Source organism: Capra hircus, chromosome 13, assembly GCF_001704415.2.
Source record: "Capra hircus breed San Clemente chromosome 13, ASM170441v1, whole genome shotgun sequence".
Taxonomy (NCBI): domain Eukaryota; kingdom Metazoa; phylum Chordata; class Mammalia; order Artiodactyla; family Bovidae; genus Capra; species Capra hircus.
Window position 1 is genome coordinate 30234692 of NC_030820.1, and position 144179 is coordinate 30378870.

Consider the following 144179-nt stretch of genomic DNA (forward strand, 5'->3'; position numbering starts at 1 on the left):
CATGTGAACCATTGGACACAATCCTCCTTCAGTTCAGTTCAGTTGCTCAGTCGTGTCTGACTCTTGGCAACACTCTCACAATTCTCCTTACTCTGGCTATTAGTAAGCACTTGACAGATGTTTGTTGAGTAGCTGATTTTCCTGATATCCTTGTAACTGTTCTGCACTGTTAAAGCAGAGTATCAAGTACCTTGTATGGAGATGGTGGGGGTCAGAGGGTGCTTAACGTTCTTTCTGGAAAATGAGGGCACTGAGCCCCCAGCCCCACTGTCCCGTGAGACGTGTGCCTTGTGAAGGCAGCTCCCCTCCGCCCTTCTGCTCTATTCTCCATCCAAGATCATAATCAATATCCTTTAGCAGTGAATAGCCTATCCATGGCTGAAATGGAGAGGGAAAAAAAAAAAGAACTTTATTCCTGATTCATCTCTCAAGAACTGCAGTGGCAGGGATTTTGATAAAGAAGAGCGGTAAACATCCTCAACAAACACTGCTCTCCTTCAGTCTGTTAAGAAGGGAACTAAGACACTGCCATAGAAGCAATATTTCTATGAAATCCTCCCTGATTATTTCCACCAGGGTCTGCCCAGCTTCAAAGCCACACTATTTAAAAAGAAAGAAGAGCGGGCATTGCTATGAATAATGGGGACATGTAAAGGGAAAAGCATGGGAGAATAGTCAGAGAGATAGCATTAAATGTCTTTTCATATTTGGCACAGAAGAAATCTTATCTTCCCCCCAAAAAAAGCCTGATGAATATGTAAGCTGCTAATACTTCACTATATCTGAGTTTCTATCTTGGAGGCAAGAAGAATGATTTCATTGTGGTGTTTTGAAAAGAAACATACAGAGAATGAAGAGGAGGCGTCTCCACTCGAAGACTGAATGGTGTGTATCAGATTCTGAGAACTTGTCTCCTGTCACTAGCTAGAACAGAATCCCAGATTTCTATAGGGTTTGACACAAAGGGGAGGGGGTTTGCAGAGAAAGCACCCCCTCTTTTACCTCTGGTTTAAAAACAATGGAGAGTGTTTCCAGCATCACATAGCCAAGGGCTATTTTTAAGCTGTAGTTAGTTCACAGTCATTAGAGTCGAAGGACATCCAGGGAAGAGAGATCACTAGAGACTTGGCACCTATAGCGTAATAGTGAATCAGCTATCAACCCGGCAGAGATGAACAAGCTGAAAATCATTTCATTCAGAAATAATTGAAATCAAACTCACTGGAAGTAATTCAGTGAAAACTGTTGGCTTCACAAAGAAAAAACCAGTGTAAGTGAAATGAGCTAGTGAAATGAGCTGTATCTCACACTCTGTTACCTTCAAAGTGCCCCAGCCCAAGGTTCTCACTATTGAGACTTGGGACCAGATAATTTTTTGTTTTGGGGGGCTGCCCTGTGCGCCATGGGATGCTCGGCTGCATGCCTGGCCTCTAACCAATAAGTACAAGTAGGAAGCCGCCCCACTCCACGTCTCCAGACATTTGCCAAATGGTCCCAGGGCAGGGGGAATAGAGCAAGGCAAATCATCCCAGTAGGAAACCATTGCCCTAAACCCAGTCTGTTTTTTAATTGATCTGAGTTTGCTCTCCACTCAGATATCCACATAAGACTCATCTGACATCATCACCAATTTCCCAATCATCACAGTGGGAAGTGGAATATTCCCTGCCTTATCAGTTAAAATAAAAAAAAAAAAAAGGAGGTCACAGTCATCAGTGATTGAGTCACCACAAATGGCTGGCAAGCTGGTAAGCCTGAGGGAATCCAGGAAGAAAGGAATACCTGCCATCTAGCAGCCAACAGACCACAGCCACTCCCTAGAGTGAGCCCTGAGGAAACTCTGGATGTAAAAACACAGGATCCTGGCCTCAGACAGCTGAGGTGCACATGGAAGGAATGATTTCAGTGAGCTCAGACTCTTGCATCTTCCCATACATAGAAAAGTGCTAAATTCCTAACTTGAGATATCTGGGTTTCCTTTTTTTTTTTTTTTTTTTTTTAATTTTATTTTATTTTTTTCCTGGATCAGTTTTCTTTTTTTTTTTTTTATGGGTTTCCTTTCAACAATAATCTTTTGATGTTCAGACTACCTGCTCTTTGTTGCAAAACTTCTATATAACCTGGCTCCCCACCCCAACCTCTCACCTCCTTGGAGCAGTTCTCTCAGGGTTACTTGAGATGTTGTCTCCCTGGCTTGAAGTCCTAAAAATTCTTGCAGAATAAGCTCTCAACTTTTAGACTGTGAATATTTTTCAAGTAGACACAGGCCTCATTTCAAAATGTGCTGGCCCACTCTGTCCTTAGCTCTCTACCCTTTATTTCCTCTTTAGAGGGCCCTTGTGCAGACCCCATTGCCTTCTTAGGCACTGGGCTAAATTGTTTTAAGGCCTTTAAAGGCACTGGTTGCAATGCTGGTGAGCACTGGGTTCAAAGTCTGCCTCTGCCACTTAGAAGCTGTGAGACCTTCGACAAGTCATTTTGTCTTCTGAATCTTGGCTCTCTCTCTCTCTCCATGCACACACACACACACACACACACACACACACACACACATATATACTCAGAACAAAATTATATCTACCTGATAGCAATGCTGCTGATTAAATGATATTATATGTGAAGCCTCCATCAGCATCTGGATGTACTTATGATAGCTTACAAAACTGGAAATACATTGCTCAGACATAAAGAAACAATTTGAAGATAACAATAGGAGGCCAGCTGGAGCTGACAACAGTATTTGAACTTCCCAGGTAGCACAGTGGTAAAGAATCTGCCTACCAATGCAGGAGATTTGGATTTGATCCCTGGGCCGGGAAGAGGCCCTGGGGAAGGAAATGGCAACCCACTCCACTATTCTTGCCTGAGAAACCCCATAACAGAGAGGCCTGGTGGGCTACGGTCCATGGGGGCTACAATCCGTGGGATAACAAAGAGTTGGACACAGCTGAGCACACACACACAGCATAAGAATGAACATCAGTGTCTTGGGAATGAAGGAGTGGTCAGAATAATAGGTAGGAACACAGATGGGTACAGATCACCTGGGCATTCGCAAGCAACTTAATGATTATGAAGGTCAGGGCCAGGAAACATAAAATTATGGTGTACAAACATGGAAATGAAAATAGCTGTTGCAGAGAGAAAATACTACACATGCCTAAAATTGATACAAACAAATCAAGGCGTACATTGGTGATTGGTCCTTTTTGTTTGTTTGTTTCCTTGTGTTTCACTAGCCAACTATTTTCATCTCACTGATTTTCCAGATAATTTGGAAGTTGTTACCTGTTTGTAAAAGAAATCCCTATTTCCCTGAGATTAATTTTTACCTGCTCAGTGTTTCTCTGATTGATTCATCACATCAAAATCAAAACGTTATTCACGGAATATGACATTTCTATAGGACCTACTTTTCTAATACATGCCCCAAAAAGTGCCTGAAAATGCCTTACTTGCAAATAAAGTAATTCTAATCTACATTTTTTATTCAAAACTATTTATTTGGCTGCACCAGATCTTCGTTGCGGCATGTGGGATCTTTCAGTTGTGCCTTGTGGGGGTCTAGTTCCCCAACAGGGATTGAACCCAGGTCTCCAGCATTGGGAGTCTTAATTTTAAAAGGAAAGTAAGTTTCAAAAACCCAACTAGTTAAAAGAATTTCAGAAAAATAACATAAAATGAATTGCACTGTAAACCTCATTTGTAGTTTCTTTATGTACCAAATATTACACTAGCAATAATTAGGAAGGTTTGAAGATAAATGCAGTCACAATCTTCCCTTTAAATCCAATATAAATAGAAAATTTCACTGTTGCTCAATTAGAGGCTAAGCTGGTAGGCCAATATTTCCTTTTAGGTAACAATAGTCATGAGAGAGATTATTGTACAGGATCAAAAAAAATACAGCAGTAGCTGACAATTGCATTTTTCTATCAGATACAGTCCTAATAGCTCTGTATACAACCACTATTAGACCAAGCCCTAGCTAGCAGTGTCAGGAAAATTAAAACAGACAGGCACCTCTTTAAGGCACTTGGTACAATTTAGTGTGACTTAATAGGATCTGTTTCAGGGAGTCTGAACAGAAACATAAACAGTTCCACCAAACTGTTCAGATCTTATTTGTGTTAGAATCGTCAGTTGCTTTTGACCATGTTGATCATGAGGTCCTTTAATTTGACTTGCACAGAGGTTGGGTTCCTACCAGGTATTATCTGGGTTCTCTACATACTTCAATGATTCTACGCTTTTATTTCAGTCTAAACAAATGCACATCTGGCAAGAAACCAATGAAATAACAGGGTTCCTCAAGTTGGTATTCTGTGTACCTCTTTTCAGGCATGTCTTTTCAGTTACTATTCATGTCTCTCTGTATCCATTTTTAGGTGTCATGTATGTTATTGCTGTTGTTCTTATTCAGTCACTCAGTCCTGTCCAACTCTTTGCAACCCCATGGACTGCAGCATCAGGCTTCCCCGTCCTTCACCATCTCCTGGAGCTTGCTCAGACTCAGGTCCATTGAGTCAGTGGAGTCAATTTCATCCTCTGTTGTCTCCTTCTCCTGCTTCAACCTTTCACAGCCTCAGGGTCTTTTCTAATGACTTGGTTCTTTGCATCAGGTGGCCAAAGTATTGGAGTTTCAGCTTCAGCATCAGTCCTTCCAGCGAATACTCAGGACTGATTTCCTTTAGGATTAGCTGGTTGAATCTCCTTGCAGTCCAAGGGACTCTCAAAGAGTCTTCTCCAACTCCAAAGTTCAAAAGCATCAATTCTTCAGCGCTCAGCCTTCTTTATGGTCCAACTCTCACATCCATACATGACTACTGGAAAAACTATAGCTTTGACTAGATGCATCTTTTCAAAGGCCCTGAAAGAAATCTTTCCTCTATAAAAATTACAAATGGGGACAACATATTTTCCATCTGAATAGAAAAGAAATCCTATGACTTTTCCTATCATACGCTACCTCTGTTTTAAATGTTTAGAACAAAGATGAATTTCACTTTTACTGCACTGTCTCTTCAGCTGTTGAAAACAGATTAGGGTACATATCCCATCTGGGAAGCTTTCCATAACAACAAGATATAAGAAAGGGTATAGCTTTCTTTTGCATTTTCTAGGCTAAATGCATATGAGCTACTTGGATTCTGGCCTTTTAAATGCACCCCTGCAACATTCACAGGTGAGACAACACCCCAAATTTATTGTGTCTACCTCTAAACCAACTGAGTCAATTATTTTTATTTTCAAACCATATTTTAATTATGACCAGTGTTAGACTGCAAGGAGATCTAACCAGTCAATCCTAAAGGAAATCAACCCTGAATATTCACTGGAAGGACTGATGCTGAAGCTGAAGCTCCAGTACTTAGAGAAATGCAATGTGATTAAGGAAGCTAATCTCTCTCTCTCTGTCTCAGTTTCTCTGTCTCTCTCATACATACAGCTATATGACCCCCAGAATTTGAATCATTCTGTAATTTGGTGAGTAAAGCAAGCAGTGAGGTAGAGTGTGTGTATGTTAGGGAAAATAGAGGCCACTGTTGATGAGCCAAGTTGATTTCCCACTCTGGGATAAAGGTCACAAGTTCTAAAATCTCAGACTTCACTGCTGTTGGGTTATTTTCCCTCCCTCATTAGACATTTGATATCCTATGAGCTGAGAAGCCTCACCAACTATAGGAAGGGGATAATGACTAATTAAACATTTTCTAAGCCTGAAAGGGCTTCTCTGGTGGCTCTGTGGTAAAGAATCCACCTGTGAATGCAGGAGACGTGGGTTCAATCCATGGGTTGAAAAGATCCCCTGGAGAAGAAAGTGGCAACTCACTCCAGTACTTTGGCCTGGGAAATCCCATGGACAGAGGAGCCTGCAGGCTACAGTCCATAGGGTAGCAAAAGAGTCAGACACAGTTTAGCTACTAAACAACAACAACAAAAGCCTGAAAAGTCACCTATCAACTAGCTGTAGACTCCTGGGTTCAACGGTGAGGCCAAGAAATCCAGATTCAACGCTCATACAACCTGGTGTTCTTTGGAAGACTAATTCTCGAAAGGCAGGGCCTGGAAAACGATATTTTAAAAATGAGTAATTGTACTTATTATCAAGGAGATGGGAAAGAATAGGCCCTAATTTTTAGTATTTGTGAATCAAAGGAATGTATGTTACTCCAAGGTAAGAAGCTAATAATATCTCTAGAGAGTGATGCTTTAGAAATCTGGCACCAAATTTCTGTTTGCAGAAATGCATACCTTCCATAGTCCACGTTTCTACAGTTCTGGTTTGGCCAAGGCACCCATTACATATTTGTTGATGCTTTCTGACCTTGTGTTGTTGACGCTGTTTTGTTTTTTTTATGAAGGACTCCCAAAGTACAAGGTTCTGTTTCGTGTTTCTCATGAAATATCTGTTTACTTAAACATGAAAGTCTGTTAGGAAAGAGAGTAAGAACATGGAAACACCATACAATAGGGGAGAACATTTTACTCTACACAGATATGCATGTTCTCAACTTAGTTTTAGCTGTTTTTATTAAACACTGAATGGATACAAAAATTTAATTATAATATATGCATAAGGTAGAGTAAATTACAATAAAACTGATCACCATGTGCCCACCACTCAAAATGAGGAATACGGAGTGTTTGGGGCACTTTTAGGGCCTCTATGCATCACCCCATGATGTCATACTGCTCTTAGAGGGAGCCACCACCCTGAAGTTTGAATTATCCTTACCGTGCTTTGACACTCATGTTGATATTCTCACACAGTGGGTGATTTAATCTCAAATGTTCTGAATTGATATAAATGGAATCACTGTCTGAATTCTTCTGCAACTTGATTTTTTCACTCAATAATATCTTCTGAGATGCATCCAACTTGATGTGTGCAGTGATATTTTATTCTTTTCACTGATGTATAGTACTGTTACATTACTAATATTTTTTTAAAAATATACAAGATGGAAAATTGGCTGTTAAAAAAATACATCTTCAGTATCTGATGTTTGAGAGAACTGCCAGCTTTATTTCCATTTGGCCATTGATTCAACTTTATACTTCCCCTGGAGAAAAAGGAAGGATATATTATTTATTAGTGCTCACAGAGAATTAGAAATTATTTTGCTTGATTATCTCACTTTTTGTATGAGGTACCTGAACTCTAGGTAGATGAAGGGACCCGTGCAAGATTACAGAACACTTGGGGGTTTGGGCATCTAACCTCAACCTCCATTTCATATCTTCTCAAAAGAAAAAAGGACTTACCCTCTGCCATTCTCTTTTACCTTCTCTTTTCTTCAGGAATAATTCTTCAAGATACTAAAAGCGAGGTTGCATCTAAGTGACCACAAATCCTGATTTTCAGGAAAAACACAATGATTTTTCTACACTTTGCTAATCTTCACCGTATGGAAATTGGTGGGACACAAAGCCCACTTGATATATAGGAGCCCAAATATCAAATATTCACTTTCACCACTTCCGTTGCAGCCAAGCCTTGGTACACAGGGATCTTTAATCTGTCGATACCTAAACTCTTAAATTTGAATTGGGAGAAAATGCCTTAAATCTTTTATTGTTGGTGGCAACAACATCTAATTTTCAGAAGTGGTAAGGGCAGATTTTTGTTGTTGTTGAGAATTTGTTGTTTTGTCTGACTCTTTGCAACCCCATGGACTGCAGCCCACCAAGCTCCACTGTCCATGGGATTTCCCAGGCAAGAATACTGGACTGGGTTGCCATTTCCTTCTCTGGGGATCTTCCCCACCCATTCAAAACCACATCTCCTACATTGGCAGGCAGGTTCTTTACTTCTGAGCCACCTGGGAAGCGCAATGGCAGATTAGCCCTACATACACACAAATAAAAGAGAAACATGAGTTAATATGGCAAAAATTTCCATATAAGCTGTCAGCTGTCATGTACAACTATCACAAGTTCCACATGAATTCATGAGTATCTTTCAGTTCAGTTCAGTTCAGTCGCTCAGTCGTGTCCAACTCTTTGCGACCCCATGAATCGCAGCGTGCTAGGCCTCCCTGTCCATCACCATCTCCCGGAGTTCACTCAGACTCATGTCCATGGAGTCTGTGATGCCATCCAGCCATCTCATCCTCGATCGTCCCCTTCTCCTCCTGCCCCCAATCCCTCCCAGCATCAGAGTCTTTTCCAATGAGTCAACTCTTCGCATGAGGTGGCCAAAGTAGGGCCACAAATGAGAACATGAAGATCAGCAAGGAAAAGGATGTTCAGCATTACTGAGAAATGTTATTTCCTGTTGTAATGCTATATTTCCCTGATAGTATCCGACAACTCTTGGACATTTTAGTTTCTCTATTCTTACACCTAAGTTCTTTGGCTTCCCTAATTCTCCCTGAGCTCTGAAGCAATGTCTCTCATGTTGGCAGGGACGCAACACACAAACATTCACAGCCTTGGAAACAGGCACCTTTCGTTTCAAAGATGGAGAGCAAGAGATGTGAACAAGTACTTTCCCAGGGCCTAAAGAGTGTCAGATTCGAGAATGACTCCTACACTGCCAGCCCTGAGCACCAGATCTCATATATCAGGGATGCCTGGACATTCTTTAATGTGTGTGTGTGTGTGTGTGTGGTGGGGGGTGGGGGGGAAGAGGCGGAGCCCTCTAAAGGGCAGGACCCGGGGCAGCCCTGCTCTGGCTCTGGATGGATGTGAAGGCAGCCCTATTCCTGACACGGTTGAGAGTATGGCAGCAGTCATACGAAAGGCCACTTGCCTGGGGCTTCCCTGGTGGCCCACTGATAAAGAACCTTCCTGCCAATGCAGGGGACAAGGGTTCAATCCCTGGTGCAGGAAGATCCCACATGCCATGGAGCAACGAAGCCTGTGCACCACAACTATTAAGCCTGTGCTCTAGAGCCCGTGCTCCTCAACAAGAGAAGCCGCTGCAAGGAGAGGCCCACACACTGCAACTAGAGAGTACCCATCATGCCCTGCAACTATGGCCTAAGAAGCAGCCATGACTGTGATGCCCCTCCCAGACTGGCTCTGTGGTCCTGCTCACTGCTTAGTCTCCCTTCACCCTTTATTTATAGCCTTAAACTCACCTTTTTTGTGATTGGATATCCATTTCATAGACATGGAAACTTTTCTATGCAGTTGGCCAAAAGTTTCTTCAGGTTTTTCGGCACAGCTTATAGAAAACCCAAATGAACTTTCTGGCCAACCCAATACTGAAATCCACCAGGATTTTGCACAGGTTTAAAATAAAATCCCAACACTTTTCAGATGCTAGATGTACTTTTGAATTTCTAAATCACAAGGTCCAAGCAACAGGATTACTTGTATTGCAGATTAGATTAGCTAGAAAGTTTCTTTTTCCTCCTGCTAAATAGGTGTAAAGAAAGAAAATTTCCCTGGAATTTTTCTTTGTTTCCATAGTCTTTCAAGGCTCTTCAGGGGATTTTGAAACAGCCATTTGTCTAGTTAATTTCCCTGATCTGAAAGAGTACTAACTTCTCTTACCATCCCAGGTGGAACAAATAGTTACAACTCTAGCAGGTCCCCAGGCTAAGCCCAAGGTGTCTTGAAGACAGGTCTCTATATTTTTGCATTTCAAAGAGAAATGGCCCCCAGAAGGCATTTGGAAAGATGCTCAATATCGCCAATTATTAGAGGAATCGAAAACAAAACTATAATGAGATACCACCTCATACCAGTTAGAATGGTTGTCATTAAAAAGTCTACAAATAACAAATGCTGGAGAGGGTGTGGAGAAAAGGGAACCCTCCTATCCTATTGGTGGGAATGCAAGTGGGTGCAGCCACTATGGAGAACAGTATGAAGGTTCCTCAGAAAACTAAAAATAGAGCTACCATATGATCCAGCAATCCCACTCCTAGATATATATGTGTGTGAGTGAAGTCGCTCAGTCATGTCTGACTCTTTGCAACCCCATGGACTGTAGCCTACCAGGCTCCTCTGTCCATGGGATTTTCCAAGCAATAGTACTGGAGTGGATTGTCATTTCCTTCTCCAGGGGATCTTCCCAACCCAGGGATCAAACCCAGGTCTCCCGCCTTGTAGACAGACGCTTTACTGTCTAAGCCACAGTTTCATATATCTGGATGAAACTGTAATTCAAAAAACATGCAGGCACCTCTACATTCAGAGCAGCACTATTCACGATAGCCAAGACATGGAAGCAACCTAAATGTCCATCAACAGAAAGTGAAAGTGAAAGTCACTCAGTCTTGTCTGACTCTTTGTGAACCCATGTTGTAGCCTGCCAGGCTCCTCTGTCCACGGACTTCTCTAGGCAAGAACACTGGAGTGAGTAGTTGTTCCCTTCTCCAGGGGATCTTTTTGATCCCAGGGATCAAACCTAGCTCTCCTGCATTGCAGGCAGGTTCTTTACCATCTGAACAGATGAATGGATATATAGATGTGGTACATATATATCACAAAAAGAACTGCCATAAAAAAGAATAAAATGATGCCATCTTCAGCAATATGGATGCAACCGGAGATTATCATACTAAGTGGAATCAGAAAGAGAATGACAATGATATCACTTACATGTGAAATTTCAAATATGATACAAATGAACCTATCTGTGAAACAGAAACAGAATCACCAGACAAAGAGAACAGATTTGTGGTTACCAAGGGTTGGGTGAGGGCTGGAGTGGGAGGCTGGGATCAGCAGATGAAAGCTTTTACAATATAAAACAGATAAACAAGCTCCTACCGTACAACGCAGAGAACTATAGTCAATATTTTGTGATAGGCCATAATGAAAAAGAATACACAAAAAAAGGAATGTATACATAGAGTTACTTTGTTGTACAGCAGTAATTAACACATCACTGTAAATCAACTATACTTCAATTAAAGAAAAAAGAGGAATGGCCCCCAGAACACAGAGAATTCTCAAGGTCACAAAAGCCAGGACACCTAGTCTCTCAGGTTTCTGGAGAAATTTACTAACATACAAAAGGATGGAGTAGGTGGAGGGGGGATGAGGGTGGAGTGGGACCAGGGATCTCTCATCACTCATCACATCCCCTCACAGATGAGACTGCAACAAGAAGGATGGATGAACTTACTATTTACTATGAGGTATTTAACATGAAATTTCTCTCTGATTCAGAACACCCAATATGTTTATGCAGGATAAATTAGATAAGGACGAATATTAACAACCAAACTATGAGATCCAGGCAGGGTCTGTCTCATGCCTTTTCATACCCCCTACCTCAAAATCACAAGGAGTAGGGGTGGCGGTGAAGGATAAGAGGAGCAGGAGTCGTGACATTTAATTAGGAGCATTTTGAACCTTATCTCAAATCAATCAGAATTTCTTGGTAGGGGACCCTGAAATATGCATTTCAACCAATACTCACCTGCTTTCCCAGCAATTCCTTTGCCCCGCATACCCCCCTCAACCCCTGCAAAATGCTAAAGGGACAAGACTTTTAAGAAAAAGTTTATATGAAGACAGTGGTTCTCAACCTGTGATCTAGGACACTTGGTGTTCCCTGGGTCCCTTTCTGCAAGTTCATGAGGTCAAAATTCTTCTGATAAAAATATTTCAATGCTCTTTGCCTTTTTCTCTTACAAGACTACAGTGGAGCTTTTCAGGGACCACCTGCTGTGTGATGGCTTCACTGCTCTGACAGCTCACAGAAAATGTGTTAGGCATTCCTGTGTCCTAAAAAATCCCCAGTTTTAATCTCGTAAGTATGAAATAAATAGCAACATTAATAAAGGCACGTTGGAGCCCTCAGTAAAGTTTAAGAATGTAAACAAGTCCAAGACAAATAAACGTTTAAGAACCACACTTCTAAGCTGTGTCAGACCTAGAGGTTCATCCTAGCCTGAAGGCGTTTGCACTCAGATTAGCTGAACACAGTGAGCTTTTAATTCATAAATATACTGGGGAAACACTTTGCAAATTAGAACTGTTTAATGCCAGTGGGGAACAGGCAGACCTCATTTTATTTCGCTTCATACATATTACATTTTTTATAAATGCATGGGTTGTGAGAACCTTGCAAGTCTATCACTGTCATTTTTCTAACAGTATTACATTTTAATTAAGGTAAGTACATTGGGTTTTTTTGGACATAATGCTATTGTATACTTAATAGACCACAGTACAGTGTAAACATCATAACTCTTTTATATACTAGGAAACCAAGAAATCCCTGTGACTTGCTTGATTGCAATATTGACTTTATTATGACATTTTGGAACCAAACCCAAAATATTTTCGAGGTCTGCCTGTACTCTGTCACCTCTTCATTTTTTATTGTCAAACAAAAGGATTAAAAACTTCTATACTCCTTTTCTGAGAGGTCACTATTTGCCTGGATCGGAGTGAATGTTCACTAAAAGTCACTGTGGTCAGTTTTAACGTGGTTGGTAATTTTTAACAATAAACCACTGATAACTTCTGTGTGTGCAACACCAGGTTAAGCAGCAAACCTTTATATTTCAATCCCTATTATTGGCCATCTTTCCAAAATGTAGCAGTTTCTTTTCTTAGAAGGTAAACAAAGTATCCTTTAGTTCTTATTAATCCAAGTTCTGCCAGTATTTCAGGACAGGTATTTAGAACTCAGATCCTTCTCTTTATTTATTTATTTATTTTTTTCGCTCTAGCATGTGGCTTGTGGGATCTTAGTTTCCTGATCAGGGGTTGAAGCTTGCCCTGGCAGTGAGAGACAGGAGTCCTAACTATTGCACCACAGGGAAGTCCCAGAACACCAATTCTTAAGCTGGAACATTACTGTAGAAGACAAAGATGGGTTAGTGGTATACTGGTATGGAGCTGTGGTTTTATTCTGCTAAGTTTTTCTAAATAGAATAGCTTTCTCTCTTATAATTTTCCCCTAAAAACAATTGGAATTAGAATAATAGTAGTGGTCATGTATGGATGTGAGAGTTGGACCGTGAAGAAAGCTGAGCGCCGAAGAATTGATGTTTTTGAACTGTGGTGTTAGAGAAGACTCTTGAGAGTCCCTTGGACTGCAAGGAGATCCAACCAGTCCACTCTACAGGAAATCAGTCCTGGGTGTTCATTGGAAGGACTGATGCTAAAGCTGAAACTCCAGTACTTTGGCCACCTCGTGCAAAGAGTTGACTCATTGGAAAAGACTCTGATGCTGGGAGGGATTGGGGGCAGGAAGAGAAGGGGACGACAGAGGATGAGATGGCTGGATGGCATCACCAACTTGATGGACATGAGTCTGAGTGAACTCTGGGAGTTGGTGATGGACAGGGAGGCCTGGCGTGCTGCGGTTCATGGGGTCACAAAGAGTCGGACATGACTGAGTGACTGAACTGAACTGAACTTGACCCACCTTGTATTTTTCCTATTTAAAATAATTTCACATTCCATTCCCTGGTGGCTCAGATGGTAAAGTATCTGCCTACAATGCAGGAGACCCAGGTTCAGTCCCTGAGTCAGGAAGATCTCCTGGAGAAGGAAATGGCAATCTGCTCCAGTAGTTTTCCTTGGAAAACCCCATGGCCGGAGGAGCCTGGTAGGCTACAGACCATGGGGTCACAAAGAGTCGGACATGACTGAGAGACTTTACTTTCACTTTCTTTCTTTTTTCATACTCTTATAATCCATAAAACTTACTATATGCCCAGAATATAGTCCCATCTGCACGCATGCTCAGTTGTGTCTGATTCTTTACAACCCCATGGACTGTAGCCCACAAGGCTCCTCTGTCCATGGGATTCTCCAGGCAAGAATACTAGAGTGGGTTGCCATTTCCTCCTTCAGAGGACCTTCCTGACCCAGGGATTGAACCCTCGTCTCCTGCATTGGAAGGCAGATTTTTTGCCACTGAGTCACTTGGAAGGGTAAAGTGAGATTCAGTGGAGTTCATTAAAACTTAACTGGGTTCTATACATATTAAAATTTAATTTTAATTTATAAAAGCTATGTTTTGAAAGTTAAGCTATTTCTCCAATCTACTTTTATTAGTAATATTTGAAATTTCTGAACAATATTTTTTAAATCATGCTAAAGGCTAAGGAAATACAAATAAACATACTTTTTCCATTGATTTAGGACAGCTACTAAGATTCTATTTCTCTAATTCTTGTTTTTCACTTGTTTTGGTTCTGGTTTGCTTCCCCCCAGATTCTCAAATAATGTTCAAAACAAGTACTGTTGGATGGTGAATGCTTTCCTTCAGTAAATTATCATAGGATTATTCCATTTATAAGACAATGTATATTCACTTTTCAGTAGAAATGATACATCCTATAGTAACTTAAAGCATTTATGCTTCTGTTAATGTTTCTCTGTTCAACTTTTTTCCAACTTAACTTACAGAAGAATAAAATTACTGACACTACCTCAAGCAAAGTTCAGATTCACCAGGTGACACCAACCCCTTAGGTAAAGAGTTCCAGTGCATTCCAGATAGAAGGTGAAGTGAAGGTGAAGTCGCTCAGTCGTGTTCGACTCTTTGCGACCCCATGGACTGTAACCTACTAGGCTTCTCCATCCATGGGATTCTCCAGGCAAGAATACTGGAGTGGATTGCCATTTCCTTCTCCAGGGGATCTTCCTGACCCAGGAATCGAACCCAGGTCTCTTGCATTGGAGGCAGATGCTTTAACCTCTGAGTGACAAATGGCTCTGTCCCTAATCTTCCAAAAAGCATGGAAGAGAGATGTGATTTCCTGTGCACAGCCTCCATCCTGCTGCTAAGTCACTTCAGTCATGTCCGACTCTGTGCGACCCCATAGATGGCAGCCCACCAGGCTCCCCCGTCCCTGGGATTCTCCAGGCAGAAAGCCTCTATCCTAACCCTAGATAATTAAAGAAACTGCTCCAACCAAAAGTAAGCCATTTCATACCCACGCAGACTTGGACAGTTTAGCTTTGAAATGCAACTCGATTCCTTGAGAAGCTATCAGCCCACCACTTACACAGCTTCTCCAACAGACACAATGAATTGCAAGAAAAATATATTACATACCTCAGTTTTCCATTTACAGCAATGATTGCTGGTTCTACAGAGTTTGATTGGGTGGGAGTTTTGTGCTCAAAGCAAAGATTCTTGCTATCACAGATTCCTTTAACCAAATGAACAAAAACGGTCAGTATTCAGCAGGGGGAGACTAGATGAAGCCTGTCTTTCTGGCTACACACTTGATCCATTCCATGTCTTGGATGAGCTGCTGCAGAGGGTTTTGAAGATCTGTGATGATATAAAGGACATGTGAATGATTCATTTGAATAGACTTAAACCAGAATTGGCCAGTTATTAAACTCAACTGGATAAGAAAACCAGCTACTACCTATGGGTGGAGAAGACAGAAATTCACAGTGTGACTGTAGAAGTACTGAAAGACTCTAATTCCAAAACATTCATACAGGGTGCTGCTGTGGTATCTGAAATTTACACCATCAAATGAATCACTACTTTGGTTTAAGGAAGTGTATCTCTAAGTGGGCTTCCCTGGTGGCTCAGACGGCAAAGAATCTGCCTGCAATGCAGGAGACCCAGGTTTGATCCCTGAGTCTAAGTGTGTTTTCCATGGAGCATTAAGAGGTGTTATAGTGAGGGAAAAAATGCACATAGACTTATATGTTCATTAATATTCATAAGCGCAGGAAAAAACTCAGGTTTAAATACATAGCTCTTTACTATAGATCTTACCCATGCTGGGAGAAACTACAAACTTCTGAGTCTCCAATAATGGGACATAAATAAATAGTATTTCCCAACTCTACTGACCATGGGACACTTTTTTTTTTTTTTTACAATATATCTTTATTAGATTGCTTTTTTCCCCCCTTAGATTAGAAAATGCATCTTCCCTAGCTGACTGCTAATAGCATGCAAATACCCTAACTAGATGGACAACGTAGGAACCCACATTATTCATGAGTATCTGAGCCTGAATTTTTTTTCCATTAAAATAATTAGCTGCTCTGCTAATCCAGGCTCAAATATTCATGAATGTTATGGGTTCATAAGTTGTCCATCTAGTTAGGACATTTGTTAACAGATATATGTAGAATCTAGAAAAATGGGACAGATGAATCTATTTGCAGGGCAGGAATAGAGATGCAGACATAGAGAATGGACTTGACACAGAGAGGCAGGGACGAAGAGGGTGGGATGAATTCAGATATCGCGACTAATGTATATACACTACCATGTGTAAAATAGGTACTGGGACCCTGTTGTATAGCACTGGGAGATCAGCTCAGTTCTCTCTGATGACATAGAGAGGTGGGGGGAAGGCTCAAGAGGAAGGGGATGTATGTACACATATAGCTGATTCACACTGTTGTAGAGCAGAAACTAACACAACATTGTAAAGCAACTATATCCCAATAAATTTTAAAAAAAAAGTGAGGATAATGCAAAACAATATTAATAATTGGATACAGAGAATAGTAATTTGCAGTAACAAGGAATTTACATTTTGAAGTGATTGAAAAAGAACAGGTAGCACCTAGAGGTGCTGGCGACAGGGGGGGTTTTGCCAGGCAGGAAATCTCAGGTACAGTAAGCTGCTGCTGCTGCTGCTGCTGCTGCTGCTGCTGCTGCTGCTGCTGCTGCTGCTGCTGCTAAGTTGCTTCAGTCGTGTCTGACTCTGTGTGACCCCATAGACGGCAGCCCACTAGGCTCCCCGTCCCTGGGATTCTCCAGGCAAGAACACTGGAGTGGGTTGCCATTTCCTTCTCCAAGGCATGAAAGTGAAAAGTGAAAGGGAAGTCACTCAGTCGAGTCCGACTCTTAGCGACCCCATGGACTGCAGCCTACCAGGCTTCTCCATCCATGAGATTTTCCAGGCAGGAGTACTGGAGTGGGGTGCCATTGCCTTCTCCGCAGGTACAGTAAGAATTATTCCAAATCCCAGAGTGAGCAAAGAAAGCATAATGAGGAGTCCAGAGAGCATGAGCAAGAATCACCAGACAGACTAAAACAGAAGTGAACAGGGGAAACAGGCGGTGACATTAAAGTGATTTTTGTTCAGGGAAATCTTTTGCCTAACTACCCTTTTTAGGAAACACACATGTCACTATTTCTGATTTTCAGAGGCAGACAGCTATGTGAGGTCCCCCTGCCTATAAGCCCTCTGAATGTAATTCTTCCTGCCGTCATCTATCAATAATTATAATTACAGTGAGCAAAGGAGTGGAGACCTTCAGGAATACCAAGTTAATGCCTAACAGTCAATATGCTGAGACTCTCCAAGGCTCCGAAGTTTAACATCACCTACATCTGAATGCCCCACTTCTAAGGAAAATGGGTTAACTTACTATTTTAAAATCATTCCTCAAAACCACATAATTTTAAATTCTGTATTTAGAATTTTCTCCTAAAACAGGAGTTGAAGATTCACTTCATAACAGAAGCATCTATCGTGTCTCCCAGTGGGATGTTGCTGTAAAGTTCTGTTTAAGACTCTGAATTAATATGTGAACACCATTCTAATTTTAAAATTAAATTTCTCAAATATTTGAAATGATGAAGACTTTGCTTGTGCCTAAAAGCACTTCTATGTTGCCCCTTCTTATAACTGAAAATAGTTCAAAAGCCAGTGGTGATGGAGGTTTTATTTGGGGAAATGAGTATATCATGTTAGCACCACATTCAACGAAGACATGATATCTGTTGGGACTGTTACTTTGAACTGCAGACTTTTCCTTCTGAAGGAGAACTGTGTCATGCCATAGCAAGTATTTTTCTTCCACCCACGTAATGTCATGTTTTCCATCTTAATACATTCAATGAAATATTTTTATGTGAGGTTTCTACTGCCTGTCAAAAGGTACAATCTGCCTGTTACATGATGCGCTAAGATTATTTGTATCTTATCAACTGTTAATTAGTGTGACAGCCTGCACCTTTTTTTAAAAATTCAGTGCAGTTCTGGGGTGTCTAGGCTTAGGTTAAAAGAGCAGGCTGACATAACTGCTCTCCTTTTACACACACTCTGTGTTCTCTGGAAACTGACAGAAATATTTTTTATACTGATAAGTCAGGCTGTCCTGTTATCTGAAAGAGGAAAGAAGGCAAGCAAAAAAAGTTAGGGAAATGAACATTTCCATGATTTCACTCAGGCCAGAAGGAAAGTAATAATCTCACCTCTAGAGGTCTAAGTGAAATCTCATTCCCATATGATTTATTTTTTAAATTTATTTTAAAATATTAAATTTGCCTGATGTTTTTTAAAACAGTATGTTGTTTTCTTTTTAAATTTATTTTTAATTGGAGGATAATTGCTTTACATTGTTGTGTTGGTTTCTGCCATACAACAGCATGAATCAGTCATAAGTATACATATATCACCTTCCTCATGAGCCTCCCTCCCTCCCCACCCCCCATCCCACCCCTCTAGGGTGTCACAGAGCACCAAGCTGAGCTCCCTGTGTTTTCTATTACTACAATAAATGATGTGATGAAGAGTAGCTCGCCTGGGTTTCCCTGATGGTGTAGTGGTTAAGCATCTGCCTGCCAATGCAGGAGATATGGGCTCGATCCCTAACCCAGGAAGATCCTACATGCCGCAGGGCAACTAAGCCCGTGCGCCACAACTACTGAGCCTAAGCCCTAGAGTCCAGGAGCCACAACTCCTGAAGCCCACGCACCCTAGAGCCTGTGCTCCACAACAAAAGAAGCCTCCACAATGAGAAACCAGCAAGAGGAGTAGCCCTCGCTAACACAACTAGAGAAAGCCCAAGCAGCAACAAAGACCTAGCACAGTGAAAAAGAGAGAGAGAGAGAGAGAGAGAGAGAGAGAGAGAGAGAGAGAGTAGCTTGTCCTTTTAAGTAAGTCTCCAATTCCATCTTTCCCACTTTTCCCCTCTTTGCCTGTCTCTCTATCCCTCACTGATTACAATAATCAAATAAGGCTGGTTTAGGATCATGAATCTCAGCAGAACCACAGGGCTGGTGCGTCTGCTAGGTCACGTGTGATCAGTGAAGAGCCAGACTAGGTTCTCAAGCAATCTACAGGCAAGAAACAACTCCAGAACAAAGCAAAGGAGTTCTATGCAACTTGCCGACCAGGCAGAGGAACAGCACATTCTCAGTAGCGCTAGGCTACTTTTATGCAAAGCACGACTTAAACAACTGTCTTAGGGCCAGTACCTAGAAACCCCTGCATCTCCATTCTGAAAGCGTTGCCAGTGTCATCACTGGAATATGATTTCCAGAGCACACAATTGAAATCACATAGAAATGTACAAATGCGCACTACAAGATAAGATGCAACCCACATTACCTTTTCAGGCTTCCCTGGTGGCTCAATAGTAAAGAACCCACTTGCCAATGCAGGAGACACAGGTTTGATCCCAGGGAAGATCCCCTGGAGAACGAAATGGCAGCCCACTCCAGTATTCTTGCCTGGCAAATCCTATGGACAGAGGAGCCTGGTGGGCTACAGTCCATGGGGTTGCAAAGAGTCAGACACAGCGACTAGTCAGACACAGCGACTAAACAACAACAATGTTACCTTTTAGAGCACTGATACCAAAATACTGCTCCAATCAAAACAATGAAACAAGCTCATCAACATTGGTGCCTTTTGTGTATGTGTGGTGACTTTATTTTAGAAAGTTCCCAGATACTGCCCATTTCCCAATCCTTTTTTTTCCCCCTCATTGCCTTTTTTTTGAACAAAATTCAAAAGGAGGAGCACTGTCTTACATGTCTTCTCACCTCTATTCCCACTCCATTCCTGACAAAGACACAGCCTTCTCATCTCGTATCATTAGTGAGTCCAAATCTCTGGTTACAAGTTCCTTTCTGTTGGATAACACAGTTTAGGACCTTTAATCAGGACAGTCCAGGCAGCACAGAGATGGAGCACCTACCATCTGTGCTATTCCTTGGGTACCACAGAATTAACTGGAGTCCAGCATGACCTGTGGTGGATCCGAAGTCCTTCCTGGTTGCCCCTTCAGCCTCTCCAGAGCTATCCCTGCCCTAATATCAGCAGAACCGCTCTTATCAACTTCTCATCCTCTCTGTCCAACTTCCCTGCCCTACACTGCACCTACAAAAAGGGAGTCTGTGAGAACAACCATGTACACATTCACCAGGAAAAGCTTGGGACCTCTGATTTAAACAGCAGAAAAGTAAGCCAATATGCCTTCACCCTCACCCAAATACAAAACAGTCCTTCTTGCAAATACCTATTTTGTGACTCTGTTAAGCCTCTGTACACACGTGCTCTGGACGTTAGAGAATTTTGAGTGTTAAGGAGAAAACGGAAACAGAGGATGAGATAGTTGGATCGCATCTCCGACCCAATGGACGTGAGTTCAGGCTTGCCTGGTGGCTCAGACAGTAAAGAATCTGCCTGCAATGCAGGAGACCCAGGCTCAGTCTCTGGGTTGGGAGATCTCCTGGAGAAGGAAATGGCAACCCACTCCAGTATTCTTGCCTGGGAAATCCCAAGGATAGAGGAGCCTGGCAGGCTACAGTCCATGGGGTCGCAGAGTCAGACAAGACTTATTGACTGAACAACAACAACTATGTTAAAACAGTCTTCTCAATATGTAACTATTGTGGACATTATTTCTTGGGGAATTCTAATTCCCCTAAGACTGAGACCAAGTCAAGCTCATTAATGGGTAACAGAATTTGACTTGCAGGCTATGTGTTTAATTCTGCTGTAGGAGAGAATCTTTAAAGTCATATCTGCCTGATTTTTTATGTCTGTGAGAAGCTAGTACCATTATTAACTAATTGTAAAAACAAGCTAAATTTGGGCAAAACTGTTAAGAAATGTAGCATTTGTTGTCACTTCACAACTCTGATTTTTAACAGTAATACTTTTTCTACTCTCTGGAAGCCTATATCCAGGAAATGGTGATGGCGGAGGTGCCAGAAATGCTGGGCATCTCTGCGAATAGCAAGGAAGTAATTAACCTTAAATTCTGGAAAGTGGTTGTCCCTGGTTAGGGGTGGTGGGTAATAATACCAAAGAAGAGATTGTGAGGGACATCTATGGTATCAGTAATGCTGGGTGGCAGGTTCACAGATGTATATTTTATTACTACACTTTTTACATTCCGTAATTTTTACTGAATATGTGAAGTGAAAGTTGCTTAGTTGTATCTGACTCTTTGTGAACCCTTACAGTCCATGGACTTCTCCAGCCAGAATACTGGAACGGGATCAAACCCAGGTCTCGCAGGGATCAAACCCAGGTCTCCTGCATTGCAGGCAGATACTTTACCAGCTAGCTATCAGGGAAGTCCTTATTATATTCTGTGTCAACTAAAAATACTGTGTGCCTGATATTCAAATAAGACTAGTACGTTAAAGCTTCCATGCAACTATGTTGTTGCTGTTGTCCAGTTGCCCAGTCGTGTCCGACTCTTTGGGATCGCATGGACTGCAGCACACCAAGCTTCCCTATCCCTCACCATCCCCCAGAGTTTGCCCAAGTTCATGTTCATCACATTAGTGATGCCGTCCAGCCATCTCATCCTCTGATGTCCTCTACTCCTTCTCCCCTCAATCTTTCCCAGCATCAGGGACTTTTCCAATAAGTCGTCTGTTTGCATCAGATGACCAGAATATTGGAGCTTCAGCTTCAGCATCAGTCCTTCCAGTGAATATTCAGGGTTGATCTCCTGAATACTCTATGTAACTTTTGTTTAAAAATAGTTTTTTTTATTAAAATGACCACACTATCCTCATACCCTCAGTTCAGTTCAGTGCAGTCACTCAGTCAAGTTCGACTCTTTGCGACCCCATGAATCGCAGCACACCAGGCCTCCCTGTCCATCACCATCTCCTGGAGTTCACTCAGACTCACATCCATCGAGTCCGTGATGCCATACAGCCATCTCATCCTCGGCCGTCCCCTTCTCCTCCTGCCCCCAATCCTTCCTAGCATCAGAGTCTTTTCCAATGAGTCAACTCTTCTCATGAGGTGGCCAAAGTACTGGAGCTTCAGCTGTAGCATCATTCCTTCCAAAGAAATCCCAGGGTTGATCTCCTTCAGAATGGACTGGTTGGATCTCCTTGCAGTCCAAGGGACTCTCAAGAGTCTTCTCCAACACCACAGTTCAAAAGCATCAATTCTTCAGTGCTCAGCCTTCTTCACAGTCCAACTCTCACATCCATACATGACCACAGGAAAAACCATAGCCTTGATTAGACGGACCTTAGTCAGCAAAGCAATGTCTCTGCTTTTGAATATGCTATCTAGGTTGGCCATAACTTTTCTTCCAAGGAGTAAGCGTCTTTTAATTTCATGGCTGCAGTCACCATCTGAAGTGATTTTGGAGCCCCCAAAAATAAAGTCTAACACTGTTTCCACTGTTTCCCCATCTATTTCCCATGAAGTGATGGGACCGGATGCCATGATCTTCATTTTCTGAATGTTGAACTTTAAGCCAACTTTTCACTCTCCTCTTTCACTTTCATCAAGAGGCTTTTTAGTTCCTCTTCACTGTCTGCCATAAGGGTGGTGTCATCTGCATATCTGAGGTTATTGATATTTCTCCCGGCAATCTTGATTCCAGCTTGTGCTTTTTCCAGCCCAGCGTTTCTCATGATGTACTCTGCATAGAAGTTAAACAAGCAGAGTGACAATATACAGGCTTGACGTACTCCTTTTCCTATTTGGAACCAGTCTGTTGTTCCATGTCCAGTCCTAACTGTTGCTTCCTTACCTGCATATAGGTTTCTCAAGAGGCAGGTCAGAGTTCCAGAAAAACATCTATTTCTGCTTTATTGACTATGCCAAAGCCTTTGACTGTGTGGATCACAATAAACTGTGGAAAATTCTTCAAGAGATGGGAATATCAGACCACCTGACCTGCCTCATACCCTATTCCCACCTAAACATCAGAATAATGAAATGCTTGTCTGATGGCTCAGCAGGTAAAGAATTCACCTGGAATACAGGAGACAGAGGAGATGCGGGTTCGAGTGTTGGGTTAGGAGGATGCCCTAGAGAAGAAAATGGCAACCCACCCCAATATTCTTGCCTGAAAAATCCCTTGGAGAGAGGAGACTGGAGGACTACAGTCCAAAGGGTCACAAAGAGTTGGACACAACGGAGCCTTTAAGCCCAGCACAGCAAGAATAAGAATGTCAGCACCGAAAATAGAAGTTTTCTGATGACATCTGTTACTATTAACCCATATTCTAACATTAATCTCACACATATGCTGTGATTACAGAGTGCTTTCTGAATTGCTCTGCTTCTCTCCAGTTAAAACCTTCCTCTGGGACTTCAGATTCTTGGAGTTAAAGGCCCTTTTGAGTTTGCATCTTTCTAAGCAGTGCATGATTAAAAAAAAATCCCACTGAATGTCCCTTGTCTCCTTCCAAAAGAGAGGGGTAGATACTAGGCTTTAAAAAATTGTTTTTAATTTATTTTTTATTGAAGGATAATTGCTTTACAGAATTTTGCTGTTTTCTGTCAAAGTTCAACATGAATCAGCCATCCGTATACATATATCCCTTCCCTTTCTTCTCTGGCTCTAAACATCTCTGATTCTGGGACAATCGGGGGAAGCATTAGCTTTTCTTTTCCATCTCTCTGTTCTTGAAAAATCAGGTTCCTTTTCCCATATGACTGAAGAAAAAGAAGAGTGCTTGGAATTGGGAATTACTTTGCTTCCTGACTTCTCACTTCGTTACCTTCCATGTGATTTACCTACAGAATACCCTATAGGTTCTCCCACCTCCCCACTGCTCTATCCTACACACGCGCGTGCACACACACACACACACACAGACACACACACATACACACACAGATATGCAAACACTCTGTATACAGGGCACCTAGGCTCACAGACTCTCCAGCTCACATCTAATTCTGCTTCTGCTGATCTGTGCCAGGCTGTACTCATTTCCTTGTCTGAATGATAACAACTAACATTTATCAATCCCTTTGCTAAGCCCTGTGCTAAGGATCTGACTTGGATGACCAGGTAGTTAATTCTTAGCCTTTGGATTTTGGAGCCAGCGAGTCCTACATTTGAATCTCTGCATAGCCCTTCAATAGTTATGAGACCTTGAGCAAAAAGACATCATATTTATGAGTCTCAGTTTCCACATCTGTAAAATGGGGATTATGCAAGTATAAAATCTTATAAATGGTTACCAAGGGCTACCAGAATAGAGACTGGCACACCAACTGTCAATAAATGATAGCTATTTCTGTAACGATTATTAGCTTTATTGCCAGGGCCACTGTTTCTATGTTCTTGCTCCTCAGCTTCTCACCCAAGGATCTGATGCTTGATTTTCCTGCCTTTATCCTGGGTTTCAAATCTCCTCTCCTGACTCTGGTTCCTGAGCCTCTGTCTGATGCTCCTCACATGGTTGTTTCATAGAGGACTGTACCCTGAGTCCCCACCTACCCTCTTACCTGAAAACATACTATTAACTTCATTCTATTTACTGCTTATTTCCCCCTGCTTTCTCCACTTTTATTGAGGTATAATTGACATACAGCATGGAATACATCCAAGGTGTACAGCATAATGATTTGACTTACATATATCATGATGATCACAAGAACTTTAGTGAACATCTATCATCTCATATAGATACAAAATTAAAGAAACAGGAAAACATATTTTTCCTTGTGAAGAGAACTCAAGATTTACTCTTTTAACAACATTTGTATATAACATGAAGAAGGAAATGGCAAGCCACTCCAGTATTCTTGCTTGGAGAATTCCATGGACAGAGGAGCCTGGTAGGCCACAGTCTATGGGGTTGCAAAGAGTTGGACCCAACTGAGTGACTATCATTCACCCACTCATATATAACACACAGCAATGTCCATTATGTAATCATGTCATATATTCTATCCCTAGTACTTATCTATTTTATAACTGAAAGTTTGTACCGTTGGCTGCCTTCATCTGATTCCTCCTCTCCCCAACCCCTTGCCCGTGGTAACTACAATTCTGACCTCTTTTTCTATGACTTTGTTTGTTCTTGAAGTATCATTGACCTACAACACTACTTCTCTATTCTTAAACCATAATTACCTCTCCAGTCTAGCAAACCTCCCAGTCTTGCTGTGAAGCCTCCAGAAAAGACAACTTCATATAAGGCAGCACTTAATTCACACAGCAACCTATGAAGACACGAGGTCTCTGCCATCCTCAACATAGAAATTCTATCTCTAGTCTCAAGAAAGCTTTTTCAATTTCCATTTTCTCCCAATGGGAGGAATCACAAATCAAATCTGCTAAGTCACATGGCCAAGCTCAGCTGCAAAAGAGGCAGTTAAAATCTTTAAAGATTTTAACTTTCATAAGTTACTTAAAACGGTGTCGATGAACTCTGCTAAAATATTAGTGCGAAAGCGAAGGAGAAAGGATCTAAGGACAACCACCAGGCTGCCAGAGGGAGGTGATCATGTTTCCATTTCATATGAGGACAGCGTGGCTCAGGGATATGAAGAGGTCCCAGGAACTGAAGTCAGGTTTGTCAGACTCCAGAGCTGCTTCTGAAGATACTGGTTGGTTCTACCTAGTTTTCTGTGTTCACTGGGGATAGAGCTGCCTCCAGCACACTCTGTCTTGAGATTCGTTCAAACAGAAGGCCTGACATCCCCCCACCCCTCTGATTTTATCTAGAAATGGAAGCAAACTCCTCTCTTCAGTTATTTTAGCTACAACATGATTTTTACATACCCCAGTATACCGTTACTTCTCTTAACAATATTTACTAAGTCAGACACAATTTTGCCAACTACTCACAGGAAAAGAGTTCTTTAGCGTAAGGTTGCACAGGCTGTGTTCCTTACATAGCACAAAATATTTAAAACCAGTACTTAAACAAGGTTTCAGAAAAGCAATTTAAACTAAATCCATGGTAAAACACACACACACACATTTTCAAGCTCCTGAAATGAAAACAAAGAAATTATCCACATTACTTAAAAGGAAAAAACTAATCAAGTTATTTGAATTATACATTCAAGTCATCCTTTTAATGTTTGCTTCAAATCCACATTGTTTTGTTTTTCAACACTGAGAAAACTACCATTTGGCATTCTTAACAGACACACATGCTTGTACTTACAGTTAACGAATAACTTCCTTGCAGAGTTTTTTTTGGGGGGAGGGGTTGTTTAACATCATTCTGTTTCTCATTCTGTATCTTTCAACACTGTAGTTAATATTAGAGACCAATAATTATGTTATCATGTGCTAACAGATGCCTCTAACACTTAAGTAATTCTCTCAAGAATTCAGAAGCCATCACAAAAGGCATTTTGTATTAGTTATTAACAACTGGCTAAAGAGGGTCATCTTCAATTTGCAAATGGAACCACCTCATTCTTCAACCAGGACAGATACTATATTAATCAGGGTAGGCTCTCTGTGGTAACATATAATCCTATCTCAGTGGTTTAAGACATTAAAAGTACATTTTCCACTCATATTTTCTGGTAGTTAAGGTTGGCTGGAGGGCTTTCCTTCACATGGCCATTCAGATACAGCCTATTTCTCTCCTATGGCTCCATGACCCACGTTTGAGGAATTGTCTCCCTCCTGTCACCCTCCAGAAGAACTGGAGGATGTTTGGGGGGTGGGGAGGCTTTTTGATAGGTCAGTTCACAAAGGCACTTCTTCCACATCCTATTGGCTGGCACTCAGGGGCAGAACCATATCTAACTGCAAAGGAGCTTGGGAAATGCAGTGTCTTTATGTGCCCAGGAGGAGGAAGAGAAGAACATAGGTTTAGTGAGCACTGAAGCGACTTAGCAGCAGCAGCAGCAGCAGGCTTCCCATGTGGCTAAGTGGTAAAGAATTCACTTGCCAATGCAAGAGACAAGAGACACGGGTTTGATACTTAGGTCAGGTTGGGAAGATTCCATAGAGAAGGAAATGGCAACCCACTTAGTATTCTTGCCTGGGAAATCCATGGACAACGGAGCCTGGCAGGCTACAGTCCATGGAATCCTGAAAGTGTTGGACATGACTTAGCAATTAAATAAAAACAACAACAAACCACAAATACCATTGAGTCTCTGTTGCAAATACCAAAAGAAATTGCTAGAAAAAAACAGAAACAAACAAACAAAACCCAACCAATCAAACAAAAAAAAAAACAGACAATTCACTTTAAAAGTTGTTTCAAGTTAATGATGATGTAATTAAAAATTATGACCTTTTACTTTTACTAGCAAATCTAGTGTGAGTAATAGGTGTTCAAAATTCAAATCAACTTTCATAAGTTATTTACACACAGTTACCTGAAGTCAAATATTTTTTATTGTGTTAAAATATTCAAAACATACAATTTATCATTTTAACTATTTTTAAGTGTCTGGTTCAGTGGCATAAAGTATGCTCACTATCCATCTTTACAATTTTTTCATCTTCTCCAAGTTGAAACCCAGCACTCATTAAATACTAACTCCCTATCCTCCTAACGCCAGCCTCTATTCTACTTCCTGTCTTTATGAATTAGACTATTCCCAGGCACCTTATGTAAGTGAAATTATACAATATTTGTCATTCTGTGTGTCTGGCTTATTTCACTTAGCATAATGCCTTCAAGGTTCACCCAAGCTGTAGCATTATCAGACAGCATTCCTTTTTAATGCTAAATAATATTCCCTTGTATATACAGACTATATTCTGTTTATCCACCCATCCATCAGTGAACATGTGGGTTGTTTCCACCTTTTGGCTATTGTGAATAACACTGCTACCAACACAGGCATACAAATATCTGTTTGGTTCTTTGCTTTCACTTCTTGGATTTACACCCAGTAGTGGAGTTGCTGGATCATTTGTTAACACTAGTTTTTGAGGAAATGCTCTACTTCTCCAAACAGTTGTAAATCACAATAGTTTTTGAAGACAAATTTGTGACTGGCTTCTACAAATGGTTGTAATGACTCCTGTGTAAAAGTATAGTCCCTATTAAAAAGTTTTCTGATGTAAGTTGGTGTAGCCTATGGAAAACAGTGTGGAGGTTCCTCAGAAAACTAAAAATAGAATTACCATATGATCCAGCAATCCTAATACCACTCTTGAGCATATACTGAGATAATGTCACACCATGCTAAGTCGCTTTAGTTGTGTCTGGCTCTGTGTGACCCCCATGGACTGTAGCACACCAGACTCCTCTGTCCAAGGGATTCTTCAGGCAAGAATACTGGAGTGGGTTGTCATTTCCTTCTCTAGGGGATCTTCCTGACCCAGGGATCAAATCTGCATCTCTTAAGTCTCCTGCATTGGCAGGTGGGTTCTTTACCAGTAGCACCACCTGGGAAGCCTCACTGAGATAATACTATGATTCAAATAGATACATGTACCCCTATGTTCAGAGTAGCACTATTCACAATAGCCAAGACGTGGAAACAATCCAAATGTTCATCCACAGATGAATGGATAAAGATGTGGTACATATATACAATGGAATACTACTCAGCCATAAAAAAGAACAAAACAATGTCATTTGCAGCACTATGGATTCAACTAGAGATTATCACACTACATGAAGTCAGAAAGACAAAGACAAATACCATACAGTACCACTTATATGTGTAATCTAAAATATGGCACAAATGAACTTAACTACAAAACAGAAACAGACTCCCAGACATAGAGAACAAACTTGTGGTTGCCAAGGGGGAGGGAAGGACTGGGGCTTTGGGATTAGCAGATATAAAGTATCATATATAGGATGGATAGACCCAAGGTCCTACTGTTTAGCACAGGGAACTATATTCAGTGTCCTGTGGTAAACCATAATGGAAAAGAATATTTTAAAAAAATGTAAAAATAATTCCCTGGATGGGGAAGAGGGTGGGGTTATGTTACTCTAGTTCTTTAGGAACTAGAATAGTTCTAATTTCACTTTTTCTTTGCCTCTAAATAATAAAACACATTGAATAGTTGGTTGTATTCTCTGAGGGGTAAAAAGAATAGGAGTTTGATGGGAAAATTGTGTGGAAAGCTCCGTCCTCTCTCTCTTGTGACATTGGCATCTAACAGATTTCCTAGAAATGATGGGACTAGTTTATCACATCATGACCAAAAATTAAACTGAGAAAAATTTCTGTAGCAGTGAAAGTTTTAACTTCTAATTACCAATTAAAACCTGACAGCAACACTCTTCAAGAATTGATATCATTAACTGTGGTTTTCCCCTGCCACTCATATGATAATTATCTGGATTACTTTATATTTTGTCTTCTCCAGATTTTTTTCCTATAGTCTATTTCTGCATAAATATTTAATACAGTTAAATAGGGTGATGAAAACCTGACTGTCTTCTGGAAGTTGAACCCAAACAGCAAGGGGTACTGGATGTTTGGGTTGGATTTTATTCTCTTTGCCAATTTAGTGTTTCTGAGTATAGGTACTGTCAAAATTCAAAGATACTATGAAAATAAACAGCAGGTACTGTGAAAATGAGAGTGTATTTGAACTAAACCCTTAACAGAGAGATTGATTTGGGAAGCTTTGGTTCCTTAATAATATGATTTTTAACCCAACTATTTCATCACAGAAAGATGATAGTACAGTGATATTCTAGGTTTCAAAAAATATCTCCAAGTTAAGCTTTTCCAGGAAGAAAGGCTGGAAAAAATGACACTGGGTACAAGGCTTGATGGCAGATTACGATTTGTCATGGCAGGACATCATAAAAGACCTCTTTCATCCATTCTTGCCTACCAGTCATCAGGGCTAATAGATCTGGGGTCCAGTTCTGGAGCACGTTTATTTTCATTATTTTTAAATAGGATCACATTGGGTGTTTCAGTAACAATAGTGCTTACATCACATGTGACATGAAATGGAATTAGAGTCTATAAACTCAAATGCTACACGCTATCAAGTTTTTTCACTGCTGTACACTGAATTTGCATAAGTTAGCTCCCCGTGTTCAAACACACGCATTCACAATAGTCTGAGAAATTTCCTGAAATAAAACTCCTACCTATTAATTTGAAGTTTCTTTGAAGCTGCTTCTTTCAAAACAAAGAGAAATAAAATCTAGAGCAGTTTCTCTTTAACACTATCTTTTTAAGGTGTTAAGTCCTAGAAGGAAGAGCCTGCATATGAAATCCATCACAAATCTTCCACCATGGGTGTAATGTGGGCAGTGAAGAATTTAGTAACTTCCATAAAGGAAAACTGGAGTCATTTTTTTTAACATGAATCTTGTGTATAATTTCATGTCTGGCAGCGTGGACTAGTGAAATACATAACATTATAAATAATGGACTTTTAGGCCTCTCCTTAACAACCACAGTCAGGTACACATCTGTAGGGCTTCATGGCTATGGTACAATCAGAGCGGCCGGCAGCACTGAAATCACTCCAGAAGCTTCCACTGATCCATCTATTCATCATATAATCTTCATATGAGCCCCAGTCATTCCTGGTAATAGTCGCCTCTCCAAGACTCACACCCCTGGAGTTTTTAACCCCAACATTTTTATTCTTTCTTCTGCCACCCCTGGGTGCTATTTTTACCCCCTTCTTGGTTCCTAGGATGTAAAAAGCCTGCTCTCCCAGTATTTTCTCTCTGCCTGTCCCTCACCAACCAACGTCTTATACTTTTAACCTCTTGATAAAACAAAAAAAACCCTTGCCAAAACCCTTATTTTTTTCTCTTTTTCTCATCATATATATTTTCAAAAATTTTTTTGGTTATTTATTTAGGATGTACCAGGTTTTAGGTGAAGAAGGCAGGATCTTCATTGATCATGCAGGCAGCATGTGTCAGATCCAGTTCCCTGACCAGGGACTGAACTTGGGCCCCCTGCATTGGGAGCATGGAGTCTTAGCCACTGGACCACCAAAGAAGTTTTTTTTCACTTAAATATATTAATGTACTTCCTAGCATCATATTGAAGTTCTCTGTCCTCTACTAAGAGGGCAAGCGCTAAGACATCATCAAACTGGGTTCTAGCCCTGACCTTGCACAAGGCACTTTTCTGTCTGCTTTCTTATCTATAATCGGAGGAGAAATTGATCCTATCATGTAGACTGTTCTAAAAGTTAAGATAACAGACGGTCCTTAGAGTAGCAGAAGTGGCCTCAGGAAACATCTATTACTATTAATATTATTATCATTATTAATGTTTGCCTTCATTTCAAATGACACCTGGAGGTTCATCCCATCTGAGTACTCATCCTTTTTTTTTTTTTTTTTTTCTCAGAATTCAGGATAAAGTTAAAGCAGTGCAAAGAGCAGTAACCACAGAGTAATACTTAAACTCTATGCAGTGGTAACTGCTCTCTGCACTGTTTCCTAGACTGGCTCACAAGTATTCGGGAAGCCTGTTTGTCATATCAAGTGCCTGGCCAGAGCTCATGTGAGTCGTTCAGTTGTGTCCGGCTCTTTGCCACTCCATGGACAATAATAATTCTTGCCCAGGCAAAAATACTGTTCTCCAGGCGAGAATACTGGAGTGGGTTCTCACTTCCTTTTCCAGGGAATCTTCCCCACCCACGCACGGATCGAACCCCGGTCTCCGGCACTGCGGGAAGATTCCTTTCCATCTGAGCCACGAGGGAAGCCTATCCCGTCACATCAAGTGCCTGGGCCAGTGCTCACAGCATCACTCTCATTTTAAAAATGAGAAGCCTCAGGCCCAAGAACATGAAACAATGAAGGAATAAACTAATGTCAAACATCATGAATTTACTAAATGCCACCTAACTGTAAGCTTTAAAGTAGTAAATGTTATGTATATTTTACCACAATTTAAAAAATCATTTGGGAGGGAAAAAGAGAAAAAGAAAGAAACTCAACATTGTCCGTATTCAGGATGCTGATCCAAATTCTGTTCTTGCCATTAAACTACCAGTGCACGCCCCCTGGCTTGCTGTCCTTGCAGGAAACTCAAAATAGCTTCTAAGGCCTCCACGTTCCAGACTTTGCCACGGAGAACTGGGATCTGGGGTAAATGCAACTGCTTCCTTTCTCCCTGGGGGCTGTAGTTCCTAATCCTTCAGACTCAGCCAAACTAGAAAGAGAAACCTCTCCTTCCAGAGTATCTGGCGGGTACAAGAGACTCGCGCAGAGGAAGTGGGTTCTTAGCTCAGCAGTTGAGCGGCTTCTCAGGCTGTAAGTCTGACTGCTCAGGGGAAGGCCCAGCGCCCAGAACTTGAGCTCAAATAGCCTGGAGGCGGGCGGGGCGGGGGCGGGGGCGGGACCGAAGGCGGGGCCTGGCAGAAACCTGCTGGGCGTGGCCGAGTCTGGAGCGCGGCCCAACAGGAGCCCATTGCGAGTAGTCTAAGGTCGGGGGCGGGGCCGACGGGCGCCCAGTGGGCGTGGCCGAGGGCAGGTGGGCGCGGTCAGGGCCGGAGGGCTGGGAAAAGACTAGACCGGAGGGTGAAGTGGGCGGGGATTGGGGACAAGTCAAAGACCCGGAAAGTTGGCCCTGCAGAGGGTCTCCAGGGAGAAGGCGGCACGCAGCGAGTGGAGGGAAGGCGCCCTGGAACCGGAGCGGGCGCGGGAGCTGTGGGCCCGGTAGGAAGGGTGCGGTCGCTGCAGAGCTGGGCGCGTGAACTCCTGCAGGGACCGTGGCGAAGGTCCCGCCTGGGGAAGGAGTCCCTAAGGCTTTGGCTTCTTGCTGCCTCTCTCCTGTCTCTCTCGGGGAAGCTGCAAAGACGGGGATCTTGAGGCTGCGGGAGGCCTGGGAGACTGGTCTAGGCTTGCCGGTGGCTTGTTGCCCCGAAGTCTGGTGGTGCTGGTTTAGTCGCTAAGTCGTGTCCGACTCTTTGGATCCCATGGACTGTATATAGCCTGCCAGGCTTCTCTATCCATCGAACTCTCCAGGCAAGAATACTGGAGTTTCCATTTCCTTCTTCAGTCCCGAAGTTTCAAGTCCTGCACAGTCAAGCTTGAAACCCGAGATTCAGAGTCCCGCGCAGAGCGAGGCCGAGGGCCCCTCGTGGCTCCAGCTCAGGGTTGGTGGGCAGAAGTGCTCTGGGGTTGTAGTTTGGCAGCTGTGCTGGTTTTCACTTCTGGGGTCGTAGTTGGGCAGCTGTGCTGGCCTCAGGGTCATCTTTTCCACGCTTGTTCTCCTTTATAAGCTTTGAAATCATACCTCTAAGCCTTGGGCCTCAGCTTGCCGCTTTATTTTACTGTCGTGGTCTTTCCATTGTAAAGATACTCCAGATACACTTAGGTGCGGATATGATCATGGTATTTACAGCCGCGATGTGATATTTTGAAGACGCCTCAGGTGCAGAGACACCTGGGGTGGGGAGACGTTTAGAGAACTTCCTCCATGTGTAGACACATGAGTCTATTCATCCTTAAATCACTTCTCCAGTGGAGAAAACAGACAAGCATTGACTCCTATCCTAAAGGGTCTGTCACGTTCACTGTCATATAGAATGAATATCAATAAGAAAAAAGCCTTAAAAAGTAGAACTCCTCCTTGGCCAGTTACATTTTATTTTACATTGGCAGGAGGGGTGTACAGCTTTTATCCTGAAGGCCTGATGTAATTCCAGAAATAACCTAGCCCCTTCGAAAAGAAATCTCAGTGCAAGAGGCAAAGAAAAAGAGATCAGACAGCTGACTGACTGCTGATAGCAAGATAGCAACTTAATTTTTAAAAGGATAAGAGTTCTACTTTATGAAATGCTGTGTTCATTTGTGGAGGCTAGATGCTGCTTTATTATTATAAAAGTGACTAAACTATATGTAATGTAGATTTTTTAAAATAAATATTCTGTTGTTGTTCAGTCGCTAAGTCGTGTCCAACTTTGCGACCCCGTGGATCGCAGCATGCCAGGCTTCCCTGTCCTCCATTATCTCCTGGAGTTTACTCAGATTCATGTCCATTGAGCTGGTGATGCTATCCAACCATCTCATCATCTGCTACCCTCTTCTTTTGCCTTCAGTCTTTCCCACCATCAGGGTCTTTTCCAATGAGTTGGCTCTTTGCCTCAGATGGCCAAAGTACTAGAGCGTCCGCTTCAACATCAGTCCTTCCAATGAACATTCAGGGTTGATTTCCTTTAAGACTGACTGCTTTGATTTCCTTATACACTTTGCAGTGCGTATAGTTAAAATTTGATCCAGATAGGAGCAAAGAACAACAGATCATTTACAGTCTTGAAAAGTCTATCCCTATGTATTTTATGCCTTCTTAGTCTTGCGCTTGGCCCTAAGATCCCTGGTATTGTAGTAGGTAGTGGACCCCTATGTAAGGCTTGTAGAAGTTGTTCTCAGAAATAAACCTGAAGACAAAATAATGAACTACAGAGAATGGGAGGAGTTTTCTGACCTTGGAAAATATCCATTCTTGTTACCATATGCTTTAAAGGGTTACTATATGAGGAATCTTTCTTCTACATATCTTAAATACCTGAGTCAACCAAACAGTAACACTGCTGAGAAGTCCTTAAGCTGTGCACTGCCTATGAACATCACTGTTAATAGGAAAACCTGAGATGGTTGTTGAATACGTTTTTCATATACTGAACACGGCATCTTTCTGTTTCTCAGTGGTTCGTGTTTTTCTAAAAATGTTTCATTTAAAAAAAGCCTTCTCATTCATAGACTTTCCTCCCTCACTTAAAAAAAAAAAAAGGAAGACGAAAAATAAAATATCTGCTCCCACTTAGTCATCTGGCATAAACTGGCTCTGTGGTTCTGACGACCTGTTTCATGAAACCATTATCTCTCTGAGTACAACTGTCTCTGCCTGCTCAGCATGGGAGTCCTAAGTGTTATCCATGTCCCTGCCCCTTCCAATGAGGCATGGCCATGGAGCTGCCTTGGATAATTAAATATAAGTGGAGTGACCTGTGTCACTCCCAGGTGGAAGCTTTAAAAGCCAATGAAGAGGCATACCCCACTCTCCCTCTGCCAGAGTGACCACTGGTTTTCTAGACAGTGGCTGTCTGTCAGCCTGGAACACAGAATGAAGACAACCAGCAGAGTCCCCATCACTCTGTGTTAGACACAGTGTGAGCCAGAAATCAGCTTCTGTTGGGTTTAGGCCCCAGGGTTTGGGGATTTGTTTGTTAAATCAGTATAACCTAACCTATCCTGACTAATACAGTCAGGTAAGGTCTGAGTCACATGCCTCCAGGGATTACTGGTTTCCAGCTTATCAGATATCCTGGGAGCCTAAAAGAGGGAAGGTTCTGTAAGAGTGTGCTTCTGTGACCAGTGTTCCTTTTTAACTATCAGATGAGATAGCAGGTAGACTTGTTTCCAGAACACTCAAGTCAACTTTGTGATTTTAATCAAAGGTGAGGAAGATGGCATTTAGATGTTTAATCACATTCTCTAAGGGCAGCAGGTATTAAAGTGTAAAGTACAGAAAAGTTCAATGTCCATAAGGGATAGGAATTAAGGCTGTCATTTTCATTTTGAAAAATGCAATTTATATATAAATATATTTATATCTATAGATACAGATATATTTATAAATACATAAAATGTAAATATTTTACATACTTAAAATATATAGTATAAAATGTATATTTATATATATAAATATATCTTGTATACTTATAAAATCTAAATGTATTTTTCTATATAAATACATTATTTAAAATTTTAGCATTCTTCCCAAATTTTCCGATATAGAGGAAGGTTCACAGATTCATTGTTAAGAGACAGTTCTTTCCAAATGTAGTTATATCAATAGATGCATTGCAGAAATTATTTTGTCACCAAGGGACACTTGAAATGAATCATCCATACTTACCATTGACTACTTTCTAATTTTTTTTAAAGCAGCCTCAAACAATACTTTAAATATCATTTCCTTGCTTCCTTATTTCAGATCTAAGACCTAGATTTTGCTCTCCCCATGCAGGAAGCAATGTGTTCCCTCTTTTCCTCTGACTTAAACAGAAGTGAAGCAGGGAGCGTTTTGCTTAGGGCAGAGCCATGCTGCCTTCTTAGGGATGTTGGCTATAAATCCAGTCTCCCTAGAGGTTAACAATCAAAGTTCTCCCCCTCTCTTACTCAGACGAATGATATGATGATGATAAATTGCTTGGACATGACTGCCCTGAGCACTGGTGTGATGAATTATGTTGTTCAGGGCATGACCAAAGATCCTCCACTGTCAGTCGGCCACACTGAATATTGGCAGTTTTCATAAGTAGCTTTCTGCCAATTTTGGTCTCTGTTTTGCATATTAAATTCTCTGTTCTCACTGGTCATGGTTTTAGTTCTTAATCATCTCTGTCTTCCTCTGAATTCACTTAGCTAATCAACCTTTTGCTCTGTTCCCTATTCACTAAAAGGCTGGTCTGTGTCTCACAGTTGTGTTCAGTAAACACTGAGTCTTCACAGAAACTGTTAAAATAATAATTATTAGTCCTTTCCATTAAATTCAGAGTGATGATAGCTTATCTCACAATGGCTTAATTGGGTAATTATTTAGTGTTTGAAAAACACTTTGAAGACTCTATTGGTAAATATTATTATGAATTTAATGTTCTGTGTGCAATAGAAAGTCCACTGCGACCATAAAATCCTTAGTATTTTTGTACCAAAAAAGACGTCTTTCTTAATATTGCTTACTATTTTCAAACTTGTATATTATTGATTTTTTAAATATTTAAAATATTTTCTTTCATACAATCTCAAAGTTATCATGTTTATTCAGTCACATTTCTAGATCTCATCTACTACATTCCTTATGTCTCTGAAAAGTTAGACATCATATTCTTGGTCTGTGAAAGTTTGTAGGAAATATGAAGTGGATTCCCTGGTTCAGGGGTATTTCACATTATACAGCTGCCACATCTGTTGTGTGTGGTATCTGCTTAACTTTTCAGCAAGCTTTTCTATTAAGCCCTGACAAATAACTGCAATAATGATTTATTTCCTCTCAGTCTATACACTGAGCTGTCACCTCATTGGCATCAACATTTGTCAAAAAGGATTAGATTATATTGCATATGCCTGGCCAGACTCTTGACAAATTTTCTACTCACTTGATAGACCCAGAGCCCCCTGGTGTAATTAAAGGCCACTTCCATGGCTTGGACTACACGACCTCTATTACTGACTGTATTGGTTTGCTAGGGCTGCATAACAAAATATCACAGGCTGGGTGACTTAAACAAAAGAAATTGATTTTTTCATTTTTCTGGAGGCTAGAAGTCTGAGATCAAGGTTGTAGGTAGATTTGGTTTCTTCTGAAGTTTCTCTTTTTGGCTTGTTCATTACCCGCTCCTCCCTATATCATCACATGGTCTTCCCTCTGTGTCCTAATCTTTTCTTCCAACTACACGAAATAGTATGTTAGATTAGAACCTACTGTAACAAACTCTTTTTAATATAGTTTCCTTTTTTAAAGACCCTGTGTCCATATACTGTCACATCCTGAGATAGTGGGGGTTAGGACTTGAACCTAAGAATGTTTAGAGGGGGTACAGTTCAGCCCATCAGACTAGCCTACAGTAATAATGGTCTGTGTGTGTGCGTGTGTGCTTAGTTGCTCATTTGTGTCCAGCTCTTTGTGACCGCATGGACTGTAGCCTGTGAGGCTCCTCTGTCCATGGAATTTTCTAGGCAAGAATACTGGAGTGGGTAGCCATTCCCTTCTCCAGGGGATCTTCTTGACCCAGGGATAAAACTTGGGTCTCCTGTGTTGCAGGTGGATTCTTTACTGTCTAAGCCTCCAGGGAAACCCAGTGGTCTCTAGAAACTACCATTTTTGGAGGGTTTAAAAAAATTATCAACTTTGAACAATCAAGTGATAACTACAAATTTTTGTAGAGTCTACTCAGTTCAGGAACCTCTGAACATTACTTGGAGGAGAGCTTTATGTTTGTGACTTAAAAGACTGAACTGATGAAAATCAAAGCAACATGATTAGATGAATTCTACATAGTGTATTAAGCTGTTAACCATAAAATGCATGTAAGCAAGTATATCTTGCTGTCTGAACTATCACCATCCAGATATTTGTGATGACAACTAGCACATATTTTTAACCTAAAATATCCTCTCTGAATCAAAAACATGCCTTGACTAGTCTGGCATCAAAAAGGGTAACAGGATATAAAATACACTTTGGTCCTATCGCACATCTTTTCCCTGGAGGGTGACATCTTGTGCTCTTGCTGTAAGATGTGTTCGGAATCTCTGCCTCCTTATTATCAGCTGAAAATGTCCATGAAAGCAGAAGAGTCTCTGCAGAAAGATGATGAACCAAGAGGAAGTTAGATAAGCTCTTATATTTGAAGAAATATTGGGAACGTGAAAACCTCAAAGACGTCAATGTCCCCTGTCTGCATCAACCACGCATCCTAGAGTTGATACTGGAAAACTTCACCATGTTCAGCTTCAGAACAGAATTATAGTTTTCTTTTAAAGCTCTTTTTAAAAATGCCTTTTTCAGTAAACGGATAGCCAGAAATCCTTAGAGGATTGTTATGTGGGTTTATAAGAGTATGTTAGTAATATTTGGGATAATTGGTGGAATGGTTTTGCATGAGCTGTGAAACATTATTTTTCCCTTCAAAAACTTTGTAGTTGGAATTACTGTTGAAGCTGTGTGATGATACATAAGGGTTCATTACACTGATCTTTCTATATTTGTAAACTTTTAAAATGTCCACATTAATAAGTTCAAATAAGAGAATTCTTTCTTCAAAGATGAAATTATATCTATAATTATGTAATCACATAATATAATCATATGAATATATAATTCATTTCCTATATATATATATATATATATATATATATATATCTCCTGTAATGCAAAATTTGATACCATCACATTTAGAGGGACAGATTAAATTTGAACAGTAAGGTATGCAGGTTTACATAAGAGAATACACACATAGGTAGAATGTGGTTTTCCATAGAAAAGTATTGTTGAAACCTTTACCCAGGAAAGGCTACAAGGACGTCTTTGCTAGTTTTAGCCTAGATTATTTGACACATGTTCTTATTTATCACTCCCTGGTCTATGGCACGTCTATCATATGATGAGTCAGTGCTTTTCTACAAGGTATAGAGTTTCCAAAGGCTGCAGTTTTTCCAAGTTCAGTTTTTAACTTCAGCGCCTCCATTTGCCACTGCACAAATTCACATAACACAGGAATTTCAGAAGGGGCCACTGGCCTCCAGTGCAGATCTAAGGCCTAAACACTGATTCCCTTTGGCTTCTGTGTTCTTTTGAACTTGCCCCAGTATCAACCAAGAAAGAATAGTTTCCAAGTATTCTTCTTTCTCCTGTGGAACTAAATATCTGGGAGCAGCTGAGTGCATAAGTAGTGAAGATTCTGCTGTTTCAAGCATAGGCATGACAGAGACTTTGACCTTACAGCCGTATCTGGACTGCTACGTGTCCAGGGAGATAGAAGATTCCGGCAGATCCAGCTGCAGTGGTCCTTTCTGACCTTCTTCATTCCTCCCAGGTATTGCCTTTTTAACTTTTTGTCTATCAGAGTATTTCAGTGGAAAAATTAAAATATGTCAAGCTAAGAGATTCAAGTTTAAACAGTCTCCACGCAGATTCTACATAGTTCTATATATTGTTGCCTCCTGAATGTCACTGAATTGTTAAGATTTAAAATATATACAAGAACATAGACAGTTTCTAGCATTAGGGATATTTCGTGGGTCTGTGCTATTACGTATTCTTGCCACAGTGAGCTCAAAATGATTAGTTTCCAAATTATTTTGCTTTTAAAAATCAGAATTGCAATTTTTTTTTAATGTGGAGTTTTCATAAGGCATTATGTAAGGATACTGTGTTATCTGATGAAGCTGTTTCCACTTACTTATTTTTATTTTTGTTTTTAGTAATAATTTGGCTAAAATAAGTTTTCGTTAAGAAAAGTGAAAGTATTAGTTACTCAGTCATGTCTGACTCTTCACTACCCCATGGACTGTAGCTTGTCAGGCTCCTCTGTTCATGGGATTCTCCAGGCAAGAACACTGGAGTGGATATCCATTCCCTTCTCCAAGGGATATTCCCAACCCAGGTATCGAACCCAGGTCTCCCACATTGCAGGCAGATTCTTTACTGTCTGAGCCACCAGGGAAGCCCAAGTTTTCAGGAATTATTCTTATATAATGTGATGATTTTACAACACTGTCACTAAAGGAGAGTTTATCTATATCTTGTTTCTCTAAAAAGAGTGATGTATTAAAACTTAAGAGTTTTACTCTATAAAAATTGGAAAACTTACTAAGTAGTTTTACTGTCTGACCACAGTGTCTCAATCTATAGTTTTTTACACCATATACTATCACATTTATATTTTTATATCCACATCATTTAAAATGATGTCAATTATAGGATCAATGAAAAGGTCTGAGAATTAAAACTGGATAATAACTTTCTCTGACTAATTAGAAGTCAAGATTATATTTCTGATATGTTGTGGGGATGTTACCTCCAGAGCAGGAATTAGTTCCTTAATAGGCCAGAAAAATTAAATGTGTTACAAGACATTGCAGAGATGTTAAATGTCATTTAAAAAATTCATTCATTTTTGATTGGAGGATAATTGCTTTACAGTATTGTGCTAGCCTCTACCATACATCAACAGGAATCAGCCATAGCTATACATATGTCCCCTCCCTCTAGAACCTCTCTTCCACCCCATCCCACACGTCTAGGTTATCACAGAGTACCTGATTTGAACTCTCTGTGTATAATGTCATCAGAGTGAATGAGTAAATTCATCATTCACTGGTATTCATCAAATTTGATTCACTCTCATATCATCTTTAAGAGTGTTTGCCCAACAAGGACCTAATGTACAGCACAGGGAACTCTGTTTAATGTTATGTGGCAGCCTGGATGGGAGGGGTTTGGGGGAGATGGATCCATGTATCTGTGTGGCTGAATCCCTTCACTGTTCACCTGAAGCTATCACAACATTGTTAATTGGCTATACTCCAATATAAAATAAAAGGTTTAATAAAAAAAAGTTTAAAAAAATGAGAGTGTTTGCTATGCCTATGTACTACCTTCACTACTAATGACAATATTTTTCTTTAAACCAACCCATTGTTTTTCTTTGGCCTCATCCTAAGCAAAAATGTCTGAAATTACAGGCTTGCAGTGTTTATTACTTTCTCCCCTAACATATATTAAATAAGTAAATACTTTTAAAACCATTTTTAAATGTCCATGTATCACCTAAAATCAATTTGAACACCAGTGGAGTACATATCACATTCTGAAAACAGTGACAAAAAACAAGCAAATTGACTTTTTATACTTATCTCACTGCCCACTAAAAAGTAAAGTAATTCTTAGTTGAAAAGTTGGCACACAGTCATTTTCAGAATAGTTTCTTCACCTGTACTGTGATGATTAGAAACTCTGAAAACAATAGAAAATGTAGTTACCTATGTATCCATATGTATCAGTGTACACATATACTTAGATAATGGATCATTTTAGCTGGTACTTGGGAAAGGCAAAAGTTTCCAGTTGCTTAGACCAGTAGGCCCCAACCTTTTTGGCACCAGGGACTGGTTTCATGGAAGACAATTTTTCCATGGACCCAGGGTGGAGGTGAGGTGGGGTGAGATGGGGGATGGTTTCAGGAGGATTCACATACAGTAGGGCGCAGGCTCCTATGAGAGTCTAACGCTGCCCCTGATCTAGCAGGAGGCAGAGCTCAGGAGGTAATATGAGTGATGGGAAATGGCTATAAATAAAGATGAAGCTTTGCTTGCTCACCTGCCTCTCACCTGCTCTGCAGCCCAGTTCTTACCTGGGGGTCCCAGTTTAGACAGTCAGCATCATTTATCTGAGGGCTAATCACCACCATTATTTTATACTAGTGCCTCTATTTACTCTTAGTCATAAGCACTATAAAGGGTGACCATAGAAAAGAATCATCCAGGTAGCAAAATATTTTTCTTTCATTTGCTAGTAATAATCTGAATTTACCAGTAAATACTATAGTACAGTTTGTTATAGGATAGTTTGCCTTGGTGGGAAATCAGAAAAAGAACTAGAAAGATCAATATTTTTACATTCCTTGCATAGCAGTGTTTCACCTAATTTTCTACTACATGTAAATCCCCATTTGTTTAACATCTAAACACAGTGAGCTTGTGGAGGGGTGGCCACAAAATCAGTTTACAGGCCTTTGAATGTTACTTCACATAGAATCAGAGAAGTTGTATCTGAAAGGAATGTTAGAAATCACCTTGCTTATTCCTTTGTCTTATTAATGAGAAAACAGGCCCACAGTTCAGTTCAATTCAGTTCAGTTGCTCAGCCATGTCCGACTCTTTGTGACCCCATGAATCGCAGCACACCAGGCCTCCCTGTCCATCACCATCTCCTGGTGTTCACTCAGACTCACATCCATCGAGTCCGTGATGCCATCCAGCCATCTCATCCTTGGTTGACCCCTTCTCCTCCTGCCCCCAATCCCTCCCAGCATCAGTCTTTTCCAATGAGTCAACTCTTCGCATGAGGTGGCCAAAGTACTGGAGTTTCAGCTTTAGCATCATTCCTTCCAAAGAAATCTTCAGAATGGACTGGTTGGATCTCCTTGCAGTCCAAGGGACTCTCAAGAGTCTTCTCCAACACCACAGTTCAAACTCATCAATTCTTCAGTGCTCAGCTTTCTTCACAGTCCAACTCTCACATCCATACATGACCACAGGAAAAACCATAGCCTTGACTAGACGGACCTTATAAAGGAATGTCTCTGCTTTTGAATATACTACGTAGGTTGGTCATAACTTTTCTTCCAAGGAGTAAGCGTCTTTTAATTTCATGGCTGCAGTCACCATCTGCAGTGATTTTGGAGCCCAAAAAAATAAAATCTGACACTGTTTCCACTGTTTCCCCATCTATTTCCCATGAAGTGATGAGACCGGATGCCATGATCTTCGTTTTCTGAATGTTGAGCTTTAAGCCAACTTTTTCACTCTCCTCTTTCACTTCCCTCAAGAGGCTTTTTAGCTCCTCTTCACTTTCTGCCATAAGGGTGGTGTCATCTGCGTATCTGAGGTTATTGATATTTCTCCCGGCAATCTTGATTCCAGCTTGTGTTTCTTCCAGTCCAGCGTTTCTCATGATGTACTCTGCATAGAAGTTAACTAAGCAGGGTGACAATATACAGGCTTGACGTACTCCTTTTCCTATTTGGAACCAGTCTGTTGTTCCATGTCCAGTTCTAACTGTTGCTTCCTGACCTGCACACGGATTTCTCAAGAGGCAGGTTAGGTGGTCTGGTATTCCCATCTCTCTCAGAATTTTCCACAGTTTATTGTGATCCACACAGTCAAAGGGTTTGGCATAGTCAATAAAGCAGAAATAGATGTTTTTCTGGAACTCTCTTGCTTTTTCCATGATCCAGCGGATGTTGGCAATTTGATCTCTCTTTCCTCTGCCTTTTCTAAAACCAGCTTGAACATCAGGGAGTTCACAGTTCACGTATTGCTGAAGTCTAGCTTGGAGAATTTTGAGCATTACTTTACTAGCATGTGAGATGAGTGCAATTCTGCGGAAGTTTGAGCATTCTTTGGCATTGCCTTTCTTTGGGATTGGAATGAAAACTGACCTTTTCCAGTCCTGTGGCTACTGCTGAGTTTTCCAAACTTGCTGGCATATTGAGTGCAGCACTTTCACAGCATCATCTTTCAGGATTTGAAACAGCTCAACCAGAATTCTATCACCTCCACTAGCTTTGTTCGTAGTGATGCTTTCTAAGGCCCACTTGACTACACATTCCAAGATGTCTGGCTCTAGATTAGTGATCACATCATCATGATTATCTGGGTCGTGAAGATCTTTTTTGTACAGTTCTTCTGTGTATTCTTGCCACCTCTTCTTAATATCTTCTGCTTCTGTTAGGTCCAGAACATTTCTGTCCTTTATCGAGCCCATCTTTGCATGAAATGTTCCCTTGGTATCTCTAATTTTCTTGAAGAGATCGCTAGTCTTTCCCATTCTGTTGTTTTCCTCTATTTCTGTGCATTGATCACTGAAGAAGGCTTTCTTATCTCTTCTTGCTATTCTTTGGAACTCTGCATTCAGATGCTTATATCTTTCCTTTTCTCCTTTGCTTTTTGCCTCTCTTCTTTTCACGGCTATTTGTAAGACTTCCCCAGACAGCCATTTTGCTTTTTTGCATTTCTTTTCCATGGGGATGGTCTTGATCCCTGTCTCCTGTACAGTGTCACAAACCTCATTCCATAGTTCATCAGGCACTCTATCTATCAGATCTAGACCCTTAAATCTACTTCTCACTTCCACTGTATAATCATAAGGTATTTGATTTAGGTCATACCTGAATGGTCTATTTACCCAAAGACACACTCTGAGCAAGTCAACTTTTTTTTTTTTTTTCAGTAATATAGATGTAGTTGGTAAATTTCTAGCTTGTCTTTCTCTTTGGGAAATAGTAATGTTTTCATAAAGTAGTATGCTGTCCCATCTGTGTGTATTCTTCCATTTTTGGAATACAGCACATTAGCATTAATGTTTGATTGCACTTAATATATTATATAGCTTCTAGCTTTTTAAAAATCAATGTATAGTTGATTTACAACATTGTGTTACTTTCTGCTGTACAGCCAAGTGAATCAGTCATACATGTATATAAATTCTTTCTCATATTCTCTCCTACTATGGTTTATCCTAGGACATTGAATATAGTTATCTGTGCTATACAGTAGGATCTTATTATCTACCCATTCTATATGTAATAGTTTGCATCTGTTAATCCAGAAGCCCTAGTCCATCCACCTGCCACACCCCCTCCCCCTTGGCTACCACAAGTCTGTTCTCTATGTCTGTGAGTCTGTTTCTGCTTCACAGATATGTTCATATTTTAGATTCCACATATAAGTGATATCATGTAGCTTCTAACTTTTGTTTGTATCAAAAGATTAACCTATTGCATATTATCATAAATGATGTCTGTTGCCTTCAATACATTTGAACAAGAGAGGGAAACTGGTATTTTTTAAGCAGCATCAAGATTTCAATATATTTCCCATGATAAATAAAATTTCTGTTCTTATGGTTAGTGCTCTTGGATTCAAATCTCCCTGAGTTCCTGATTTTTTCATCTCAGTATGTCTGATAATAAAATAATAGAAAACTGATAACCAAAGGTAATCAAAGTAATTTTCGATATGAATTCATAATGGAAAGTATATGACATGAGTTACTCTGAGCATTAGCCTGAGAAGTGAGTTGAATGTCATGTGATGCCCATGCAAGAACTCAAGAAAGACTAGGTATCGAGGGCCATAGACTTTACCGATGAAATTAAAAATCACTTCTAAAGGAAGGACAACTAATTTCATTTATGTAATAATATTGCTCCACAGCCTGTCAGTAAAAGCAGCTCTGAGCACTTAGAAAGCACATCTGTATCTCATTGCACTCCAATTTTAAAAGTGTCATTAGTTTTTTTGGGAAACTGAGCCGTGGCATAGTTCTGAGATTTCCCAGGCACATATAACTAGAAAAGGGCAAAATTAGCAGCCATGAGCCCTCTGAATGCTGATATTTGCCATCACTAAGAAAACGGGCAATCTTTAATAAAGTAAGAGACACGGCCAGTTGGTAATTCCTCTGCCGTTAATGCGACCGGACAGTCCGTATTCCACATCTGCCCCCTGCGTTTTCAGACCCACGGCAGCTCTGAAGCCTGCGTGTTCTCTCCAGCCACGATAATGAACTCCTCCATCCATCAGCATCTCTAGAACGCCTGCCACAGGCCTGTCACCATGCTCAATGCTGGCTGTGACCTGACTCTCACTGAACGTTGAGCAGAGAGGAGGATTCCTTGAGAGTTAGGATAATCCGTTTGCAATTCCCCCACAGTGTCTCCAGAGAAGATCAGAGGCTCCTCCAGTGAACACAGTGCCCTGCCAGGCTCTGCATCACATGCCATTTGTCACTGACACACATAGGCAGTTTACTCTGTGGCTTCAAACCAAGGAGAGTGTCAGGGCCTGGGCGGTGCTTTTCTGAGCCTTGATGTGGTGCTTAGGGAGACCATCTCTGCTCATTCCTCTATTAGTGAGAAAGATCAAGGTCCAGCTTCAATGCTCTGCTCAGACCCCAGCAGAGGAGCAGGTTTTTTTGCTCTCTCTTTTTGCTTCACCCTTGGGCGGGGCTGTGGCTGTGAAACCTTTCCTTCTTCCTGGGGTTAACGGCTACAGAGATGCCAGCTGGACTGTAAGGAAGGCTGATAACCTGGACTCCATTCCTGCCATACAGTTTTTGTCTGACCCTTTATTAACTGGCAAACCTTTTCTTTTCAGGAGCACCTTGTGTGATTGTTCTCAAAGGTATGTAACACCAGTTACTTCAAAATTTAGCATACGGGGCCTTCCCTGACGGTCCAGTAGTTGACTTCACCTTTCAGTGTAGGGGGTGTGTGTTAAGATCCCACATGCCTCATGGCCAAAAAAACCCAAAGCATAAAACAGAAGCAATATTGTAACATTGGGTTTCACTGGTGGCTCAGCTGGTAAAGAATATTGTAACAAATTCAATAAAGACTTTAAACTGGGCCACATTAAAAAAAATTCTTTTAAAAACTGGCATAAAAGTATTAATGCTGCATGTAATTGGTCATAAACCTGACTAAATTACAAAGTCCTCCAAGAGAGGACAACGTCTGCTTTTCCTTTCTGTACCACAGAGAGGGAACGGACCTCCTTTCTTACTGTTGTGTGAATCCTGAACAAACACAAAGAAACAAGGAAAACAAAAACCTCACCTCCTGTGAAAGGAAATTTCTTCAATTAAAGGTCTCAAGGCCAACTTTACTGTAAAATGCGCTGACCTTTTGAGAAGTGAAATGCTTTACTGCTAAGCATCACTTTTTAAAAAAACATTTTTTAAGCTTTCATATCGCAACGACAGGGCTCCATCACGATTAATCTTGTATGGCAATGTAGTGACAATGAGATGATTTCTCTGGAGAACCTATGCTAATACTATTAAAATGCTCTTACAATGCCAAAATGATTGCAGTGGAAGCATGTGGGGACTGTGCTTATGTGATTATGATATTCTAGTGATGGGTGATTACCATAGGAAACTAGTAATTCAACTCTGCAGGGACTTGCATTATGAAGCCATTATAACATGAGATTATAATGACACAATAACTTGGATGCACATTCGTGTTTTGAAAACGAAAAGCTAATTTGAATGCAAGTAGTGTTTCCATTAAGTTGTAATTAAACACTGAAAGCAATGCTTGTTTAAATTTAAGACGGAGACATACAAGCCAGAAGTGAAAATGGTGGGAAGGGATGCATGCCAAGTAGAGGTTTAGGAATGGTTAGAGCCATTTACAATTCTGCCCTTTAGTACTTACTCAGGGTGAAAGCGCGCCTTGAAGTGGCCTCCCGAGACTTTCTCCCCCTCTGCTGGCCCCCTAAAGTAACCAAGAGCCACATCAGGACCCAAGAACCCTGGAGGCAACTCCCATTTCTATCACTGCCATCAATTAACATTTGAAGCCTTCTGGTTTTATTTTGAAGTGGGCATGAGAGTACCTTACCTCCCTCAACACAAGAAACTAAAGCAATTTTTTTTTGTCATTAAAAGTAATCTTTTTAAAAATATGATACACTTAATCCACGTTCAAAATCCGACAAAACAGATAAGCACAAAGGAGAAAAAGAAAACAAGAAAAAATTCTACCCTTATAGCCACTATATGCCAATACGAATTAAAAAAAAAAAAAAAACCTACTGTATAGCTCAGGGACCTCTACTCAATATTCTGTAATGACCTGTTTGGGGATAGAATCTAAAAACAAGTGGATATATGTATAAGTATAACTGACTCACCTGGCTGTACACCTGAAACTAATACAACATTGTAAATCAACTATACTCTAATAGAAATTTAACTAAAAAAATTCTACCTCTAGAAATAACCTCTATTAGCACCTCTGGGTATTTTCTTTCTTTCAGACTATTTCCTATGCATAGTATATGCAATTTATCCCTCAAAATATGTTTTTTTTTTTACAATACTGTAAAAACCTACTTATTCATTCTTCCCATCCCTCGAAGTTGCAAGATTTATTTCTTATCCAAGAGAATCTAGTTGATAAGTTTTTGTTTTCTAAAGGTCAGCTCAAACTGGACGATTGTACATGTCACCCAGGAAATTATATTTTGCTATTAGAGAATAGTATTTGTCAGGGTTTATGCTCTGCATATATCAGTTACAGGATAGTTCTATAGTAAAATTTTCAGATTCTTGGCAACACTACAAATGCTTCATTACCATTTATATCTGTTTAGGAATGAGTGGTGCATTTGATAAGTCACAGAGTTCTAATTTGTTCTTAATTGATAATTTCTATATGGCTTAGGTCAACATAAAGACAGATTATGAAAAACTAGGAAAATTCAGGAGCTGCTGAACTTTTTAGATAAACCCCTGCATTAGCTTGTTCCGATGGCATAAGGACACACAACAGCTAATATATACTCCCTCCTAGTGATGACTCAAAGGGGTTATTACTCCTTGGTTTAAATATAGTTGAGTTTTTTGTTATTAAGTATTTCATTTGCACTTAGAGATGCTGGACGCTTTATCATCATTTTTTATTACCACTACTTGCAACAACCAATTTAGGTAGATACATGCAAATTACTCCAGTCCTTATTTTTATACTCACACTTAATGGCTTGATTCGTGCCATCTAGGCCACAGCTGAGTTGGGATTAGATTTTCTTCTTCCTGAGGCCAGTAAGTGATGTTCCCTCTGAATGGTATTTCCACATTAATGGACACCAGGATACCTTAATGTGGTGATTACAGTAAATATCTACATGGTTGAAAAAAGGCAGCACCGGACTAATGAGTTAGGAGACCGAGTTCTGGTCAAAGTTACCAGGAAAAAAAAAAAGATTCAGTTTTTATCTGAAAATGAAGCCTTTGCTGGGACCTCCCTGGTGGTCCAAGGGCTAAGACTCAATGCTCCCAGTGCGGAGGGGCCTGGGTTCAATCCCTGATCAGGGAACTACACCCCACATGCCTCAACTAAGAGTTTACATATCACAACTAAAGATCCTGCATGCCACAATTAAGGCCCAGCACAGCCAAATAAATTAATAAATATTTAAAATACAGTAAAAATAAAAATGAAGTTGAATTAAGTAATTCCTGTAGTCCCTTTGAGCTCAAAAATTTCAAGATTAAATAGTATGTAACATTAATTGAAGCTTTCACATTTTAATTATAAATATTATGCATTTTAATATTTAATCTTAATGTTTATTTTACCTGCTTCAAAGCCATTCATCTAAATGCAAAACCCTGCCTTATTTAGATGCAGCTAATAATTTGTCATGTTTTAGCAGACTTGTAATTTGAGTTCAGTCTTTTATATTCAGGAAATTGATGGAAATGATTAAAGTTGCAGATGTAAATCTGATGCAAAGAAGAGATTAAAATTATAGTGCTTTGGCATACACATACTTGTTAAAGTACAGTTAGAACTCAATGAAAGGAAATAGTGTGTTGAATAATACTTAAAATATATTATTTTCTGTGAATTCTTAGAAAGCAAGGAACAGCAATGATTTGAGGTACGACATTAAATTATATTAGAAAAACTTTCTAAATCTTTTAGGGTATCTTACTTTTAGGAGGAAATAAATAAATAATATATTTCCTTTATATTTAAATGCATATACATGACTAGGGATCAGTTAAGTTTGTTTTGGTTGTAGGCAATTTTCCTAATTTCGTGAGACATTATCTAGAAAATTTAGAATTCCATTAGAGCACTTTTTCTGACATATCAAAGATTGAGAAAGAGTGATTGTTGCTCTAAGACACACGTAGTTATTACAGACTTGCCCTGGTCCCATTGTAGTAAATCAGTTTTCAGGAGTAGAAATAAGCTGTTTGTTACTTTATTTTTAGTACATCAAATACCAGTCTTTCCCCAAAAGAGGTTTCTGTGTCAGATGCCACCCTCTCTTAGGACCAGGCAAAATTCGTTTTATCGCCTTCTTTCCTAGATCCATCAGTTCCTAGATCCATCAGTGAAGATTATCTCTAACACTATTTTTCTCAAACTTGAGGATCTACAGATTCTCAACAAAATTTTTTATTTTTTTCTTTCCATTTTTATGATAATCTAAATAACTGTAAGCATAGTCTGGATCATTATAGCATCTTACATCTGATCATTGCTGTAAGATTTCATTATTTGTATCTCCATTTGTTTTTTAGACTTCAGTGATAAGAAATTATTACCTAGAACCACAGGCAGCATCTATCTTTTTTTCTGATTCCCTCTCCCAAACTGTCTTTGTTTCCTTGGGAGCCATGACTGTGGTTTGTAGGATGTTCAGGTCAGTCTCTCAGTCGTGACCTACTCTTTGCAACCCCATGGACTGCAGCATGCCAGGCTTCCCTGTCCATCAACAACTCCTGGAGTTTACCCAAACCCATGTCCATTAGGTCAGTGATGCCATCCAGCCATCTCACCCTCTGTTGTCCCCTTCTCCTGCCTTCAATCTTTCCCAGCATCAGGGTCTTTTCAAATCAATCAGTTCTTCACATCAGGTAGCCAAAGTATTGGAGTTTCAGCTTCAACATCACTCCTTCCAGTGAACACCCAGGACTGATCTCCTTTAGGATGGACAGGATCTCCTTGCAGTCCAAGGGACTTTTCAAAAGTCTTCTCCAACACCACAGTTCAAAAGCATCAATTCTTCGGCACTCAGCTTTCTTTATAGTCCAACTTTCACATCCATACACGACTACTAGAAAAACCAGTAGTTTGTTAGGAGGTGGTAAGATCGAAACAGTGTTGCTATAGTCTGGTGAAGTGGTTTTGGCCCTTTAATTTCCTTCATAAGAAGTGGATTTAGTTTATAAACTAGATAATATATGATAACTGCATGTCTATTATTTAGAGTCTAACTTTAGAATCCATACCACTATCCTAAGAGTAGAACCAAGAGTCAAGACTTACTCAGTTTCCTAGTCTTCATTTTTCCTAGCTTTTGCTATTTGCAACTGTGTCTTTAACATAACCAACCTCCTTAAGACTGGTACCCAATCTCTGTGTTGCTAAGGGAAGGATGAGGATATAGGGAAGGCAGCCAAGCTTCTGACAAGCCCACCAATCAAAGCTAAGAGATTGGATATCATGATACATTTGGATTCTTGTCCTGTGTTCTTTTGCAAGAAAAGGGAGATGTCTATTTTTTTGGTGACCATTTTAAGTGTTCATTAATAAGTGCAGGTTGACTATGTGGGAATCAAATCTAAGAGTAGCTGTATGTATATTGATAAGTGACTCTGCTATACAGCAGAAACTAACACAACATTGTAAATAAACTATACTACAATTTAAAAATAAATAAGTAAAAAAAAGAAAAAAAAAGTGCCAGTTGAATTGCAAAGGAGAAACCTGAGAGATTTCTCTTATACTATTTTTAAAGGCCTCCTAGGGGATGCTTCCAGGGACTAGACCAGTACATTCTGCCTTCAGTGAAAATGGAAGATAGCCCATCATTCTTACCTGAATAAACCCCATTTCCTCCTTGGTGAAATGGGAATAATAATAAAAGTGGATTTCAGCTAAAAGTATGTCCAATGGTCCAGTCTTCTTGTCTCCTCGGTGGCTCGCCTTCTGGTGATCCCTTGTTAATGTCACAAGGACATTAGGAGATTTAATCAAAGTTCAGAGAGAGTCCTGAGCTTTTCAGAGAAATACATGACATTATCATTGTAGATCATACTTTTGATATTTCATAATCTCTTGAAGGTAATGAGACCAGCAATATAGAAAGTTGGGATTGCATGACAGTCACAGTTTTAGGGAAACACATTCATACCACGTGATATTTGTAGTGGTCATCGTCATTTGAGAGGTCAGAGTTCAGTTACAGGGAATGTATTGTTCAAAGTATTTTGATTTCATTTTTCCCATCAATAAGTTTGAGAGGTCAGTGAGTATTCAAGTCACTTGTGTTCAGTCAGTGTTTAAGACTTTCCAATCGTGTTTTCAAGCTATGATTGGGAAAGGTATTTTATGCAGCTAGCATTGTAACACTTTTGCAAGTTAGAGGAGAAAAAAAGCCCATGTTCATCCAGAATTCCTTTCCTCTGAAATGTACTCCTGCTCTTAAAGTTTCTAAGGAAGAATGAAAATTCACTTTTGTTTCCTAACTCATCCTAGCCTTCAGTCTCCAGCATTCAGCCTATCCTTGTGCTGCCCATTTAATTACCATCCTAATACAAGTTTCATCCTCTAGGGCTAGCCCATGCTGTAGTGTATTTTGCTACAGACCTGCTAGTCAATCCTTGTATGAGCCTCTAAAGATTGCTTACAAATCCCTAAACATGCCTTTCATTGTTCATGCTACCCCAATGCCTTTTTGCTAAAATCTTAATGTTCTGCAGGCTTGCCTAAATGCCACCTCCTCCAGGAAGCCCTCCCAGTCCCTCTAGCACTGGTGACCCTCCCAGTCCCTCTAGCACTGGTGAACATTGTCCAGACAGTACTCTCCAGGGCACTTGCTCTGTACCTCTTTTCTAACATTTACTGCACTCTGCTTTATACCATAGCTGTGCCACTAATACACAGAAAATAGCAATCTTGCATTGGAAGCTCGCCCTGTATCACACACTTATGTTGGAATGCTTCAGCTTCCTAAGGCACAAGTGTTCCTTTTTCATCTTTGTGTGCCATAGTATCCTCCTCCTTTGAACATGGTAGATCCTCAGCAAACATCTTCAGCAGACATTAAATTGAAATGTATGCAGGTGAAACTTGTGGATCCCTGGAAAGCAGGCTCTTTTATGCCACCTTTCAATGTTCTGAGAACTGAAGGCTCAAATTATCCCCTCAAACCTACAAATCAAAGTTGCTTCTCTTACTATTTCAAGACAAAAACAATAGCTGATCACAAGCTGATAAAGAGGCCACAGTGCTGATGAGAGCATCAGATTGTTTTTGGCTGAAATTATGGTCCATCAGTGTGGAACTGAAGGGTGGGTAGAGCTCAAACTGTTCATTGGTTGAACAGACACTTAAAAAAAAATATTTTGGCTACACTATGGGTCATATGGGATCTTAGTTTCCTGATCAGGGATCGAACCCATGCCCTCTGCACTGGAAGCATGGATTCCTAACCACTGGGCTGTCAGAGAAGTCCCTGTATAGACACTTTTTGGGCATCTGCTTCTTGCCTATAACTAATACTGCTCAGAGGTGGTACCTACTTCTCCATGTGTGGGAATGGAATTAAAGTGGTTATCAAAGCCAAGGTAGTTATGTGTACAACACATTCCAGTATTCTTGCCTGGAAAATTCCATGGACAGAGGAACCCCTATGGTCCGTGGGGTTGCAAAGAGGCAGCCATGACTGAGCACGTCAGCACCTCTTCCCCAGGCATGGGTGGCATGTCTCATACAAGTATCCAGGTAGACAACAGATAGTGTTTTGGAAGTCTCTAGAATAAGACAAGGGCTATATTCAGGTGAAGAGTCCTCTGGCTCTCCTTGACCTTTTTCTCCAAGACTATTTTTTTACACCAAACAGGCTAAGCTTGACAATCTAAAAGCACATACCTGGTACTGAGTCTTTAAGTCTGAACTAGCTAAGCAGGATAGTGAAACTCAAGACTCTTCTGTGTCTAAGACACAAAAACTAAGACAGTCTACTGTGTGGTCTACCTGGCCTGAGATGATTTTGTGGGCCATACCTTTTAGATAGATAGGTATTTGTGCAACAGAAAGACTTTCTGGGATTCCAGGAAAATTATGTTGAAGTTCAGCTGTCCTAAAGAGAAATTAGTGTGGTTGGCCTATGTATTAAAAAAAAATTTAGTTGTAAGAGATGTTACCATTTTACTCCTTATAAAGGAGTGGTTACTACTGTGAATCACTTGTAGCAATTTTACTAAGTATTTTTAGTTGCCTGATTTATATTTGGTGTCTACAAATTCAGGCAGGAACATCCTTGAAGATAAAGCCACTTGATTTTTTTTTTTGGTATGTTCAAGTTTTATTTCATAAGGGAAAAAAAAATTTTTTTAAGTACATGTATTCCTATGTAGTGCTGCATGGGGTACAGAAGGATTAAGCTACAATGGCATATTTGCTATGTTCTGAGATGGCAAAGATATAGGAAAGTGAGAAAAACAAACAAGGCATCAAAATTCATAGCTCCCAAACTTTGGGGAAAACATTTCCCATACTTTTAAATAAATTTCAGTGGTTTTAATTTAGGAAAATAATGTGACATGTCATAAAAGGGGCATGCTATGATCTCGGGATTACCTATATCACATATATATTTATAAATATTCCAGGGAGAAAATTTTTAGCCATTTTCTAACAACCACAAACGTGTTGTTCTCTTCTGGTCCTAATTCTACTTCTGCTTATTATTTCCTCACTTTGGCTTTAATATTTGTTTTCTTTATGTTATGTGTCTTTTGTGTAAGTTACCCCAAATCCTTCATGGAAAAAGGCTGGATTAAAACCAGCAAGCATATAGTTATTAATTAAGTACCTCTATGTGCCAGACACTGCCAGGGGATGAAAACTGAGAGATAAGACAGGGACTGTGTCCTCAAGAAGCTCAAAGTCCAATGGAGAGACATTGAGACAAGAAGTGAGTTTCAAGGGTAACCTCAGACATGAGAGCACCTCAAGTGGGCATCTTACCCAGATTGCTTGAGCAACAAGGAGGAACATCAGGAAAAGCTTCCAGTTAGAAATGATGCAAAAACTGCCTCCTGAAGGCCTTGTACAAGTTAGTCAGGAGAGGAAATGGATTGAGGAAGTGGAGGGGGAGTAGGCTGGGTTTGTTATCTCAGAAAAAAAAAGAGGCAGACACACAATCAAAGACTTTGAGATAGGTGCAAGCATGTTGAGTATTTCTCATAGGCTCTCCCTGCCAAGCACCAGGTCTTGCACTTAAGGGATATGCAATAAATATTAAAGGAATCTGATAACTGGCTTTTTTAAAGAATGGAGAAACTGGGTGTGAAAGGGTTAATTTGCGGAGGTTTCTGGAGAGATGTGGATGATGGGAGAAAGTACCTGAAGTGCACTGTGGCAAGGAAGGGGTGAGGGGAATACACTTAGGACCATTCTCAGGTGCCCTCAGGACCACACGAACTTGAAAATAGAGAAGGCATCTAAGAAAATGACATTGGGTTGAGAATTATGTCACAAAATCAGTGAGGGAGAAAACTACACAAATCTTAGAATCTGTAGGAAGATCTTGAGTTGACGAGTTTGGCCTTTTGGAGTAACTGAAAGGCCATGGGGAGAATGGCTAGAGTGAATGGGTGGAGTAGAGTGAAATGCTTGGAGAGGTAGACAGGAACTAGATCATACCATGTTTTATAGGTCCTGCCAAGTATTTTGGGTTTTATCCTAAGGGCAATGGGAAATTTTTAGGGGGTTTTTAAAGGAGCAAGAGACATGATCAAATCTGTTTTGCATTTGCAGCGACATGGACAGACCTAGAGATTGTCATACTGAGTGAAGTAAGTCAGAGAAGAACAAGTATCATATGATATTGCTTACATGTGAAATCTAAAAAAAGGGGGGGGGGGTAAGATGAACTTAACAAAACAGATAAGCTTTTTATTTTCATAGCTTGGAAAACACATTAAATTGCAACAAAGAAAAAATTTATCTTCACTATCTATTGCCCAAAGATACACAATACACTTTAGTATTTCTAGTTAAACTCTACATATATGTGGCTATATGCAAAAATTTACAGTTTTGCATTTTTTTCACATGTTCAAAGAGCTTTTTATTCTATCATTAAATATTGCTAGATTATAGGGAAATATTCCTATATTATTAGATATTTTGGCCACTCTTTAAAATAATGCCATAAAGAAATCTTTGGGAGTAATATTTTTTACAGGTATCAAAATATTTCCTGAAGACAGATCTCCAGGAACACTGTAACATTTAATGAATGTAGCTGCATACTGCTAAACTGCTTTTCAGAAAAGTTGGGCAAATTTGCACTCTGCCAGGGTTACAGAAAGGAGGCCCATGTGTCACCATGTTCACTATATTACTTATTTTTCACAAACCATTTGGTTTGTTTTAACCATCTTTATTTTAACCATCTCCCAACTGATGCTTTCTGCTGGGTCCCCCAAAATGTGGCCACTTCTGCTAACTTTTAGGACCCAGTTGTCACTTACAGTGAAAAGCTTTTTCTTCTTTAATGTGATGCTAGATTTCTATGAAAATTTTCAAACGGTTATCTGTGTTTCCTGTGTTGCAGATGGAAGTTATGTTCCTTAAATGTGGTATATATTTTAAATACTTAAAAAAATATATTTTTATTTAGTCATTTGTTGCATCGGGTCTTAGTTGTATCATGTGAGATCTTTCATTGCAGTGTGAGGACTCTCTAGTTGGGGCATGCGGGCTTGCTTGACCCGTGGCGTGTGAGATCTTAGGTCACTGACTAGGGATCGAACCTGCGTCCCATGCGTTGCAAGGTGGATTCTTAACCACTGAACCACCAGAAAAGTCCCTAAATACTTTTATTATTAAGCACTGTTTGCAAAAAATTGAAATCAAGCTCCCCTCTCTGCCACCACATTTTGGGGATTATCTGGCAGCAGTAATGTCAAATAAATATCTTAGCTATTTGATATTTGACAGCTATTTGAAATTTGGACAGTTTTCTATTATGCTGTATTTGCTGGAAATTATTTTTAAAAAATATATCATGCTTGAGGTTTAGTTTGCAGGCTTGAAAATTTTATGTATGTAGCCACTGCTCTCTTCATTTCTCACTAAGAAGGCATAATTGAAACTAGACTGTCACATTTGTTTGTATATGAAAGAAAAGTAATTATTTGTGGGATAATCCATTGGGACTTGGGGTATAGTTCTACATGTTATGTGCCCTTTCCTCTTGCAAACTAAAATGAAAAAAGTGGAGGAGGGGGGAATCTTATTGCAATCATAGAGTTAGAGTAAATTTTCCTTTATTTATGAAACTTTTTCCTCTTTCACTCATTCTTTAATGCACAAACAAATGACTTTCTCTCTATTCAGTTCAGTCTACTTTCACAGGTGCAAATTACATCCTAGATACTATATAAGCCTAGGGGATAAAAGAGAGATTCCCTGTGCTATACAGCAGCTTCCCACTAACCATCTATTTTACACACAGTAGTGTGTATGTATGTCAACTGTACTCTGTCAGTTCATCGCACCCTCTTCTTCCCCCTCTGTGTCCACAAGTCCAATCTCTATGTCTGCGTCTCTATTCCTGCCCTACAGATAGGTTCACATGTACCATTTGTCTAGATTCCATATGTGTCTGTGTGTGTGTTAATATGTGATATTTGTTTTTCTGACTCATTTGTGTAGCACAGGGAGCTCAGCTCCATGCTCTGTGATGACCTAGAGGGGCGGGAGAGAGGCTAACAGGGAGGGGATATATGTATACATACATCTGATTCAGTTTGTTGTACAACAGAAACTAACACCACACTGTCAGGCAATTATACTCCAAGAAAAGGAAGACAGAAACAGATTTTTAGGAAAGTTTACACTATGATGAAGCACAAGCTGGAATCAAGATTGCCAGGAGAAATATCAATAACCTCAGATATGCAGATGACACCACCCTTATGGCAGAAAGTGAAGCAGAACTAAAGAGCCTCTTGACAAAAGTGAAAGAGGAGAGTGAAAAAGTTGACTTAAAGCTCAACAGTCAGAAAACTAAGATCATGGCATCTGGTCCCTTCATTTCATGGGAAATAGATGGGGAAACAGTGGAAACAGTGTCAGACTTTATTTTGGGGGCTCCAAAATCACTGCAGATGGTAACTGCAGCCATGAAATTAAAAGATGCATGCTCCTTGGAAGGAAAGTTATGACCAACCTAGATAGCATATTAAAAAGCAGAGACATTACTTTGCTAACAAAGGTCTATCTAGTCAAGGCTATGGTTTTTCCAGTAGTCATGTATGGATGTGAGAGTTGGACTATAAAGAAAGCTGAGTGCTGAAGAATTGATGCTTTTGAACTGTGGTGTTGGAGAAGACTCTTGAGAGTCCCTTGGACTGCAAGGAGATCTAACCAGTGCATCCTAAAGGAGATCAGTGCCAGGTGTTCATTGGAAGGACTGATGTTGAAGCTGAAACTCCAATACTTTGGCCTCCTAATGCGAAGAGCTGACTCACTGGAAAAGACCCTGAAGGTGGCAAGAGAAGGGGATGACAGAGGATGAGACGGTTGGATGGCATCACCGACTCAATGGACATGAATTTGAATAAACTCCGGGAGTTGGTGATGGACAGTAAGGCCTGGCGTGCTGCAGTCCATGGGGTTGCAAAGAGTCGGACACCACTGAGCAACTGAACTGAACTGACACTATTAAGGAAAAGAGATTTCCTCCTTTCCCCTACTGCTAGTGCTACTACTACTTCAGCTACTACTACTACTATACACACACACACACACACACACACACAACACACACACAACACACAAAGCACATAGTCAAATAGAGACACATACCTTCATAGGTCAATTCAGTGCAATGTGACATTTGCTGGGATCTACTTTTGAATTTCATACTGTGATATATTCACTATGGGTACCCCTCCCCCTCCAACATTATCAGGTTTAGATAAACCAAATCTATACACTAATGAACTGACCATTCAAAAACTAGTTCCCATTTAAGCATTCTTGTTTCCTTTATCCCAATTTCTGTTCCTGCCTTGCATCTGAATATCTTTTTCTTCATCTCTGTGGCTTGGCATAAATAGTCAAAAATATCAAGGGATAAGATGCAAATAGATTGCAAACTGAAACTGAAAGTTAAAAAAAGAGAGATGCCGTTGTATCATGAAGTTGAGGAAAGTGATACTGGAGAAATCCTACGATATATACCCACACAAATCCTATGATATATACAAACCCACACAAATGAGGATGTGACAGAATTAGACCTTTAACAGTATACGGATCACTGCTTCAAAAGCGAATATGAAGCATAAAACTGGTTAATGGAGGACGGTGGTAAAAAAAGAAAATGAAACATCTTCAGAAATATTTTTTCAAAAATAACCTTTTTCATCACTGGGGTGCAAAAGTGAAGAATATCATCATATCCCCTTAAGATGATACAGTGGAAGTGACAAATAGATTCAAGGGATTAGATCTGATAGAGTGCCTAAAGGACTATGGACAGAGGTTCGTGACATTGAACAGGAGGCAGTGATCAAGACCATCCCCAAGAAAAAGAAATGCAAAAAGGCAAAATGCTTGTCTGAGGAGGCCTTACAGATAGCTGTGAAAAGAAGAGAAGCAAAAGGCAAAGGAGAATAGGAAAGATATACCCATTTGAACGTAAAATTCCAAAGAATGGCAAGGAAAGAAAAGAAAGCCTTCCAAAAACAACAGAATGGGAAAATCTAGAGATCTCCTCAAGAAAATTAGAGATATAACACGGGAATATTTCATACAAAGATAGGCAAAATAAAGGACAGAAATGGTATGGAGAATGGTGTAACAGAATGGTATAACAGAAATAGAAGATATTAAGAAGAGGTGGCAAGAATTAACAGAATTATATGAAAAAGATCTTCATGCCTCAGAAAACCACGATGGTGTGATCACTCACCTAGAGCCAGACATCCTAGAATGCAAAGTCAAGTGGGCCTTAGGAAGCATCACTATGACCAAAACTAGTGGAAGTGATTGAATGCCAGTTGAGCTCTTTCAAATCCTGAAAGATGATGCTGTGAAAGTGCTGCACTCAATAATGCCAGCAAATTTGGAAAACTCAGCAGTGGCCACAGGACTGGAAAATGTCAGTTTTCATTCCAATCCCAAAGAAACGCAATGCCAAAAAATGTTCAAACTACCACACAATTGCACTTATCTCAAGCTAGGAAAGTAATGCTCAAAATTCTCCAAGCCAGGCTTCAACTGTACATGAACCATGAACTTCCAGATGTTCAAGCTGGATTTAGAAAAGGCAGAGGAACCAGAGATCAAATTGCCAGCACCCTTTGGATCACTGAAAAAGCAAGAGAGTTCCAGAAAAACATCTACTTCTGCTTTACTGACTATGTCAAAGCCTTTGACTGTGTGGACCACAAAAAACTGTGGAAAATTCTGAAAGAGATGGGAATACCAGACCACCTGACCTGCCTCTTGAGAAATCTGTATGCAGGTCAAGAAGCAACAGTCAGAACTGGACATGGAACAACAGACTGGTTCCAAATCGGGAAAGGAGTACGTCAAGGCTGTATAATGTCACCCTGCTTATTTAACCTCTACGCAGAGTACATCATGAGAAAAGCTGGGCTGGATGAAGCACAGGCTGGAATCAAGATTGCTGGGAGGAACCTCAGTAACCTCAGATATGCAGAGGATACCACCCTTATGGCAGAAAGCGGAGAAGAACTAAAAAGCCTGTTGAAGAAAGTGAAAGAGGAGAGTGAAAAAGTTGACTTAAAGCTCAACATTCAGAAAACGAAGATCACAGCACCTGGTCCCATCACTTCATGGCAAAGAGGTGGGGAAACAATGGAAACCGTGACAGACTTTATTTTGGGGGGCTCCAAAATCACTTCAGATGGTGACTGTACCTGTGAAATTAAAAGATGCTTGCTCCTTGGAAGGAAAGTTATGACCAACCTAGACAGCATATTAAAGAGCAAAGACATTACTTTGCCAACGAAGGTCCGTCCAGTCAAAGCTATGGTTTTTCCAGTGGTCATGTATGGATGTGAGATTTGGACTATAAAGAAAGCTGAGCACCAAAGAGTTGATGCTTTTGAACTGTGGTGTTGGAAAAGACTCTTGAGAGTCCCTTGGACTGCAAGGAGGTCCAACCAGTCCATCTTAAAGGAAGTCAGTCCTAAATATTCACTGGAAGAACTGATGCTGAAGCTGAAACTGCAATACTTTGGCCACCTGATGCAAAGAACTGATTGATTTGAAAAAACCCTGATGCTGGGAAAGATTGAAGGTGGGAGGAGAAGGGGACGACAGAGGATGAGATGGTTGGATGGCATCACTGACTCAAGCAACATGAGTTTGAGTTTCTCCAGGAGTTGGTGATGGACAGGGAAGCCTGGCGTGCTGCAGCCCATGGGGTCGCGGAGAGTCGGACATGGCTGAGCAACTGAACTGAACTGAATTTCATCAAAAAAATTACATGCCTTCTTTCCCCAAATCCAACATTCGATTAATTTTTCCATCCTAAGAATTAGGACCTATCTATATTGACTTGTTTTTATAATATTTTATGTTTCTAATTTGAAATTTTAATCAAGTCCTTTAAATATGACCTATTATTCAATGTTGATTTCTGTGTATTTTGATTACCCACTGCTGTGTAACAAACCATTCCCCCAAAACACAGGTTTTAAATAACATTTGATTATCTCCCATAATCATAACTATGTGGGTTAGCCAGACTGTGCTGGGTTGGCTGTAGCTGGGCCAGCAGTCAGGTGGGATCTTAGCTGGGTTAGAAGGTTCAAGACAACTCATTCATGTGGTACCTTTAAGAGAAAGCCACAAGGCTGAGCTCAGTGGGATGATGGGGTAGAGATAAGCCTCTTGCACTATACATGTAGTCTTAGGGTCTCTCCTTCTCCACATGAGAGGGTAGCCAGACTTCTTACATTGTAGCTCAAGATTTCCCAAATCACAAAAACAAGCTATTTCCAAAAATGTGAGTCCCCAACTGACATAGCATCATTACCGCTGCATTCTGTTGGTTAAAGCCAATCTCAGACCAGCTCAGGTTGAGCCTAGAAACAGGCTGCACAAGTGTATGAATATTGGAAAACACAGTTTACTGAAAACCAGCTATGGAGACCAGTTAACACACAGTGTGAAGTGCCTTCATTTAAAGAGGCGTTTCTAGGACCAGTTATCCGTGGATAATGAGGACCTCCTGTAGCTGTAATCACTTCAGTCAGTCATTTCCAAAAGCCCAGTGAGTTGTGATGTCAATTCCAACAGTCAATCTGCTTTTAACAATCATGGGCCTCAAGTGAAGGGATTCCTTTCTAAGAAAATTAGTCTCAGTTTGATTCATCAACTCCAATCTCTTATTGTTAGGGGGTTTTTTAGAGAACAAATTTAGGTTCATTTGCCTAAGGATACTCAGCAACTATTTGGAAAAGATACAGTTGGGCAAATAATAATAATAATTCAGGACATTTGTCTGGTGCTTTATAATTTACATAATGCTTTTGGGTACCATCTTATTTGCTTTTCGTTTCAAATATTAAGCAGTAGATCAGGCAGATCCACCACAGTTTTCAAGTGAGGAGACCAACATATTAGCTCATTGTAAGCTTTAAAATTTTTCACAGTTACACAGGTGGGCACACTGGAGCCAGAACTTCAAGTTCGGGGTCCTTTCAAATCATCCATCCCTCCTAGCCTCCTGGAGAGTCCTCTTTTAAGCTGAACAGTAGCTGAAACTGAAATTAATTAATTAACTCTCTGTCTCTGACTCTCTCTCATGTATGTAAGTATTCACATGTATATAAAATGTACATTTTTTGGTTTTGGCAACAAGCTTTGTGGGCTCTTACTTCCCCAACCAGGGAGTGAACCCAGGCCCATGTCAGTGACAAGTCCTAACCTCTGGACTTCCAGGGAACTCCCTAAAATGTACATTTTAAAAATCATTCTTAAAGTACAGCCTTTATTCATAGTGAATGAATAGCACTAATATTTAATGAAGTTCATTCTTTCACTTTCTTATTATATGTATACATGTATGCATATCTATCTATTCCAGTATTCTTGCCTGGAGAGTCCCATGGACAGAGGAGCCTGGCAGGCTACAGTCCGTGGGGTAGTAAAGAGCTGGACATGGCTGAGTGGCTTAGCACATGCATATCTATATAAAACATACATTTTTAAAAATGTTACAAAATGTTTTAAAAAGTACTGTCTTCATGGATAATGATCTCTAGAAAGTCAGTAATATCCACTTCAAGTTCAAGGCTATCACCAAAACATGGATGTCATCTAGAAGTCATCTGGTCAACCCCTTCACTTCACAGACGGGGAAACAGACTCAAGAGTGTGAAGTTATCTGCCCAAAGTCATACAGCTGTTTAGTGGCAGAGCCAAGAGTTTTGACACTAACCAAACTGTTCTTCCAATTAAACCAAGCCACCTCAAAAACAGCCTCCCAGATGAAACTGTGTGAGGAATAGAGATGTTTTGTGGTTAAGACGTTAATTTAATTTGCCAGGAATTAAAAGTAACACAAATTTTAAGACTCTTAATGACTAAATACAGTTAAGAACCAGCTGTGCAATTTGCTCAAAATATTGCTGTTTCCAAGAGACAACCTAGTGCTGGGAATCCACAGAAGAAAAAAAAAAAACCTCTATAATAAGCTGAGCACTAACTTCACCTCAGAGAGTTCGTTACAAAGAAAAAGAAGTTCTAACTATTGCATCCAAGAGCTTGTCCTATGTTTCATTTCCAAGAGTATATGTTAGCAAAATCAAAAAGTTTGCATCAAACATTCTCAGCACTGAATGTGGAAACTTCTTCTGAGAATGAGAAGGGCTAAGAAGAGTTAACATCTTAGTTTTTCAAATGAAGAAAAACACAAAGATCCGTTCAGTTCTGCAGACATTATTTTGCCAACATTGCAAAACTATTACTTATATTACAACAATAAGCAGTAAGCAATATTGTATTTTGGCCTCAGTAGAAAGAAATATTTTTTTCCTCTCTTCCACCCTCTTCCATACACCCCTCCTCTCTCCCTTTCTTTTATTGTTATGGTTGTTGTTCAGTTGCTAAGTCATGTCCGACTCTTTGCAACCCCATGGAATGCAGGACACCAGGCTTCCCTGTCCTTCACTATCTCCTGGAGTTTGCTCAAACTCATGTCCCTTGAGTTGGTGATAGCATCCAACTATCTCCTCCTCTGTTGCCTTCTTCTCCTGCTGCCTTCAATCCTTCCCAGCATCAGGGTCTCTTCCAGTTGAGGGGAATATATTTTCTGTTTGTTGCCAAAACAGGTAATAGATTCAAGAAGCCAGTGGTATCATTTATCATAGCTATAATGTATGTGACTTGAAGAGTTGACCAGTTAGCACATGTCTGACTAAATTAGAATCAATGAAGCTATAGGCTCCATCCCTTTAGTCGAGAGCCCCATATAATTTCTGGGTTTAATAATCACATGAATGATTTGTCAGTTTAGAGGAACTGTTCGCATTAAGGAGCACAGGATCAGGAAGGCTGGAGCTGACCTAGAGGAGGGTACCTTTGCCAAGCACACTCATCTGTGACCAAATTTTTCTAGGAATGTCACGCCTTGGGTACATCTCTGCTGCCATCTTCACATTTGTTGTTTGAGATTTGGAAATATCCCCAGTTTGGCTCTTTTACTTTCTTCAGTTCAGTTCAGTCATTTAGTTCAGTCACTCAGCCAAGTCCGACTCTTTGTGACCCCATGAATCGCAGCACGCCAGGCCTCCCTGTCCATCACCAACTCCCAGAGTTCACTCAGACTCACGGCCATCGAGTCAGTGATGCCATCCAGCCATCTCATCCTCTGTCGTCCCCTTCTCCTGCCCCCAATCCCTCCCAGCATCAGAGTCTTTTCCAATGAGTCAACTCTTCGCATGAGGTGGCCAAAGTATTGGAGCTTCAGCTTTAGCATCATTCCTTCCAAAGAAATCCCAGGGCTGATCTCCTTGCAGTCCAAGGGGCTCTCATGAGTCTTCTCCAACACCACAGTTCAAAAGCATCAATTCTTTGGCACTAGCTTTCTTCACAATCCAACTCTCACATCCATACATGACCACTGGAAAAACCATAGCCTTGACTAGACGGATCGTTGTTGGCAAAATAGTGTCTCTGCTTTTTAATATGCTATCTAGGTTGGTCATAACTTTTCTTCCAAGGAGTAAGTGTCTTTTAATTTCATGGCTGCAGTCACCATCTGCAGTGATTTTGGAGCCCAAAAATATAAAGTCTGACACGGTTTCCACTGTTTCCCCATCTATTTCCCATGAAGTGATGGGACCAGATGCCATGATCTTTGTTTTCTGAATGTTGAGCTTTAAGCCAACTTTTTCACTCTCCTCTTTCACTTTCATCAAGAGGCTTTTTAGTTCTTCTCCGCTTTCTGCCATAAGGGTGGTATCATCTGCATATCTGAGGTTATTGATATTTCTCCTGGCAATTTTGATTCCAGCTTGTGTTTCTTCCAGCCGAACGTTTCTCATGATGTACTCTGCATAGAAGTTAAATAAGCAGGGTGACAATATACAGCCTTTTCCTATTTGGAACCAGTCTGTTGTTCCATGTCCAGTTCTAACTGTTGCTTCCTGACCTGCATACAGATTTCTCAAGAGGCAGGTCAGGTGGTCTGGTATTCCCATCTCTTTCAGAATTTTCCGCAGTCTATTGTGGTCCATGCAGTCAAAGGCTTTGGCATAGTAAATAAAGCAGAAATAGAACTCTCTTTCTGGAACTCTCTTGCTTTTTCGATGATCCAGCGGATGCTGGCAATTTGATCTCTGGTTCCTCTGCCTTTTCTAAAATCAGCTTGAACTTCTGGAAGTTCACGGTTCATGTATTGCTGAAGCCTGGCTTGGAGAATTTTGAGCATTACTTTACTAGCATGTGAGATGAATACAATTGTGCGGTAGTTTGAGCATTCTTTGGCATTGCCTTTCTTTGGGATTGCAATGAAAACTGACCTTTTCCAGTCCTGTGGTCACTGCTGAGTTTTCCAAATTTGCTGGCATATTGAGTGCAGCACTTTCACAGCATCCTCTTTCAGGATTTGAAATAGCTCAACTGGAATTCCATCACCTCCACCAGCTTTGGTCGTAGTGATGCTTTCTAAGGCCCACTTGACTTCACATTCCAGGATGTCTGGCTCTCGGTGAGTGATCACACCATCGTGATTATCTGGGTCATGAAGATCTTTGTTGATCTTTTTGATCTGTTTATTCTTGCCACCTCCTCTTAATATCTTCTGCTTCTGTTAGGTCCATACCATTTCTGTCCTTTATCGAGCCCATCTTTGCATGAAATGTTCCCTTGGTATCTCTAATTTTCTTGAAGAGATCGCTAGTCTTTCCCATTCTGTTCTTTTCCTCTATTTCTTTGCATTGAACGCTGAAGAAGGCTTTCTTATCTCTTCTTGCTGTTCTTTGGAACTCTGCATTCAGATGCTTATATCTTTCCTTTTCTCCTTTGCTTTTCACTTCTCTTCTTTTCACAGCTATTTGTAAGGCCTCCCCAGACAAGCCATTTTGCTTTTTTGCATTTCTTTTCCATGAGGATGGTCTTGATCCCTGTCTCCTGTACAATGTCATGAACTTCAGTCCATGGTTCATCAGGCACTCTGTCTATCAGATCTAGACCCTTAAATCTATTTCTCACATCCACTGTATAATCATAAAGGATTTGATTTAGATCACATCTGAATGGTCTAGTGGTTTTCCCTACTTTCTTCAATTTAAGTCTGAATTTGGCAATAAGGAGTTCATGATCTGAGCCACAGTCAGCTCCTGGTCTTGTTTTTGTTGACTGTATAGAGCTTCTCCATCTTTGGCTGCAAAGAATAGAATCAATCTGATTTCAGTGTTGACCATCTGGTGATGTCCATGTGTAGAGTCTTCTCTTGTGTTTTTGGACGAGTGTGTTTACTATGACCAGTGCATTTTCTTGGCAAAACTCTATTAGTCTTTGCCCTGCTTCATTCCATATTCCAAGGCCAAATTTGCCTGTTACTCCAGGTGTTTCTTGACTTCCTACTTTTGCATTCCAGTCCCCTATAATGAAAACGACATCTTTTGGGGGTGTTAGTTCTAAAAGGTCTTGTAGGTCTTCATAGAACCGTCCAACTTCAGCTTTTTCAGCATTACTGGTTGGAGCATAGATTTGGATTACTGTGATATTGAATGGTTTGCCTTGGAGACGAACAGAGATCATTCTGTCATTTTTGAGATTGCATCCAAGTACTGCATTTCAGACTCTTTTGTTGACCATGATGGCTACTTCATTGTTTCTGAGGGATTCCTGCCCACAGTAGTAGATATAATGGTCATCTGAGTTAAATTCACCCATTCCAGTCCATTTTAGTTCACTGATTCCTAGAATGTCGACGTTCACTCTTGCCATCTCTTGTTTGACCACTTCCAATTTGCCTTGATTCATGGACCTGACATTCCAGGTTCCTATGCAATATTGCTCTTTATAGCATCGGACCTTGCTTCGATCACCAGTCACATCCACAACTGGGTGTTGTTTTTGCTTTGGCTCCATCCCTTCATTCTTTCTGGAGTTATTTCTCCACTGATCTCCAGTAGCATATTGGTCACCTACTGACCTGGGGAGTTCCTCTTTCAGTATCCTATCATTTTGCCTTTTCATACTGTTCATGGGGTTCTCAAGGCAAGAAAACTGAAGTGGTTTGCCATTCCCTTCTCCAGTGGACCACATTCTGTCAGACCTCTCCACCATGACCCGCCCGTCTTGGGTGGCCTCCTGGGCATGGCTTGGTTTCACTGAGTTAGACAAGGCTGTGGTCCTAGTGTGATTAGATTGACTAGTTTTCTGTGAGTATGGTTTCAGTGTGTCTGCCCTCTGATGCCCTCTTGCAACACCTACCATGTTACTTGGGTTTCTCTTACCTTCTCTTATTTACTTTCTTAGTCAAATAGAAGAAAGAAACTGGGGGATGAAACCCACCATCTTCCTTTGAGTTGTAGATACAAGTTGCTCATTTGTATCCCTGAGTTGTTTTTGTTGTTGTTTTTTCATTTCTATTTTTTGGCCTCACTGCGCAGCATGTGGCATTGAACCTGTGCCCCCTGCAGTGGAAGCCAAGTGCCAAACTCTGGACCACCAAAGGAAGTCCATGACTTTGTTTTATTTATGTCACAGTTTGAAGAGCTTGCTGAGTCCCATTACTGCTCTGTGTACTGAGGTTGTCGGATTTCTTTTTCTTTATTCAGGCATGGCTATTGATCTTTGGACAGTGTTTAATAGGAAAACTTATAAATCTCCACACAATAGAGCCACTTAACCATAAATATTTGGGTAAGTGGACATGCGGTAACGTGTGTAAACAGAGATTCCTTGCGTCACTATTGTTCAGCCACCCGACCAATGCTGCCTGAGAGGAGGCATGTCAAAGGCTTGAACCTGCGCATGATGGAAGTATTCAAACAAAGTATTAGGTGGTGTTTAAAATATTTTAGTCACAAATCAAATGTCAGCTGTAAGTACAGCTTTTATGGAGCACTGCCGCTCTGTATGATGTCACCCATAAAAAATAGAAGTGCCCACACATTTCCATCAGACAGCACTTTTCTCTAAGGAGCCCATTTATTTGGGGGATTCTTTTATAGCATCAGCAAGGCCAGCGAGAAACTTCCATCTGCTGTACTTCTTTCTGCTTCTGCTGGCTCACCATCTCCACTGGCGTCCAGCTCAGACAAAGCCACCACCTCCTTTTGTCCAGATTCTACCCACACCCTGCTGGTGTCCGCAGGCACACTAGCTGCCCTTCTGTCCATTCTCCACAAAGTTGCCAGGTTATTCAGATCATATCTTCTGCACAAAACTCTGAAATGCTTTCCCATTTTTTTAAAAATGTGTTAGGGTTTGACTAGGGAAAGGAAACAACTCTAAGTGAGATGGACCAAGAGATTTATTCAGTCAGTTCAGTTCAGTCGCCAAGTCGTGTCTGACTCTTTGTGACCCCATGGACTGCAGCACTCCATGCTTCCCTGTCCATCACCAATTCCTGGAGCTTGCTCAAACCCATGCCATCCAACCATTTCAACCTTTGTCGTCCCCTTCTCCTCCTGCCTTCAATCTTCCCCAGCATCAGGGTCTTTTCCAGTGAGTCAGTTCTTCGCATCAGGTGGCCAAATATTGCAGTTTCAGCTTCAGCATCAGTCTTTCCAATGAATATTCAGGACTGATGTCTTTAGGATGGACTAACAGGACCTCTTTGCAGTCCAAGGGACTCTCAAGAATCTTCTCTAACACCACAGTTCAAAAGCATCAGTTCTTTGGTACTCAGCTTTCTTTATAGTCCAGCTCTCACATCCATACATGACTACTGGAAAAACCATAGCTTTGACTAGACAGACCTTTGTTGGCAAAGTAATGTCTTTGCTTTTTAATATGCTGTCTAAGTTGGTCATAGCTTTTCTTTCAAGGAGCCTGCATCTTTTAATTTCATGGCTGAAGACACCATCTGCAGTGATTTTGGAGCCCCCAAATATAAAATCTACCACTGTTTCCATTGTTTCCCCATCCATTTCCCATGAAGTGATGAGACCAGATGCCATGATCCTCAGTTTCTGAATGTTGAGTTTTAAGCCAACTTTTTCACTCTCCTCTTTCACTTTCATCAAGAGGCTCTTTAATTCTTCTTCACTTTCTGCCATAAGGGTGGTATCATCTGCATATCTGCTGCTGCTGCTGCTGCTGCTAAGTCACTTCAGTCATGTCCAACTCTGTGCGATCCCATAGACGGCAGCCCACCAGGCTCCCCCAGCCCTGGGATTCTCCAGGCAAGAACACTGGAGTGGGTTGCCATTTCCTTCTCCAATGCATGAAAGTGAAAAGTAAAAGTGAAGTCGCTCAGTCGTGTCCAACTCTTAGCGACCCCATGGACTGCAGCCCACCAGGCTCCTCCATCCATGGGATTTTCCAGGCAAGAGTACTAGAGTGGGGTGCCATTGCCTTCTCCCTGCATATATGAGGTTATTGATATTTCTCCCAGCAATCTTGATTCCAGTTTGTGCCTCATCTGGCCCAGAATTTCACATGATGTACTCTGCATATAAGTTAAATAAGCAGGGTGACATTATACAGCCTTGACATAGTCCTTTCCTGATTTGGAACAAGTCTGTTGTTCCATGTCCAGTTCTGACTGTCGCTTCTTGACCTGCATACAGATGTCTCAAGAGGCAGGTCAGGTGGTCTGGTATTCCCATCTCTTTCAGAATTTTCCACAGTTTGTTGTGGTCCACACAGTCAAAGGTTTTGACATAGTCAATAAAGCAGAAGTAGATATTTTTCTGGAACTCTCTGCTTTTTCAGTGACCCAAAGGGTGCTGGCAATTTGATCTCTGGTTCCTCTGCCTTTTCTAAATCCAGTTTGAACATCTGGAAGTTCATGGTTCACATACAACTGAAGCCTGGCTTGGAGAATTTTAAGCATTACTTTCCTAGCTTGTGAGATGAGTGCGATTGTGTGGTAGTTGAACATTCTTTGGCATTGCTTTTCTTTGGGATTGGAATGAAAACTGACCTTTTCCAGTCCTGTGGCCACTGCTGAGTTTTCCAAATTTGCTGGCATTACTGAGTGCAGCACTTTCACAGCATCATCTTTTAGGATTTGAATTAGCTCAGCTGGCATTCAATCACTTCCACTAGTTTTGGTCATAGTGATGCTTCCTAAGGCCCACTTGACTTCGCATTCCAAGATGTCTGGCTCTAGGTGAGTGATCACACCATAATGATTTTCTGGGTCGTGAAGATCTTTTTTCCGTAGTTCTTCTGTGTATTCTTGTCACCTCTTCTTAATATCTTCTGCTTCTGTTAGGTCCAGACCATTTCTGTCTTTATTGTGCCCATCTTTGCATGAAATGTTCCCTTGGTACCTCTAATTTTCTTGAAGAGATCTCTAGTCTTTCCCATTCTGTTGTTTTCCTTTATTTCTTTGCATTGATCACTGAGAAAGGCAGAGCTTAGAACTTAAAGAGTTGTGAAGAAGTGAACTGAAAATCAATTCACCAAACATCAACTTGCCAATTTCACCATTGCTTCTAGAATTATAATTGTGTATCTCCAATCTAGTCTAGTACCTGGCACAGAAGACATAAGGGCAGAAAGAGGGCTTATGTCTGTGGAATAGGACAGTGCACTGCCATTAAAGAAACTCCATTCAGGCATATGTAAAATATTCAGAGTTCTAGAAGTCCTACTCTGAAATATGAAATATAACTGAAATGAATCTCACTCTAGGTAGACAGAAAAATCTTAAGCATAATGACGAGGGGGAAGGATGTGGCACAATTTCAATGAAACAAAACTAAATTGCTCCCAAACTACCCACTTACCTCCCAACTCTAATAATTAGGCTGATTTACTCTATATTTTATAAATCATTGATGCATATATTTTCAAAAAAGACTTAGCCTACATATCATCTCTTGTTTCCAGCTCAATGGTATAGTGCCTTTCTCTGAGTCTGTTCTTCTTTTTTTTTTTTTCTTTAATGTTCTATGCTCTTTTTATCTCTCTCTCTCGACTCCATACCCATTGGAATTGGTAGTGCTGTTTTCTCTGACTGGGCTCTAATAGGAATTGCAGACTCTCCTCAGTCTCTCTGACTGTTCAGATTTCATATGTGAAGTACAAAAATCTTGCGGCAATTGTGTTTATAGCTCTGCCTAACCCCTTCCCCTCCCAGAGAAGGAAATGGAAACCCACTTCAGTATTCTTGCCTGGAGAATCCATGGACAGAGGAGCCTGGCAGGCTACAGTCCATGGGTTGCAAGAGTCGGACATGACTTATCGACTAAACCACCACCACCACCAACACTTTCCCCAGTACCTTCTGGGCAGGTGTATGCAGTGCTGAAGTTTGCAAGTCTTCTGTAAAATGCCAGAAGCCTCCTTTTTGTGTTGGGGCTGGGGTTGGGGCCGGAGGGGTGTGGGGGGATTGAGGGGCAGGGAGGTTACTCCTATTTGCACAGCTGTGCACTGCAGCTTTTATTCTGCACTTGTTGCCCTCTGTGTTCTGTGCTCTCTCTCTATGGCAGAAGGCCATTAATAGCCCCTTGCCTGCAGATTAAGAAGAGAACAAGTTCCAGGCTGAAAATAGACCCCAAAGGGCTGCCTCATAGAAACCCCATAGTCTCTGCACAGAAACTATGAAATCTACCTGCATACTTTAATCTCACTAAAACAGGGTTCCTCAACCCCTGGGCCATGGACCTGTACTGGCCGGGTTAGGAACCAGGCCACATATCAGGAGGTGAGCGGTGGGTCAGTAAGTGAAGTTTCTCTGCATTTACAGCCACTCCCCATTGCTCTCATTACCAGTTGAGCTCCACCTCCCGTCAGATTAGCCTGTCAGCATTATACTATGGTAGGAGATCAAACCCTGCTGTGAACTGTACATGCGAAGCATCTAGGCTGAGGGCTTCTTCTGAGAATCTAAGGCCTGATGATCTGATTCTGTGTTATGGTGAGTTGTATAATTAATTCATTATGTATCACAATGTAATAGTAACAGAAATAAAGTGCCCAATAAATGTAATGCACTTGAATCATCCCCAAACTATTCCTTCCACATCACCACCCCACCCCTTCGTCCGTGGAAAAATTGTCTTCCGAAAAACCAGTCTCTGGTGCCAACAAGGATGGAGATCACTGCACTGAAAGACATTCTAGCTTAGAGTGGTGTTGGGTCTACTTTGTTCTTTAATCTTTTCTTATCTTTTAAGTATGGGCTACATTGTATGTGATCAGAGGAAGCACCAACTAGTTCTGCCTGAGAGTGTTAGAGGAATTTCCTGGAGGAGATGACAGTTCTTAAATGATATTTTTTTCACGAAGACTCACAGTTTGTGAGCTTGAAACTTCCAACATTGCTCTTTCAAATCTGTATCAATTAAATATGTGGTTTGGCACTTTTCTAGTAAAAGCAATAGCGTTTTGTCAATTTATCCAAGTTTCTGGCCCCTGGAGATACTCCAGGAACACATCTGTAAGATCACCAGCCAGAAGGAGGGAAAGAGCCAGTGAACCCATATGGAACATTGAGTCTATTATTAAATGATACTTTGATTCCATCAACTGAAGGAACTAGCTACAGTCACAAGGAATAAAGCATTGAACAGTGGGTTCTTGGACATCATCAATGGAAAATATTGCCCTCTGTAGTGACTGGCAGCTACAGAGTAATTCTATAAATAGACAAACATCTTCTGTTATGACCGCCATGTGAAATATTTAGCTGTTGGAAGCCTGACTTGCAGAAGAGCACTCTCAAGCAAAAATTAATGGCCATGCTAGCCACGAGTCCTAAAGTTCTCTGTCAAACAGGCTAAATCAATCCTCTATGCATTGCACACCAATATATGTCAAACACTTGGATTCCAGATGATTGCAGTGGCTTGATATAAAGTGACCCCATAACTCAGTATTCCGCTTTCTCTATCTTTATTTTCACCTTGTCTTACATATGCACTGTACCTGTTACAAATTTGTCCTATACCCACTATGCCCCTCAATGATGACTTTTTCAATCAATCACTTCCTCTAAAAAGGAATAATGCAGGACATATATGAGTTTCCAAAGTCAGCATAACAAAGGTGTGTGCTGAGTCCCAGACACTTGGATGGGTCATTTTACCTGTGCTATATAATTTAATTTCATTCTTATGACAGCCTATGAAATGTGCACTGTTGCTCTAATTTACAGATGGGAAAACTGATGCTCAGAAAGTCACAAAGGACCATCCTCAAAGGGATGTGGTTCCCTGGCAAAGGGGGGAAGCAGTTTCAGAATTTCATTTAAAGGAACAAAGTGAAAGAACAAATATTTAATGAAATATTTAAAAGAGTTAAACTCACTGGGACACAGTCAGTCAGTAGTTCTCAGGGTCTTAGGGAAAGAGAAAATGGGGAGTTATTGCTTAATGTTTACAGAGGTTTTGTCTGGAGTGATGAAAAAGTTTTGGAAATATATGCTGATGATGTTTGCAAAACATGGTGAATGTAATTAATGCCACTGTACTTTACATTTAAAAATTATGGTCCAATGATTAAGAATCCACCTTCCAATGCTGGAGATGTGGGTTCAATCCCTGTTTGGGGAGCTAAGATTGCAACTGAAGAGCTGTAACTAGAGAAGCTTGAGTGCACCTCAACTAGAGAAAAAGCCCACACACAGTAATGAAGACTCCACAGAGACAAATTTTTTAAAACCCACAAAACTGTTAAAAGGCAAATTGTATGCTATATATATTTTGTGCTTCCCAGGTGACTCAAATGGTAAAGAATCTGCCTGCAATGTGGGAGACCTGGGTTTGATCCCTGGGTTGGGAAGATCCCCTGAAGGAGGGCTTGGTAACCCACTCCAGTATTCTTGCCTGGAGAATGCCTATGGACAGAGGAACCAGGCGAGCTACAGTCCATGGGGTCGCAAAGAGTCTGACATGACTGAGCACAGTAAAGGTGGCTCAGTGTTGAAGAATCGTCTGCCAATGTAGGAGACTGGAATTCAATCCCTGGGTGGGGAATATCCCCTGGAGAAGGAAATGGCAACCCACTCCAGTATTCTTGCCTAGGAAATCCCATGGATGGAGGAGCCTGGTGGGCTATAGTCCATATCCCCTGGAGAAGGAAATGGCAACCCACTCCAGTATTCTTGCCTAAGAAATCCCATGGATGGAGGAGCCTGGTGGGCTGCAGTCCATATGATCGCAAAAGAGTCAGACATGACTTAGCAACTAAACAACAACATATATATTTTACTATAATAAAAAAAGATGGGAGAGGAGGGAAAAAAAAGCAACAATGTGAGAGCTTCAAATGACACTCCGTTTTACTCAGTTCCCGGTAGATTTCTTCTGCCATCCCTTGGACGTGTCTGGTTGGTGCTCCAGTGTCTGTCTCTGGCCGTGGTTTTGTCCTTGACCGTGTACCTGCATCACTTTCAGGATATCCTTTCTCTTTTCCAAGTGAAACCCCTTCATTTATGAAATGAAAAGCTGTTTTTAGAGACAATAGATTTCCGTTTTAGAATGCACAGTTGCTTCCATTAAGCCTAAGAATTTTTGCTTTTAAAATTTTTGAAATGTATTTCTGACTGTGTGCTCTAAACAAAATAAAACACCTAGAATGGAGAAGTTTGTTTGTTTTTGTTTTTTCATTATTAGGCCTAGACATGCTCCTCCTAGCTGTTTTGGGGGGAATAATCTGTGAAATGATCAATTTTGTTGTATTCCTTTTTATATCTCCAGTTTTGACACAGTGGACCTGGCATCATGTAGCTAGTAAATGAGTCATGGAATGATCAGTCATCACAGTATATTTAATTTAGCTGAAAAATGACATATGGCTACTGATCTATGGCTACTTCGGATATAAGTTATTGATTATGAAGGTTTTTTAATGGACATTATTGTTGAATTATCCAAAGAAGCATAGCTCTAATGAGATAAAATTAAGCAAAAGAAAAATGTGAACTGAATATCAAGAAATACTTCCAGTAGATGAACTTGGGATTAAATCAGACAGAGAAGTCCCAGTGGAAGTGGTTGGGGGACATTTAACACCATGAACGCTACTTCGAGCTGCAGTGAACTTAAGCAATTTACAAGCGACAGACTCTGACTTTGGCAGGATGATGAGTGAGATCATATCTCTAATTTCATTGATTCTCTTACCCTGGTATACATTCACAGCCTCACATCCCCTATGGACAGAATTTATGTGTGTGTTAAATTTTCTGATTATCGTTTTCTTTTTTCCAGGAAACAACTCTTTTTAGAGCATCGCCTGGTCCCATCAGAAATGTCTTCCTTAAGTGGGAAAGTTCAAACGGTCCTGGGCCTTGTGGAGCCTGGCACACTGGGTCGCACCCTGACCCACGAACATTTGACAATGACCTTCGACTGCTGTTACTACCCACCTCCTCCAAGCCACGAAGTTATCTCCAAGGAGCCTATTATAATGAAAAATTTATTTTGGATCCATAAAAACCCTTATTCCCATAAAGAGAATCTGCAGCTGAATCAGGAGACGGAAGCCATCAAGGAAGAACTGTTGGATTTTAAAGCCAAAGGTGGAGGAGCTTTGGTGGAAAACACAACCACTGGGATCAGCCGAGACGTGCGGACCTTGAAGTGGCTTGCGGAAGAGACGGGCGTCCACATCATAGCTGGGGCTGGCTTTTATGTGGATGCGACTCACTCTTCAGAGACCAGAGCCATGTCAGTGGAGCAGGTATCAATAAAAGCCTTCATTTCTTGGACAATTGTTGTTGTTGTTCTTTAGCCTCTAATTCATGTCCAACTCTTTTGCAACCCCATGAACTATATAAACCACCAGGCTCCTCTGTCCATGGGATTTCCCAGGCAAAGATACTGGAGTGGGTTGCCATTTCCTTCTCCAGGGCATCTTCCCGATCCAGGGATCGAACCCTTGTCTCCTGCTTGGCAGGTGGATTCTTTACCACTGAGCCACCAGGGAAACCCTTCTTGGACAGTATTTGTGTGTAAATTCAGAACAGTCAGCCCTTCAAACCTTGGATTATCCCTACACGTCATCTACATTTGGAAATGTCATTGGCTCAGAGGCATGCTATGGAAATTTGCCAGCTAGCAAAGACATCTGTCACTGGGACCTAAATTAGGAACATTTCATTTTACAAAGAAACAGTGTCCTGGAAGAAGATCTTAATGCATGGGTCACCAAAAAACCTGATATGTTCATACTTCAATTCCCGTATATGATATCAGCTCAGTAGAGGTGGCACAGGCCTTGTGTAAATCTCAACTTTCCATTGTAAGCTTCAGTTATGCAACCTCAGTTTTCTTTCTGGATTTTATAATGTAACCGGCAATAAAAATTCACTGTAGGGTGAAACTTGGCAGGCAGAGACTTGGCACTTTTGCAAATATGTTTCCTTCTTCTTTTACAAAACAAGACGGGTAGAAGAAAATCCACTTTCCTGTTTTTGTTTAAATAGGATCTTAAGCAAGAATGGGCAGAAGGAAAAGGAAATCTTTCAGGGATTAAAGAGAAAGAATAAGCCACGAAGCTTTTTTGCATGTCTATGTGTGTTCCTTCTACATATGCACATAATACAAATGTATATGTACTTACATGTATATGTATATATTCATGTGTATCTTCCATTATCTGTTTCATAGGCATAGAATGTCAGCTGCAGCCTTTGCAAAGAATCAGTTAATCTTTAAAATACTTTATATTTCAGATTTTTATCTGCATTTTTCCCAGTCAGGCCTTTCTCTTTTTAATTGGTGTCATATTTATTTATTTTTTTATTTTTGGCCATACCGCGCAGCATGCAGGATCCTAGTTCCCTGACCAGGGAGGGAATCCAGGCCCCCTGCATTGGGAACATGGACTGCCAGTCTGTGTGTGTGCTCAGTCGTGTCCAACTCTTTGCCAGCCTGCCAGGCTCCTCTGTCCATGGGATTCTCCAGGCAAGGATACTGGAGTGGGTTGCCATTTTCTATTCCAGGGGATTTTCCCAGGAATCGAACCCACGTCTCTTGTGTCTCCTGCATTGGCAGATGGATTCTTTACCACTGAACCACCAGGGAAGCCCAGGGACATACTCAAATATATATATATCTATTTTTTTAATTGGTCCCTTTATATACACTGATATTATTTGAAGACTATCCTGATATCAGGGATTACACATTCCTCTAACCACACTTAGCAGTAACTATAAAAAGGAACTGTCCCAAAATGTCATCTTAGAATTGTGGGCTGAGAGTTTGCTTTGCTGCATAGTGTAGCTTCCCTGGTGGCTCAGATGGTGAAGAATCTGCCTGACCCAGTTTCGGTCACTGGGTCGGGAAGATTTCCTGAAGAAGGGAATGGCAATCCACTCCAGTATTCTTGCCTGGAGAACGCCATGAACAGAGAAACCTGGAGGACTATAGCCCATGGGGTTGCAAAGAGTAAGGACATGACTGAGTGACTACGCTTTCTTTTTCATAGTGTAAAGGGAACTTCCCAGGAGGCTCAGTGGTAAAGAATCCACTTGCCAATGCAGGAGACACTAGTTCAAATCCCTGGGTCAGGAAGATCTCCTGGAGAAGGAAATGGCAATCCACTCCAGTATTTTCACCTGGGAAATCCCATGGATAGAGAAGCCTGACAGGCTACAGTCCATGGAGTCACAATGAGTCAGATACAACTTAGCAACTAAACAGCAAGAACAGCAGGGCAAAGGACAGAATAAATAATAGAGAATTAAAGAATTACTTGCTACGGTTGACACAGACTCAAAGACAGTCATTTTACATTCTACATGCCCCTAAGATTAAATTATGGATTTTTATCTCAATGAATGAATGAATGTACAATGTATGTACTCTTCTTAAGTCACTTTTCCCCATGTAGCTTCCTAAATCCATGAATTTCTTATAAAATAATCACAGTAAGATACTATCAAATCTTAGATTTAGAGTAACTTGTGTTTTTTTTTTATTAAAATTTTTTAAAAATTTCTTTGGAGTATATTTGATTACCAATGTTGTGTTAGTTTCAGGTGTCCAGCAAAGTGATTCAGTGATACATATACATGTATAACTTTTCAAATTCTTTCTTTTTGCCACACTGTGCAGCATGGGTCATCTTAATTCCCCAACGAGGGACTGAACCCGGGCCCCTTGCATTGGGAGCACAGAGTCTTAACCACTTAAATTCTTTTAGAGTAACTTTTTGAAGTTGAGATTTTGCCAGTAAAATGCCTTTCTCATTTGCCAATATTAACTGAATGAATGTTGAATACATTTATACATTTTTAAAAGAATGAGTGACTCAATGAATAAATTCATTCACATGCTGTATTGGCTCTCTGTTGATAAAATCTAGTCTATAAATTTTCATTCTCTCTTCCTTAGCTTACTGATGTCCTTGTTAATGAAATTCTCCGTGGAGCCGATGGAACCAGTATCAAGTGCGGCGTTATTGGGGAAATTGGTTGCTCCTGGCCTCTGACTGACAGTGAAAGAAAGGTTCTGCAGGCAACAGCTCATGCCCAGACTCAGCTTGGCTGTCCTGTTATTATTCATCCCGGAAGGAATCAAAGTGCACCATTTCAGATTATCCGAGTGTTGCAAGAAGCTGGAGCAGACATCTCCAAAACAGTTATGTCACACCTCGATAGGTAAGCAGAACATCTACCAATTAATGTCAACCGTCACGTGATTCATGGATAATCAAATAAATAGAATCATCAGATCAATGAAACACTAGAGAAAACCACCAACTAGACGTTAGATAGTCTTTAGAAAGTTTTACCATAAACATTAATAAAAGCCACTGATGCCGTTTTTGTGTCCCTACTCTGTGTCAGTGCCTGAGGTAATTTGCATACACCATTTCTTTTAATTTAGTTAATCCTTCATAACTCTTCAAGGTAGGTATCACTGCTTTGCCTCAAGGTATGATGTCACAGTTGGTGTCAATTCCAACTGCTTAGTGTATACCAGTAGTTAGAGTGATTAATTTATCTGCAAATATAAAGGGAAGGCAAATTGGTTTCATTCTGAGAATAAAAACACACATATAAATGTTGAGGTTTGCTGTTGTGACTGATGGTTTGAATCATCTGAATTTTGGAAAAGGCAATGCTAAAAAAGTAATAGTAATACGTATATTATTTGTTTGGTGGTATTATATCTTAGTTTCCTATGGTTCTGTAACAAATTGTAAGAAACTAGGATGCTTCAAGCAGCAGAAATGTATTCTCTGACAGCTCTGGAGACCAGCAGTCTGAAATTAAGGTGTTGGCAAGGCTGTGCTTCCTCCAAGGACCTACAAGGAGGAGACTTCTTTGCTGTTTTCACCATCTGGTGGTTCCAGGCTTTCTTTGGTTTGTAGCCACCTAAATTCAATTTCTGCTCTGTCTTCAGATGGCCTCCTCAAGCCCGTCTGTGTCTCCCCTTTTGTTTCTTATGAGGACACCTGTCATTAGATTTAGTGCCCACCCAGATCATCCAGAATGACCTCATCTCAAAATCATCAACTTAATTACATCTGAAAAGACCCTCTTTCCAAATAGGGTCACTTTCAAAGATTCAGAGAGTTGAAACATGGACATGTCTTTTTGAGGTCCACCACTCAGCCTCCTCATATTATATTGGATGTGTAGGGTCAGTAAAATAACTTGACTATATAACGAGACATTAGCTACAGTTATCGGAATGAAAAAGTCCAACAATGTTGCAAAGGCTAGACACTGGTCCTTACACTGAACTGACGAAGGAATTAACATAGTACCAATGAGGATAATAATACATTACAATTGCTTCTATCTTGCAAAGTGAAATAAAGCCATGTTAGCAGACTGATAAATCCTGATCATGAGACCTGACAGTCTACTGTTTAATAAATTAATGTTCCTATGGAATGTATTGGCAAAATGCTTCATCTTGATAAAAACACTGTAAAATCCTGTGCAGAAAAAATATTAAACATGTTACACTTGTGGCAGAACAGAGAAGCCAATGTTAATGGGAAAACTGAGGGACATCGAGGTAAAGGCAGTTGTTCTGGCAGCTGGTATCCAGATCAGTACTTGGCAATCTTCAGGAATCTTCTGGTTGTACTGATAAAATACAAGGATGCTTCTCAATAATGGTCACTGAGGCAGTACATCACAGTGTGAAGAATAGAATCTTTGGACTCAGAGATACCTTCTTTTAAGTCTTGCCTCTACCATTTGCTCTGAGGTCTTGGGTAGCTTCATTTGAATTTAAAATAATGTATTTTTTATCATATTTTGCATGATATGGAATGTATATAGCACCTTTAATCAATAAGATGATTTTTAATTCTTTTTAAACAGTGTGAAATATATCAGACATGCAAAAGTATATAGATAATATATATTTTTAAAATTTAAAAATATTTATTAGGTTCTTGAAAACATTGTGTTCTGCTGTTATCATGTAAATGCTCTCTATATATCCATTAGGCTACAGTTGTTGATGGTGGTGTTCAAATAGTCTATGATTCTACTGATCTTTTGATTTCTCAATTTATTGGTTACCATGAGAAGTATGTTAAAATCCATCATGGTGGATTTTAGTTTCTGATTGTATATATTTAAAATTTTGCATCATATATTTTGAAGCTACGTTATCACGTGCATACAAATTATTATTTTTCCTGGTGAAGTGCAATATATCAACATGTATTGAGCCGCTCTACATTGTAATGTGAATACTGGGGTGGAGGGGTTGATTTTAAAAGCTGTTTTACCTGATGTTAACGTGCCTATACCAGTCTTTACATGTTTGTCTTTATAGTTTATGTGTGTCTTATATAAAAAGCATATGGCTGGGTTTGGAGTTTTACCCAGCCATATTCTTTTTATATGGTAAACCCAATGTTTTACATTCACAATGTTTACTGATTTTTCATCATAGTTACTGTTAAAATTTCTTGATTCATTTTTATTGTTTCATTTTCATCTCCATATTCTATTTTTCCCCTTCTTTGGAAGGTATGTATACTATTTATATTCTATTAGTGGTTACAGTAGAAAACTCAACATGTATATTTAACGCATAGAATTTTAACAGTTTCGAATACAGTAAATATTTTTACCTTCCTTCCTAGTAATACAAGGACTTTAAAATCCTTCAGCCTCAATTATAATCTAAGTTATATGCTAAATTTTTCAGGATGTGGGGTTTACTTGATTTTTTAAAACCCAGTGATTAGATATTATTTTGCTATTAAAAACATGGTCAGTATATATTCAGATTAATGTTTTTGCTTTTTTCCTCTGCTTACCATTTTTTCCTCACATGTCAGATCTTTACCCTTGAAATATTACTAATTTCCTGAGGTACATCATTTGAAGTTCCTTTACTGAGGGTCTGTTTTGGTAATAAATACTTAGGTTTCATGTGTCTGAAAATGACTTTATTCTTTCATGCATAAGGAATAATTTAATATAATAGATAATTTATAATAATGAATTAGAATGGATAATTCTACTTAAAAGTTATTCTCCCTAAGTCCTTTAAAGATATTCCATTTCCAACTGACATGTATTATGGCTGTTATATCAGCTTTTAGTAATTGTGTTTCCTTTTAAGTTATCTGTCCTTTTTTCAGATTACTTGTCGCATCTTTGTCACCTGTTCTGTGTTTTCCCCTATGAGCTATCTCGGTGTGAATTTCTTTCTTATTTTGTTGCTTGGAATTCCTGGGTAGGAAGGTATTTTTCCATTGTTTCTGAAAAACTTCAGCCATTGTCTCTTCAAATATTGCTTCCTATTTCCTTATTATATGCATTGCAGACTATACATTGATACATGTAGGATCTCAATACCTGTACTTCATTATCCATTTGTGTCTTTGAGCTGTAATTTCTTCGGTCTCATCTTCCTATTTACTACTTCTCTCTCCAGTGGAATCAATCTGCAGCTTAGTCCATCAGTTTGGTTTATAACATTAAGAACTATCGATTTTTTTTCTTCTATAAGTTCCATTTGGTTACTTTTCAATTCTCCTTGGTTAATTTTGATCATTTATTTTTCCTTCATCATATTTTCAGCTTCATCTTTTAAAAATTATCAAAAATACAATCTTAACTCTGTAGTTAATAAACCTAATTTCCACTGTCTTTTTACTCTGACCTTATAGTTTGTTGGTTCTTCTGGCCCTCATTTATTATTTCCTTATAAAATGTTACTGGGATCTTAGATTGCTTGGAAATTATTATGAGTTCTGGGTTGGAGGGTATTTTCCTGTTTTCTTGTTTTCTTTTGTTTGTTTCTTATAGGTAGTTAGGGGTCATTACTAACTTGAGACTACTTTGAACTAAATTTTTAAAAATTATAAACCAATTTTTACTGTGGTAAAATACATACTGCTGAAGAATTGATGCTTCTTGGAAAAGACTCTTGAGAGTCCCTTGGACTGCAAGGAGATCCAACCAGTCCATCCTAAAAGAAATCAGTCCTGAATATTCATTGGGAGGACTGATGCTGAAGCTGAAACTGCACTATTTTGGCCACCTGATGTGAAAAACTGACTCATTAGAAAAGACCCTGATGCTGGTAAATATTGAAGGCAGGAGGAGAAGGGGATGTCAGGGGATGAGATGGCTGGATGACATCACCAACTCAATGGACATGAATTTGAGCAAACTCTGGAAGTTGGCAATGGACAGGGAGGCCTGGCATGCTGCAGTCCATGGGGTTGCAAAGAGTCGGTTGCATGACTGAGCAACTGAACTGAACTGAAAATACATAGAACATAAAATTTACCACCTCAACCATTTTGAAGTGTCAAGTTCGGTTGTTTTTGGTTGACATTCATATTGTCTGGCAACTAATCTCTAGAACTCTCTTCATCTTGCACAGCTGAAACTCTATGGCCATGAAACAACAATATCCCCTCTCCCCTCCCCGCTCCTCACCCCCAGTCCATGGCAAACACCATTCTACTGGCTGTCTCTACGAATGTGACTACTACAGGTATCTCATATATGTACAATTGTACCATATTTGTCTATTTGTAACAGCTTAAATGTTTCAGGGTTTTAGAACCACACAGATGCTATGAATTTGGGCCCCTAAATTCAGTAAGTACAGGTTTGTGGTTATTGATTCTGATGGAAGACTCTTTTCCTGACTACCTCCATTCTACCAGAAGACAAGACTGAAGAAGAAATAAAATCTCTAAAGACTCCTTCTGTGGGCCAGGTTTTTACTGAGTCAATCCACATGGGTGTTTTTTGGGGGAGTGAAATTAGTACTCCCTTTATGTGCTGGTAGAGGCTATATCTCTGATTTATCTCTGTTCAGCCCCAGCACTTTCTCACTTCACCCTTTGAAACCCTCCAGGTATGGATCACAATAAACTGTGGAAAATTCTGAAAGAGATGGGAATACCAGACCACCTGACCTGCCTCTTGAGAAATCTATATGCAGGTCAGGAAGCAACAGTTAGAACTGGACATGGAACAACAGACTGGTTCCAAATAGGAAAAGGGGTACATCAAGGATGTATATTGTCACCCTTCTTATTTAACTTATATGCAGAGTACATCATGAGAAACACTGGGCTAGAAGAAGCACAAGCTGGAATCAAGATTGCCAGGAGAAATATCAATCACCTCAGATATGCAGATGACACCACCCTTATGGCAGAAAGTGAAGAGGAACTAAAAAGCCTCTTGATGAAAGTGAAAGTGGAGAGTGAAAAAGTTGGCGTAAAGCTCAACATCCAGAAAACGAAGATCATGGCATCCGGTCCCAGCACTTCATGGGAAATAGATGGGGAAACAGTGGAAGCAGTGGCAGACTTTATATTTTTGGGCTCCAGAATCACTGCAGATGGTGACTGTAGCCATGAAATTAAAAGATGCTTACTCCTTGGAAGAAAAGTTATGACCAACCTAGACAGCATATTCAAAAGCAGAGACATTACTTTGTCAACAAAGGTCCATCTAGTCAAGGCTATGGTTTTTCCAGTGGTCATGTATGGATGTGAGAGTTGGACTGTGAAGAAAGCTGAGCACCGAAGAATTGATGCTTTTGAACTGTGGTGCTGGAGAAGACACTTGAGAGTCCCTTGGACTGCGAGGAGATCCAACCAGTCCATTCTGAAGGAGATCAGCCCTGGGATTTCTTTGGAGGGTATGATGCTGAAGCTGAAACTCCAGTACTTTGGCCACCTCATGCGAAGAGTTGACTCATTGGAAAAGACTCTGATGCTGGGAGGGATTGGGGGCAGGAGGAGAAGGGGATGACAGAGGATGAGATGGCTGGACGGCATCACGGACTTGATGGACATGAGTCTGAGTGAACTCAGGGAGATGGTGATGGACAGGGAGGCCTGGCATGCTGCAATTCATGGGGTCGCAAAGAATCAGACACGACTGAGCGACTGAACTGAACTGAACAGAAAAACAGCAATCTGACTAAAAATGGGCAGAAGATCTGAATATATATTTCTCCAAAGAAGACATAGAGATGATGAGCAGGCACATGAAAAGATGCTCAATATCATTAATCATCGGGCAAATTAAACCACAGTGAGATATCATCTCACACCTGTCAGAATGGCCATCATCAAAAAGAACACAAATAACAAATGTTGGCAAGGATGTGGAGATAAGGAAACCTTTGTATAGTGTTGGTGGGAGTGTAAGTTGGTACAGCCACATGGAAAACAGCATGGAGGTTTCTCAGAAAACTAAAGATAGAAGGCATACATAACCCAGAAACTTCACTCCTGGATATAAAGCCCCAGAAGCCAAAAACAATGATTCAAAAAGATATGTGCACCCCGAATGCTCTCAGTAGCATCATCTGCAATTGCCAAGATGTGGAAGCAACTTCAGTGCCCATCAACAGATGACTGGATAAAGAAGTGATATACAGTACTCCATTATATATAATGGAATACTACTCAGCCATAAAAAGGAATGAAATTTTGCCATTTGCAACTACATGGATAGATAGGGTGCTACTAGAGAACGACAGACACTATATGGTATCACTTATGTGTGGAATCTAAAAAATACAACAAACCAATGAATATAACAAAAAAGAAATAAGCTCACAGATAAAGGAAACAACCTAGTGGTTACCAGTGGGGAGAGGGGAGGGGGAGGGACAAGGTAGCAGAAGGGGATTAAGAGGTATAAACTACTATGTATAAAATAAATAAGCCACAATGATATTCTATACAACACAGGGAATATAGTCAATATTTTATAGCTAATAAATGGAATACAAGCCTTGAAAGTTGTGAATCACTATGTTGTACACTAGAAAGTTACATAATGTTATACATCAATTACACTGCAATAAAAAAACGTGGGAAAACGGCAGCTCTGTGTCACGCCTACACCTCATTTCTCTGCTCTCTCTTTTCTTTCTGCACCCCCCCACCCCCCAAGCAAGTCCTTTGCTTTCCTACCAGCTTAGACAGGCATTTTAAAATATGATCTTTTGTCCCCTTTCATTTTATTCATTATTTTACATGTACTCTGCTTGGAAGTTTTCCTGTGAATGTTCAGCCTGCGTTACTGCTTAAACTGGCTCCAGCTAATTCTTAAAGAATCTTTAAGATTCTTAAAGAATCTATCTGTTTATAGCTAGACATGTAAGCAAGTTAGAAAATGATGCTTGCTCAGTTGCTTAGTCATGCCTGACTCTGCAATGCCGTGGACTATAGCCCACCAAGTTCTTCTGTCCATGGGATTGCCCAGGTAAGAAGAGTGGGTTGCCATTTCCTTCTCCAAGCCAGAAATTCAACTTATGGATTGGCATATGGATTCTTTACCACTGAGCCATCAGGGAAGCCCTAGAAAATGATGCTCGGCCTTAATAGAACATAACCTTTCACTGGAAATTGTGAGATAAACCTTAACTTTTAAAACAGTAGGACTTCTCTGTTCAGAAAATCAAACTATACCCCTGACCAGGGAACTAAGATCCTACATGCCATGCAGCCAAAAGGTTTAAAAAATAATTAAATAAAATAAAATTGAGTCTTTAAAAATATTTTAATAAATAAAAGATATATAATATATATGCATACATATATATGTCTGTATATATATATGTTAATTTTTGGCTCACAAAATCAACATGTATAGGTGCACAAATATGTGTACACACACTTGTATATGTATTTTCTTTTGAACAATAAAGCTACACTATCTCAGTTTCATTGACTGCCATTTCATTGCCTCTTCTAAAAATGGCCTGAGATGGAAAGTAGAGCTTGACCTGACATCAGCCAAACTCAGAGCATCCTAGAAAATCCTGAGACCAGTCCTAGAACAGTCACCCATTCTGTACCCATACAGGGATGATTCAGGGTTCCAGTGTCTAAAAAAACAGTACTGTACCTATAAGTATGAGTATTTCAGAGCACAGGCAAATTAGGGGAAATGGCCTCACAAAAAGGAGTGCACTGGGAAAAACAAACCAAATAAAGAAACAGAAGAAAAAATTCAGGGGGGCAGAGGCGGGCAACTTTAGCTTTTTGATGTGAGTGTTCACAGCAAGACAGTTGCCAGGCTAACGTTTGACTAGGTCATCTTTTCACAGACTCTCCAAAGTCCACTGGGCTGCACACACAGTCTGATCTGTGTTGAAAGGGCAAGGACTTCAGCTTCTATAATGGGGACACATCACAAAGAACATGTATTTCGTGTAACAAAATGCACAGACAACACACACCAAAAGAAGAGAATCCTGAAAACAAGGCTTCCAGGAAAACAACAACAGAAATTTGGGGGCATAAAGGAAAAGGTTCTGAACCTGCAGGCGGTTGTGGTTGCTGGTAGCAAGTTAAGATGCTAGCTCTGTCCTGTGACCCTGTTTTAGGACACTGGGCTTTCTAGCTCTTTACAGGCTTTCAATCCCTGTAAAACTGTTCATTCCTCTCTTTAAAGGTAGGATTTCTATCATTTGAGAATACAAAATACAATTACTTCAGAGTCAGAGTACTTAATGATAGGGATATATAAGTAAATAAATGATATATGATAAAAAATAAAATACTTCAGGGTGTCCTGGACACCTTTAATTTATTAAAGCAATAAATATTTTTGAAGATATGTAACTCTTCACTCACATTCAGACATAAGGCATTTTATCTTAAAATACATGCACATACACATAAAATAACAGAACTGGGATAGGCCTAGCCAAAAGAAGCAGTTGGGACCCTGAGAGGGAAGGGTTAATGAATGGCCATCACCTTAGGACACTCTAAACCACATTGTTGTCACATGACCATTTGTGACCTGCTTCAGGTCATTTGCCTGGAGACAACAGCCTGACAAGATAAATCTGCTTCTGTGTCTAGTCCCCTCCCCTAACCATCTGTTCTCTTTAGGAAATGCAGGCCGGTGGAAGTGCCCAGGAATGCAGCGGGTATAACCCTAGGGAACATCACAGGGGGGTGCCCTTGACAGTTACAGCCACCCAAAGTCAACATTTGTCAGAAAATAACACCAGCATTTCCATGTTGCTGTCTGGGTTTTTAATCCACAAAGGCTTTGTGCCTTTTAATCACTTACTAAAACTTGTCTATCTGTTAAAACTCCAGCCACATTTTCAGGTGGCATGTCATCATAGCCCTGCCTCTGGGCCTGGTCTGATATAGGATATATGTGATGGAAGAAGACAACCCAGGGAGAGTCTTGTTGCCACCTGCCTCCAAGGAAGTTTTATCTGCCATGGACTATAGAGTAGCTGTAGGTATTTTTATGTCAACAAAATTCTTTCATTACCAAGGAAGGTGGGGTAGAAAGACATGGTTGGAAGGTATTTGGGCACTAGCTATTTGCTGATCAAACTCCAAGCCCCTGGGAGGGCAACAGACAGGTGCTGTGCCTCAGTCTTTTTCTACTTAATTATGTATTTAACAAAACAGAGGGCTTTGATGGAAACCCAGGGCCTAGAGTTTGATTAGGGGCACAATGATAATTAAGTGCAGGAACACGGCACATCTCTCTGAAAATCTCTCCCCATGGAAGGCAGAGGAATATTACCTGAGGGTTTCTGAAAGAGAAGGCAGAGCACAGGGGATGGACTATCAACACATTATTCTCTTTAGCCCTAATTATTCATACCAAATTTGCTCACGTCTTTCAAGGATGCAATTTTGATACATTTTTTCATGCTCTTAATTAGATGAAGTAATGGAGTGAAGAATGATTTCATTTATTCTTTCATTCACCACCAAATATCTGTTAAGTGTCTAAGTACCATATATCAGACACTAGGATGTAGCAAGGAGCAAGACCCACTTTCTGGCTTCAACATGAGTATTCCATTATAATTATGGTGGCTTAACCTTAAGGGTGTTTTTGTAAAGCCACCCCAAAATAATCATGTGGGATCCTTGGAACTGCATCCTTTTAATTCCTATGAATGCTAGTGACTTAATGTGAAATCATTCAAAAACAATTGCAGGCAGAAATTTAGCAAACTTAAACTTGACCAAAATATTTTAATATATGTAAATAGAATGGAAATACTTAAAAAAACAATTGGAATGTTTTGCATGTGAAATGATTTATAACATTTAGAATTCCCTGCATACAGTGCTATATTTCATAATAGTTTATTGTTAGGACTATGCTTACGCATGCATTATGTATGAAATGTATGTGGGGACAGAAATGAGTGTGCATTGTAGAGTATATACTTTATACACATTATATATAGTAAGGACAACTTATTTAGTCAAATAGGCTCAGATCTAACTACTGAGTGAGAAATGCACGCACTTTCCTGGTACTCCAGTGGTTAAGAATCCACCCTGCAATGCAGGGGACATAGATTCAATCCCTCATCAGGGAACCGAGATCCCACATGCTTCAGGACAACTAAGCCCGTGTGCCACAACTAGAGAATCGGAGCACCACAATGAAAGATCACAAAGATGCAACAAAGATCCCATGTGCCAAAACTAAGACCCGATGCAGTCAATTAAATAAATATTTTTTAAAAACCAAAATCAAACAAGCAACAAAAGAAATTAATCAGGAACAAAGTAAGGGCCTGGTAAGCACATGATAATTTTTAAAAGCAAATATTTACTAATGACACTGCTTCTTTCCCATTTCCTAATGTCCACTGACATTTCTTCTGGTACCACTATTGCAGGCAACAGGAAAATATAAGAAAAACTAGATGCTTTTAAACATGTCATCATAGCTACTGTATAAACTTAGTTATTCTGCAGTTAAATTTTACATAAGAATCTACATTGCAACCCACAGAATGGGAGAAAATATTTGCAAATGAATCAAACAACAAAGGATTAATTTCCAAAATATACAAACAGCTAATGCAGATCAATTTAAAAAAAAGAAACAATCAAAAATGGACAGAAGATCTAAATAGACACTTCTCCAAAAAGACTCATGGATGGCTAAGAGGCACATGCAAAGATGTTCAGCATCACTACTTATTAGAGAAACTCAAATCAAAACTACAATGAGGTATCACCTCACACCAATCAGAAAGGCTATCATCAAGTGGGGTAGGACAAACTAAGAAAGTAGAGGGTAGGACAAATTGAGAAAGTAGCATTACATATATACACTGTGCTGTGCTTAGTCACTTAGTCATGTCGGACTCTTTTCAACCCATGGACTGCAGCCCACCAGGCTCCTCGTCCATAGGAATTCTCCAGGCAAGAATACTGGAGTGGGTTGCCATGCCCTCCTCCAGGGGATCTTCCCAACCCAGGGATTGAACCCCGTCTCCCGCATTGCAGGCAGATTCTTTACCAGCTGAGCTCCCTGGGAAGCCCTGTATATACACTATGGTGTGTAAAATAGATAGTAGGAAGCTGCTATACAACGCAGAGAGCTCAGCATGGTGCTCTGTGATAACCTAGATGGGCGGGGTGGTGGTGGGGGCAAGGCTCAAGAGGGAGTGTATGTATATGTGTATATATATATATGGCTGATTTGCATTGTTGTACAGCAGAAACCAACACAATATTGTAAAGCAATTATCCTCCAATTAAAAAGAAAAGGAAAAAAATCTCTTCAAACAACAAATGCTAGAAAGGGTGTGGAGAAAAGGGAAACCTCCTACACTGCTGATTGGAATATAAATGGATACAACCATTATGGAGAAAAATATGGAGGTTCCTTAAAAGCTAAAAATAAAGCTACCATATGATCCAGAAATTCCAATCCTGGGCATATATATGAAAAAAATCATAATTCAAAAAGATACATGTATCCCAGTGTTCATTACAGCACTATTTACAATAGCTAGGATGTGAAAGAACCTAGATACCCACTGACAGAGGAGTGGATAAAGAAGATATGGTACATATTTACAATGGAATATTACTAAGCCATAAAAATGAACAAAATAATGCCATTTGCAGCAACATGGATGGACATAGAGACCATCTGTCTCAGAGAAAGACAAATATCATATGATATCACTTATATGTGGAATCTTAAAAAAATGTTAAAAATGAACTTATTACAAAAATAGAAGTGGAGTCACAGACATATAAAGCAAATTTATGGTTATCAGGGGTGAAAGGAGGGAAGGGATAAATTGGGAGATTGGGATTGACATATACACACTCAGTTCAGCCAGTTCAGTTCAGTCACTCAGTCGTGTCCGACTCTTTGCGACCCCATGAATCGCAGCACGCCAGGCCTCCCTGTCCATCACCAACTCCTGGAGTTCACTCAGATACACACTACTATATAGCTATATATAAAATAGATAACTAAAAAGAACCTAGTGTACGCTACTCAATACTGTATAATGACCTATATGGGAAAAGAATCTAAAAAAGAGTGGATATTTTATATGTATGACTGATTCACTTTGCTGTACAGTAGAAACTAACACAATATTGTCAAATCAACTATACCCCAATAAAATTTCTTAAGAGATCTACATCGGTTTGTAGAGAGTACTCAGTGAGACAGAAACACACACAAAACGTGAGCACATTTCAGTGTGATGTTGTGTAGTGACGCTGGCCACAGCTTACCCCTTCACGAATGCAGCGCATATTCCATGCATCTGGGACAATGGAGAACGAGAGGGTGCTGGGAACACAGTGTCTGATCCTACCTCTGTCAACAGCACCTACTTTCTGAGTGACCTTGAGCAAGTCACTGAAGCCTCCAAGTCTTTTACGCATCTATCAAAACGGGTTAATAAAAATTATTTTTTAACCCTTAAAGTGTTAGACAAATTTCCCCAAGTATTGCTTGTCATAGTTTTCCTTTTACTATTTAAGAGAAGCAAAATAAAAGTAAAGTAAAAAGACCTATTTAAAAACAAATAGAAAATCCAGACAAATATTGGACAAACTGAAATGGAGCAAAACTACTTAGTATACCTAAAAGTGCTGAATAAAATGCAATTAATTAACTTATGCTAGTAACTGGTATGTGTTAATTATACCAAATTGCACTCTTTAACACAGACACTTGGGCGAATCAGCCCAATGTCAACAGCAAATGAAGACACTGGTCCTGTCTTCTCTCCAACACATTATAGCCACCAAAACCTCCCACAAGTAATTTTTTCTTCTAAAGCCATTTTTCATGACTCTGACACCATTCCCAAGAACTGTGACATTTTAACAAATAGGATTGCCATGTCTATGAGATTTATCTTCACTCTCTTCAATACCATCATTCCATGAACTATGTATCGCTTTACAGAAAAATGCAACCTCTTTTGTGCTCTGTGGCAGCTGCAAAGTTCATATGGTAAAAAGCTCTTCCTAGGGTGGATAAACTGTGAAATGCATTTTAAAATGAAGTTTTAATTACATTTCGCAATTCAGAGCCAACTTCTGGTTTTAGTGTAATTTAAACAAGGGTTTTTCTCTCTTGCAGCCATCTGTTCCTTTTCCTTAAGCTTAGACTTATGTCATAATATTGAGAATGTGACGTCATTCTCTCCTATGACGTCATTAAACATCTCTGTAGGATACTGTGCCCAAGCAGACAATTGAATCATGTTTGTTCAAATATATAGATAATAGGGAATATGCAAAATAAACACATGGCAATCTAAATTATTTCTCTATTGCTCTTTATTCCCAGTTACTCTCTACAGTTGAGAAGCATAAAAGTAATCCTTTATCACAAAAAGAATCCTCTAAAGAAAGACAAAAGAATCTTTAAACTACTTACATGTATGTGAATAAACTAGTATATTAATGTCAATGTACTATGTGAATTGATGGTTTTGAGTTTGTATGAAACCAAAGTTCCTGGTAAATATTGAAGTAATAAATTATAGTTTCTGGCTATAGACAATGTTTAGGCATTGTTGAGGGAATAGTCTTACATTTAAAACTTACATCATTCTATTCAGTTTCTGTTTTTGACATTAAAAATAAATTAATTGAAATTCATCAATTAAGAATTTTTCAGATTTTGTAATTAAGCTGTAACTGCCACTAGTAATATAGGAATACATCTGACTAATGTTTTGAATTATAGTAACATCAAATTTACTAGATTATAGCAATTTATATATTAATTTCTTTTAGACATTATATTATAAATATTTTAAAAATTATTTTAGTTATTAAATCAATAGTTCTAGGTGAGTTTAATAATTCTTTTAAGTAGCTGTTGAAGAACTCTCATTAAATTGTAAAGAATCCCACACGGTACGATCTGCACAAATATTCATTGGTTTTAAATTAAGAAATTCAGTGACGAGGGAGACAGAATTTTCAGGGGTGTTTCTTTCATGGTAAACAATTTTTATAACAACCAGTCATTGAAATTCAACATTGTTTTAAATAAATCAGTTGTCTATAAGTATCCCCTTATTATTGTATTTTTAAATTAAAGAAAATTTTAATTACTTGGTCAAGTTCATAAGTTTTAGCACTGAATACATTCTGTGTTTCTGGATGTGTCAGGCTCTGAACTCAAGTCTCAAAATTGACCAACACATGATGCTTACCCTCCAGGCCCAGGAAGTCACAGGCTGGATGACTGACGAATTCCAAAAACGTCACTGCACAATATAATGGGAAGTGCACTAGCCTATAAGCTAGAATTCCTGGATTCCTGATCAGTTAAGAAACCCAAGCTTTGGTTTCTTCATTTCTGCATTCGTGTTGGTACCAAGCATCTGTATTTCACCAGTTCATTATGAGTTTCAGAACCTGCCCTTTCCATGCTCTTGGTAGTATTTAATGATGCCAACATCTAATGAACTGCCCACAGGAGGCACTGGTTTCTCCTTCTCCACTTCTGTCACGATGGGGACCAAGTCCCATCACTTGACTTTTCCTTCTTGCCCTGTTCTGGTCTATGACAGCATGATTCACCCAGATGCTAACCTCAATTCTCCTTCCCTTTGCACCCACACAAAATAATAACTGTCTACCCCACAAAGATCTCCTATCCATACAGCCCCTCCTATCCATTCTTCTGTTGTTAACTTAATTCAGATCCTCATTTGTCTCCTAAACCACTGTAATTATCTCTAAACAGGAAATCTCTCTTAGTTTTGCTCCCTAATCTAGCCTCCATGTTGCTACTATTTGGCTCTTTCCAAACACAAATCTGCTTTATATATCTCCATCCTGATTTACAGCTCTTCAGAGGCTGCATGTCACCTGCGGCACAAAATCCAAACATCCGGGTCATTTGGTCCCTACCAATCTTTCCAACTCATCTCCCATCCTTTCTAGATGCACAGGCAGAAGCTGGGCTAAAGCCACACTGACCACGATTCTGACTAACCTATGCTGAGTGTTCCTACATTCTTCTCACATGACCTCATCCCTCTGATGTAAATACAATATTCTCTGATCTACTAGGCAGAGCCTTTCTTCAATATACATCTCATCAGAGATGTTTTTCTCTATCAAGCCTTTCTTGAATGAGCCAAGCAGTGTTTGGTATCTCCTCTGTGTCATCCCAGATCCTAGGAGTATTTTCTTATACTCGGTAAGGTCTGAAAAGCAATGATCTGTTTCCATGTCTATTTTTCCTATTGGACAGGGATCTTCTTGAAGGAAGGGATTCCATATTATTTGTCTTTGTTTTCCCAGCTCGTACATCATAGTAAATAAATGATCAACAATTTCTTATTAGATGGATGAATGGATGGATAGATGGATGCATCTCCCCTCATGCACGTTAGCACTGATAAATTCAGCCTTATCTTCCAGAAACAACAAACTCTTTTACCTCTCAATAGGTATTCTTCTGGATTTTCCATCCTTCATCTGACAACTTGAACCCCACCAACCTACATCTGAATAGTTTTCTTCAAGACTCAACTCAAATGAGTTGCTTCTTTCATTTTCCTTTCACAATATTTTGTATGTACTGTACTATAAAAAGCTTTCAATTACAATAACGGTAATTATTAATTTAAATCTGTGTTTCCTTCCATGACTTTCAGTTCTTTGAGACTGCTGCTTAAATTTCTTATTCATAGGAGTATTCCCAACACAAAAGCTAGCACAGGGTAGATAGCAGTACAAGACAGTAAATGTTTGCTGAATTAATTCATGAAGGTGTACTTGAATGAATGAGATGAAATCATATATTTGCAAGTTCTTTGAAACCGGAAAAGCCCAAGACAAATGTTAGGTAATGTTATCATCTGGATCACACCCACGTATCATATCCTTTTCTCTGCTTCTTAGTCCTTTCTTCCCAGAGAGCTCACAGGCCCGTGTCTAAATTATCACTTCACACAGATTTCCTTGCTCCAACTCAGAGTGCATTTTGACATTAAACTAAACCCCTCAGCTCTTGGATAAAGATCTAGAATATAAAGAGGTTTGAAAACCAGAATCAATCGTCTTGCGTTTCAGTACCGGCCTTAAAAACGTACATACGTGATAACCATATTCTGAAAATAAAGACAGCCAGATGGTGTCAGAGAACTGTTTTCTTAGCTAATAGCGATATATTTGTCATCAATGTATGCCTGTTCCTTATAAAGGGAGAATCTGTTCACTGGTTGAGGAGCAAACAGAAGAAATGATATAATATAAATAACAAGAATAAATACTTGATACGAATATCTCATCTTCCTCTTGGGAAATTCCAGGATATTTTACAGATAACATTTGTGATCAACATTATTGACCCTGAAGAAGGGACTTTCTCCAGTGTGAAACGCAGCAGCTCTTCTGCGTCTCACAATCACCACACTATTTAGGGCAAGAGGTGAAAGATATTTACCTCGAAGGCTGGGGAAGACTGGAATAAGAAAGAATGTGATTATTCAGGGAGATAGACTATATGGCAACCCACTCCAGTATTCTTGCCTGGAAAATCCCATGGACAGAGGAGCCTGGCGGGCCATAGTTCATGGGGTCACAAAGAGTCGGACACGACTGAGTGACTAACGCACATAGAATATGGAATGAGGAAAACTGGCTGAAGTTGACACCTTCGCTCTTGTAAGAAGTGCTATGAGATCACTGGTGACCAGGAGGGGCAGGACCTCTGTTTAAGCCTCATCTGAAAGACGTCAAGCAGAGTATATTTTTCCCTGGTACCATTTTGACATTTGGGGTCAATCCTTTCTCCAAGCGGAAAAAAAAAAGTCACATGCATAAATGCAGCTTCAGTAGCATCCTGACAGTCCCTGGAAGTCATCCAGCTGATTGTCAGTTGAGTGTAGTTAAGTCACCTTGTTAGAGATTCTGTATGCTGGGTGAGATGCTTTTATGATGGGGTGTATTTCTCCATAGGGAAGTGCTGTGGTAGGGAATGTGGTGGTGGAAGTGGGTGGGTGCTCTCATCACAAAAGGAGCAGTGTGGTGTAGGACCGGGACATCTGAAGATGAATACAAATTGTTCTTATTCACCAGCTGCTCATTTCAGAAGTTAAGGACTCCCAGACCTTTCTGAGACTTAGTTTCTTCATCTAGAAAATGAGGACAATCACTGAGGGTGGGGCCCTCATGATGGGATTAATGCTCTTCTAAGAAGAGACACCAGAAAACTTGTGAGAATGTGGCTGCCTGCAAACCAGAAAGATAGCTCTCACCAGACCTGACCATGCTGATACCCTGATCTCAGATTTCTAGCCTCCAAACTATAAAAAACAATATATGTCTATTGTGTAAGCCAAAAAAGAATAAAAATAAAATGGGATGCTCATACTTTTCTCATGTAGTTTTTGTAAGAATTAAATGATATGGGGCCAAATGCCTGAGGATTAATTGTTTTATTTTCTTGCTTCACCTGCTTCTCCATCCTACCGCCTCATTAATATCTAATCCCAAACTCTTTTTTTCTTTTATATTTTTTTTGCAGAGCTCTCTTCTGAAAAGTATGTATGACCACTGACACTATTTTTTCCCATAGATTTTATACTGTGTTCCCTTCTTTAATAGGGAGAAATTAAGTGAACTCGTTTCTTAGTTGCCTTCACACTAATGTTCAGTTATCTAGGCTGGGTCACATCACCAGATGTCACTAATCATAATATTGGGTTGGCCAAAAACTTCGTTTGTGATTTTTTTCCATAACATTTTATGGAACGAACTTTTTGGCCAACTCAATATATGCGTGTATACGTGTGTGCAAGGCTTCTCTGGTGGCTCAGTGGCAAAGAAGATTCAGGTTAGATCCCTGGGTTGGGAAGATCCCCTGGATCTGGCAACCCACTGGAAATGACAAGCCACTCCAGTATTCTTGCCTGGGAAATCCCATGGACAGAAGAGTCTGGTGGGCTACAGTCCAGGGTTTGCAAAAGAGTCGGACGCAACTTAGTGACTAGACTAAACTAGAGACATATGTGTGTGTGTGTGTGTGTATATATATACATATCCTGGCTTTTTAATGACAGTAAATTTGTCTGTCTCCTTTTTTAACTTCATTTACCCAATGTCTAAAACATGAGCCTAATTGCTTCTTTTCTGAAGTCTTCTCTCCCCTCTACATTACTGTGAAATTTTTAATGGTGTTTTACAGAAGGACCATTTCCCTTAAGTCGCACTCCTTTCTAATTCCCAGGGATTACATTTGACACTTACATGTGTAGATGAATCTTACTGAACGTATTCATCTTCCTCTAGAAACTTACCATGCCATTTTTCAGATGACATTTACAATCCAGGCAGGATTTATATGTAACTGATGTCTGGAGGTCTGGATGCCTGCATTCCCCATCCCTCCCTGAGATAAAGCTTTTGGAAGACCACATACAGGAGGATCACGCAGGGTCTCATGGGCCACTGTAAGGCCTTGGCTCTTTCTCAAGGAAAATGAGGAGCTGTTGGTGGGTTGTGAGCAGAAGAGAGACCTGATTTGACTTAGTTGTGAAGACAGACTTTGGTGGTTGTAATTGAATAGACAGTAACAGAGCGAAGGAAGAGAAACAAGGAGAGTGTTTGAGGATCTATTGCAAGGATCCTGCAAAAGATGATGGAGTTTTGGATCAAGAGGGCAGCAGGGAAGGTCGTGACGTATCTGGATTCTGGTCATATTTCAAAAGTCAAGCCATAAGTCTATTTGATGGGCTAGATGTAGAAGGTTTTACAGGAAGAAAGAGGACAAAATCCCAAGGTTGTTGGTCTGAGCAGTGGATGGATGCAGTTGCTATCAACTTAGACAGGGCAGTGTGCTGCAGCAACTGGTTTGGGGTGGGACATGAGGGATTTAGTTCAAGGCATGTTAAACTTGAGTTGTCTATTAGACATCCCAGTAGAGATGGCAAGCAGGCAATTAGACATGCAAATCTGAACTTTGGGAGAAAGGACCTCACCATGGAAGACCCTTAATATGTGACCTTTAATATTTGTGAGAGGCTTAGACAAACCTCAGGTTCTAAGCAATAGTCATGATTAATAGAGCTTCTTCTCCTTCTCTGACCATATCACTGGAAATATCCAGAATGACATAATGGTCAAATCCTGTCTATTATATGCAGTGATTGAAGACCTCCACAAAATAATCCTTTCTTATTTGGGGAGTAAATTTCTCATTTTTCAAGTGCAGTTTGAAGGTACAGTGGGGAGGGAATTACATTTTAAAATAAAAATTAAAAAACATGATGCACATACAAAGTCAATGCAATTCTGGAAAATGTCCTTTGAGGATAAACTATTTAGCCATCAGAGATGTCACATAGTATGATGATTAAGGAAGTAGATTCTAGCCTCAAAATGAATTTACATTCCAGCACATCACCTTGCATATCTAATCTCTATGCCCCAGTTTCTTCATCTATAAACCTGAGACCAGATGGGATAATAGAGAATATTAAGTGAGATAATAAATAAAAAGCACATAGCACAATGCCAGAAGCATAGTAAGTTCTTATACTTGTTGGCTATGATGATAATAAGCAAATTTATTTTTCAGTTGGAACTAAGACTGAAAGATTTTCTTATAGCTTTTCATTTACCATGGATATAGACTCACTATATCACTTAAATTCTTAGAAAACTGAGTCTCAAGGAATTTAGGCCTAAAGAAGCAAAAAGACATTGCAATCAGAAATAAGAGTCTGATCCAACCTGTTATGGGCAACTCCGTTGCCTTTCTTGACTCCCCACCCTGACCCACCCTGGTATTTTGCCCATATTGGTAATCAACAAACGGCAGTTAACAAACCAAATGAACTTCCTCAAAAGAAAAAAAATACTAAACTTATCTCTTCCCCCTTATGTTAATTGTGTATATTTCATTTTTAAGCATGATTCTTTGGGGAAAACAGAATATGTTTACTATAGAAAAACACATATTCTTTTAGCCGAGTAATTTTGGAAGCAAAAATGGTCTCCATGGTAAGAAGAAAGAAAAGGAGTAGTATTAATAGAAGGTGGCACCGAGCTAATGTGCATTTTATAGTATAAAGGAAAGAGTTTTTTTAGCCTCCCTGCCTAAAACAACATCATGAACTAGAAGTTATGCTAAATTGGTGAAGAGAATAAAAAGGAACCAGCTACAGTATGATTGCTCAGAATCAGAGTCAAGAGCCAGCTACCAGGAAGCAGCCCGGGACAGCAGAATCCCCTCACTCATGGACACAGAGGCTTAACTGGTCCTCCCAGGGTTTGGAAGAGAGGTTCTGAAAATACTTCTGACCTCTTAGAAGCAGACTTATAGACATATAATAGTGCTTTAATCCTGGCATCCTGATATTGCCAAAGTAATAGAATATCAGAGTGGAAAAAAGTCTAATAAGACAATGATTGTCTGATGTTCCACTTCTTCTCCAGGCCAGCTTTGGATCCTGAACAATCTCTTCTTTTCTCTTAACTCCCTTCACGCACTGTTTAATGAGGCTTTTTTCCCTTCTTATTTTTTTCCATATGGTCTCCTGGTAGGATCCTTCCTTTCTTCATAAGGCCCACTTTACTTTGCATGCCAGGATGTCTGATACTAGGTGAGTGATCACACCATCGTGATTATCTGGGTCATAAAGATCTTTTTTGTATAGTTCTTCTGTGAATTCTTGCCACCTCTTCTTAATATCTTCTGCTTCTGTTAGGTCCATACCATTCCTGTCGTTTATTGAGCACATCTTTGCCTGAAATGTTCCTTTGGTATCTCTAATTTTCTTGAAGAGATCTCTAGTTTTTCCCATTCTATTGTTTTCCTCTATTTCTTTGCATTGATCACTGAGGAAGGCATTCTTTTCTCTCCTTGCTATTCTTTGGAATTCTGCATTCAGATGGGTTTATCTTTCCTTTTCTCCTTTGCCTTTAGCTTCTCTTCTTTTCTCAGCCTCCTCAGACAACCACTTTACCTTTTAGCATTTCTTTTTCTTGGGGATAGTCTTGATCACTACCTCCTATGCAATGTCATGAAGTTTTCTGTCCATAGTTCTTCAGGAACTCTATCAGATCTAATCTCTTGAATCTGTTTGTCACTTCCACTGTATAATCATAAGAGATTTTTTTAGGTCATACCTGAATGGTCTAGTGGTTTTCCCTGCTTTCTTCTATTTAAGTCTGAATTTGTCAATAAAGAGTTCATGATCTGAGCCACAATCAGCTCCTGGTCTTGTTTTTGCTGACTGTATAGAGCTTCTCCATCTTTGGCCACAAATAATATAATCAATCTGATTTCAGTATTGACCATCTGGTGACATTCATGTGTAGAGTCTTCATGTGTGTTGTTGGAAGAGGGTGTTTGCTATGACCAGTGCATTCTCTTGGCAAAACCCTATTAGCCTTTGCTCTGCTTAATTTTGTACTCCAAGGCCAAATTTGCCTGTTACTCCAGGTATCTCTTGACTTTCTACTGTTGCATTCCAGGGGTTAACTTTATGTATCCTTTTTATCTGTTAGAGTTTAAATTTCTTGAGATAATCTACTCTTGTTCCAGACTTAACTTTTCTGTCTGAAGCCTGCACTTATCCTATATTTTTCTCCTTTTCTGTTCATTTACATAGTCTTACAAGAGTGATATTTTTGCTATGATCTCTACTGAAGTGAGAAGATACCCATAAAATTAGCATAAAATAATAAATTCTATTTAAAAAATAAACACACCAGAACATAAATATCTATAGGAGCATTGCCCCTTAAAAAAAATTGCACTGATATTCACATAGCCTTTGGGATTAATTTTAGAACCACTTTATGATCGTCACAAGAAAATCACCCTGTTGCCTTACCTTGGCTTCATGTTTTATCCAGATCAGTATTACTAACCTAATTCTCCAGTCCTGGCCAAATTTCCTTTTTGATAGTTTTCATAGTTCATATCAGTCCCACTAAGGATTTTCAAAAGAATATAGAGCCTACCCTGAAGATAATTCTGGAAAAGAATTACAACATTGTTTTTGAGATGGCAGTATAATTAAAATGTCTATAGTTTTGAAGTCCTTGAGATGAGAAAACTCCCTTTTGGATGAGAATGTTCCCTAATTTCTGGGCTTTCCTGGTGGCTCAGACAGTGGGGAAAAGAAAAAAAGAAAACTACCTGCAATGCAGGAGACCCAGATTCAATCCCTGGGCTGGGAAGATGCCCTGGAGAAGGGAATGGCAACCCACTCCAATATTCTTGCCTGGAGAATTTCATCGACAGAGGAGCCTGGTGGTCACATTCCATCAGGTCGCAAAAGGTTGGACACAACTGAGCAACGAGCACTTTTACTTCACTTTTTAAATTTCTAGTAACAATTGAACTTAATATTTTATAGTTAGATCCTAAAAGCCAACTCCAAAATTCTTTTACTTGATTTCAACTATATTCCAGTACATAGTGTGCTTAACACTTTTAATGTGTATGTGTGGAAAACATGGTGTTGATAGTAACAATATGTCTGTCTTCTTGTCTCTAGGACTATCCTGGATAAGAAGGAACTACTGGAGTTTGCTCAGCTTGGCTGTTACTTGGAATATGATCTCTTTGGTACTGAACTTTTTCATTATCAGTTCAACCCAGATATTGACATGCCCAATGATAATAAAAGAATTAAAAGGTAAATATGATGAAATCTCTCATAGCATTTCCTTTTACCATTTCTTCCGGACTTTCATATCTGGGTAGGAATTAGTAAAGATTCAGGAAACAATAAGCAGGCGGAACCAGAGACTTGCAAGGGAAAATATATCAATGCTGTTTCAGGAAGCAAATCTCTATATATTATTTCAAGGAGAAAATGAGTCAAGCTAAGTAGGTAAAAGCTTAGCAGAGCCTTAGAAGTTCAGTGCAGATGGGCAGCTGATAAGAAACACAGATAATACTCAATCTCTGCTCTGACAGTAAAAGAACAAAAGACATTTCCCTGTTTTTATTCCTAATGAAGTAAGCTGTTTCTCAGGTTGATCACACCAAAGTCCTAACCTCCTGCAATGAATTTTTGAAATGTTTATTTAAAATATTCACTATATGGAATTTAGGAGGATGGCAATGACGACCCTGTATGCAAGACAGGAAAAAAGACACAGATGTGTATACCAGACTTTTGGACTCAGAGGGAGAGGGAGAGGGTGGGATGATTTGGGAGAATGGGAATTATAACATGTATACTGTCATGTAAGAATTGAATAGCCAGTCCATGTCTGACATACGGTGCAGCTTGCTTGGGGCTGGTGCATGGGGATGACCCAGAGAGATGTTGTGGGGAGGGAGGTGGGAGGGGGGTTCATGTTTGGGAACGCATGTAAGAATTAAAGATTTTAAAATTTAAAAAAAAATAAAAAATTTAAAAAAAAAATAATAAAAAAAATAAAAAAAAAATTCTCTAAAGAGGTAATTGCAACTGAAAGGCTATAAGGTCAAACATTATATAAAGTCCAACTTCTCAAAATTGTTCAATATTTGTGAGGGAAAACAAATACTTGTACAAGTCATTTTCTGCACTCAAGTGGAAATTTTTGAGAGTCGAGACTAGATGGTTACCTGGTTTGCCTTGGTTACCTGGTGATATGAAGAATGAACGTACCAAGTTAGGGAACTTGGGAGGTGAGATAGATTTGGGATCAGCAGGATGACTTTAGTTTGAGAATACAGTGTTGCTATCCCATGGGGCCATGGGAAAAGGGTGTGAAGCTCAGGACAGAGACTTGGACATGCAGCTAGACACTGTTGGTTTGCATGTGACAGTCAGTAGCGTGGGAATGAATGAGATCACTCCAAGAAGCAAATGAGGACAGAACCCTGGTGACCACCCACATTTAAGGGATGAACTCAGAAACCAGTCCCTCAAGGACAGGCTGAGAAACCTTCAAAGCATTAAGAATATCAGGGAAATGCATTGTTATGGAAGTTGGTGAAGAAGGATACTTAAAGCAGAAGGACTTGAACCCTTGTACTAAGTGGCAGATACCAAGAGAGATAAGGACGGAAAAGTATCCATTGGATTTCACCATCAGGAAGTTTTCATTTCACAGTCAGTAAGTGCAGCCTTGGCAGAAAAGACTTGAGGAAAGACTACAAGGTGAGTAAGAGGACAGAGAATATGGAAGCGACTCTTTCAGAAAACTTGGTAGTAAAGTGAAGCAGGGTTGTACAGCTAGAGCTAGAAGACCAGACAGGGGACTTCCCTAGGGGTCCAGTGTCTAAGACTGCATGCTGTCAACACAGGGGGACCAGTTCAGTTCCTGGTCGGAGAACTAGATCCCACATGTTGCAACTAAGAATTTGCATGCAACAACTAAGACCCGGCACAGTCAAATAGATAAGTAAATAAATATAAAAAAAAAAAAAAAAGAAGACCAGACAGGGCCAAAGAAAGGGTTTGTTAGGAGACTGAGAGGATGAATCCAGAGACTTGGCGCTTATTCTATAGAGTTGGTAAAGAATGTATATGAAATAAAGCATGCAGTTTTTAGCTGAGTGTCTGGGTATACTATGAAGTGATCAGTCAATGTTAACGTAAAAAAATCTGGACAGATAAGAGATATAGAGCAAGACTCCTGAGGAGACAAAGAGATGGAATTTGGGCAGCAAATAGAAGGTTCATTAAAGCAGCCATAGGCTGATTCATGTTGATGTATGGCAGAAACCAACACAACATTGTAAAGCAATTATCCTTCAATTAAAAATAAACCAATATTTTGAGAAAAGGAGGTATGCTATTTCCATAGAAAGGAGAGGAGGCGAGGCAGGTAATGGAGCAAGTACAGATCAATGTCTTGATGAAAAGGACAGAACACTGAGGACAGATGGTCCCATTTGATCTTGAAAGCTTCTGCAAAAGAGATATGGTCATCTCCTGTGAAGGAAGGAATAGATTCAGGGTAGGACCTTGTATAGGAGGATGAAGGCTGGGAGTGGATGGGGAGTGACTGAGAGAGATACTGGCTCAGGACATGTTGTATGGAAGACCCAGTGGAGACCAGAGATCATTACTGCATGACTGTCTATTAGCACCAAGCTGCATAATTTGGTGGTTATTTTCCTAAAAAAGAGATGTTTTGTGTTTTGGTAGTAGGGCCAAAACAGTTTTGTGAGTAGAAGTAATAAATGTAAACAGAGAGAAGGTTGGGATTCTGTCTGAAGAACGTGCTTGATATCCAAAGGGGACAAGGGCAGGGTTGAGATGAGGGTCATGAGGTCCAAGCTGGAGGGAAGAAAGTATAGAGAGAGATGGAAAGAGATATCTAGCAGTAACATAGCAAGGGTAAATCCCTGGATGCTTTAATGAAGTGAGTGAATACAGAATGTGGAAGAGGGTGAGCAAAAAAGTAGAAAGATGCAACTCGTGGTCAGGGTGGAAAACAGAACGCTGAGCAGAGAAGAAGTTCTCCATGATGACAAAAGCAGAAGAGCGTTTTGAGTGTAGAAAACTTGTTGGAATGGGAGTAAGCCAAATTGGAGTAAAGAAGTGATGTCCAGAAAATGTGAGGCTTGAGCGGCACATGAACTACTGTGACCATATGTACATATGTACACTGGGGTATGGGGAAGGCCCAACAGCTTTAGGGTCTTCCCCCTGGGCAATTGATCTTTACATGTGTGTCTTCTGCTGTCCCGTCAACTGACATACCTCCTTGATGAGCTCATTAATTAAAATACCTTCTAGTTTAATATCATTAGAGAAAGATAGTTGAGCAATGTCACTGGTTACAAAAACATGAGACCCTCACTCTACATCCTTAAACTGCCTTGAGTGCCCTGACTAGTATCACTAGGTCTTTTTTTTTTTCCAACTACTCAAACCAATTCTTTGATTAACAGATTTATTGTTTGTTTTATAATTTAAATTTCAATATTGGCAAACCATACTAGCTTGAACTCAGAGGTGAATATTCTCTGGAATTTAAGATGAGCCTGTGTGGTAGATCTTTCTCATCTTTCATGATCTCAAAATCATGACTTCCTGATGAATGCCCTAAACGCATATTTTACAACTCATCTTGGAAATAGGAAGCTTGCTCCCAGGGTTCGCCTCCTTTCTCTAAGCCCCCTTGTGGCAGTGAGGTGTATCTTTTCTACCCCTATGCTTTGCATAAGGCTCCTAGACTTTCTGGAATAAAAGAGGGGATCCACAGAGGGAGATCGATGGAGATATGAGCTTTCATTGTGCCAAATGTAAACATTCTAGATGTATGGAACTACATAAAAATTTTATGTATATATACACATCTGCGTTTGTGTATATCTATGTGTCGGTATAAGTACGTATCTTTAATCTCTTGTAAATTATAAGTCATACAGAGTGAAGTAAGTCAGAAAAACAAACGTCATGTATTAACGCATACATGTGAAATCTAGAAAAATGGTATGCTGCTGCTGCTGCTAAGTCACTTCAGTCGTGTCCAACTCTGTGCGACCCCATAGACAGCAGCCCACCAGGCTCCCCCGTCCCTGGGATTCTCCAGGCAAGAACACTGGAGTGGATTGCCATTTCCTTCTCCAGTGCATGAAAGTGAAAAGTGAAAGTGAAGTCGCTCAGTCGTGTCTGACCCTCAGCGACCACCATGGACTGCAGCCTTCCAGGCTCCTCCGTCCATGGGATTTTCCAGGCAAGAGTACTGGAGGTATAGATAATCTTATTTGTAAAGCAGAAATAGAGACACAGATGTAGAGAACAAATGTATGGATACCAAGGGGGGAAAGGAGGATGGCATGAAGTGGGAGATTGGGATTGACGTACATACACTACTATGCATAAAATAGATAAATAATGAGACCCTACTGTATAGCACGTGGAACTCTACCCAGTGCTCTGTGGTGACCTAAATGGGAAGGAAGTCCAAAAAAGAGGGGATAAATGTACAGGTATGGCTGATTTGCTTTGCTGTACAGTAGAAATTAATACATTGTAAAGCAATTATACTCCACCAGAAATTAATTTTTTTTTAAGTCATGCATTAAGTCACTGGACTCCAGTACAGCTCAGGGTGATTATTAAATGACCGTTGGGGTTTTGTACGCCCTAGTTTATCTCCTTGTCCCCACCTCTCGGGTGCTTGGTTTTCATCAGTCATCAGCAGCCCTTCTCTGAGCTTCAGGAACCGTAAAGCTTTGACGTGAACAGAGAAGCATGCTTCTGCCTACCTCTGGTTTTCAGCACCAGAAATTCTGTGTCTAACACCTGTTTTCAATCTTCTGCTCCATTTCTCAAATCTTATTATATCTCTGCCTTTTCACACTTTGTAGTCTCTCTCTAATATTTGTTTGTAAAATACTAACTCATTTGTATTTCTATAATTACTGTGATTTTTTGTCTTCTCGTCTGTAGTGGTTTCTTCCTTCTGGCAGCCTCTAACTACTGTTCTGCTACACAATGGCACAGCATGTGAGATGATCCCTTATTTTAGGAGCAACCAGGCAGCTTTCTTGATAGTCAAGATAAAATTATGTTTCTAGAACCAGAACATTCTCTTTCTCATGAGATAACTAGTCTTCAGTTTCTTGACTTACTGAATTCTAACAGTTCCCATTTTCAAATGAGTATCTTTCCTTGCTACTGTGAAATTTAGTAACTTTGTGTTCCAGGATATGACTCAGGCCTCTTACAGGTATCTGTTTATCTATACGATATGCCTCTGTAGTAATAAGATATCATTTTTTCACAGACAAGGAAAAGAGACAAAAATGTTCTGAAACGCTCAGAAAATACATGGGGGAAAGTATACCTTAAAATTTCCTGTAATGGGAAATTCCCTTTAAATTGTGGATCTGGGTTTGTCACCCTAAGTTTCAGCATTATGCATGCATCTGTGAAATATTTCTCTTCCTTCATAAATGATGATAGAGCTGTCTTAGATAATTCCCTTAAAGAGAGGTTGTTCCAAAAGCAACTTTAGATCAGAACTTTTGTACATTATACAAATTTTAAAGACCAACAAACCAATGTCCTACCCCTATATAGGGGGAGGTAAGGGTACATGGAATACAGAGGTGAGGGATTAAAAGGTACAAATATTAACTATAAAATAAGCTACAAGGAATATAGTCAATATTTTATAGTAACTATACACAGAGTATAATCTTTAAAACTTCTGAATCACTGTACTATATACCTGTAACTTACATACCATTGTACATCAACTATCCTTCAATAAAATAAAAAAAAAAGAAGAAGCAAATAATGATGGTGGCACAGATAACAATCCAAGTATTTTTAGGACACACTTGGGGTACATGTGGTAGGACTGAAGATTTCTAGATGAAACAGCCAGGTTGGCTTTTTTCTGGCATCCCTTTAAGTGTAATTTGTTTTAAAATGTATGTTCTCATACAGAATAGGTAACTAATGAGAACCTACAGTTTGGCTCAGGGAACCACACTGAAAGCTCTGTGGTGACCTAAATGGGAAGGAAATCCAGAAAAGAGGGGATATATGTATACACGTGGCTGATTCACTTTGCTGAACAGCAGAAACTAACACAGCATTGTAAAGCTGCTATACTCCAATAAAAATTCATAAGAATAAAATAAAATGCACATTCTCAGAAGGCAAAGCTTTGTGTTCAAGTGTGTTGTTGTGGCGACCCACATTTTGCTTACTGTTGTTGTTGTTTGGTTGTTAAGTCATGTCTGACTCTTTTGAGACCCAATGGACTCTAGCCTGCCAGGCTCCTGGCATGGAGCCATGGGATTTTCCAAGCAAGAAAACTAAAATGGGTTGCCATCTCCTTCTCCACGGGATCTTCTGAGACCAGGGATCAAACCCCCATCTCCTGTACTAGCAGGCAGATTCTTTACCACTGAGCCACCAGGGAAGCCCTTTGCTTACTGTAGTATTTATTAAATATGACATGCACTAGAATGCCAAGAAGCACTATCGAAGCAAAAAGGATACCTTTCAAATAATTAGCCCTTGGAGGAAAGTGCTGCCCATCTATCTAGATCCACTGGGGAATTTAGGGGCCAACAAGATAATATAGAAAAGGTCAGAGAACAGCCAGGGTCTCCAAGCTGCATGTCCTGCCCTCAGAGACCCATAGAAGTCACGTCAGACACTGCCCAGCGTCCAGACATCCACAGATGGTGGCTATCACGAGGGGACTGACTCACACTATGGATTACAGCACTTAACAAAGCAAACAGGATTAGATGTTTAGACAATAGGCAGAAAGCGGTTCTATAGTTCACTGACTATAAATATAAAGGAACAGTTCATTATTTATAGCAATCTTATCGACATAGAAGGAAGATAGAGCAAATTTTTATTGGTCAATTTAATCCAATGCTCCCACACTACTACTAAGTCAAAAGACCCATCAGCTTCAAAAGGACTAACGCAGAGGGACTGAAACTGACCTTTTAAAAATGATGATTGATCTAAAATATGACACGTATGAACTATAGCTACAAAACAGAAACAGGCTCACAGACATAGAGAACAGACTGATGGTGGCCAAGGAAGGGGAGCGGGGGCCGGGGAGGACCGGGAGTTTTGGATTAGCAGATGTGCAAACTTCTGGAAACAGGATGGGTAAACAAGGTCTGCTGTGTAACACAGGGAGCAATACTCAATATCCTGTGATAAAGCATCATGGAAAAGAATGTGAAAAAAGAATATATATGTATAATGGAGTCATTTTGCTATACAGCAGAAATGAACACAAATTGTAAAGCAACTCTACTTCAATAAAATTAATTTAGAAAAATGACAACCAAGGGATTTCCCTGGTCCAGTGGCTAAGACTCCGTGCTCCCAATGCAGGAGGCCCAGGTTTGATCCCTGGTCAGGAACCTAGATCCCCCATGCCACTACTAAAGATCCTACATGTTACAATTAAGACCCAGTGCAGCCAAATAAATACTAAAAGAAATAAATATTTTTTAAAGATGTCTACTGCATCACATGCCCTTCATTTTAAAACCAACCAATTTTAGTTTCAGAACATTTTACTTGTACGAAGATTCCTATCGTTTTACTATTTTAATCCCAAATAGTCATTGATTTTACTTGCTAGAAAACAAAAATAGGAGAGACAGAGAGACTGAGATCTGAAGAATGGGTTCACTAAGTGAGGTATTTTAGAATGGAGAGCTGGATACAAATTCAGGATAAAGTTATTTGATGAAATGCTAAAATGGCCGTTTATTCAAACTGGCACATCTGATTAGAAGCTATCTTTAATGCAGGCTTGCCAGGCATCATCATAAATATCACAGGCTAGGAATTTCTGTGTGCATGGAATAAAAATCCTCTTCCTAGTAGACAGGATAATATCTTTAGCATCACCACGCAATATTTATTAAGGGTGTTTTCTCAATGGAAGATGGTATCTTTACGACAACACAATAGGTTTATGAGTAGGAAAAAGTTTAAAGCATTCTGAATGTTGTAAACGTGAAACCAGTGCCATATAATGAATTACCATTTTCTCACAGGGTGCGACTTCTGGTGGATGAGGGCTACGAGGACCGAATTCTGATGGCACATGACATACATACGAAGAATCGGCTGACGAAATACGGAGGTCACGGCTATTCCCATATCCTTACCAACATTGTTCCTAAAATGTTGCTGAGGGGGATAACTGAGGGTACACTTGATAAGATACTGATCGAGAACCCCAAGCAATGGCTAACTTTCAAATAGGATGGTTGTTACGAATTCACACCTTGAATGTAAAGCTTGCCCGGGAACAGAGTGATTTCAAACCCACTGTGAGATATTACTCAGATCCACAAAGGACTAATGACAGAATATTTCCTTTTTATGAGAAGTAGGAGACTTTGCCTTCTCAGAAACTGGCTATTCCATCTGTACCTTTAGGGAGTTGCAGAGCCTAATTAAGCCCTATTGTTTTTCCTTCACAAAATAAATACAAAAGTAGCCATTTCCAAATGATGATTTACAGTTTAGATCCCCTGAGTAGAGTTTTGCTTCCTTTTGTTTTGTTTTCTTAATCCATCAGCAGCACTCCTTGAGAAAATTTAAACTGTTTTTAGTTAAATTACCCCCATCTGGAGGAATCTAATGTTTCTTGTAAAATTGATGATTCTACTAATTATCCTGCTGTTCTTTAATTAATGCTTAATGAATAATATCCCACTTTAAAATAGCTTCTGCAGCAAAGGAAGCTAAATTTTGAGACATTTATTTTAACAATACTATAATACAATAACCAATTCACAACAGTAAAAATATTGTGGAAGGTTAATTATATCTGTTCACCTATCTTCATATACTTAAAATAAATCAGTTTTGTTGCCTGTGCCTTTCTGGTATCCAGTTTTCCTATATTTTCTTGTGATTCGAAAAATTTATATAGGGGGATATGAACACACAGCATAGTATTCTATTATAAAAATTCAATCATAAAAGTCAAAATATATTACATAATATAGTTTAATGAATCATTACATTTATAATAACAAAGGCCACAATTTAATTAATTAATAATATAGAATGCAAAAAAAGAGAAATGTTTGCCTTATATATATTTTCCCTTTATTTTCTTTACCTTTCATTTGTCTTTCCTTGAGCCTGAACAGGAAATAATGCTTATTTATCTGAAGAAAAGGTCAGATCTATTAGAAATGACAGTCTGATTCTAGAGCCAAATTTTAAAAAGGTATCCAGACCTGATGTTTAGTGTAAACAAAACATTTTTTGAAACTCTTAGTTGATACATACTGCTGTTTATAAACTAATCTTTTGGTTGAATCCTTCACTATACTATTTGCTACCTAAAAAAGAAAAGTCTCCAAACCCTTACTGCTAATTCCTCTTCGATAAATACATATTGTTAAATGGAAATAAAATCCACTGCAACTCCTTTATAATTTATCTTACATATTAGAAAGGTCAAATAGAGTTAGTCATTAGTGTTGATAAAGGGGCTAAGTGTTGCTAATCATGTAAACCACGAGAGTTACTCAGACCAAGGCATTTAAACCAAGCAAACAGCACTTGCAGATGGGAACACCAGGCGTAACTCATTCAGAAAGTTGAGGTTCGTGAAATAAAAGGTATTTCTGTGGATCAAGGATGATCAAGCTTTCTGTGTATTAGAACAGAAAGCACCCAAGAGGAAGGAGCCAGGAGAGCAAACTAATTCCTTTAAATGAACAAATGCAAATGCCCTTCACCAGTAAAAGAGACAGATTTTTCAGTCTCTGTTTTTGAAATCTAGTTGTCAAAGAGTCTTCAAAGGCAACTGAGAGTGGAACAGATTTTTCATTGTAATAGTGGAAGTGGTCTGAGAGTTAGGATATATCAACATGCATTTCAAATCTTTTTCTTAGAATAAAGAGATGGCTTTTGGCAGTGTATTTTAAACAGAGAGGATTTGCACTACTCTCAAAATCTACCTTACTGTCAGCTTCAGGCCACTTGAGAAACAAAAATTGATCATTCAAATGCATATGATTCATAAACACTGCAAAGGACAGCTACTTCATCTCTGCAGTCCTAACAGTAACAGTCACAGAATGCAGTGAAAGTATTGATTGGCATATGGTAATAAAGAAGCCATAGGCTTAACTTACAGACATGTGATTTCTGGGGCATTTTAACCTGATAAAATTTAATTTTCGGGATCACTCTTTGAAGTCATCTGAATGATTTTGCTACGGCATATATTTTTGTCTTCCAAAATATATTTCAATCCAAAATAAGTCAAGTAATTTATGCAAGTTTGTGTTTGTGCCTACATGTACATATTTTTAAATTAAATTTTTGGGTCTATATAGCCACTGTACCTATGGTCTGAAGCCATATATATATTTCATCTAACATATATATATATACATACACATATATATATGTAGCAGGTATTTGTATAAAATATATACACTTTGTTGTCATATTAGTTATATGTGAAATGGTTTGTTTTGAAATAACCTCAGGCCACGACCTGTTGTAACTATTTGAAGGCCTTATTTAGTGTTCCCTCGGTGATGCATGCAGCAGTGCAAATTAAACCTATGTGCATTGGGTTATGAATAATCTTTTGTTTCAAAGAAGGCAAAAGCCTCTGTCTGATTTAACACCAAAGAATAAATTTCTCTGACTTGTCCAAGTAAACCTAAACACATTCTATTGACAAACTGGACACAGGGGATTTTTTTAAATACCATACATAATTACACGTTTACACACTTAGAGGGTAATCCTATGATACAAGTTCAATCTCTATTTTTAAGGACTATCACCCAAAGAGAAAAGAAGATTCCTAAGTCAAAGGAAATGTGGAAAATGACCATAGGCTTGGGAATTCCCTCAAATCCAGAAAATTCCAGGTTAAGGCTTGAAGTTGAATCATTCCCAGGTCTAAGCTAAAGTTAACAAGAATACAAGGCAAACAATTTCTTTGGGGACAAAGCAGCATTGTGTCAATGAGACCCTCTCCTGCAGGGTAAAAGTCATTCTTCCCCACACTGTAAATGGACCCCGAGTTTCATAATTAGCAGATAAACTCACAGGAACCAAAGCTGACATATGGATAAAAGCAGTGAGATCACAGTACACCAAAGTATCATATATATCGAAGAAATAATTCAGTGTCTTAGATTTTTCTATAAAAATTTGTGATCTATATATAGGACTTCATTCACATGGACACTAACAATAAGGAGTATTTGCTTTGGCGGTAGTGGATCACACATCTGCTTATCTTGATTTTAATATATTTTTTTTTACATCATGTTCTGAGTACACAGATGTGAGTCAGGTAGCATTTGAATCCCCCACATCATATACACAGCTGAGGTGCCCCGCATCCGGCATCCCCCGGGGTCCTCGGTTCACTGACGTTAGCCACATGAATCCAAGGTCTGAACTCAGAGCAAAAAGCTTAGTTTTTGCACAATCAGTCAGCATAGATAATAAATCCAGAAAATGTGCTGTATTTGTTGTTGTTGCCTCCGTGGGCTTTCCCGCCATCTAACTTGATGTAGACTTCATCTCCTGGCTCCAGATGAAGGACCACACTGTTACTCGCGTAGTCGTAATTCTGATCCGCATCTTGGGCAATTGCGCTGGCGCGCACCTGTGTGAAACAGACAAGAATTAGAATCTGCAAAAGAGATTTTCTTTTTTTTTTTTTTTTTTTGCCATTCACACAGCACCATAAATAGACCGGCCATCAGGGCCCTGAATTTAGCACAGCCAAGTCCACCTTGGCCTTGGGGCTTTATGAGGATATCTTTGCAACGATTTCAACTACGCTATTGGAAAACAGAAAATAGTGCTTTTCTGATGGTCATTGCAGCAGTGTTTTTTTTTTTTTTTCAACTATATGTGGTAAACAATGCATACCAATCTCTTCTCTTCCTAAATCAGGACTTTTCTAATTCCTTGTATCTCTATACCCAATCACTTCCTGAAATGGCAGTTGTTTTTTGCATTTTAATTTAAACCAAGCAGCAGTATTCTAACCAGTTGTCTATGAGTACAGAAGTTCAAACCAAACTTCAGTTGGTCCCTCTGATGATTAGAAAACTGAGATTCATGGTATGTACAGACTCAGAGAAATCTGACTCTTCTAACTCTACTATCCAGAAAGAAGAAAAGAAGAAATCTTTTTGATTTGGGGCTTTCAAAATCTAATTCAAGGAAAAGCCTCTGTACCTGAATCAAACATTATTGGTTTAAAAGTTTTCATAGCTCTTATTTCTATTTGTGCCTTTTTATCACTTACTTATGGATACTTAAACTATTTAATTTCAATACATCTAAAACTTACAGAAGGAACAACATTCCCATGATTTGATGTCTCTAAAATTTCTAGAATTTTTGAATGATCTCATGGAATACCCTTTTATATTTAGGTGATTCTAAATGTGTGGTTTGCTCTGAGGATGGAGGTTTGCTTATATTCCACTCAGGTTGAGCCTGTGATCTCATTAGAGAGCTGACAGACACTTGCAAACAGTCCAATTCCCCATCATATCAAGTAATATGGACATTCTGTCACATTCTCAACTCCAATTAGGCTTCACATTCATTTAGTTGTATTTTGAGTCTACCTTGGAAAAAAAATTTTTCAATAGGCAGACTTGTACTTGATTTATTTCAGTAAAACATCTACTTTGTGGCTTGTTTCTATTCCACTGTAATGATATTTCCCCAAATAACACAGCGAGTGATTTAGTGGTTTTGTAAACCTGTACTATGTAATAATGCATGACTTGGGGTGCAATATGTGGGATTTTATCACTTGGCAAAATGAGAGAAATGAGACATAAGTCAAGCATTTCCATTCCTTTCTTTCAAAATTTAAATGATAGGTTTTCAAATTAAATTTTCATGTGGTATGTTCTCACAGTAATGCTGAAATGTTAAAAAAGGAGAAGGCTCTTTGACACTGCTGAACTTGTAATTCGAGTAGTATTTTAAGCATTTCTTTCTGGATATCATATGGCAAAAGGAAAACAGGGCTTAAAGATTTAGAATCATTTAACACTGTGCTAATTGACACTAATATAGTGAAAGCAATATATAATTATGCTGAGAAGCACTGATTCAAATGTATACACCACTTTAGTGAAGTCATCTGTTTTGAACATTAATAAAAATACAACTTAATGTCATAATATTTCTTAGAAATTAATCCATTAGATTATAGGAGGTGGATGCTTTGATTCACTAATTTCTTCTAGTCATTACATTCCCAGGAGAAAATAATCTACAAGGAGGACAGCATTCTTAGGACTTGATTTTTTTTTTAATGTGTGGATTTTTAATGAGTGAGAAAAATTAAAATACAAAATAATAGCTAGCCATATTAGTAATATATGAATTATCAACCTATAATAGGTTTCTCTCCTAATAATCAGCCACACATTTTTATTTAGCACTTTACGTATTTAGTATGAAATTCTATGGGTATTGTGCTTTAACACTGTTTTCTTCATGAGAGCATTTGAGAATTTGATCAAAATCAGTTGATTTAGAGATAACAGTCTTAAACACATAAATAACGTAATTTTGTTCTATTGCATTATGGGGTCTAACCACAAACCCATGTAAATGTTACCATTTTTATTCAGTAGGTGTTACCATGAAAATCTGCAAATGCATTAGGGTGATCCCACAGACTGGAAGGTTACCCAGGTTACCCTTACAGTTTTCACTTCCTTTGTTGGATAAAGCCAGTGTGATTGCTTTTTAATGAAAGTGATTCTCTAAGATTTTAACCTGTACTGTACCATAATACTCTCCCAATTAAATACGTGCCATATTCTAGTGTACTTTGCTGGATTTTTGTATGCCTGCTCACCTGATCATACTATGAAGGTATAATGGAACTTGAAATTTCAAGCTCTAATATCCTGCCCAGCAACTTCCAACAATTCTTCCTTTAACCCATCAAACTATTGAGGAAAGTGATGTATCTACCCTGGAGACTATTTTCAGGTTCCAAAATGTGTACTGATTTCAGCATTTTCTCTGAGAGTTTGATCCATTCTTTTCTTTGCCCCATATACCCATTTCTACCTAAATGTACTCTAATATCTTTTCATCTTGTAAGTTAACTATTTAGATTCTGCTGATCTTTAGTGCATGTTTCACAGCCCCTAAAAAGATAATTAACTTGACACTTCATGAATCTTGCTAATAAATTAATACCAGTCCACAAACTGTCCATTATTTCCAATATATCTCATATTTACTGGTGCCATGACTAATAAATTCTTACAGTAAAAATGGATCTTTAATTATTTTATACTTCTTATCTTAAGCCAGTTTTATTTTTTATTACAGTAGCTTATTATTATTTTTCTTTCCAGAAAATTAGAGTAGCTTATTATAGTGGTATTATAGTGACTGGATTCAAATAGCTGCACTTTTTATTCAGGATACAAACTTAAAAAAAAAATTCCTGTCTCTGTTAAAGCTATTTGAGTCCAACTTTTGCCTTTAATATGCACTGTCATGGGCTTTTAACACATGGTAAGATTAAATTTAGGTTGATGGTTTCATGGGGAATATGAGAATCATGGTCCTTTTAGTTCTCTGTTTGTGAGGATATAATAGGTTATGTTGCCTTAGCATTATCTTATTAGTGAGGGTTTATCATTAGAGACAATATTTATGGTAACATTTGCTAATTTAATTAATTGCTACTGATGCTCTCATAATTTCATTTTCATTGTACTTCTGTGGAATCATAAACAAAAGGTTAAGTGGTGTATCAGGTTAATTTACTGGCCTTTGATGTTTCCATCTGTGATTCTGCATTCAAACACAAAGCATAAATAAAATGGCTCTCATATGGTTACGGTCCAGAGGCATTCCTCTATCCTAGAGTGAACTGCTTTTTTAGTTTAATTTTTTGTGCTTCTCAAATCTGCTTAATCCATAGAACATTACACTGACATGGATCTCTTGAGTTTCTGTTTTATGAAAACAAATTAGGTCAGCTCAGAAGAGGGTACTGCTGTCTAAGAAGTGATCAGACAAGAGTAAAATTGAAAATCAAGGATCAACTCTTTCTTTAATATTAATTAAAAAAAGATTTTGTAAGATTTGTCATTTGTAATGCCTGCAGACCAGACTTTACAAAATAGTTCTATTCTGGAGATAGAATTTCTTAACACTAATATTGTAATAACCATTTTGCAAAACAGTCCTTGCTGAACTCGAAAATGTATTGTTTGCTACGGTATTTGTTTTTCTGAATAACTTGTTGCTCACCTTTTATAGAAGCAGCAGCTTAATAATGCCAATGAAAAGCATTATACATTATCAGGTCAGCTGTTTTGCCTTTTTTTTTTTTCCTGATCCTCACAGAATGCATATCCTAGGATGATATAAAGAAACCTTCTACACTCCAAACAATGAAATAATTTTAAAAAACAAACTGCACATGGAACACATATATGGCATGGTTTTCCTGGAATCTAAATCTGGCCTCAGCGTCAACATTTAACCTAATTTAAATGTACTGCTCCCCAGCTTTTCATGCAATTGCAATTTCCAGAGACTTAGAGATGTGTGCTTTTATACTCTGGCTGAAACAACTTGAATCTTTTTTTTAATTTGAATTAATACCTCTAAAAACAACCTCTTCAGCCTGACAGTATTTGCTAGACTTAATCTTTGAGTCAGAAGGCAGCCAAAATGTAAATAAATGGGTGCCTCATCACTGCCTACTGAGGGGCTGTTCACAAATCATTTTGTTAGGGTGACACAATAGCTCTATTTTGGTTACAATGAGTCATGCCATTTTTAGCCATTTACCTATAACGAAGCCACTGCTCTGTGAATAATTTTTATTTATCTTAATATTATTTTCATGCATAATAACTATAATAAACAACCCTGTCAGTGCCTCCTGGTGGCCATTTTTCCTCTTTTTTGTTCTATCCGACCTTAGGGTCCCTTAAGCCAGTTACTTCTGAATTCCTTTAGAAGTGAGGGGTGATAGGAATGAGAACGAAAGGATATTCCGCCCTTTCTCTTATTTATTTAGAGCATTTGTGTTTCACTTTGGAAGAATTCTGACACTGTGAATTGTGTGTTTGGAATAAATTCTGGTTTAATGTGGCTTAATAGAAACCAGGGTTATAGCTAGTAAGGTCTCAATTCAAGGGACAAGCGACCTGAAGCCTGAGAATCCTTGTTATATCCCAGTTGGCCCTCGCAGGATCATGGGGAGCCGGGTGGAGGGGGGACTCTGTGCCACCGGAGAAGCAAAGTTCAACCCAAGAACTCAGCCCAGACTGCAGGCTGCAAGGCCTCCCTCAGCGGCTGCTGATTTACCGTGTGCTGAGGGTCTGATTACACCCTGAGGTAGATACAAATATGATTTTCTTCCCCTGACTAAGAGATCAGACACACTTCGGTTTTGCAATGACTGCGAATTTCTCAAGGCATCGGGAAAGTGGCCCCAGCCTAACACCGCAGACCAGTGGCCCTTGGAGCAGCGCGCAACGGCTTGGCTCAGGGGAGCAAGTCGTCTGGCCGAGGGCTAACCTGAGGCTATTTCACAGTCCAGGCCAAGGCCACCGCTGCTTGTGAGGGAAAGGTTGGGTTGGAGAGACCCTCACGAAGGCGCCCTGGGGCTCGCTGGCAGGGAGGCTCATCGCCCCGGGGTTGGGTTGGGCCACCAGCTTCCTGACCACCCGCATATGCCTCCTCCGGCTCCAGCCAGTGGAGTTTGGGCTGTGTGTTTGGGAGCGTGTTTTACGGCACAAACCCAGGATTCTCAACTTTTCCTTTTGTTAGCAGCACTTATTGCCTCTCCCCCTTCTTCAGCTGAAATCTAAACCAGAGTTTTGCATCTCGAATTTGACTACTTGTGAGTTTATCTGGGCCTGGCGACCGCGGATCCCGTGGTCCTGCCTTGGCCCGGGGTGCGCCCTGGGCTCGGACTCAGTCCTCCGCGCCCCTTCTATTTTTTCCTTTGGGCCCAGGTCTTTCTCCCTCGGGTTTGTCACGCTGGCACGCCCACTTCTGGCTCCCCTAGCCCTCCCAATTCCCGGCAAAACCTGACAGTGACCCCACGCTGGTGAGCATCCCACAGCCGGGGCGCGCGGTGGGGGGAGGGGGGCGTGTCGCTTTCTCCTCCGGGACTGCCCGAGGTGCACGAACTGTCCCGGGACCGAATCCTGCTTCCCGCTTCTTAGGGTCCCGCGCACCGAGCGCAGGTGCCCGGGCTGGGGAGCCACCCTCGCCCGGCCTCCGGGAGCTCTTCGGTGTACGACCCCCGCCTCCCCAAGGTGGAGACAGCATTCTCCCTCGCTCTAAGCTCCCGGGAGCGGGAGCTGCCGCGCCCTTCCTCCGAGGGCTCCCACCCCCCATTTCCGGGGTCTCCTCCCTCTTGCCTGCACCTTCCCGCGCGCCCTCCCCGCCCTACGCCTGCTCTCACCTGGTTGTTTTTGCAGAGATCAGCCCACATGCTGGTGCCATCCCCTCCTCGCATCAGAACGTGGTAGGTGAAGAAGTAGATACCCGGGATGGAGCAGGTGAACTTGCCCGTGGTGGGATCGTAGTGGTTCCCGAGGTTGGTGACCACGTCGTCGAACTTGAGCACCTCGTAGCCTTCGTGCTGCCGCTTGAGGCCGGCGTAGAAGGCGATCTTGGGCACCGTGCTGTAGGTGGCGGCGCTGATGGCCCCGGCTGCGTTCAGGCCCGGCGCCCCCGGCGGGCCCGGCAGGCCTTGGCGGCCGGGCTCGCCCTTCTCGCCCGGGGGGCCCACGGGGCCCGGCGGCCCGGGCTCACCCGGGGGTCCCCGCGGGCCCGCCTTCCCCGGCCTGCCGGCCTCGCCTTTGGGGCCCTGGATGAAGGTGGGCAGGGACTGCATGAGGCCGCGGTCGGGCGTGGCGGCCGTGCTGGGCGCCTTGGTGCCCCCATAGGGGTCGCAGACCATGCGGCAGGTGCCCAGCATCTCGTAGTGCGCCGACGTGCCGGCCGAGCTCACCAGCACCGGGATGAGGATCACCAGCAGCAGCACCATCACCACCCCCAGCGCCCCGGCTGCAATCAGGCGCCTCCTGCTGCCCACCAGCCGGCTCAGCGCGGGGCGATCCTCTTGTCTGCTTTTGGACAAAATTTTGAAGGTTGGGCGGGGACCTCCTCAGAGCCGAAAACAACCCCCTGCGAACCCCAAGTCCCCTGGGCGGGCGCGAGCCGGCCGCTCCTCGCGGGCTCTGGCTCTCCCCCCAGCTGAGGCTGCGGCTGGGGAGGGAGCTCGGACGCCAAGTGACTTGAGCTGAAGTCCCGAGCTGGGGGTGCGGGTGGGGGTGGGGGCAGGGGGAGGGGTGCGCAGGGCGCCCTCTCGCCTCCCGCGAGCCCCTCGCACCTGTGGCTGCCGGGGCGCCGGCGCGGCCGCCCTGAGTGCAGAGCAGCCGCCGCCTCTCGCGCTCGCCCGGGCCGCTCACACTTTTATGCCGCCGCCTGCGATCGACTTTTCCGTTTTTGCCGACTGCGCCAGTTCGCACCAACTTTCCGTCTGAAGTTGCCTTTTTCTGCCTCCTTCTCTTCTTTCGCTCGCTGGGATCGCCCTTCTCCTGCCTTTTCTTTCTTTTTTTTTTTTTTTTCCCCTCCTCGGCAACCACCAGAACTCTAATAGATGCGCATCCCCAAAACCCCGCGCACCGGCCGCACGAGCTAGGGCCCGGCGCCCCCCGGATGAGTGGAGCGGTGGCGCTGGGCACCAGTGGCGGCTCGGAGAGGCTCCAGGCTGGATCGGAGGAGCTGGCGAGCAGTGGCGAGCGCCTCACGGCCAGGAGCGGAGCAAGAGAGAGACTGAACGCAGAATTCTGCCTGGGTACCACCTGCCAGGAGAAGAGGAGGCTGACAAACGCGCGCCGGAGCAATTTATAGGCACCCAAGGCGCAGAGGAAGGGGAGCCGCTTTGGCATCTCATTGCGGCATCTGCTCTGCTCATCCCACTCAAAGAGAGTTTGGCATTACTCTGACAATGTGGGATTTTTCCCCCCCTCGGTCTCTCTCTCTCTTTTTTTTTTTTTTTCCTTCTCTGCACATGGATGAACAGTGAGATTCTGAATACTCCCTTGCTGAACTCAGGCGATGGCAGCGCTCTCCCTGGACATATGGGGTGGGGGGTGGGGGGAGGTGAGACAGATGTACAGGAGGAGCCTTCAGAACTCAAGGGTCACACCTAAGTCCTCTATTTCCCCACTGCCTGCAGCCCCAGTTGGAAGGTGCAGTTGAAGGTTGAATGGAGGGTGGCTGGGTTGACAGTATTTCTCTAATGGCTCACCCACAATCGGCGCTTCAGGTGTTTTGGTTTTTTTTTCCTTTCTCAAAATGCCACTTTTAACATAAGGAGGGCCCTTTAGAATTTTCCAGATGGCAGATGTGATTTTTTTTTAACCTTATGATTTTCCTCACCAGCCTTCCAAAGTGAAATAAGATGTTACCCAAAAAACAGTAAGGTGTGTTGAAAAGCCAAAGGACCTTTCTCAAGGATTTTAAATGAACATGCCCACCACATAAAAGGGGGCAGGGGGGCTCTTTTGACAAATGCTGCAAATGGTGAGTACAGACAGGCACTCTGATTATAGGCCTACAATTCTAGCAACCTTTCAGGAGATTCAGCCATGGACCTAAGTTGCATTTACTTAAAGGTAGTACATGCATGAGAAATAATCACTCATCAGGATGCCTTCAGAAGTCTTGAGAGAAAGCAGACAGCGTTCACAAAAGTACTGGACAAGATCTTTTCCTAAGACACAGAGAGAGCCCTGCAAGTCAAGCACATTTCCTGCATGTGTCTTGGGGGAGGGGAAAAATGGGCAAAATATGAGAAAGAAGAGCTCCCATTTGTGATGGCAAGCAGAAGGACCAACCTGAATTTATAATATTAATGGAAAGCCCCTCCACAGTAGATATTAAGCAAGTTATCCCACCGACAAATACATAAGACACACAAGAACGACTTTAAATAAACAAGTAGAATTGATTCGTAAATCATACTTCTGCATTCAGGAGCAACGGATGTCAATCAAACGTGGGTGACATTTGCTTGTCAATACAGGGATGATGGCTGGGAAGACGGTGACTTATTACATCGGGGCGAGAATTGAAATGAGAAGCAGAAACAAGTAAGATTGCACAACCAGCAAACAATAGCCTCCCAGGTGACCATCAGGGGCCTGTGATCTGGTCTGTGGGTTCCACAGCATGGATGGACATCCTCTCCTCTCTGCTTTCTGCCTACCCCCATCCCACCCCACCAGTTCAGTTCTTTCTCTCCTCCTCCTCTATTTCAGAACAAAATAAGGTCAAATGAGGAGGCAGAAGGAAACAAAGATTCATTGATTCTTCTAAGAGAAATGTCAGCGGTTCGTCAGGTCTTTCCTGGGAGAATCAACATTAAAGCATTGGGCAGTGGGGGGCATCCTAGCCCAGGTCTCCCTACTCCCCAGGATCACGCCTTCTGGCTGCTGACATGGCCCCTCCTCCTGCTAGTGGGACACAGTCCTTCTCATTTCTCAAACCTTTCACTTTTATTTGAAGGGGTTGATTTTATAAACATCTGTCTTTACATTGGACATAGTTACACATACATTTCACACTGTTTATGTTCACATGAGCTGCCTTATTTTTTCATATGTTTAAGCAACAAACACATAGTTCTCTCCAGGCAACAGTAAATATTTTCCTAACATCTCTTCTGGGTTGCTTCTCAAAGTTACCTTTCTTTGTGGGGTGGAGAGGAGTGAGGGACAAAATGTGGTGTCAGCAGTAGCAGGTAATGTATTAATGAAATAAGTTCTTCCCTGGTACACCAAATTATCAGATGTCATCCGAGTTCTTTATTGCGAAGAAGAGTTGAGTAGGGGAATAAAAGCAAAGTTGTTTTTTTTTTTTTTTAAGGGAGAATTGTATAAATAAATTCTCATCAAAAACATGAATATATTGGGTTTGGTCAAAAAGTTTGTGTGGGTTTTCCTGTAACACCTTATGGACTGGAACGAACTTTTTGGCCAATCCAATACATGGCTGAATACTTATCCCATAGAGGAACCCATCAAGGATGAAACAGTAGAGTTAAAAGGGACCCTGGAAAGCTGTTTTCTACTTGCTCACTTGGCAGATGGTGAGACTGACCCATAGAAATCCATCCAGTGTTTGCTGGTACACTTCCCTCTGCATGGTAGTATGGACACATTCTGGCCCAGCCCAAGACCTCCGGTACTGTTCCTAGTAATTCAGGCTTTCCTCCTACTTTCTCTAATGCCAAGGCAGAGCTTGATTTTTGCAAATGAGGGCTTTAATATCTCAAAGTTCTGCTGAGATGTGGACTGGTGCTCAATTGCCATGTCATCCTTCATAAGAAGTGCACCTTCTCTGAGTTCACACGGCTGACCCTAGCCTTTCCCTTGAGTGCACACACCTGGGCAGTGCATGGACATTTGCTTTTTAATGAAGGAAGTTTAAATGCTCCTTCTCTTTCCTTTCCTCTATAAATCATATATCAATACTTAGGGAGAAGCTTCTTTTCTCAAGATTTTCAGGGATACCTGTGTGGTAGATGAACTCATGGCTGATTTCTGCCACTTACCACTGCTTCAATTTTTCAGAAGTTTCTCTGGAGAGTTACTCACGCTTCAGCCCTTATTCTGACAGTTTGAATAAACCATCTGATATAGCATATTACTCATCATCTTTATATGTTTATAATAATAGAAAATGTGTCAATTGAAAAAAAATATTTGCTTCTTTTCAGTCCTCATCAGAGAATCAAGTTGTATCTCATAATTGATACTAGTTTTGGAAGCAGGCCCTAGAATTTCATTTTCACAGGACTTCCCAGTCATTTCTCAAGAAAACACTAGGCTCCATCTTCCCATTCCTATAGCACCTGGGTCTTTGGAGCCATTAAATAATAAAGTCAAATGCCCATGATCTGGACTTGCGATAATCCTGTGATTTTCACCTTCCCCACATCATTTCTGTCTCTTTTGCAGAACTGAGCAGATCCTCAACCCACAACTCCCACACGGATGTGTGTGGCCATCCATTAATCTTTATTGAGCGCTCACTGCCAGCATAGCCCTGCACCAGGCTCATCTGAGGCAGATAAATATTTAGTCATGAGAATAATTTTCAAATCCAGCAGCACTTCAGCAGAAATAGCATTTCTTATAACAGTGGGGAAGAAAAATAATGAATTCACGAACCCAAGGGCTAAAGAAATAGATATTAAAAATGCAAAAAAATAATAATAATAATAATTGGGGCTGGATCAGCTATTGATCTTTAATTTCTGGGTCTTCATATTGTATTTTAGGACACACACTCCTCTGATTGAAGAATTGGAGGTTTCCAGCCAGACAGAGTCTGCTACAAGTTATACAGGGAAGCTCTGGAAACAGAAGGGTCTTAACTTGACTCTTGTGCTGTGTTCAGTCACTTCAGTTGTGTCCCACTCTTTGCAACCCTGTGGACTGTAGCCCATCAGGCTCCTTTGTCCATGGAATTTTCCAGGTAAGAATACTGGAGCAGGCTGCCATTTCTTACTCCAGGGGATCTTCCCGACCCAGGGATTGAACTCACGTCTTCTGCACTGGCAGGCAGACTCTTTACCACTGAGCCACCTGGGAAGCCCAGTGAATCTTAGCTTCCTCATTTAGTAGCTAGGGAAGTTACTTGTAATCTTCCTGAGGCTTAATTTCCTTTTCTATGAAACACCTAAATCAGGATTGTGGTGAAGATAGAGTTAATGTATCTAATTACAATGATACTCAATGCCCAGTGAGAAGCCAGTAAATGTCAATTTTTATCTTAGTACTGGATTGGCCAGAAAGTTCATCTGGATTTTTCTGTTTCATCTTAGGGAAAAACCCAAATGAACATTTTGGCCAACCCAATATATTGTAAGCCTACTGAGGAGTGTGTGTATGTCTATGAATTGGATGTAGAATACAAGGCTCTCAAGGGAGTTAAAGCTAAAGAACCAGACTTCAGAAACACTGTATCAAATGAGCAATGAGTAATACAGACTTAGATAAAATGAGAAAGAATATAGAAGTTGTCCAGGAGAGCAGCCTTCTATAATATAAAACAAAGCAAGACAAAACTCAAAACAAGCATCACTTTACTCTTCAAAGGAAGAAAAAACCTTATAGCAGTTTGAATTCACTGCAGTTTGCCAGGCCAAGTTTTTACATTTAAAACCTAGGACTTGCCAAGGTGGCTCTAGTGGTAAAGAACCTGCCTGCCACTGCAGGAGACCTAAGAGATGCAGGTTAGATCTCTGGGTCAGGAAGATTCCCTGGAGGAGGGCATGGCAATCCATTCCAGTATTCTTGCCTGGAGAATTCCATGGACAGAGGAGCCTGGCGGGCTATGGTCTATAGAGTTGCAAAAGAATCAGGCATGACTGAAGGGACTTAGCCCAGCACAACACAGCATCAGAATATGCTTTTTGTCCCCTTTTTTTTTGAAAGTTCTCCAAATCTGAAGTAGCAAGTGTATTTAAAAATCACTGAGGTAGTTATTTAGGACCTGAGCCTCTGGATGGTGATTCTCAACAATGCAGACAAATTAGAGAGGGTGGCTTTGAACAGACAGCCAAAAGAGCCATCCCTCTGCTGCAGACCTAAATCAGAACCACATGCAGGAGAGGATTTCCAACACTCACCCTCCATAGAAGATAGTGAGCAGAACAGCTAGCTTGGCAGATCTACTGTCAGAAAATGATTGAATAGCCAGATGGAGACCGTAACTAACACATTATGTAAGACTCTGTTACAATACTCGGTTTCAAGTTGGCCTTGAATTCTTGCTCTGTCCATCCAGAGAAGGATGAAATCTCTAGTATGGATATGATATTTCCTACTTGCTTGCCTTGGGTCAAATTTTTGGTCCCTACGACTCTACTTAACGTAGAAATGAAGGGAAATATTACAAAGACTGAGATCTAAGAAACTGGCAAGTCCTCCTAAGCTGTGCCCAGGATAACTCAGTCATGCAGGGTAGATGGATGAATTCAAGAAACTAAAGGCACTTATTTACAAAACAGAAACAGACTTATAGATATTGAAAACAGACTTATGGTTACCCAAAGGGAAACATGGGGGGACATAAATCAGGAACTTGGGATGAACATACACACCCCACTATATATATAGATAACTAACCAGGACCTACTATGTAGCACCGAGAACTCTCCTCAACATTCTGGGATAACCTATATGAGGAAAGAATCTAGGAAAGAATGAATAGATATATATGCATAACTGAGTCACTCTTCTACACACCTGAAACTAACAAAACACTGTAAATCAACTATATGCTAAAATATTTGAAATAAAGAAAGAAACTAAAAGCGGGAAACTTCTAGCAGAAGATGTATCCTGGGGACACAGTTGAGAAGCTGTGCAACAGACAGATGAACTGACAGGCAGCAATAAGAACCGGGGTGGTCTTGATGTTTTGTTATAAAAAATCTAAACCATTAGGCATTCTGAGAAGAGAGGTTACAGAGAGCTCCCAAAGGAACCAGACCCAGGCAAGAGCAGCCAATATTCTAGAAACTAGCTCAGAGAGTAATTAGGCTGCAGGAGGCATGAGCATCAAGTGAGGTGAACATGGTCCCACTCCCCACTCCCACTCCTCCCAGAGTAACTGACCTTCAAAAGGGAACAATATGTATGTGCTATGAAGAACTACTGTGTCCCTTGGGTATTTGTACATCAACAGACATATCAGCTTTTCCGTGATGCAGGCAATCTCCTGGGAATAGTCTTAAACAGTGTAAAAATAGATTTAATTTGAAACTAAAATAAATTGTGAAGGTAGTTTAGATTTGTAATAAGCTCAAAGGAAGAAAATCCAAAATAAACCTATCAGGGGTAGTAGTATATTCAATACGAGTGGCAGTATATGCCAATACTTCCCATTGAAAGAACTTGTCACGATTCATAATTCAGCGAATTACTTTATCTTTGGCTCTGGAAAGTGGAAAAGGTCAGTCAAAGTTGATCCCATATAGACCAGGGTTTTGTGATTTTCTTTTTCCTAGATAGTTCAAGACAGAAGTCATCATCCTTCCACTTGTCAGTATCCACAAAGGTTCTCGGGTTTCACTCCGGGCTCTTCTGACACACATCAGCAGGCAGGAAGAGTCTGAGTGTGATGTTAATCATTCTGGGTGTTTTAGCCTTTTATTGCTGCTGCCTGGCTGGGACCATTCCAGCAAGCCGGCAACTTCACAGAGGCGGGAACAGAGACAAGACTGTTCATTTTATTACCAATGGCTGCTGTTGTGAATTTGCAGTAAATTTTCATGACAGAAAAATTTTAAATTATTGGCTAACTTAGAAGAATTAACTGAACATGTCTATTATCCAGTACCTGTCATCATGTATTTGTATTTGTATATATACATATAATCCCAATTATATATATTAAATATGGCACATATTGTATGTCATAACACATGTATGTATATTATATATGATCGCTATATTGATATGTATATATCATATATATGATTGCTTTTACATCAGTTCAGTTCAGTCGCTCAGTCGTGTCCAATTCTTTGCGACCCTGTGGACTGCAGCACACCAGGCCTCACTGCTGCTGCTGCTGATGATGCTAAGTCACTTCAGTCGTGTCCGACTCTGTGCGACCCCATAGACGGCAGCCCACCAGGCTCCCCTGTCCCTTCGATTCTCCAGGCAAGAACACTGGAGTGGGTTGCCATTTCCTTCTCCAATGCATGAAATGAAAAGTGAAAGTGAAGTCACTCAGTCATGTCCGACTCCTAGCGACCTCATGGACTGCTGCCTACCAGGCTCCTCCACCCATGGGATTTTCCAGGCAAGAGTACTGGAGTGGGTTGCCATTTCCTTCTCTATCCATTACTAACTCCCAGAGTATACTCAAACTCATGTCCATTGAGTCGGTGATGCCATCCAATCATTTCATCCTCTGTCATCACCTTCTCCTCCTGCCTTCAATCTTTCCCAGCCTCAGGGTCTTTTCAAATGAGTGAGTTCTTCACATCAGGTGGCCAAAGTATTGCAGTTTCAGCTTCAGCATCAGTCCTTCCAATGAATATTCAGGACTGACTTCCTTTAGGATGGACTGGCTGGATCTCCTTACAGTCCAAGGGACTCTCAAGCGTCTTCTCCAACACCACAGTTCAAAAGTATCAGTTCTTTGGTACTCAGCTTTCTTTATAGTCCAACTCTCACATCCATACATGACCACTGGAAAAACCATAGCCTTAACTAGACGGACCTTTGTTGGCAAAGTAATGTCTCTGCTTTTTAATATGCTGTCTAGGTTCGTCATAACTTTTCTTCTAAGAAGCAAGCATCATTTAATTTCATGGGTGCAGTCACCATCTGCAGTGATTTTGGAGCCCCCCAAAATAAAGTCTGTCATTGTTTCCACTGTTTCCCCATCTATTTGCCATGAAGTGATGGGACCGGATGCCATGATCTTAGTTTTCTGAATGTTGAGTCTTTAAGCCAACTTTTTCACTTTCCTCTTCCCTTTCATCAACAGGCTCTTTAGTTCTTCTTTGCTTTCTGCCATAAGGGTGGTATCATCTGCATATCTGAGGTTATTGATGTTTCTCCTGGCAATCTTGATTCCAGCTTGTGCTTCATCCAGCCCAGAGTTTCTCATGATGTACTCTGCATATAAGCAGGGTAACAATATACAGCCTTGACGTACTCCTTTACCTTTTTGGAACCAGTCTGTTGTTCCATGTCCAGTTCTAACTGTTGCTTCCTGACCTGCATACATATTTCTCAAGAGGCAGGTTAGGTGGTCTGGTATTCCCATCTCTTTAAGAATTTCCCACAATTTGTTGTTCTTTTACATATATATACACATAGATTATATATATATATATATATATATATATATATATGATTATTTATATATAATTTCTTTTACATAAACTTGTAAGGATTGTTTTTGTGGGTGGGCAGAAAGTCTTAGTGGTCAGATAATGAAAGCCAGCTATGGACCACCAATGGTGCTTTCTCTTTCTCAAAAGCCCCGGACCATGACCTTGACACCCCAGGACATGTGAGCATTAGTCCTTGCATACACAGACCACTGCTTGGTGCTCTTTGCCCATTTCCCTCAGGCTTGAGGGAGGCCTCCACACAGTCCCTTTTCTATAAAGACCTTGGACAGAAAAGAGAAGAAAAAAAAATAGGAGCTAATCAGAAGAAATTTTAAGAGAAGTGTGGTTTTCAGAGGAAAAAGCATGCATTAGACCTAAACTACATAATTAACTTTTTCCTCAGAAATTCAGAACAAGCTCAGAAGGCCCTAATCTAATGTTTTATCTGGTGTTTGACGGCACTAGTTAGAATGAATTCTCTGGATAAGTCACTTCTATTATCTTCTCATTAATGTGTTCAATTTAATTCAATTTAATTTAATTGAAAACAGGCAAGAAGAGAGCTGGACTTGGCTGTCTTTTCCTCTGCCTCCAGTCTCTCCCTTTTGCAAACTGTCTCTCTCACACAGCATTTGCAGGCACCTTCCTTCGCCTGTGGAAGCCACCTCTGTCATCCTGTTTCTCAACAGCTCCCCTCCCCTACCTCCCACCTCACTGCCTCTTTCTTCTCTGGGCCTCCCAAGCTCTGGTGAGTTCCCTTTGTCTTACAGCACTGGCAACCCTGGTGGCTCAGATGGTAAAGAATTTGCCAGCAATGCAGGAGACTCGGGTTCAATCTCTGTTACGGGAAGATCCCCTGGAGAAGAGAATGACTACCCGCATCTAGTATTCTTGCCTGGAGAATTCCATGGACAGAGGAGCTTGGCAGGTTACAGTCCATGGGGTCGCAAAAGAGTTGGACACGGCTGAACGAATAACACTTTCACTTTATAGCACTAACCTCATTCTGCTTTCCTAAAGGCTCATGTCCTTTCTCCTGTGACAGAGAAGAATCCCAAGTCTTTCATCTTTAGCCCCCTACTTACTCCTTCCCCCACCCACATGCACTAGAGACACATTTACTAGGGACTAAATATGTGTTTGTGGATGTGAATCGCTGAACTGGGAATCAGCAGCAGCATTTTCAAAAGAATCTTAAAAAAAGACTGAAGAAATCCAGATGTACTGAACAAAGCTGGACTGGAAATGAGACATTTCCAAGGACTGCTCATTCACTCAGTCATGTCCGACTCTTTTTGACCCCATGGACTGCAGCCTGCCAGGCTTCTCTGTCCATGGAATTTTCCAGGCAAGAATACTGGAGTGGGTTGCCATTTCCTACTCCAGGGGATCTTTCCAACCCAGGGATCAAACCCGAATCTTCTGTGTCTCCTGCATAGGCAGGTGGATTCTTTACCACTGAGCCACCTGGGAAGCCCATTTCCAAGGATTGAAAACTCTTTAAACTGCCCAAGGACTTCCCTGGTGGTCCAGAGGTTAAGAATCTGCCTGCCAATACTGGGGACATGGGTTAAATTCCTGGTCCAGGAAGATCCCACATGTTGTGGAGCAACTAAGCCCGTGTGCCACAACTACTGAGCCTGTGCTCTAGAGCCCAAGAACCACAGATACCGAGCCCTCATGCCTTAAAGCCCATGCTCTGCAACAAGAGACACCACTGCAATGAGAAGGCGGTGCACCACAACTAGAGAATAGCCTCCACTCACCGCAAATAGAAAAAGCCCACACGCAGCAGCAAAGATCCAGCACAGCCCAAAATAAATAAATTAATAAAATTATCTTAAAAGTAGTTTCTTTAAAATAAAAATATGAGAACTTGAGCTATGTGATTGAAAGAAAGGCTGGACAAGGGAGAAAAAATTGCATCAGAAGTATTATAGCAAACATGGTAGCTGCTCTATGGAAAATCAAATACTCCTGAGCTCCCCAGGAGCCGAGGCAAAAAGGGAAACATCATGAGTGAACTCTAGCTCATGACTCATTGAAAGAAACATATCCGACTTTCAGGAGAAAGAGAATTTTTCCTCACACAGAATTGTAAGAAGAGTTTATCAAGTGAGGGGGTATGAACCAATATTATGGATAACAGTCAAAGATGGTCTGCAGGAAATAAAAATATATTCCCCACAGAGGAACTAAAGTAGCCCAAGTCTAATTCAGCTTACAAACCCTAGAATGTCTTGAAATTCATTCAAAGAAAGCTGACATATTGAATAACAGGCAAATACAACCCTCAGAAAATACATAATTAGCAAGAACAGAATGATGGGGGGTAAAAATAAGAGTGGAGTTCAAAGCAAAAGAGGTGATGACTTATTTTTAAATCAAAATCAAAAGGGCAGTAAATGATATCCCTGGAGTGACAAAACTCAGTGAAAACAAATGCAAATAAATTCCGTATTTCTGTTTCCTTTTTGTGTGTAATTTGAAAAGATCAGTCAAATGTGATTAGCTACAGGAAAAAAAAAAGTTAAACTATTTGGCAGATTTGTTCCCAAGTCATGACTACCATATTTTGACCTGTGAATTATGACTGAGATATAAATGTTACTTGTATTATAAAAACAACTTTGAGCTGATAGGAAGTTAACTGAATCCCACCTAAATCTCCAAGTTTGTAAACAGGAAATGAAGCATATACTATTTGACAAGGATATTCATAAACACTGGGAACTATCCATATAAAAAATTAATAACTGTATGTGCCCCTGTGAATTACAAGCACTGATCTACTTACTGCAAATAAAAAAAAAAATCAACTTTTCTCCCTTCACATTCAACTGGTCAGTTTTAAGTAAGTATATTGATTTCAACCCCAACAACTCTTTACTTTAGCCTATAGTAACTCATTGGATATTTACTCGCAATCTCTAAAATATGGACAAGTGTATGCAAACTAAAAGCATCCCAGTACTCCTGAGACAGCCAATGAATTTTCTGAAGATTTTTGAGCATGCAGCATTGTGTGAATGTTAATGATTTTTCAGCTCCTCTTAGATCCACACACAAATATAGAAATATGTATTGGCTGATGCAAATGAAATTGAAATGGGTTCAGTGGATGGTAAAGCCATCTCTGTGCTGAGTGCTTTAATACCCGGGGTTCAGAAATTACTCAGAAGGTAACACTCTCCGCATCAGCAAAAGATAAAAGGCAAACTGCTCTTACAAACTGATAAACAGCGTATAACACAAAGGGGGGGAAATAAATACTCTTTCACAACACAAAAGGGAACAGAGCCAGGGAGATAAAAATGCGAGAATAAATACAGGTGGTTTAAACTAGTAAGGAGAATCTGAATGAGGGAGAAAAACGACTTGCTGGTTTTCCTTCCTGGAGGGCTTTACAAACCGAGCTTTCTTAGAATAACTCAAGTTTCAAATATGGCTGCACATTAAGTTCTGCGTTTACCTCTTGTCATGGTCATGGAGAGCTTTGAAGCAGTGCGAGCATTTCTAAAGAATGGAGCCCCTTGGAAATGCAATTACAGTATTTATCAGTGAAATTGGAAATAAGGAATAGGAAAGAATCAGAGGGAAAGGGAAGATTTGCCACATAAGTGCTGCCATTTCCCTTGATCAACCCCAAATCTGTTGAAGTGCTTAGCTCTCTGGTCTCATGATAAACTATGATCCCTCATATTCATCAGGGGCTTGATAGCTGGGAGTGGGCAATTCCAAATTAAAATCTGCCCTGTTTTGTTGGCCTGGAGATTCATTTTTGCTGTCACCCACTCCACATACTCCTCCCTTTGTTTGCTGATTATTAATTTTGGACTCATTAGTGATTTAATTTTTCAACTCCAAATGCAATCATTTTTAATGATTCATTCATGGAACATTTTTCAATTTAAAGTAGGAGAGAGTTCAATCTCTACTGAGTTCTCTGAAATGAAGTGGCCTCTTGATGGTAGAGAGCATATTTTGAAGGGGTTTGAAGTCTTTGTGTGGAATTTAGCTGCCGTGATAAAGCTCAGTGTTGCAGGATGATTGGGGGCTATATATACGCCGACTTAAATAAAACGTACAGGATTCGAGTCAAAAAACTCTTTTTGAGTGAACTATTCATGAAAATGGAAAATTACAGGATTTTTCTCACTCACATGAAATGTTGGGCTCTGGCAAGATGTCACTACAGCTGATCTTGGCAATAAGAGCTAGTGAAAGTAAACGAGGTGGCTGCTTTGGAAAGGAGGGCCTCTGGTTTGAAGGCTGTTTGTTTTGTGTAATGTTTCATACTGATGAAGCCACAAAAGCATCAAAGTACTTCTTCAGGTTGTTAAAGAAAGGGTCCAAAGAAGCCAGAGAAACCAGCCTCTTTTCAGTTCTTAGATGATTCGGTTTTGTACAGAATGAGTTGTATAAAGGAACTAGATGTATTTTTAACACAATATATTCTATTCCCTTTTATATCTCCCAGAGCATCCATACCAGCACCTGGGCACCAAGTGAGTCTTCAATAATTGTTTGTCAAAATGGGTAAAGAGAACCATCTTTTTTTTTTTTTTTTTAATCAGAGGATAATTGCTTTACAATGTTGTGTTGGTTTTGGCCAACAACAACATACGACAATGTGAATCAGCTATGTGTATTCATATATTCCCTCTCCCTTCACCCTCCGTCCCACCCACCCCATATCCTAGCCCTCTGTGTCACCACAGAGTACCGAGCAGAGCTCCCTGTCCCTCACAGCAGGTTTCTACTACTATTTTACATACAGTACTATATATATATTTCAATGCTACTATCTCAATTCATCCCACCCTCTCTTGCCCCAGCTGTGTCCACAAGTCCATAAAGAGAACCATTCTATTTGCTGCTTGTGACTTACAAAAAGAGCAAAACATATACAATGCTAACTATGTGATGGATGGTTCTAGATCAACCACTAAAGAGATACCTTTATCCAGAGCACTGAACCCTAACTGAGGTGGTGGCTCCACTTACACTGACTCCTGGATCCCTGACATAACGAGGAAGAAACGTGGATGGATATCACATGACCATTTTGTCCTTAAGGGGCCATCTCTTGACCACCCATGTTTGGCTGAGTAGACCTTCAGCTCAGAATGGGCCATTCAGATTCTTCTCCTTCCTGATTTTTGAGATGTGGAATAGAAAGACGTGGACATTGACAGTTCCATGGAAGAAAGGCTCACAAATGCCAATTGCAAAACTCGTTAGGGACTTCCCTGGTGATCCAGTGGCTGAGACTCCCCACTACTGATGCATAGGGCTTAAGTCTGATCTCTGGTCAGGGAACTAGATCCCACATGCCACAACTAAGAGCCCACATGCCATAACAAAGATCAGTCGCGGCCAAATAAATAAATACATAAATATTGAGAACAATGACAAGTTGTTTGAGCCGTCCCTGGCTCTTTTGTCTGTTCTTCTAATCCTGTGGGGTATCAACCATCCTTTTTGGGTGGCTTAAACAATAGACATTTATTGTCTCCCAGTTCTGGAGGCTGGAAGTCCAAGACTGAGGTGTCAGCAGGGTTGGTTTCTTCTGAGGCCTCTCTCCTTGGCTTGTAGATGGCTGTCTTCTCCCTGTGTCTCCCTGTGGTCTTCCCTCTGTGTGTGTCTGTGCCCTGATCTCCTCTACAGGACACCAATCCCATTGGACCAGGCCCCAACTGCAGCCTTATTTTATCTTCGTGACCCCTTTAAAGGCTTTATCTCCAACTACAGTCATATTCTGAGATACTGGAGGTTAGGACTTGGACATGTGGATTCTGCAGAGGGGACACAATTCAGTCCATAACCAATGTCTAGTGTGGATATGCCCGAGAGACAAAGCAACACTGAAAATTCCAATCATTAGCATGGCTGGGAAACTGATATCCCTTGAGACTGGAGACCTATTAAGCATTTCCAATCCAAGTGTGGCTGCATTTTCTGCATTTTAATTGTGGCAACAGATGAATTACAGACATGGGCATCGCTTGACGCTAGGTTACCATTTCCTGGGAGTTTAATGAGTGTGACTTCTTTCATATAACTATGAGGTTCGAATGTCAATTGTGACTCAGTCGAGTCTTCTTTTGAAATCATCTCTAATTTTGAAGTTTTCTTCCTCCAACTGCTTTCAAAAGCAGATCTTTATGACCAACATCAGGACCCTCATAATAGCTTCCTGTTCCACCCCTGGCCTCCAGTTGGCTCAGTTCTTGCTTGCTGTACATACTAAGCTTAGATTTTTCTTCCCAAGAGACATTGTCCATTTTTCTTTCCATTTCTTGTAACCTTCAAAGGAGGCTCTCTCAGATTAATCCTACATTCCTAATGCCATGCTAAGTGCACGCTTAGGACTTTAATTTCTATTACTACCAAAAATACCCCAAAAGCCTCCCTTCTGAATCCCTCTAGATCAAGTTCCTCAACTTTCTTCTCACACATTTCATACACATTTCCAAGCCCAAGTCCTTGCTTATATCACTCCATCTGGAATATCTCAAAAGGTCTCAGCTCTCAGGAGACTTATCATTCTTTAAAAGAAAACTTGGCAGAGAAAGACAAATATCATAAGACATTGTTTATATGCAAAATTTTAAAGATGGTACAAGTGAACTTTTTTTCATGAAACAGAAACAGAGTCACAGATGTAGAAAATAAACTTATGGTTACCAGTGGGGAATGGGGGAAGGGATAAATTAGGAGACTGGGATTAACATATACACATTATTACATATAACACAGACAACTAATATGAACCTACTGTAGCGCAGGCAACTCTATTCAATACTCTGTAATGAGCTATACGGGAAAAGAATCCAAAAAACAGAGGATATATGTATATATAACTGGAAAAGGGCATGACAACCCACTCCAGTATTCTTGCCTGGAGAATTCCATGGACAGAGGAGCCTGGCGGTCTACAGTCCATAGGGTCACGAAGAGTTGGACACGACTAAAGCGACTCAGCATGCACACACACATGCATGGGTACATACAACTGATTCACTTTGCTGTATACCTGAAACACAACATTGGAAATCAAGTATACTGCAATACAAATTTTAAAAAAGAAAACTTGCATTCAAATTTTACTTCCTCAGACATGTTTTCCCTGACCATTTTGTCTACGACAATACCCCATCCACTGACATCCTATCACCCTGCTTTGTTTTTCTTTATGGCGTTATTATTGGCTGAATTATGTTTCCCTCAAAAATTCCTGTGTTGAAGTCTTAACCTCCAGTACCCCTGGATGCAGCTGTATTTGGGGATATGGACATTAGAGGAGTGATAAAGTTAAAATGAGGTCACTAGGGTGGGCCCTAATCCAACGTGACTGATGTCCTTATAAGAGGAAATCAGGACAGACACAGAAGGAAGAGCCAATGAAGATACAAGTAGAAGATGGTCATTTATAAGCCAAGGGGAGAAGCTGGGAACAAATCCTCCCTTCGTGGCTCTCAGAAGAAACCACCCCTGCAGACACCTTCATCTCAGACTTCCAGCCTCCACCACTGCGAGAAAATTTGTTTCTGTTGTTGCAGTCATCCAGTCTGCAATCCTTCAAAATGGTGGCACAGTACAGGTGCGGACATTACTACCTATTGTTCTTAATCTGTTTCCCTCTATTAGGGGCTTTCCAGGTACTGCTAGTGGTAAAGGTAAAGAACCCACCTGCCAGTGCAGGAAACGTTAAGAGATGCAGGTTTGATCCCTGGGTCAGGAAGATCCCTTGAAGGAGGGCAAGGCAACCCACTCCAGTATTCTTGCCTGGAGAATCCCATGGACAGAGGAGCCTGGCAGGCTGGTTTGCAAAGAGTCGGACACAACTGAAGTGACTTAGCATATCCTCTACTAGAAAGTCAAGTTCAAAAGTGCAGAAACTGAATTTTATTCACTGCTGTATCTTCATTTTCTAGACCTTAGAGCCTGGTGGATAGTAGGTGTTCAAAGAAATGAAATTTGGAGCCCGTTCTATATGCCCAGCTCCAGCCATCTCTGCCTAATTCTGGGGAATGCCATTGGCCAGCAGATACCAACTACCCCTCCTCAAAACATAGCTTTTATTGGTAATAAAGGTAGTACTTTGGTCTCTGTTTGCTTTATACTATTTCTCAATTGGTCTTAAACCTGGGCAGGGAGGACAAGGTGCTAGGTTTCAGTACCCTTGCTCCCTAACATTCTGTAGCATCTTATAAAGGCAGGTACTTCGTGGACTTTTATCCCTATGTCCCCTTTACATGGTTCGCGACAACTTCCACATGTGTATTTTTATTTCTGGCTAAATTACCGGCTTCTAGAAGGCAGCGATTGTTCTCAGTACCTGCATGTGTCCTTTTATTACTGGAGAAGCTCAGTAAACCACTAATGACTGAATGACTAACACACGCGGTGTGGAAGCCCGGGGGAGTTAGTAGTCCAGCGCCAACGACTCTCCTTCTCAGAAGATTTCCTCTCTTCTCACCTCTCAGCTCACCTCCACAATCAATGTCCATGGCGTAGAGATGGATAGAGGTGAGTGTGTACCATGAGTTTCTCATGGCCACAGACACTGGGCCAGAGATGGATGCTGTCCCACCAGGGTAACTTCTTGGACTGAGACAGAGAGACTCATGCTGGCCTCTCGCAGCTGCCAGACTTATTTCTGCCCACTTAGGTGACAGAAAGAGGGCCACTGAGGCCCACCTTGTGACACAGAAGGAAGGGTAGTCCACAGAGAAACTGAAGGTGCAGGCAGCCAGGCAGAGGGGAAGGGAGCCTGGGAGCCACCTGGAGCCGACTTCCACTTCTGCCCATCCTTTCCAGGAGACACCCTTGTATCTTTGTTACCAATTTCTCCCTCTCTTGTCCCATCTTTACTTAAAGTGGTTTGTTTCTGTTGTATGCAGAACAAAGCAAAACGCACAAGGATAAAACAGAAGCAACCAAAACCATTAACGCATTCACCCCATGATGGTTTTTTGAGGTATAGGTGTAATTCCCTTCAGAGAATGAGGAATAAAAATCCCTGAGCCCCTCCTGAACCTCTCAAATCATCCATTAAAGGCCATTTACTTTCAGGTAATTGAGAAGCCACTGCCATGCATCAGTTATTGTACAGTGTTGGACAGTATTTCTTTGCAATTCTTTCCAAATAGAAGAAAGTACACCTGTGCTCCGAAGTCTACCAGGAACACTCAATGTTTTTAAATCTATCTTTTGCTAAATTGCCTCATAAATTCTGGCTGGTCTCAGGATCACCTTTCTCAACTCTGCCAGCTGAGATCAACTCAGGTGGTTACCTGAAGAGTTCCAAGATGCTAAATTTGAAATGCTAAACAAAGATCTTTTATGGGAAGAAGGATGTTCGTTTTTTTCTTCGTGTTTACAGCTATACTGTTCAAGTGAGAAAGGGGGTGGAGGGAATCCTTGTATGAAATTAAATCCAGATTGGACTGAAAGGACACAATTGTTGGAATCACCTCCAAGGACTCCCACCCATCTTCATTTGCATCCTATTGATAGCCAGTTAGGAGGTTGCTATAATAGAGCAGGTCAGAGGGAGGCGTGGACCAGGAGGTCTCACATATCCCAGGAGATGGTGATAAGTAGTCAGTGAGGGCTCAGTGAGAACAAGAACCCAGTGGAGCAGAAAAGGAAGAGATAGTTCATAGACACAAGAATATAATGAACCAAGCAAGCATAAATTGTGTAAAGAAAATAAAAGCAGGGCGATGGGACAGTGCCCCTGTGGGCTACCTTAGTAGTAGTCACCTAGGATGCCTCTGAGGAATTAATAGGTAAACTGAGCCCTGGAATGTATGGGAAGGAAAAAAATAACCCAGGTTAAGAAACCCACTAGCAAAACACCCTCTCTTGTGAACAAGACTGACCGACTTGAAAACCACAAGAAAGGTCATTGTGGCTGCAACAGAGTAAAATGAGGGAATGAAGAGGTGGGGCGGGGAGGACAGCACCTCAAGATCTCTGATAATTTAAAAAGTCTTTTTTTGGTTGTGGTCTATGGAGGATTTCTCTTTTTTAAAAAATCGGTATTTTAAAGAGAAGTTTTAGTTGTGCAGAAAAACAGAGGAGAAAGTACAGGGTTCCTATATCCCACATCTGCCCTCCTTGCATGGTTTTCCCTCTTATTAATATCTTTGCATTTGTGTGATGCATTTGTTTTAATTGGTGAACCAATACTGATACACTATTATTAACAGAAGTCTGAGGTTTATATTAGGATTCACTGTTTCATTAAAGGGGTCTTAGCGTAGGCAGAGGGATGGGATTGGCATGGTCTGACTTACAATTTTGAAAGAATGTGGTTCACAAAATTGTTGATACTGGTTGTACTGTTTCTCCCCCAAATTCCTATGTTGAAGCCCTAAGCCCCAGTCCATCAGAATGTGACTATACCTGGAAATTGGCCCTTCAGAGATAATAAAGGTAACATGAGGTCACTGGAGTGGGTTTCAGTGCAACATAACTAGTGTCCTTGGGCTCTCCGGTGGCTCAGTGGTAAAGGAGCTGCTTGCCAGTGTGGGAGATGCACATCTGGCCCCTGTGTTGGGGAGACCCCCTGGTGTAGGAAATGGCAACCTACTCCCACATTCTTGCCAGGAGAATCCCACGGACAGAGAAGCCTGTAGCGCTACAGTCATGAAACTGCAAGTTGGACATGACTTAGTCACTAACCAACGACAATCAGTGTCCTTTTAAGAAGAGGAGATGATGACACTGATAAAAAGGGAAAGCCACGTGAAGATGGGGGAGAAGATGGCCCTCTACAAGCCAGGGAGAAAGCCTGAAGGAGAAACAATCCTACCCAAACCTTGATCTAGGACTTCCAGCCTCCTGACCTGAGAGACCATAAATTTCTGTCATTTAAGCTTCCCAGTCTGTGCAACTTTCCCTAAAAACCAATACGGCTGTGAGGATCTGCTATGAGAAAATCGACTTGATTTCATTCAACCAAGTATTTTCCAACATTTAAAATCAGAGGACCCCCTTTCCACTATAGACTATTGACACTCCACAGACTAGCAGTTTGTAGACGATGCCCTGGGAAGCCCTGAACTAGAATATAAGCTCCATGAGGGAGGGGGCGTGGTTCTGGTCACTGCTATGTCCCCAACCCCTGAAATAATGTTTGGAATTCATTAAATATTTGTTGAATAAATGAACTACACACATGGCTTTATGCTGCTCCATGTACACCAACTTCTTGTCCATCTGTCTGTCTGTTCCCAGTCCCTTTACAAATCTCAGTACCACTTTTCCTCAGGTAAAGGGCAGAACTGCCTCACAGCCTTCCTTTATTTTCTATGAACAATTCACAGGGAATGGGGGTCAACACCATCCAGAAACAGTCCTATCTACAAGCCCATATCTTCCACAGTTTGGAAAAATGCCACACGCTCCCTGATGTTTCCTTCTCATCAAAATTTTACAATTTTCCTATTTGTATTTTCTCTGATGTTATTTTTTAAGCACCTAAGCAAAAGGAACAGCCATAAGGAAACAGATATTCACTTTTTCCCCTCATCATTCTAACCAGGGAAGTCTCTAGGAGCAGCTGGTTCACTAGGTAGAGTGTACCAGGAAACTGCATTCTCTGGAGAACTGTTTACTTGTCTACAGAGGGCTGGTATGCAGTGAGATTCTCCAAATAGTCACTGAGTCTACATGGGACTTCCTTCCCTGGTGGTCTACTGGTTAAGACTCTGTGCTCCCAATGTAGGGGGCCCAGGTTTGATCCCTGGTCAGAGAACTAGATCCCACATGTTGCAACTAAGAATTCTCAGGAAGCAGTTAAAGACCTGGTACAGCCAAATAAATAAATGAAAAATAAATATTCAAGACGGAAATCAAGACTACATAGTACCATGTAAAAGTGAAAAGTGGTCATCTTTGTTCTACGTAGGTTTAAGAGTACCTTTATAAGATGTTTGACAATAACAGCAATATCTGTTCTAGGAATTAAACTAAACTATTTGTAATAGTCTATGGTAGTAGACTCATTGACACATTGGGAAAGACTCTGATGCTGGGAAAGACTGAAGCCAGGAGGAAAAGGGGATGGCAGAAGATGAGATGCTTGGATGGCATCACCGACTCGATGTACGTGAGTTTGAGTAAGCTCCAGGAGCTGGTGATGGACAGGGAAGCCTGGTGTGCTGCAGTCCATGGGGTCGCAAAGAGACGGACACGACTGAGCGACTGAACAGACAGTAGCAGTAGGGCTTCCCTGGCAGCTCAGCTGGTGGAGAATCCTCCTGCAACGCAAGAGATCTCAGTTTGATCCCTGGGTTGGAAAGATCCCTGGAGAAGAGACAGGCTACCCATTCCAGTATTCTTGGGCTTCCCTGGTAGCTCAGATGAAAAAGAATCTGCCTACAATGCAGGAGACCTGGGTTTGATTCCTGGGTTGGGAAGATTCCCCTGGAGGAAGGCATGGCAATACACTCCAGTATTCTTGCCTAGAGAATCCCCATGGACAGAGAAGCCTGATGGGCAACAGTTCATGGGGTCACAAAGAGTCGGACACGACTGAGCAACTAAGCACACACATGGTAGTACTATCTATAGTAGCACCTCTGGTATTGGGATTATTCTGAAAGAAGGAACAGAGGTTCACTCCAGTGACCGACGCAAAAGGGTATGTAGAAAACATCCATGCACTAGAGCAAAACCCATCAGAAAATAAGCTGTTGTTTATGCCTGGCTTCAATTTTCTAGTGTCCATGTTCTCTTTGAAGTCTCGCTTCTTGTTTTCCTGATTCTGTGCATGCGGGCTCAGTTCTCTAGGTCCTAATCAATCATTCTTCTGTGTATTCTCAGATTCTGGACGGACCCAGTCTTCTTTGTTTAGTTCATTACTATAGTAACTTTGGGCAGAGTCCTTCGTATGAAGAAATCACAGGTCAGTGGACAGGCTGCCCAGGACCATTTCTCAGGGCCCTACAGGTCGCTGACTCTACAGCGACAGAGACTCTGGGGCTGCCTGTGGGCCACATCACTGGTCCAGTCAGAGCCCAGGCTTCCAGAAGGAGTAACTGGAGGGCCTGTGACCATGACATTCACTTGAATCTCAGTTGCCACCCAAGTTCTGCTTTAAGGCTCACCGTCTGAAATGGTATAGTAGAGCTTGGCCCTGAAAGCTTAATATAACAATGATGATCTCTTTATTGGTTATTTTTATATCTACTAATTGTATTTCTTTGCAAATTATATTCTCTTTGCCCATGAGCTAGTATATGTAAAACCCAACCTTGTTAAAAAAACCTTCAGATGTACCTTGAGTGCAATTATCTTGATAGCAATTTCTCAATATTTATCCTAACTTGTAAACAGAAAGCCTGATAACAAATATAAAATATGATAGTGAATAGATGGTTAAAAATTGTCAAGTAAATGAGATTTTAAGATGCTGACATTGAAAACTGATGTCTCAGGGTGGGAAGGAGGCACAAGAGGGAGGGGATATATGGATACATAGAGATGATTCACTTTGTTGTACAGGGGAAACGAACACAACAGTGCAAAGCAATTATACTCCAGCAAAAAAAACAGAAAGAATTTCGGTCTAGATGAAAATTTCCTATTTCCCTTGCTACGTGGGTGAGACCATGAAGGTGGCCCACGTGATCTGAGGAAAATGAAAAGTTTTCAGCAACACTATGTGTAACTCTCTGCCCTCCCAGACCTTTTGACTGAAGAAGGACACATTTATTACTACACCTCAGACAAATGTCCTCCTTGCAGCTTCCTGGCTTCATCTGAAGGTAGACAAAGAGTAAAGAGTCTGTCTCCTCAAAAACAAATTCTGAAGGTTCTACTGGTCATCTCAAAGAACTTAATTTGTTTTCTAGCAACTTCTTAAAAATCCAAGGGCTATGTGGACCTCAGTGGAAAAAAAAAAAAAGATGTACAAGCCAAAGCATAGGAATAAAAAATGACAAGAACATTTAGCCATTTAAAAAACCCATACACTATAGTGCTTCTTAGATGTACAAACATCTTACATAAAATCTTCTCGTTTATTGGAAAAGAAAAAGGTGCCAAACCTGAGAAATGGCAGCTTCCCCCAAAATGCGTGAACAGGGAGGAAAGTCAGTTTATTTCTCACTGTCTTTGGGAATCCTGTTTTCACTGGGAAAAGACTGCCCCGTTTTTCTTTTCACTATATACTTAGCAGCTCTGCAGCCAGATTTCTTTCTGAGGAAGGAGGAAGGCTGGTGAGAAGGACTGTACGAGTTTTCCAGCCACTTGGCTGGCACGATGCATTTTAAAATGGGTCATATCACTTTGTATTTCCCAAGAACCCCAAATCATTCCAAAAGGAAGATCAAGGTAGAGCTAAAGTGTTTTTTTTTTTTTCCTCTCCAAAGGATAACAAGTAGTTGTTTTACATTTTAATCTTGATCTTTGATAGCTGAACTTTGATCTTAGATGTCCATCTTAAAAAATTTTTTAAACACGTGATATAAACTAGGAGTCACATTTTTGTCTCCTTTTCTGCTGGCAAGCATTTTTCTATTTCCCTTGGCTTGGGTGACAGCATATGCCAACAACCAGGCTTCCTTTCTATTTCCTGGTTGTCAGAAGCCTTGCTGATGGACTGCACCTTTAAGCTTCTGTATTGTGTTAAGGGACAGGGTTGTTGACTGGCGAAAAAAAAGAGAAGCGCCCTCTGCTGGCTGTCCGCTCTCTGCAGAAATAAACATCTCATCCATTTAGAGGCTCGATTGATTCTTTCAGGTCCCAGCCCTGCCAGGAAACTCTCTCTTACAATGGAGCTAAGGAGGGTCCGTGAACCTGAGACCTCGGATAGCTCAACAGGCAAATCATCGGGCTGATTTCTCGGAGGATGCTCCTTGAAGTTTTGCATGCAAAACCTGAGATTCTGGACAGAGTTTAATTCCAACATTTATAACTCTGGAAGGGACAGATGGCAGACCTACCCTGAAATAGCTTTTCTGGAAGAGTAACACATGGTAAATTGCATTAATTGTAATAATTGCTTTTTATGCCTTGATAAAAACTGGCAAAGACCTTCAAAGATCTTTTAATCGTGGCAAATTAATACAGCTCCTCTTAGCAGTGACAGGGCTACAGTGCTCTGGCTTTGGCTTCTGCTTAGAGCCTGCAGGATTAAAAAAAAAAAGCATAGGAACCACCAACTCTGGACAGAGCCACAGCTGAAGTCCTGGATATGCACAAGCTAGAGAAGTAGCTAGTCCCATTGGGAGCCAGACGGTAGGTTATTTCTTACAGGTACATATTTGGTTAATTTCATAGTGACGGCACATAAGGATTTAGAAAAGCACCTCCCTCACCATACACCGTGGGTGAAGGTTACGTGTGTATCACAGCTTCCTTCCTTTCAAACCCAACAGAACAGAGGAGGGCAAGCTCTCCTACAACATTTCTGTATTTTTCTTCTATTAACAAACCATGTATCTCAAGACGAGCTTCTATTATTTAACAAAAGCTTTGCATTTTTTCCTTTTCTCTTTCTTCTAGGAAGGCTTTTATGTCTTTACTTTATTGTCCCTCCTTTAAGTACTCTAAGTCAAACTTTGGTTTTGTGTGTGGAATTTGTCCACAACAGTGGGTATCTTCTCTTAGTTTAAGCCTCTAGGAATATTTATGTTTTTTTCTCTCCATTCACTCAATGAGTGCAAGAAATCTTTATGGAAAAAGGACCACATTTCAGGCATCTAACAATGTGGGGCATTTGAAAGGCATGTGAGAGACAAAGATGACTGATAGGTGAATGAGCCCTTTTACAATATCTCATT

The 144179-nt window shown here is 40.5% G+C and overlaps 2 protein-coding genes across 4 annotated transcripts; one reads left to right on the forward strand and one right to left on the reverse strand.

Annotated features, from left to right (window-relative positions):
• Positions 32347 to 110308, forward strand: PTER (phosphotriesterase related). Of its 3 annotated transcripts, none has more exons than XM_005687976.3 (5): positions 32347 to 32473; positions 75489 to 75960; positions 78621 to 78886; positions 101508 to 101648; positions 109466 to 110308. In XM_005687976.3, exons 2-5 carry the CDS (start codon positions 75529 to 75531, stop codon positions 109674 to 109676), a joined length of 1050 nt encoding a protein of 349 aa, XP_005688033.1. In that variant the 5' UTR covers positions 32347 to 32473; positions 75489 to 75528; the 3' UTR covers positions 109677 to 110308. The 3 variants fall into 3 exon arrangements, with proteins under 3 accessions (XP_005688033.1, XP_017912640.1, XP_005688032.1); XM_018057151.1 differs by lacking the exon at positions 32347 to 32473 and adding an exon at positions 39089 to 39360; XM_005687975.3 differs by lacking the exon at positions 32347 to 32473 and adding an exon at positions 72061 to 72193.
• C1QL3 (complement C1q like 3) lies at positions 110412 to 120451 on the reverse strand. The gene is made up of 2 exons (XM_005688053.3): positions 118900 to 120451; positions 110412 to 113073 (listed from the first exon to the last, which is right to left on the reverse strand). Exons 1-2 carry the CDS (start codon positions 119485 to 119487, stop codon positions 112894 to 112896), a joined length of 768 nt encoding a protein of 255 aa, XP_005688110.3. The 5' UTR covers positions 119488 to 120451; the 3' UTR covers positions 110412 to 112893.

Coding starts and splice junctions, on each gene's coding strand:
- PTER (XM_005687976.3), top strand. CDS start 75,529: ATGTCTTCCTTAAGTGGGAAAGTTCAAACGGTCCTGGGCCTTGTGGAG. Junction 78,887..101,507: donor GTTATGTCACACCTCGATAG/GTAAGCAGAACA, acceptor TCTTGTCTCTAG/GACTATCCTGGATAAGAAGG. Junction 101,649..109,465: donor GATAATAAAAGAATTAAAAG/GTAAATATGATG, acceptor ATTTTCTCACAG/GGTGCGACTTCTGGTGGATG.
- C1QL3 (XM_005688053.3), bottom strand. CDS start 119,487: ATGGTGCTGCTGCTGGTGATCCTCATCCCGGTGCTGGTGAGCTCGGCC. Junction 113,074..118,899: donor ATCTCTGCAAAAACAACCAG/GTGAGAGCAGGC, acceptor TGTTTCACACAG/GTGCGCGCCAGCGCAATTGC.